Source organism: Empidonax traillii, unplaced genomic scaffold (assembly GCF_003031625.1).
Source record: "Empidonax traillii isolate 1590-97213 ecotype Southwest subspecies unplaced genomic scaffold, ASM303162v1 scaffold3:size4013460, whole genome shotgun sequence".
In the NCBI taxonomy this organism is placed as follows: Eukaryota; Metazoa; Chordata; class Aves; order Passeriformes; family Tyrannidae; genus Empidonax; species Empidonax traillii.
Window position 1 is genome coordinate 418885 of NW_020955196.1, and position 101017 is coordinate 519901.

At 39.9% G+C, this 101017-nt stretch overlaps 2 protein-coding genes and 1 long non-coding RNA gene across 6 annotated transcripts; 2 read left to right on the forward strand and 1 right to left on the reverse strand.

The window, feature by feature from the left end:
* The first annotated feature begins 2226 nt into the window (after positions 1–2226).
* Positions 2227–45077, forward strand: GRAMD2B (GRAM domain containing 2B). Of its 4 annotated transcripts, none has more exons than XM_027905247.1 (14): positions 2227–2441; positions 26753–26875; positions 30225–30312; positions 30635–30701; positions 31661–31764; positions 34933–35028; positions 35800–35871; positions 35992–36072; positions 36760–36871; positions 37557–37679; positions 37909–37996; positions 38454–38555; positions 40338–40431; positions 43805–45077. In XM_027905247.1, the coding sequence occupies exons 1-14, from the start codon at positions 2317–2319 to the stop codon at positions 43844–43846; spliced, it is 1317 nt and encodes a 438-aa protein (XP_027761048.1). In that variant the 5' UTR covers positions 2227–2316; the 3' UTR covers positions 43847–45077. The 4 variants fall into 4 exon arrangements, with proteins under 4 accessions (XP_027761048.1, XP_027761126.1, XP_027761214.1 ...); XM_027905325.1 differs by having other exon boundaries at positions 43811–45077; XM_027905413.1 differs by lacking the exon at positions 2227–2441 and adding an exon at positions 13260–13383.
* A 3737-nt stretch (positions 45078–48814) lies between these two features.
* Positions 48815–54277, forward strand: LOC114068069. Its single transcript, XR_003573514.1, has 3 exons — positions 48815–49152; positions 51628–51631; positions 54266–54277. It is a non-coding gene; the product is annotated as an uncharacterized LOC114068069 (long non-coding RNA).
* A 6219-nt stretch (positions 54278–60496) lies between these two features.
* ALDH7A1 (aldehyde dehydrogenase 7 family member A1) lies at positions 60497–77135 on the reverse strand. The gene is made up of 18 exons (XM_027905611.1): positions 76960–77135; positions 76786–76839; positions 75698–75763; positions 73995–74075; positions 71253–71376; positions 70530–70662; positions 69876–69920; positions 69033–69110; positions 68075–68172; positions 67003–67044; positions 65774–65868; positions 64840–64924; positions 64446–64552; positions 63578–63694; positions 63026–63123; positions 62793–62866; positions 61739–61814; positions 60497–60986 (listed from the first exon to the last, which is right to left on the reverse strand). The coding sequence occupies exons 1-18, from the start codon at positions 77065–77067 to the stop codon at positions 60932–60934; spliced, it is 1536 nt and encodes a 511-aa protein (XP_027761412.1). The 5' UTR covers positions 77068–77135; the 3' UTR covers positions 60497–60931.
* Between the last annotated feature and the right edge of the window lie 23882 nt (positions 77136–101017).

Consider the following 101017-nt stretch of genomic DNA (forward strand, 5'->3'; position numbering starts at 1 on the left):
CAATCCATCTACGTCCTGAGGACCTCGCTGCCACCGTCCAAGCGTGCTTGGCCCCGGCAGATGAACCTCAGGATTAAAGGGTGGGCTCAGTTCCACGCACACTGTGTCTCACCTAAAAAATCCAATGCGCAGGCTGGAAGGTGGAAAGACCTTCCCCGGTTCTTCGTTCGCGAAGAGACTGGCCATTATTATAGGTCAATAATTCCAGCTGTGTAGACACAAAAGCATTTAACTCCCTAGCCCAGTATCTGACCTGGTTAGTACTGCTCTAGAGTAGGTAAACCTAGAAGCTGTTCGGTACAGACATGTGCAAGTAGTCACATGATTGCAGGCTGGAAAATATAGAATTACCCTGTTGGTAGCATAGGATAGAAAACTGTTGCTAAGAGGCAAACATAATACTCTGTGAGAGAACATAACTGTTTTGTAGACAACGGCAAAGACGCATAACATTGAAGAAAAAACCATGCCATAATTGTTCCTTCCTAAAAAATGATCGTGAAATTACCTACTTGGAGAAAAATCATTGCCTTCTCTCTGTCTTTGTTCTTTAACATACGGAGTGAACACAGTTGACTTTTAATGAAGGGTTTCCATTACATTTTTCTGTATAAATAGATTGTTTTTAAAGATAAATACTTCATATTAATGATTTACAAGCTCAGTATGTTCACTTTAGTTTTCTAATCAGTTTTAAGAATGTTTCCTTCTTTGAGAAGAATAAAGACTTCCTATCCTAAGTGAGTAGATGTGAACTACACAACAGTGTCAGGGCAAATTCTCCTTTTGACCACAGAAGGTAAAAGCTTTTTTTTACAATATTTGTTGAAGGTTATATCACTTGTTTTATGGAGGACGAATAAAGTACAGAGACTTTGCCTAGCTGGCCAGCCTTGTGTCTGGCCTATGATCACGTAGTATGAAAAAGACCTAGGTAGCAGGAAACCAAAGATGTACAGAGTAGCAAGGAGGCATTAAGTCATATTGCAAGTAGCTTAAATACAGCTTCCTAAGTACAAGTTTCCCAAGAAATACCTAAGATGATGAAGGGCATATATTTGATTTCTTTTCTGCCTTTTATTTCTCCAGACTTCCCACATTTATTTTGAATTTTCACTTCCAAGGAAATAGCTGTTTCATGTTTAGTTTTGCTTCTTATCTATTATGCTAATCCTGTATTTCAGTAGTTATTGTTTCCCACATTTACAGATTTCATTACAGTTTAATACTGACCACAAAACAAATTTTAAACTTAAAAAGACCAAGTGTTTAGTTATGTAAAGAAACCAGACACATCTACCCACCCACCCACCAAAAAAAAAAAAAAAAAAAAAAAGTCATCATAGTATAACTAGATGTCTTTGAGTTTACAAATGAAACCTGTGAACAGTCCCAGTACAGTCCAAATGCATTTGTATTGTTTCACAATCTGTTTATAGATGCTAAGAGTAGAAAGAGAGTACTACATTCAACATCTTTATTCAGTCTCATAGAGAAACCCTTATTACCTTGCAGGTCCTAAATGAAGTCTAACAGAACTTCTGGATACCTTGAGTGCTAAATTGATACTATAAGAGGATTTACAATTTAAAGAAACATCGCTGATCATTTCCTTGACTAACCTAATCATTATAGTAATCTTCAACAAACAGAAAACTATGTCAGTTTGTAGTTAATGTTTGCCAATTCCTATGGAAAAACTGGTTAGGCAAACTGGTTTTGTCCCACTGGTTTTTGGTGCATTGAGAATTAATACTACCTATTTTTAAACTGAACTGCAGTGATTTGACTTTATAGCAGCTACATGCACACATGTGCACAAACTTGTCACTGGAGAAGTACCATATAATAATCTGACATGTAAGGATGGGTTAACATAGTCACATCTGAAACATACGTTATTCAAACTTGGGCACTTAGAGACAGGTAGATAATTCACAAAGTAGAATTTATAACAGATCACGTTATAGCTGTCAGTAAAATGTCAGCAAAACATCACTTGAAATAAGAGTTTTTGTTTTACATTCCTTCTTAATTCACCAAAACAAGATATTGCTATTAATAATGACATTTCAAAGACACAGTGCACTTAGATTTAGATGATTTCTGTTTTCAAGTGAACTTACAAAGTGCTGCGGATAAAAAAGTAAACTCCCTTATGATGTCACATCAATATGTTACTCATTAACTGGCTTTTAAATCTGGCTAGAGCTGGACTCACAGCAAGACAGCACTTCCTACAGCAGCGAAAGGCTGTACATTTCAAGAATCACTCTAGAACTGAACTTATCTAAATCTGCAATTAACTCCATTAAAATGCTGAGAAAAGGAAACTTCTCAGAGGACTCCGTTTTTCTTTCCGAAAGTCGGAACAGCTTCCGAAACTCAAGTAATGACACCCCAGTCAGTCCTACAGAGAGTGTTGGATCAGTATTTATAAGGTAAATCCCCATATGTTCGGGTTTCTGTATGTACTTGATGTCAGGGGGAACAAGGCAGCAACATGGGAGGGCACTGGGACAAATACAGCAATGACAATACCCAGATGACAAAGCTTAATATGAGAAGGCAATGAATGCAGAGATGATAATTCTTATGTTACTGATTGCACTGGTAAGGGGAGTGTTACTGTAAAGGAGAAATTTGTAATGGTGGACGAAAGGGTGTTTTTCTTTCCTTCATTACCTACAACACTGAAATAGGGCTTTGAATTTGTATAACACTATATATGAATAAACTCAAGCCTTTAAGTTACTTCTGTGAGGTCATCCAAATCTCTATGATATCTGAGTGGATCTCTGTACATAACAAATGTAAGATTTGTTATATCAGGGAGCTTAACAAAATACTTTCATGTGTGCTTTGGCCTATACAAATTTCGCAATGCTTATTAAATTACATTTCAAGAGAAAAGCTGCCTCAATCACAAGGAGTATTGTTCATGGAAGTTGAACATTTGCATGCATGAATACTGCCAAAGAGTTTGCTGGTAGAACAGTAGTAAAAAAAGTTTTAAGGGGAAATTTGTTTTCTTACTTTGGAAGAGTGGGCTTTTTGGATTGCACACCACCACCGAGGTGGAACCTCATTGTAATGAAGGGTTCTGGATAAATAATTCACACTTTAAACAGCACAGAAAAATGAGGGAAGGTAATGTCAGGAAGCTTCTGGCACTTACACTTACTCCTTCGCCATTTACTGCAGGAGCAAGACAAGTAAACATCGACAGTATTTATGTCAGCCCATCATGAGTAAAATAGCTTTAAAAGTTATTCAGAGATATCTTTAGACATTTATTGGCTCTTAGCCCACTCAAAAATTCTTTACTAAGCCCTTGTGCTTAATATCTGCTCAATGCCAACAACTTTGAAGAGTCATTTGAAAGGGTCACCTCCACCCAGTATTTGTGTGGCTGAGTTACGTTTCTTTGTGGCTGTCCACAAATACTTTATATGGAGTAATAACTCATATTTGTAATTGGGTCACTACTATAAATGAGTCTGTTGGCCTAATTTTTTCTCATTTCAACTGTTATTAGGACTTTTTAAAATCATATCTGCATACCATCCTTTCTTCCAACTCATATGTCAGAGAGATAATGCCTAACAGTTTGGACAGATACTACAGAATCAGAAATTTTCAGTTTTAATTAAAAGTTTCAAATACTCCTATCTAAAACTAATCACTCAGAGCTTGTTTTTTAAACAAAAAATTTGGATGTGTTTTTGTATACCTCTTGATCTCATTTTCCAATTGGGCACGGGACGTAAGTACATACAGTGGCATAAGGAAGGTGCAACAGAAACAGGTGACATTTAATCACTTCCTAATTTGTGAAATACAAAGTTTGCCCTTTTTTCTCTCTCCTGTCCAGAACACTGGGCAGACAGATTTACCTGCTTTTTTGTTTACCACCAGATAACAGTACACAAAAAGCTGCCATATATGCTCTGACAGCAACATGATTGGTCCTTACAAAGAACAGAGTCCTTTACCTCCGATTTCTCAATGATCAACCTGCCTGCCAAGTATTGAGTGGTAGGGGCAGGCCTTCTAGAAATCCAGTTTACTCAACTGCTGTTTTAGTAAGGATAATATGACCATAAAGACCTGATGTGAAACTATACCTCTATCAGTAGCAAAGATGGAATAGCAGTCTGCAAATACTAGTCAATCTAATAAGAAGAATTCATGATAGCACACAGTGAGCTAGTAGCTGGAATGAGCTCTCATCAAACTTGCTTCATGTGTTTGTCACAGTCATGATACATTTATTCAAAAATGAGCCACATGAAAAATCAGGTAAAATGCTTTTGGGAAAAAGAAATGCAGATTCTGCATTTAGACTCTATTTTCAATACAGTCCCATTTTTCACATATATGAAGATGCACCCACAGATAAAATTTACTATATTAATGATTGTTCTTATTCATCCTAATTATTCATGCCTGAGGGCAAAAACTGACTATATGCCTAAGTTTTTATCTACCTCTGTTTTCACCTCCCTGTAATTGGCACCATGTGGAAGAGCATGAATTTGCCAGAATCCAGGGGGTTATTAACATTTCATAAAGAGGACCTTACAGTTTATTACCGTGGCAGCATGTTATTCCTGACATAGAGCAGAGCTGATTTCAGAAGCAAATTAAGCCTCTGGAGCTCTAGCTGAGCTGTCAGCTTTATATGCATTATAGATCGGAAATTTGTATTGATAAAAGTATTGGTCACATGTGTATGCAGCATTTTATCAGCATGAATGTACAGAGTGGTTCGGACATTAGAACAAAACATTTTCTACTAGTCCAGATCAAAATATGTGCTAAAATAATAGGGATCTCAACCCCCCATTTGGAGCCCATCCTTATGTGATTCAATACCCTACATTCAAATTACCTAAACTTTAGAAAAATCTCAAGTCTTTTAGTTTTTACCAATCTCGAAAGTAGAAAAAAAACCCAAAACATAGTAAACACAATAAAATGTGTTTTTTCAGCAATTTAGGTCAGGACTACCGACCACTAGGTCTGTGTATGTCATGCTGCTCTGTATGTTTACATCAATCCTAGCAATAATCACATTACAGGTTGGATATCAAATGCTTCTGAGGAGGATGAGGGGGAAGAGAGAAGATTTTGTACTTATCAGTAACAATGATATTAGGCAAAGATTACAAACAATTTCTTTAAAAATACAGAAAATGCACAGTATGGAGAGATTTGTTTTCTAACTGTAAGCTCATGGAAATGGGGTTCAAAAAGGTCCTCAACTCTAATCCTAGCTTGGCAGCTCATTTAGTGCATTATAGTTCATAAATAAATTAAACACAATATTCACGTTTTGCATCTGTGATCTGGTATTAATATTTACCTATCTTTTGCAAACAGCAGAATAACAGAAAAATTGTGTAACAAGTACTAACATAAACTTTAAAGATGGCTTTGCTACAGATGGCTTTTTGGTTGGACATAAGAAATTATCGCTACACTAGATTTTCTCTCTGAACATTTTTTGATAGAAAAGTGACTTTTTTAAAAGTAAATTCTGCATTGAAATTATACCCCTCAGAATCTTCCATTGTACTGCTGTAAAGCTGAGGTTTAGTTCACACTAATTGAAGTAGTCATGTTAGTTGCCTTTGTTGCTCAATTATAAGTACCTGGAATACTGGCAATGGCTTCACTGTACAGTGGCTTGCATCTGGGATTTGGCATTCACACTTTGTGGCCTGACTATGAAGACATATTTACTTTTTTTTTTTTCCCTCCAGAGTAATACAGCTCTTAGTTCTAAATGAGACAGAACAGTAACTCTATCAGCTCAAACAGCTTATTATTCACAACCCCATGTGAGAAAAATGATAGAATGACCCACTCTTTCCCATTATCTTGTGTTCCTCACTTTAACCTTCCTCTTCTAAGGGTAAGAACAAACTTTTCCTAAGCTTCTGGAATGTCTGGGCACTATATTTTCTTACAGAAGATTCAATTTAGTCTCAAAGAAGTTAATTTTCATTTTCTTACATACTTAACATACCATACCATACTGCTGCTCTTCAGAGACTATCAGAAGACCAAAGGTTTCTCTCACAAAATAATCACTAAACTTAGACATATCATGAATGTTTGCCCGCATGCATGCATATCTGGTTCTAATCCATATCAGGATCCACTGTATTCCTCTATGATACACAGGTTCAATAATTATACACGTGCATGTACCTTATTCATTCAATGCACATAATCTGTATGATGTCCTAAACATACAGTTGTACTTGGATTGAAATTTTTGTCTCAGTTATCTGTATAAAGAGATGTCACAGTTGGATGTTACCCAGCATTTCCTTGGACATTTATAACCAGAGGATGACAAATCAAGCTAATCTGATCCACCAGAGTAGAACAAGTAATATTTGCATTTATTTTTTCCAGCATAGCTAGACAATATATTAAATTATAATTATTTTATTATAAATGGATATATGTATTTGTATTATAAATTGAGAAAAATGCATTTTGCTGCCATGGGATTTGACCCTATCCTTTTAAATTACAAGATTTAGGCATCACAGTATTCTAACGTGCTACATTGCCACCCATGAGGCATCCAGGGCAATATATTGCATGGAGAATACGCCATAACTGCTTTTTTTTCCTTATGAACTAAGAGAAGAAAATTATCTGTGTGCCAGCTGTCTGAGTGCCTTCTCACAGGTAACAGAACTGAATTATTTTGTGTCACAAGGTTGCTTTTGTCACAATATAAGAAATTTTTTGAGTACAATTTGGAGAGAGATTAATGTTCTTTTATTTCAACACTGTGTTCTTCCATTCACCCTCCTTCCCATACCGTTCTTTTGATCAGTATAGCCCAGTAAGACACAGCAATGAAACTCACAGTATGCAGTGTGCCCTCTGTGACCCTACATGAATCCCTCTGAAGGTTACTGGTATAAATATGGCTGATAAATATGCTAATGGCCGTAAATGTGCTGATGGAGCACAAGTACAATGTGTTACACATTCACTATGAGGTGTGTGCTGACACCACATTATTAATAAGCCAGAAGTCTTGTGTGACAGTTTGTCTCCTTTTTCTTGCTAGGTGTTACGGTCCATGATTGTAGAGTAGTCTAATTCATCCAACTGTTTCAGCATGGTGGCACAATAAACAGCCTCAGTATGCCTCCACATTTGCGATGAGAAACACTCTACCTTTCAGCCCAGCTTACTCCATTTGCTCTATGTACTTCCCTGTCCAAAGGAGAATTCAACCAATACAGTAATCCAGGCCACCTTAAACAAAAAAAAGGAATGGACAGGCAGATAAGACTTCCAGTAAACTGCTCAGAAGAAAACAGTGACCTCATATGGGTCTCTATAAAGTAACCTCACACTTGAAAAAAAATAAATTGCTAAACTCTTAACTCTTAACCCAGGCAATGAGTGAGAGTCAACTGGCCAAAACTGCTTTTCATTCCTTACAAAATTGTACCATTCTCTGTGTTCTGGCCCTAGCTATTTTCCACAGGCTGTTTTGCACACTGGCTTACTGCACCCATTTTGAGAATACTTGAAGTGTGCTGAGTGACTTGAACATTGTTTTTGAACATTCGTGCTTGAGGCAGGAGTATCATCAACACCAGATTAGATCACGTATTGTATTGTCTAGCTGGGTCTTGTAACCTCCAGAGTCCATAGTCTCTTAGGGCAACTTCTTCTAATGCTGCATCACCCTTCAAGTGTAGTTATTTTGTCTTTTCTACTGTGCATCTCCCAAGTTGTAAGCCTGGTTTCACTCTGACTTGTGTATGACTTGTATATATTCTAGAAATAAGATTTTTTTTCATTGTTTCAACATCTTTCCAATTGTCTATTAGTTTGTGTCTCATACTATCACAGCTCCTATTTCTATAGTATTTACCATAAGACTGCTTTCCTATCACCTTTCAACTGTAAGGACTCACTTAAGCAGGTCTTTCAACACTTCATGGTTTCCAAGGATTTCTGTAGCTTTCACAGAATCCTATCAATGCATAATATCATATAAAACACTGAAGACAAGACATACATAATGACTTATGTGCCGTTAAGTACCTGCATTCAGGTACTATTAAGGTTTTCTCTCTTAATACATTTTTGCACCTGCAATGAAGTACAGAAGAATTCTCTACTGAGGAGAAATGTGCTCAAAGTACACAGAATGCCTGCAACCACTGTACTCATTTTCTGCTGTGTTTCTTTCCAAGGAAGGTTCCTCACATTCAGCTATGCTGATACTTGCCATATAAACTGAGAATACTGTACGAACAGCCTTGACCATACTGAAATAAACTTTGTTGATAAAGACAATCTCTAACCCTCTTTATTTCCAGCTAGATTGCCTTTCTTACAGCAGCAATATCCTATCCAAGAATCTCTGGGCATGGGTAGCAGTTCTACTACTTTTTATACAGACCTATCCAATGTGCCTCATGAGACTCTTTTATTCTTTCTTTCTTCATATCATTCAAGATAGGATTCATAATTATTCTGATAAACTGAAGAAAGAGACTGGGAAAAAAAAAAAAACAACAGAGCAAAATGCACAAAGGATATGTAGACACCATACTTAGTCAAATCTAACAATGTGCTGGTAATATTCTAGAGGAGAACAACATCTCAGCTGTCCTTTATGAAAGCTTCATTGGGTCACAGTAGTTAAACACTAAACCTGAGCCAGCCTCACCCTGTTGTGAAAGATATAAACACTTTACAGTGACATATGACCAATGGTACCGTGTGTAGGACAGATGAAGTAATCTCTTAATCTCCTCTCTATTCAGCCTTCATAAGGTTACTGGTGTCCAGCTTGGGGCACTGCACTTCAGAAAAGATTTGAACCTATCAGATGCAGTTCACAGGGGAAAAAAAAAAAAAGTCCAGAAAACACAATCTGTATGTTTTACCTGAGACTTAAGATAAGATGAAAATGAGGAAAAACAGCAGACAGTTTTTCACTGTTCTTTATATTGAATAAATTAGAAGTAATGGTTTTAAATTTCAGCAACAAGGATTCAGGACCATGTTAGGGTTTGAGGATGTCTCCTGGATGATAGTAAATACTGGAATTGATTGCCTGGACATATTGCTGACTTTTAAGAACAACTTAGACAAGAGTCTTGTCAGGAGTGACACAGGAATAGCAGGCCTTACTTTGGGACAGGTAATGAACTCGATGACTCTGCGAGTCTCTCCCCATTCTGCTTTCCCGTGATTTAACACATATCTGGAATCTTTTATAGTGAAATTGTTTCACTTCTAAATTTTCATCCTTTGCTATACCATATATAATGTTGAAGGTCTCAGTTATTGAAAATGCCCAACCCTCTCTGAGGTTTTATGTAGTCTTCAGAGCAGGACCATGTGAGTTTTTGCCTATACGGCACCACTAGTACTGCAGGTATTAAACAGTAATCAGCAATTTTAGAGTACACTACTCTCTCTTTCTCTCCCTAATCTGCATTTTGCCAATTAGAGAAAAACCCAGCCCACATTTTCGCACAACAATGGGTCTCTGTTGGTAACAGGTTGGTCTTCAAATACTTGTTTTACCATATCTATATAAATGAACAATTATCACAGTACAGTAAAAGGTTCTTTGCATTTTGTATGTGTGTTTGTAAGACTTGATCAAAATAAGAGCATATTGGTTTCAAGAATATTCCACCAACATGAGCAGGAGCAGATTTGATTGTTTGATATAGGGCACTCCTCATTGCATATTACTGGGAATACTGGCATTCATGACTTTTATCACTCAGGAGTGTGTCCTCCTACTCTGGAGTTACTGTGCCATGGACAGAGTTTGGTCACAGTTTCTTCTTCAAATCCTCCAACAAAATCACAAGCTATAGTCATTGCTCATTGTTTTTTACTTTCACTGTCATTATCAGATGATAGCAAACTGCACTAAGGAGGCACATAATGACAATTTGCCAGAACTAACTCTCTGACAAGAGTTAAGAAATCATGATATGGAAAAAAGTATTAAGCAAGGAATAATTTTTTAGCTTTTAGGTTCCAGGCATCAATTTATTTGAGAGTAAGTTTCTTCTACACTAAATAACTTGACTGATTTATTTAAATCAGAGAGCTCTGCACACCTTGAGAATGGAGCCAAATGAAACTAAAACAGAGACTGAGCTCCAGGGAATCAAGTAACTCCTTCCCAGTTCTTGCACCATTGAGGTAGAGACAGGAACCTTTGGAGATGAGTGAACAAAAGAGCATCTCCTGTAGCTAAATCTGCCAGGCTGAAAATCCAACCATTCAAAAGACAGCAGATTTTATTTATTCAATTATCTAAAAGTTAGATTCTCACTTACAGAAACCACCACTCTTCTGCTGAAGTGCATATAGTTTCACAGGAATTATTCAGCCACAAGTCTTCCTCATAATTAGGACCAAATTAGCAGCAGATACATTTTTAGTGCAATGAAAAGCCTCCAAAAATAAGACGAAAGTAAGCAGTCAATTTTCCTGCTGATTCCAATCATCCTGTGCATGCCTTGTAGTATGCACTTATATGAGAACAATCCCCAGGGAACACAAAACCTCACACAGGTTGCTGCACCCAGAAAAGGGTTCTGAGCCTGAACAAACATGGGATTCCAATCCTGCCTTCCCTAATCCTTTCAGTTCTAATTCTACTCACAGTTCAGACAGTCAAAATGCCCCCTATTCTGTTATCTTTGGATAAATGAGATGCTGGTATATAGCCACAGGTTGTGTCTGGCATAAGAGAGTGGGAGAGGCTCTGCAAAGCAGTGCCAAGTTTGCTCAGGTGCTCCACAGGGAAGCATAATGAAGCAATCAGTGTTTCACAGGTGCAGAATCTAACAAGTCTGAATAACCTTTCTTGTAAATTACAGCTCATTTTTTTCCACATATGCCTTGACTTTTATGTCAAACAATATATAAACATCAGTAAATGGTGTTTCACAGAAATATAGCCATTTTAAATGTCTTCCTTTCTATACAGCTTGATTTACAGTATTCAGATTTTCTTGGACTGGAGCTAATGAAACCAGCATGGTCTAGATAAATGGGACAGCAATCTCACATTTTATGTGTACACAAAAAGTTATGGCAGTCCTCAACATCTTCACCTTTAACACCTCTTGTTTTTCACTGATTTCCTGAATGTATTACAACAATACTTAAAATTCATTTCTTGCACCTCCAAAAGACTAAGTATTCAAGTAATCCTAACAATGCCCCTCAGAGGTGATTAGTTTGCTTCTTGCACTTTCTAATCTGAAGTGTATGTTAGTGTCTATCTCCTACACTATCGTGTACATATTCTCCTCTTACCTTACAGGAACTGTTGGCTGTTAGGAAGAAGCCAATAAGTGCTATTATGAATTCTATTAATATGTTCTAACACATTAAAACATGAAAATAGACATTTTCTAGAGCCATTACTGTGAACTTTCATCCCCAAGATTAGTGCTCTTTAGATTGCATCCTTACAACCACAGACTCCATCGTAACTTTAAGAAGAAATTAGAACACCAAACTGAAACCTGACTTGGGTATTGACCAGGCAGCGAAAACATTTTTCATATGCATGTTGACAGTTTGTGCTTGCCATGCAAGGTGCCTTGTGCCAAATGCTTCCTTAAATTTAACCTTCCTGAGAGCACAAACTTGCCCGACAGCTCCACCAGCACAAGCCAAAGGAAGTCCAAGGTAGGCCATGCTTGATGTTTTTTGCATAATATTAGGTCATTTTTTCAGAGTTGGTAGAAATGAGACAAAGAAGGCTAAGACCCATCTGGAGTTGAATCTGTCCAAGGACGTCAAGGACAACAAGAAGGGTGTCCTCAAATACATCAATGACAGAAGGAAAACTAAGGATAATATGAGCCTGTTACTAAATGAGGGGTCCCTGGTAACAGAGGATGCAGAGAAGGTAGAGTTACTGTGCACCTTCTTTGCATTTGTCTTCGCTGGCAAGACCACCCCTCAGGGATCTCTGACTGACGGGATCTGGGTAAAAGAATGTTGGAAGGAAGACTTTCCCTTGGTCAAGGAGGATTGAGTTAGAGAACATCTAGGGAAATTTGACATCCACAAGTATGGACCCTGACAGGATACATCCACGAGTGCTGAAAGAGCTGGCAGACAATATAACTAGACTGCTCACCATTATCATCTTTGAAAGGTCGTGGAGATCAGGAAAGGTGCCTGAGGACTGGAAGAAAGCACATGTCACTGTGGCCTTCAGACAGGACAAGAAGGAGGATCTGTGACCAACCCAGTCACCTTCTACAATGAAAATACTACCTGGGTGAATAAGAGGAGAGAAGTAGATATTGCCTACCTCAACTTCAGCAAAGCTTTCAGCACTGTCTCTCACAATGTCTTCATAGGCAAGCTCAGTGGTGCCAAGCAAGAGAGGACAAGGGCCAGCAGACAGAAACTGACGCACAGGAAGTTCCATCTAACTATGAGGAACAACTTCTTTACTGTGGGGGTGACTATATATTAGAAAGGATTGCCCAGGGAGGTTGTAGACTTGCCCTCACCAGAGAAATACAAGAATTGTCTGGACATAATCCTGTGCTGTGTGCTCTAGGATGACCCTACTTGAGCAGGGAAGTTGGGTCAAATGACTCAGTGTGGTCCCTTCCAACTCGGTAATTTCTCTGATTCCATGATTTTCTAGCCAGACAAACCAGCCTGGGGTGCTGCTCATGACAAAGGAACCAAAACCACCTGAGGCAGACACAGATGGAAATATCAGCAAGTCACTTCAAAAGTTTGCGTTAGTACAAGCCGTCCAGAGGCCAGCATGGATATTTGGACTACTGCCTGCTTCCAGGAGTCACCGGGGAAATGCGCTGACAGAACCCGGGGCCCCACTCACCGCCGCCTTCCCCCTCTGGGACCGCGTCTGTGCGAAACCGCTATCTCCTGTCCCCCCGTATAAAACATTAAGGACGGCTTTTGTTGGAAAGGCGGGAGGCGGCGTCTCACGCGACACAGCATCCCGACTGAATAATTTAAGGCTCGTCAAGGATCGGCCGTGCGGGGAGCGCGGGGCGGCGGCGCTCCCTGAGCTCTCGGCCGCGACCCGGGCCGGCACCGAGGCCCCGGCCGGGCGGATCGACCGGTTCTTGGGGGCTCCGGCTGCGGCCCCAGCCGGCCGGGCCCGGGGGCGGGGCGGCGAGGGCGGAGCGGAGCAGGGAGGGGAGGCCCGTCCCGCTGGCGGCCGACTGCTGTGGGGCGGCCGGGTGCTGCCGTGCCCATGGTGCTCATGACCGAGCCGCGGTGCGATGCGGAGGAGCCGAGGGCCGTACGGGCCGCCGGCAGGCGGGAGAGCAGGGGCGCCCCGCGGCTGTGAGTACTGCCCGCGCCGGGACAGGGGGGACCCGCCGGGGCGTGGCTCTGCCCGGGGGGAGCAGCGGCGGCCCCGGGACGGGGGCGGCGGGGGGAGCCCTCGGCGCGGCCGCGCTCGGGGGGACAGGGGCCTCGAAGTGCCCCGGGACGAGTCGCCACGGGGGCCCCGCGGCCGGGCTTAAATGGAGCGCCAACGCCCCCGCTCAGCCAAGGTCCGCGCCCGGCACGGCGCTGAACTCCGAAGTTACACTTTAGGAGCAAGGCGTGTAAACACTGCTTCTAGTGATTTCACGCGGCAGCCTGGAAATCTTTCTGAAATACAGCAGCTGTGTTTTATCGCTTACGGCAGTGTGCACGGGCTCCAGTGGGAAACTGTGATCCTCTCCTCTGGGTGCCAAGAAAACCCAGAGCTTTGCCAGAAGTTTACAAAGTCTGATACAGGCACGAGGCAATAAAATGGGAGTTCAGTGTGACTTCTGTCCCACACAGAAATGGGACACGGCAAGGCAGTGGTCGCTTGCCTGCCTTGGCATGGTTCCCCACCATGCTCCTTGCCCAGTGAGGCATTACCCATCCTGAGACTTCTGCTTTTTAACCTTAAAAATTGAGCAGGTGTACATATGGAAAGTACTTAATGTTCTTCAGGAGGAAGAGGAGGCCCTGCTGGGTGGCAAAGGCTGTCTGCCTGGTGGAAGGTAGGGAAGTCAGAGGGCATCCAGTGGGTGGGAGGAGGACTCTCTGCACTCCCCTAGAGCTGCTGACCTTCCTAGGCTCTGATGGTGACTGGGGACATTGGGGGTTAAAAATTCGTCTCCTGCATTGGTCTTTGGCTTCCTGTGCAGATCTCAAGTTGTTTAGGTTCTTGTATGCCATGGCAATGACCATCATGTGAAAATGTTGCTGAAGTCAAGCAGCTGTCTTTCCATACCAGTCTCCCAATTCACATGGGTCTTGACAGTCCCAAGGATAGTGTTTGGGAAGTTAAGCATCTGCAAAACAAGAAACTAAAAACTGTGGGGCTTTCTCCTCAAAAGAAATTTAAAAAGTTAACTTTCTCCTAATCTGCGATGATTCCTCTTCCCAAAGAACTATTTTTCAGAAAAATTTTATCTTAATCTCCAGGAAAAAGGTGAACAAGTTACCAGGAGCTAGCACTTTCTCTGTAAAGAAACCCTGAGAAGGTCTGTGGGTTTTTTTTTTTTTTTTTTTTTTTTTTTTTTTTTTTTTTTTTTTTTTTTTTTTTTTTTTTTTTTTCCTCAGCTGTTCTATCCCTGATCTCTAAGCAGGTGTATTCCCAAAGTATGTATCACAGTGAAATCTGTTGCCAGAAATAACTTGCTTGTTAGAGAGCACTGGGAATCAAAGTGTCTTCTAAGTGTCCTTTATCCTGTATGGTGTAATCACATCAGTGACTTAACATTACAAATGAGACATAATTCCCAGACCTTCTCTAGAGCCTTCTGACTTCAAGACTTGGATCCTGATCCCCCACATAGAATTATGCCAATGAACCTAATGAAGTTCTTCAGGTATGCAAAAACGTATCTGAGTTTTCTTTTGAGAGCAGAATTAGGAGCCCAAGACAGGGCATAGAAAGCTTGATCTCGAAGACAGTGCATGTACCCAGCTAACTAACTGATTGTCTATTTTGACCTCAGGTGTTTAATCTTTCACTCCTGAATCAGCTACAGTTTTTGAAGCAAGGTCGGTCTTAACCAGTGTGATAAATGGAGAAGTCTCGCTTGCTATGATACTCTGATATTTTTTTAGCTGTCAGTTCTTGCTGCTTAGTAGGTGTGATGCAGGGGAAAGCTGGGAAGTCTGTTATGCTGTTAGCTACAGTCTTCAGCAGGAGGTTGAGAAGACCTGGGGTAGGCAAAAAAAATTTAAATACTTTGTCTTAGACTAGAAAATTGTTGAAGTGTTTGCTGGCTGGAACCAAAGTTGAAATTTGTTTGCCAGTCTTATTTAACTAGTAGCTGGATCCTTCTGAGAAACTGTTTTATTCATTTAACTGTGAGTTAGCCTCACAAGCCAAGTAACTTTGATTTGACTAATGAGAAGTTATAGGGGAATTGTTTACCTGAAGAAAAGGAGAATCACAGTTTTGATTCTGAAAGAAGTGAGCTTTCCAGAAGTTGAATTGTTGAAGATTTTTTTTAGAAAATGTTGTGCATAAGTGTGTGTGGATATGGTGGAGTTTCATTCCCTTCATGTACTTCCAGGGAACAATACACAACCCACAGAGCTCATGCTGACCTCTATTTGGAAAAAAAAAAAAAAGCCAGCATGGTTATAGAGGCTTATGGAATCTTTTCATGTTTTCCAAAGCTCAGGAGACAGAGATTTGTGTGTAGAGAGATTTATGTGTGTACAGTAACCATACTTCCTGGAGTTACAGTTAAAATGTTGTTCGGCTTAGAGATGGACTTTATAGCTTGATATGCTTCTGCTTCTATCATCAAGATGTCCCTGGGGGATAGGTGCTTCTGAGAGATTGAAGCTGTAGAAGTATTTTGGGTTGTTTTTCGTTTTGGTTGGTTAGTTGGTTGGTTGGTTGGTTTTGTTTGAGTTTTTTGAGTTAGTTTTCTTAATTATTTCAGGCTTAGAAACTGGGAAGTTTCTGTTTATCTGTCAGTGATTCAGGAACATTATACAAAAGAGTTAAGCACATTCACACTGATTTAGAAAATGGTCTTCTCTGCTGTGCTTAGTGATAATTATATATTTACAAAGTTTCCAGTAGATCTATGTGAGTTTTACGACCACAGAGGTAACACTGTGTGTAACGTGAGCACTGTTAATGTGCAGACGCAAAATAGTGATGTTCTCAATATGTGGAGTTCCTCCCAAGCAAATAAAACATTTCTGGCCATAAAAAACCTTCTAAGTGGTGATTCTTGACCATTACATCCTGATGTGACCTCAGACCAAAAGGAGTTAACCCTTGCATTGTATTTAGAGGATATTCAGTTTTCTGACTTCCAAGTGGAATGTGTTATATTTTTGGTGGCACCGGACCTGCCTTAGAAGCTGTCAGTCCTGCTGCAGAGACAGCGGGTGGAATAGGTGTTTTAGCATTGAAAACAAGAGTGTGGCACATTAAGGAAAAATGGCAGAGGTGTAGTGGCAAGCAATTCGTATTCCATGTCAGCATCCCTCTGCTTTCACCCATACTTGATTCTGCTGAAGTCATTATAGCACTTTCTGGCACCACAGGTAATATTTGTCCTGATACAGTTCAATCTGTCTGTATTGCTGTGATATGCTGAGTTCCTGTATGGTAAAATACAACTAATATTGTGGCACACTCTGTCCCCTTATGGTTACAGCACAAGGTAATGTCAAGGTACTGAGCGTAACTTAAAGAAATTAAAAGGCTCGGCTTTGAGAGTCTGAAAGGTATGGAAGGTTTTAGATTTTTTTTTTTCTTTTTGGAGCAAAAATACTTTGCAGATACTGGGGAAAATATGCTACTGAAAGAAGTGGAAAATGCTTGCAAGCAAACTGTGTACTTCTGAACAAAGAGGGAATGTGATTTTTATGGTTTCTTGTCTGAAATATTATTCTACTGTAACAGATGTTTCCTAATAACTGTTTATCAGTTGATAAGTTAAAAGAAAATTGGCTGACCTCTGCGTAATCACTATTCATCAGTTATTTTCTCACTTGAAGTCTCTTACTTGAGAAAAACACAACATGCAGGGGAGAAAGGGGAGATTGTTTATTGCTGATTCAAAGTTTTATTTCAACTTTGACCCATGTTAACTTCTTTCCAGCAGCCAAACTTCTACTGTTTTTTTTTTGCGAAGGGAAGAAGGTGTAGGTGTGTACTTTCAGTGGATAAAGATATTAATGTCTACTAAGTATCACATTTTTTAATTTTGCTCTGGTAGTTCTTCCTTATTTTTATAGCAAAAATTGTAACATATGACCTGAAAAGAAGGATAGGCTTGCAAATGAAACATTTAAACTTGAGGTATCACAGGAAAGGTTTTCAATCTAAGTGACTTTCATTTGTTCGTGATGATGTTTTTAAATTCCTTCTATTTTTTCTTTTCTTCCCCCCACCCTCCCTATTCTTACTTAGTTCTCTTTATGTGCATGCGTAAGTTAAAAAATAAGAAAATAATTGTTCCATGTGTAAATGCATGATATGGATCTGAACAACCTTTTCTTTCTACCCAGTTGTCTCATGCAGCTAACCTGAAATATTCCCAAATGTGCTGCATTTACTGGTTATATGCAGTCTGTGAGAAGTGCTTGTTAGGCAACCTAATACTACAGATACGCTTTGGACAGCAGGATTTGTTGCTGGTATTTGACAGGTGATGCATAAACATAGTATCAGAGTATTGTCTTCATACCTCTATCTCCATAAATGTTGCAGTCGTGTGGTTAGAAAATATGTGCTTATCTAATGATACCACTGCTGGGGTTAATGGTCTTCTTGCTCTGTGCATGGCTGTTGCCAAGTCCATATATATCCTTTTAAATTAATCCTTTTAGACCTGTGTTACTCTTATACCACAGAGATATTGTGTTTGGTCTAATGATCTTTAAAGACCTCTTTTGCAGTACTTATTATAACTGAAATTCATAGGTGCCATTCTGAATCCAGCTAGCAAAAGTATCTTCAAATGTTTTCATCATGGAATTAGTTTCCCTGCAGATAACAGGAATATGGTAGGACAAGTGTTACCCTGATTCACCATTTTTCCTTGAGAAGAAACTTCTTGGTTTATCTAGTGGATCTCTGAACTACCCCAAAATTAGAGACAGATTGTATTTTCTTGCCAGAAGGCTGTAATTATTTACAAATATTTAAAATACCTGCTTTCCCTTCTGGGCAGTGCAAGGGGGAATAGAAGATCCCAGGAGGATCTGGGCAACTACTCCCAGACCACCCGCTGTGTAGGGTCCTTGTTTCATCTTCATAAAATGGCATAACATCTCATGCTGGGCTGATCATTACAGCAACAGAATCAAGTAGTGGGAGGTGGGACAGTTAAATAAAAGGGGTTGTAGAGGTACGTACAAGGAGAACACAGTTGCCTTTTCTTAATTTCCTGGTAACTGAGCTTCAGTGCTGTACTGAAGTATTCATTTCCTTTAACTAAACTTCTACCTGGCACTGACTGTATTCTGCCTCTGTCCTTGAAAAATAGCACATCAAGGTTACGGAGGTTAATAATGTTCCAGAAAGAGTGGCAGGAAATAATACGTAGACTGCAGATAGGCAGCAGGGAATTTCGGAAGAGTAGGGCATGTGGAGGCAGACTGAAGCCTTCATCCTTTGTGGATAAAATGGAGAAGCCTTCTTGTTACCTGGCTATAAAACAGCAGATCTGTACATCCCCCATAAAACCAGCCATACCTAGGCATGTCTTCTAGAAAGACCCATTTCTGCAGCTGCCTCAGTTTAGCCTTCTGGGATAGACCACCTAGGCAAAAGACTCTTGATGGTACTTTTGTAGCTGCATCTATGGCTCAAAAAGAGCCATTTAGGTTTGTTCAGCCTTTTCCTGGACAAGAAGGAAGGTTAGAGTACAAAAGTTCAGTAAATAACAGAGTTTTACATATACGTATTTGTTTTTATGAAATTTTAAAATGCTTGTAAGCATAGGTGCATATGGCCAGCATAGGAGAGAGTGTGTTTTGCCATGAAGGACAGTGTGTGGCCAGTGGAAAAGTTCATATTGAGGAAGGAGGCTTTCAGAGCATTCAGGCTCATTGTCCTAGTGACACAGAAAATAAAGTCCAGCTGGCCTTAGTAGCAATCTGGCCACCATGTGTCACATCTGATTCTAATAAGGCTGTCTTTTTCCAAGACTTTGGAAGGAAAATGGTTCCTTATATTCAGTGTCACTGTTAAAGGCACTGTTGTGATTAGTGTTGGTTAGACCTATTGTTGGGAGCTAGTGTTTCCTACTGTGAAATAGTAGCTTTTATATCAGATTATCTACATTGTTCTGGGCTTTCCCATGAACATCTAGGCAGGTATGTAAGAAAAATCATAGGCTGCAAATATAATAATGGGAAATTCAGCACTGCCAAATCCTTGGTGAACAGTGAACCTCCAACACTGATTTTACTTTGGTTCACATCTGTCCTTGATAAAACATCAAAAAAGTACTCGGGTATTCCTTGAAACTTGAAATTTTGTCTCCTCATTTACTGTTCCATTTTAAACAAGGAAAGTATGATGAAATAGGGTAGATAGAAACAGATGTTCATTTTTATCTCAGGTAATGTTTTTCATTTGGCCTTGTTATGCTAGCTGGGAAACCTTGCAAAAAAGGTACATAGATATGTAGGAATAAAGGAATCTGTCTTTAATACACTACATTTTAAACAGGGAAATCTTAATAATGATTATGGGTTATTTGTTATCAATGCCAGTTCTCAACAAAACTGCTGCCTGCTCAGACCCAACAATCCTTTTCTATAACTTATCAGAAGAATCAAAATTATTTTCTCGTGTATACATTGATTAAAACACTTTGTGTAACACGTAGTAAGTCATTATTTCCAGAAGTACCATAACACAAATATTACTGGTCAAGGGATTCATGGCAGCTTCACTTTTATAAGCACAGAATGGAATTAAAGTGTTGGTAAGATTGTTCTCAGACCTCTGCTTTCATTTCTGACTGTTCTGTGTTCTTAATAACAATTGTTAATCTAACTGCTGGTGTTGGTTTTTTTTTTTTTTTTTTTTTTTAATCCTATTTCAGTCTGATGTAACTGCTTAATTTTTTTTGAAAGCACAATTAGTGCTGGAAAACTGGCAGGAAAACATGCCTCATGTGGAGGCATGTTGCTCTGGAGTTTTTCCTCCAAATACCAGAGATGTAGCTTCAGGTAATGAGACCAAGCCTTTATGCTTATGCTGTGGTAATCGTGCCTCATTTGCAAAGGTGCTTATGCTTTTTCAGCAGATTTGTGTTGTTTCTGCTTGACTTAAGGAGCAGCTCTACTAGAAAGGTGAATTGAACATAAGAATTGTATAACAGTGCAGTATTCGTCTTTTTTATTGGATATGGTATAGAGCAATTGGTAGACCAGGCACTTAAGTGTCTTTGCCCTCTTTTCTACACCCCGAAGATTTGTGTCGTGCTAGCTTTGTCTATGCTTTTGTTCAGATAAACAGTTGTTGGTCACCCTATTGAAACTCCCATGAAAACTGCATCGTGGGAATGTGTGGAGTTGAGTGAAGATACATATGAGAGGGCTCTTGCTTTTTGAAGTGGATATATGAAACAGAACCTCATGAAAAGACAAGAGAGCCAAATGGCTTGTGTTCCTGTTCTAGTGTTAACTTAATAAAATATCTTGTTATACTGTCTCTTGTTTCAGAGCACAGGGAATTCTTCTGGTTTGGTTGTTGTTTTTTTTCTATGGAACTTGATACCAGTCTGGTTTTGATTAGACAGGGAATACAGACAGTTAATAATAGATGGTATTTAGAGCAGAGAATTTACATACTTGCTAATGACGTCTGCAGTGTCACAGTGATCTTGCTGATGTCCAAGTGGTAAGGCAGTGTGAAACTTGATCTAGTTATTATGTGAAATGTCTATTCAGCTGAGGAGAAAAACCTGACTTCCTCTATCTTTAATAACGTTAGAGAGATTTCTGTTCAGTATTAACTCAAAAATTTCATTCATGTTTTTAATAAAGATATAGCAACGCAGACATACAAAACTACTCCCAAGTGAGTAATTGTTTTCCAAGAGATAGGTGTGGAATAAAGCATAGGAATTATTTCTGAAATTAATTACCTTAATATATAAAATTAGATTCAGATTTTAACGTAGTCCTTAACAATTGGGTTCATTCCTCTTTTGGTGACATCTGACATCAAGATTCCAGCTGTGCCTGCTGACATGTTTCATCCTAGAAATGCATAGGGAAATACATGATGTGTATGCACATTTGTCCATCTGTATGCATGTTTTATACAGTCAGTGTGCAACTGTGTAACTCTACCTCCATTATGCCGTGTTTGACTGTGGTCTCATGACAAGAGAATTAATCTGCTCCCTGAACAACCTGAGGTAATTAAATCTCAGTCTGGTCCATACCTGTTCATATTAACAAACCCCTCATGCAGGATTTCACATCTCCACACACGTTAGTGCTTTGCTGCTCTCTGTATTTAGTATAAATACATCTGTTGGCTGTATATCTGGTATACAAAACACAAACAAAATACTGTACTTCAGAATCAGCTGCTTTACTTCCTTCAGATTTTAACCTTAAGTACAAACCATGTATTAAGTATGTGGAATTATACAAATACGAAATGGATAGGTTGTGGCCAACTTTAACATCTATTGCAGCAGCTATTAGGCAGCTTTCTGCTCCTATGTGATTAGGGTAGCTGTAGGTCATTATCTGCCTTTTTTGATAGTTTGGTGGTGGCAGTGATGGTCAGTTTTTGGTTTTCCATTTACATGGTAAAAGTGGTACTTGTTCTTAGAAATAGAATAAATCATGACAACATTTTGAGGCGTTGTTTTTAGGAGAAGTGTTTTCTCACATAAACAATGCTGTGTGCCACCTAACACTGGAGCCTGGCGTCAGAGCTACTGGAGGCATTTTGCTTCGAGTGACCAGATGTACAAACGGACAACACCTAAGTCCTCAGGTTGAGCACTTCTGTTAGTTTTTCCATTAGGGAAACCACTCTGCTCTAAGAGGACAGGAGGAGAGATTACTGTGAAAAGGTATTTTCTTCAGTCCAGGTGTGAAGTAACAGAACTGTGTACAGTATAAGAGCAAGCTCATCAGATAAAGCACTCCAGAATCTAATTACACATGCACAAAAAGTTTGGTCAGACTAGTGTGGCATAGAAAAGATGTTTAGTGGAATGATGTCTTCTGAAAGAAGACCTAAGACTTTAGTCCGAGCACAAGGTAATTTGAGATGATTGTTCCTCTTCAATGTGGTAGGAAAGTCAGTGTCTAGGAGGAGACCTCTGACCTGCAGCGTGCTTAGCAGAGTGTCCTTTCAAGCATTGGTACATTCCATCATACCCGCTTACAGTCTTCTCTGCTTGAAGTATGTTTTTGATATGTCTCCTGGATTACTGCTTAGATAGATCTCTTCATCCTGCTCAATCTCCTTTGCTTCTAAAGCCTGCCTTAGTCCAACTTCTTGATTGCAGTCTACAACTTCTATGTTGAGGGGAAGAGGAGGAGTAGACACTGATCTCTTCTCTGTGGTGACCAGTGACAGGACCTGAGGGAATAGCCTGAAGTTGTGTCAGGGAGAGTTAGGTTGGATATTAGAAAAATGTTCCTCACACAGAGAGTGGCTGAGCACTGGAACAGGCTCCCCAGGGCAGTGGTCACAGCACCAAGCCTGACAGAGTTCAAGAAGTGTTTGAATTATACTCTCAGGTATGTGGTGTGATTCTTGGTGATGGTTCTATGCAGGGCTAAGGGTTCTACTTGATGATCCTTGTGGGTTCCTTCCTTTAGAAGATTCTGTGTTTTGGGATCCTGAAGTATTTGAAGTCTCTTTGTTTGGCTTTTAGTTTCTGAATAGAGATCCATGTCAGGGAGTAAGAATAGCTTAAATAACACTGTCTCTTAGCATTTGGACCTTTCAGACTACTTTGATTGATTCCTTTGTCAAATCCTTTTGGTCTGCCAAGTAAATGCAGTAAATCCAACACAACTAAGGGATACAGAATTCCTTTGTATTTGTGATGGATATTTTCACCCATGTTGTACAAGCATGGTTGTGGACAGTGGGGAGAAATCATTCCACACTACTGGTTGATCATTTGCAGTAATATAGCAGTCTAACTGCTGTTGCAAAATTAATACTTTTTGTATAAAAGAAACAAAGCAGAACAACAGGGCTTCTAAGGTAACATGATGATTTGATGCAAATGCTACATCCATAGAAGGAATGTTGCACAAACTCTGAGTCAGCTTTAAACCCTAGGGAAATACTGGTTTGGCTCCAGTTTTACAAAACAGTTGAAGTTGTAGCTAACTTCTCTGGTTATTCAACAGACATTTCCCCTCCTACGAAACTGATCTGTAATTTGTGGACCAGAGGGCTGGTTAATCGCAACTTATTGTGGCTTCTGAACTTTTAGACCTTTTATCAGGTAGTCTAAGTGGTGTCCTGACAAAGCTTTGTAGAAGCTTGAGAAATCTGTGTGGTTACACAGAATTAAAGACAGTAACCACTGTACAGTTCTGGAATTTTTGGTGTCTTATGTATGCCTGAGAAGTGTTTGTGTCTGGTTCTGTACTGGGATTGTCAAAGACAACTGTTGTTTATTAAGGCTCATTTTCCAAACTGTGGCTTATTTTTTTTTTTCAGTGTTTCTTACTCAAACTGGTTTAGAAGGGAAGAGGGAAAAGTTTGTATTTTAAATTAATGTGTTTAATTTTTTTTCCTCTTGAAAAATTCCCAGTAATGTGGTACATGATAACTTTCACAAGGAGTTTTAATTTTTCTGGTCCTGGAGAAGATTAATGCCAAGAAAGAAAACTTTTTGAAGTTCAGAAAATTTTATTCAGTACAAAGAACTTTATGCACATCTGCCAGCAAGTTTTTGTCTCACAGAAACCATTCAGATCAGAAGACATGAAATTCCTCTGTCTTTTAAAATATATTGATGAATAATGTATTTTTGAACTTCACTGGAATGAAACTTAGTCCACTGCCTTGGTTTATGGATTCTGTAGCACTTTTCCTTAAACACAACTAATGTTTATTTTAACTTGCTTGGATACAGTGTATGATCCTATAATAAGTATAGGCCTTGGCTTGGCTTTGAAAATGTTACTTATGACAGCTTCTTTATTTAGAAACTATAGACAATTTTTCTCTTTGTTTTCTTTTATATGTTATTTTAAGTAGGTTTGGTAGTAGTATCAAATATACAGTATATGTCCTATTTGAGAAACTTTTATTTTCATGTCAACAATCCTGATGTCTCAAGGTCTTTTTGCTTTGCCCTGATATTTGCAAATACAGTTCTTTTATATGCAACTACTACAAACAGTTGTAGTTAGCTTCCCTTGTTTCTTAAATGCTCTTTCTCTAATTTTTTTTTTCTGGATTCCTGACTTTTTTTGCTCTTTTTACAAAGCATTTATGAATACTGAGTCACACACAAAAGTATAAGAACCGCTTTAAATTACTTGTTACAAGATAAACAATATTTTAGTGGTTTTAGAAAAGGAAAGGAAGATTTAGGAAGAACAGACCTTCTCCAGAAGGCCAGCTAAAATTCTTCTGATACTTAAAAACCACCTACTAAGTGCTGTGTCCTTACAGAAATGTAAGGACAAATCCTTATGTAGATTTTCACTATGTGAAGAAGGCGTATCGGAGGTAGGGTGAAGGATAGATGTAGTGAAAGCATGTCAGCTAATAGGAATGCACCCCACTGCTACTGCCAGTGGCACATGTTACATGGGTGAGTCTCCTCACACCTGTGTTTGGGTACATTGTCGCTGTTCTCAGGTGCAGAAGACCATCTTACAGAGGTGACCAGACTGGCAGTAGTTGGCTCAGCATTTCCACACACAGCTGTGAGCAGGATTAGCGTGTTGAGATACCCAAACTCTTTGCCTTCTGAAAGCAGCTAGATGGAATGAGTTCAGACAGTAGAGATTCAGGAATAGTAGAAGTGAGTGGGGAAGACACCGAAGATAGGATAGAACAGGCTCACAGGTTTAACTGTGAAATAGGAATTCATTTATGGATGAGGAAAAGGGAATAAGAATAGTAAGTAAAAAAGAAGCATTTAAGAGCAGCAAAGCATCTAACCATTCTGACAGGTGTAAGAAAACACTAAAACCTGTGTTATAGGGTTTTTTGAAAGTTATTTTTAATGCAGAGGTATGAGATAGGCCACCTGGATCCTTTGAATTGCTAGGTAAGAATAGCAGGCTGCCAAAGGCAATGGTGGGCACCAGTCAGGCTTCAGGCTCAAGCAACCACATCCTAAAAACACTACTTTGTTATGTCTTCCTATTCACTTGGGAGTTTCCATGCTGAGCTTCTTTCGAAATGCTTCTCTTTTGAAATTCAGTGCCTCTGTGGCTGGGAGTGCTAAGGGTTGAGAAAGGAATAGATAGAGAAATAGCTGCTGTATGTAAACATAAAATGCCTTGAGAATCTTGGCATTTGTCCTGTGGCATCAGTTTAGTTGTGAGGTAGGATAACACCTTATTAGATCTCAATTAAGATGTTCTGATCTTATTCACTAGAGTGTAATAAAAGCAAAGAATCTTTTTGTTTCCTTCCTTAAAGAAGAGACATTAAATCAATCTGAAAATTCTATTAGCAAAACTTTTGTCTTAGTAGGAAATGAAACTGTTGGTAGTGAAGACATTGTCACATGAGGGTTGTGGTGTTGCTGTAAAATGGCAGAAATTAAACCTTTTAATGGAATGCTTCTGTAAATGGGGCCATTTGGGCTAGGCATTTAATTAGTGGGCAGCATAGTTTGGCTTTGTTCTTTAATGCTAAGAGCATATTTGAGTCTTTCTGAGTTGTCAGGTTTCCACAGGCAAATGTGTGTATGTAATTGTCATGTCATTTTAAAGTATTGTCATTCTTCTGACCCTGTTATTAATGACAGTTTTTTTAATTTAAATTTTCTCAGTTAACAGTTTATTAGAAAATCACGAAAAGGAAAGCCAGGGCTCTTGATGGCACCTCTCTCAGCCTTCAGGCTGTAGTTCCTTAACATATATTTCTGAGGCAGTGGTATGTGATGTGAAAAGACAATGCATTGTGGTAGCAGTGCTGCTTTTGTAAAATAAAACCAGTGGTTTTTGTACTTGGAGAGGAACCTTTATTGTAAAAACTCTGCATGTGAACTCTCACAGAAGAGGTAAGTCAGAGGCAAAACAGGACCCATCTTCCTCTTGCAACATAGAACCACAAATAATCTACTAAGCACTAGATACTGTCATGCAGGATGTTTTTCTCCCAGCTTGCCAATCAAGTTAATTTCCATTAGTCATCTGAGTCTAAGTACTGAACACGGAATGCATTTTTCCTAAACGAGACATACTCTTTGGAATGGAAACTAGAGCTACAAATTTTATGAGCGCTGAAATATCCATGGCAGTATTTCAGTTTTCCTCTATTCATTGCTGAAATTCCAGTAATGAAGCTCAGAGTACTGTTCAGATGTGTAATACAGTCAAGTCAGTAGATGAAGACTTTTCAGAGCCTTAATATAAAAGATATGTCACAATTTTGTTCTTTATTATGTGCTGTATTGTCAACATGTTGCAGTGGCGTTTGACATCACTATGAATCCTGCAATACACATTTCTATCTGGGTTTCTAATTATTTGTTTATTTTTCTCTCTGCAGTTCAGATGGAGAAAATGGAACAGATGAAAAGAGAAAGGCAGGAAAATCGCCCACTGTGCTGCTGCAGACCCCCACCAGTGAAATGGAGTATCTTGATGACCGGAAAAAATTTGATTTTGCTAGGTAATGTCAGAGATACTGACAATTTTCCTCTGGTCAGATTATTAGAATGGTTGCAACCCACTGAAAAAGCTAGACTGAGTAGCAATATTTATCAGACATCCTAGCTGTGGGTTAGGGTGCACACTATGCAAATAAACAGGAATCAGCCCCACTTTCCAGAGTTGCTCTGTTACCCAACACAAGCAGTCAGAATAGTGGGAGTTTAAACTTTGAGCTGGCTTAGTTTCCCTTTCTAGAAAAAAATACATTGCACTGTTCGTTGCCACTGCTAGTTACACGCCTTTCACAATCACTTTGACAGGCAGTCAAACTGAGCTGCAGTTTGAGTCCTGGCCTGTTTCCAAAACACTTTCATGCTGGAATATTGATTGTCCATAGTAAAACTATGACATAAGTTTTAATTTTGGATTCTCAGCTCTATATTGCAATAGATTATTGTAAAATGTCTCCACAAAAACAGTCATTATTCCTTTGTTGGAGAACTGGAATGCATTTTAAACTCTTCTAAAAGAAAAATAAGTAATGCTAAAATCCCACTTGAATGGCTTGCACACAGCTTTTGCATCCTTTTCACTTTGTCAACTGAGCAGTGAATTCAAAAGTCAGTGGTCAACCTGAGATTCTTGGTTTAATCACAAGACAAATATTTAAAAGACATCATTTAATTTCATGAAACATCTTTGAGGAAAAGATATTTGAAGGAATATGTAATTACTATTCCCCCCCCCCCCCCAATTCTTTCTGGTGTTACGTCTCAGAATGTAATTGATTATGTTTGGTGAGAGGTAGGCATGAGTTTTTTGTAACCTATACTTTAAGTAAGCACAAAAATACATGTCCACATGTATTTCAGAGTTTTCTTCTCTGAGGAACCACCTGAGATAATGCAGGTACTTCCCCTCCTATCTAAATCAGTCCTACCATACAATCTCTTTCCAGCTGTGTTTCCCTTACTCCTTGGGTTTCTGTTCCTCTCACCCTTAGAGGATTTAATGTTGGTTCTGAACCTCTCAAGTGTAGACAAGTAAAGATGATTTGTCATGCAGGATATGGTGCAGCAATGGAAACTTCTCCCAGAATATGCCAATTGGGAAGGGGCCCACTAGGATCATTGGAGCCAACTTCTGGCCCTTAACAGAACCATTCCCAAGAATCACACCATGTACCTGAGAGCACTGTCCAAACACTTCTTGAACTCTGTCAGGCTTGGTGCTGTGACCACTTCCATGGGAGCATATTGCACTGCCCACCTACCCACTGGGTGAAGAATCTTTTTCTAATACCCAACCTAAATCTCCCATTAGACAACTTCAGGCCATTCTCTCAAGTCCTATCACTGCTCTTGATATAGAAGAGATCAGTGCCTGCCCATCCTCTTCCCCTCACAAGACTGAGGTGAGGTGTCCCCTCAGTCCTCTCTTGTCCAGGCTGAACAAACCAGGTGACCTCAGTCACTCCTCATACAGCTTCTCCTCAAGGCCCTTCACCATCTTCGTTGTCCTCCTTTGGACTCTCTTTATATCTCTCAGCTTAATATCTTTCTTATACTGTGGTTCCCAAAACTGCCCCAATAATCAAGGTGAGGCTTCTCCAGGGCAGAGCAGAGAGAGACAATCCCCTCCCTCGACTGGCTGGCGATGCTCTTCTTGATGCCCCCCAGGACACAGTTGGCCCTCCTGGCTTCCAGGGCTCTGCTGACTCAGATTCAACTTGCCTTTGACCAGGACCCTCAAGTCCCTTTCTGCAGAGCTGCTTTCCATCATCTCATTCCCCAGTCTGTCTGTACACCCAGCGTTGTCCCATCCTAGGTGGGGTGCAGAATCGTATACTTTCCATTGTTGAACTTCACATGATTGGTGATTGCCCAGTCCTCTAATTTGTCTCTCTGCAGGGCATCCCTGCTTTCAGAGGGAGTCAACAGCTCCTCCCAGTTTTGTCTCAGCTGTAGACCCTTCCAGTCCCGTGTCCAGGTAATTTATGAAGATGTTGAAAAACACAGGGCCCAAAATGGAGCCCTGTGGAACCCCTCTACTCTGATGTTACCCCATTCACTATTAAGCTCTATGCTCAACCCATGAACAAGATGCTCACCCAGCCCAGGATCTGTTTATCCAACCATGGGCTGGGCATTTTGTCCAGAAGGATCCTGTGAGAGACAGTACTGAAAGCTTTACCGAAATCCAAAAAGATTACATCAGCTGGTTTCCCTTGATCATCGAGGTGAGTTACCTTGTCATAAAAGGAAATCAGGTTTGATAAGTAGAAATTTCCTCTCATGAAGCTGTGCTGGCTTTGACAAAAAACTGCATTGTCTTTCAGGCATTTTTTAATGCCTCCCAGAATAATCTTCTACATAAGTTTATGAGCACCTTTCTTTTCCCATTTTGTCTTCAGCACAATATGTTCTTCAGGTCATTCAGCATAAGAGTCCTGTGATGTGTTTTTATTTCTGCTCTTCAATCTGCAACTGAAGGCATCTGAAAAAGAGCTGCCTGATTTTTGTAGGGTGTCGATGTGCATTTGTTCTGTGCTAAATAGCTCTCAGAGATAATATTCTCTTCCTGATTTATGAAACAATTATCAAACCTCTCTTTTTCTGAACAGTCCATGCCATTAATTCCTCATGTATAAAGCAGACAAAACTTATTTTTCCAGCCATCCACAGAGACTTTCCTCTGTACTTTTTCTTCTCTAGAGTTGTATGATGGGTTCTTTTGTTTTTCAGTATAAATGCCTGGAGCTGTACAGGTACAGCTTCCTATACAACTGGCACTCAGAATTTTGCTTCATCTCCTCTAGGGTTGCTGGCTGTCTTAATGATTTCATTACACTACACAACGCAGTTCATGGCCATCCTCTGACTTGTGCATCTGTGTTTATTCTCTGTTGCACTTTTCAAATGAGCTCACTTCCAGTAATACACATTCATAGCTTTCAGCACACTACCTTTCACTCTCAGCTACTAAGTTTTATCTTACTTCATCTTGCATTAGTAAGCAGTGTGCTTAGTATTAGTATTTCACATATTGCCAAGAAACGAATGTGAAGCTAAACACTGTGATAGCTAATTCACTAAATTGTAAATTGTCTTGAAATTTTATTACTTCCTTACAACTAGTAAGTAATTTAGAATAAATATCCCTTCTAAATTAAAAGTCAACCTTCAGGGAGAACTGACATAATTTAAGAATAAGATTACACCTCTTTATTTCTGCATAATTCTTAATGAATTGGATAATAGTTACTTAAAGGATTAGTATGTTTCATGGAAAAGCACATCCTGTTGGTAACATACCAAGACTAATGAATTGAGACCAGGCTTATATCAGATGCTTCTTTTAATCTTCAGGACAAAGAGCAGCACAGATAGTCCTGTCCTGTCAAGGGATATCAAGAGTGACTCCAAGATTGAAAGGAAAAAACGTGCCTCAAATCAGGTAGGACAGAGAATTTACTTGTTTTTTTACATATGGTAAGAGTAAACACATAACTACCATGAAAGGCCCTTCGTTTAGCAATATTATAGTTCATGTTTGTATAACGGTATATGTTCCTTTTGCATCAGTGTGTTAGAGTCTGGGTGAAGCAGATTATAGAGTTAATAGCCGCACAGAAAAGAAAAAAAATTAGTATTTATTGTAAAACAAGTGGGCAAAATGAGAAGATATGGGGAGACCAGGGAGTGGAGCAGATCACTTATTTGTCAGACTGTCTAATAAAGTATGTGTCTTTTTGGGTGTGGGGCTTTTTGTTTTTTAGCTGAAGGCAAATGCACACTTTCATAAGCTGTTTCTAGATGTTCCCATTGATGAGCCACTGAAACAAAGTAAGTATTAATCCCTGTGTCATTGTTGACTGTGGATCCTAGATAATGTAGTTACCCAACAACTGTGGTGCTGTACAAGAGGAACTACTTACATTTCAAAAACCTTTAACTCCAGCTGCCTAGAGCTCCAGGGCCTTCATTTACATACAATGGGCATTTTGATGTAATCTTGCAAATGTTAAATCTTTGCATTTTGGGCTTGTTTGGGAATAGTAATACACTTTGCAATCCTTAGCAGAGTAGCCTTGTGCAGTATTTTTTGGTACTGAATCTTCCTTACTAAAGGCACTACTGAGGCAGTACTGATCAAGTGACTAGCTTGAGTTTTTGCTGTTGATGATGCTTTGATATTTAAAAACACTAATATGAGAAGAACATCAAATGTTTAAACATTCTACTGTTGCCTGTGATACTTGCAACAAGGTAATTCTACATAGACATTTATAATAAATGTTTCTTAAAAGTAATACAAGGAAGGCAGTTCATGATTGAGAAATGGTTTGCTCAATGTCTATGCAGTAAAAGTAGTGTTAATTTGTGTGTTCTACCTCTGATCATCTAGTTTACACAACTGCTATAGAGCTAGAAGTTTAAAGCTAAAACTTTCATTAAACTCTTTACATTTAAGTAATATAGTTTCCTAAAAGCTAGGCAAAAAGTTTTTAGAAAGCTTAGTGGTAGTCTCTCAGAAAGGATTTTTGACTGGTAGAGACCAATTGCATGTTACTATTCATTTCAGTCATCATTCTTCAAATATTTTGAGACTAAATTTAGGCCTGTGACATCTTCAGAGCTTGTCAGTGTCAGTTAAATATTGAAAATTTCAAGGTTTGACAGTGTTTATCAAAGTTATAAATCTAAATAGATTATGGCTTTGAAAAAAGAACCAAACAAAAGCTGAATTGGCTTGGCTTGGGTTGTGATTACCTTGAAGATTATAGAGTATCTGTTTGTTTCAGGCTTTACCTGTGCTCTGCAGAAAGAAATTCTGTACCAAGGAAAGTTATTCCTTTCTGAAAACTGGATTTGCTTCCATTCCAAAGTTTTTGGTAAAGACACTAAGGTTAGTAAAATCTTTATATATAGAACAGTAATGCTATTCTTAACAACTTGTTCATTGCCAGAAGTTCAAATTATTATGCAAGACTAGAATATTAATATTTCTATGTTTTTTAAATGCAATCACTATTTAGGAGTGATGCCCAAAATTCACTCTAGAACTGGAGCAGTATTATCATTATAAGGGGTTTAGTCTCTCTTGCTTTAGGACTTTCTGTCTGAAAAAAAAAAAAAAAAAAAAAAAAAGATGAAAAGAGAGGATCTGACAAGCAGCAGTGATGGCACTGCAAAACCTGTGTAGGACAAACTGCAAAAATGTCTGTCTTGGGAGAAGTATGTAAAAGAGGAGGAGGGGGAATAATGAAGGCTGAAAAGTATTGAAAGGACTCCAATTTGGGAAACGAGGGAGAAGGATCAAGCATATTTTAAGGCAGTTAAAGAGAAAGAACTAAAACTGGCTTCTGACTTGAGAAGCAAAGTTCTTTGAAGTATTCTTCTGTCACTCCCATTCTGCATAAATAGAGAACAGGGAAAGAAAAACAAGTTTGCAAAGTTCTTACCTATGAGCCTAGTATGCAGAGCAGAAATGAGATGTGAACAGTTGGGAAGATTATAATTTAGTCTTTCTTTGTGACCCACCTAAGGCTTGGTTCCCCTGTGGCGAATGATATGCACATAGATAAAAATAAAGACTTTGCAAAAAGATTTGTGTTCTGGCTCAGTTGATTTGGAGCTTTTGGAGCGATTTTGTTTACAGAAACTGCGTTTTTTTGGCTTTTATTGTAAAACAGCTCAGTTCACTGCAAGGATTTCTTTGGCTTGTTTCTTTCAGGTACATTCCTGAACAAAGTTCCTGGATAGATCCAGTGAATTGGACGCTGAAACCAGTTTAGGGGTTGAGATTATCTTATTTCTCTTCTGTCAACCATATTGATAGAATAAATCTATCTTTGAAAGGGCTTTTAAAAAAATCGAATAATTTTAAAGAATACTTAAAATTATTAAGGGCACATTGCCCATTAAAATTGAAGCTGCTGTACTAGCAATTTTCTATTCACCATGAGCAAATGTGACTAATTCCGACTGCAGAATAGCTTTCTAAATTAAAGCTAAGCTAAATGTTTACAAAATATGGTAGAACTCTACTGAGTAGAAAAACATGGAAAAAAAGATGCAGAATGATATTGATATAGTACTAGGAAATTATCTTTGTCAACAGGGTTTCAAATGCAGGAATATATACATATCTATGTATATGATGAAAAGTGAAAACATTTTACAAGATAGGCTAGAATAGCTAGTATTTGTAAATATGACAGTAGTAAGATTCCAAATTATTCAATTCTGGTCTTGTTTTCAGAAAACAGTGTGGGAAAAATTAAGAGTGAATTTACTTACAGCTTTGTCCAGTTTTTAGGAACACCATAGACAAAAAAGCAGGAAAATAATGAATAGAATGAAAAATAATGTAGTGAGAGAGAGAGGAGGAAGTCAAGCTTGACAGAAAAAAGAAAATTCTTAGCAGTTAGATACACCGGCAAAGTCTCCAAGATGCAAGGCCTCTATTGCTTAGAACTTGTAAAACAATTTAAGTGTGATCATAAAGTGTTTTATTGCGAGAAACAGCAGATCCACACATTCTAATGATTTTTTTACATGAATGCTACCTGCAGAATTTTTTTATTGAAAGCTTTAGCCTAGGGAACAACTATGCAAATCAGGAATTTTGAATACACAGTGAAGACAATTGTGCATGTTCAAAAATAAGAGATTGCTTTGGCAGGATTGAATAGGTTTTGACAGACATTCTTTCTAAGTAGCACTTATTTGGCTGTATGTTGGCCTTGAGTCTTTCTTGAATTTAAACATTATCTTACATTTTTAAATTGCTTTCCAAGTTGCCTGCAGGTTAACCTTGTATTCTGAAATAATTATTATTCGAGATATAAATAAAGTAGTGATAAAGCAGTGTTTTTACCATTTCAGTCTAATACATTAAGCAATAAGCAAATGCTTAATCCCACTGAAGTACACTTTAGTCCTGATTACAGTAATATTATCCATCAAAATAGCGTGCAGTATCATCTCTGATTCAAAGCTCTTTGAGGTGAACTGTGAACTGCAATAGAAGACTTGTAAGCTGCTTTTTTTGCAGCTTGTAGCAGGATTTCTGTTCAAACAGTATATGGCAGTCTTGTAACCAGCCTGTTATACAATAATGTATTTTTTATTACCTGGAATGATTTTTCATGTCATGATTTTGTGTTACTGTTCTGAAAAAAGTTAAAAAGAAACTGTGCACAGAGTAACTTCATTCCATTCTAGTGACGTATTTTTAATTCGGTGCTGTGATTGCTCTGAACAATCTGTGGAGACTTTTAACCTTGTTTCCAAATTTCTCAGGTAGTTGTGACAGTCTGTGCCAAAGAAATTTTTAACAGGATCTGTATCTTAATCATGTATATCCAGGATTATTATATTTACCTACCTCTCTAAGCCTCTAAGCTTTTCAACTGAGCATCAAATCAGATATTTGGTCCTTGAAGTGAAATCCTCTGAAACATAGCAGATGTTAATTAAGCTAATGGGGTTGGATGTAAACACAAAGCAGGAGGGAAGATTGAGAACTTTGCAATGTAAATGTAGTCAAGCCTGATTGGCACACACAGGAATCAGTTTAAGTCAGAGGGTGTGTGGGTATTGGATCTTTCGGTATTGCTGAAGGACAAGCTGTTTACTCACCTGCTTGTTGCAGATCTGCAACAGGTGAAAAGACTTCTGTGTTCATTCTTCAACAAGCTTCTTTTGTCTGATGCGTTCTGCAATGTTTGGTTTCAAAACAAAGAAACCTGGCTCTAAGACTGGTTTGTTCTGCAGATCTACAGTGAACTAAGCCTATAGTCTTGCGAGAGCCAGAAGGGATCAGGAAAGGAAGACACAAAGAGAGATTAGCATTTTATAATAGGAGAATTAGTTAAGAAATAGTAATAATCTGAAACCATACCTATTCCATATGAAACAATAGTAATCAGGGATGTAGTGGAGAAATCTCTAAGTGACGAGTGTAGAGGCTCTGCTTATCACAGTTGGTAGTCTGGCCCCTTGCAAAAGATTGTGCTGCAGATTTGTGTACACATATTGGGATTTGAACACTGCTGAGATCTTGTTTCAGATTAGCATACCTGTGCTGTCAGTGACACTGCTGAAGAAAACCAAAACTGCCCTTCTTGTGCCAAATGCCCTGATCATAGCAACAGTCACAGACAGGGTAAGTACTGGTAGAGGGCAATGGTATCGCACCCTACCTGCTTTCTGTTTCTTTTTTTTTTTACTTTTTCTTACAAGCAGTAGTATGAAAGCATCTGGAAAGCACCAAGTGGCCACTTAAACAGCTATAGGAGTTGGTCACAGGTGGGTGTTTAGAGTCAGAACCTTGAGAGATCTGGTTTGTTGGGGAATGATTCTTAACTACTTCTTCCTCCTCTCTTTTGACAGGCAAGGAATGGCAGTTCTGACAATCTTCTTTCATTTACTTGTATCTCTTACCTGACCAGCCATACCTTAGACACACAAGAACTGGTTGCTTACAGTGATATTCAGAAATAGTAATTGCATCAATCAGTAGGAAGTGTGATTAGCCTAAGAGCAGCTTTAGAACCAACCCACTTTCGTTGCACAAATACTTTGTGGGTGCAGGAGACTGTACGTTAAAAGCAAGTTGTGGATTTGGGATTTTGTTTGTTTGGGGTTTTTTAAGGTATAGGTAAAACATAGCATGGAAAGTGTTTTTAAAAGAAAGAACAGATCTGGATTATGCTCTGGTTCCTGCAGCAGAACATAGTAACTTTTGTGTGCCTGTCATGTATTTGTGATTAACCTCAAGTCGTAGGTTTAGAAGAAGTGCAGGTTTTTCCCACTATACTAAAGTTCTTAAAAGTAGGTACTTGATCTGCAAAACCACTTGTCAGTTTTATTTAGATAAATGGAAACTTGTAGTGTATACCTTTCCTCAAAAAATTGTTGAACTTTTGTTTTTCAGTACATGTTTGTCTCCTTACTCTCCAGAGATACCACCTACAAGCTGTTAAAATCCATCTGTAGACATCTTGAGGTAAGTACTAGTGGAAGTGAAGATAGTATATAGCTTTGTGTTCTTTATTACTCTCTTTCTATTGTTAAATACTAGGTAGTTTCCAAGTGTGTTCCTGTTAACATTGCTACTTTTTTTCAGGATACAAGCATGGGCAACAGTCCAAATCCCTCTTCTGCAGAAAACAGCTTCAGGGTTGATCGTCCTACAACCCTGCCCCTGGTAAATGGTTTAGAAGTTTGTTCTTTTGTTGCATGCCATCTTTCAATGCAAGTACTATTTGTAAACTCTTATGATAGGAAACTGAAGGAAATCATGACATCTACTTTTAAAATTCCATGATTTTTTTAACATTAGAAAACACTTGGAGCAATTAGCATAGGTGTCATTTGATCTGATCACGTGCAGTTTATATACATGCATGTGCTTTGGATTTATCCCAAGGTTTGTATGTTCTTCACATCTCTGTTTTGCAAACAGGTTTCACTGTACTCAAAATTGCTTCATCCTCTGCCATGAATAGTTTAAGTGTTTCTAGAACCAGTCCTTCCTCTGTAAGCTTGTTCAGACAAATGAAAGAGCTGTGTAGCCACATATGATGGCCAGAGTCTAAGTCTAGTAATGCACATCCTGGACTCCCCAGTTTGTCTAACTTAGCAGTCTGACTTTTACACACAGACTCCATTTCTTTTCTTAAACAAAGGCAGGGGATGAGGCTTGAATTCTGGTGATCTTACAGATCTTATTTTTCGAACTTGATCTCAACATCTTGATGTCAGAGCATATTCCTCGTTAAATAATTTTAAAGCTTTAGTTTTTGTTTCTAATTGTAGAAGGAGATTGAAGGAAATTAGATTGCTTAGATTTAGAACATGACTGAGCCTTTTTGTGATTCTTTCTCCCAATCAGGATTTCAATGAAGATTATTCTGATCTGGATGGAATAGTACGGCAGCGAAGACAAGAGATGGAAGAGTCCAGCAGTACAGGCTCACAGACACCAGAGCTGGAATGCTTCCAAGGTGAGTGGGATCAGGGAGCCATAAGAAAATTAGTATGGCTTAGCTCTCAGTTATGCTTCTGTAATCCCCTTCTGATGTGGAATCTACATTATGTGATTTTTGAGGTCTTCCTCAAGTCCCCAGTTCTTGCATTTTTATTATTATATCCCTTTGCAATCCAGATTCAGGCAGTGACTTGGTCATCAGCAGATCTGAATTGTCACTACTGCCTCCAGTTGCTTACCCATGCCAGCAGAGATGTAACGTAGTAGCTGTTCCTAGTTTAAAAAACAAAAGAAAAATACTTAACACTGCTGTTTGCAAGCTCCTGTTGTCTCAAGTTCTTCACCTAATTAGCAGTAATGCTGTGTTGAAATTCACTACATCTAAGTTAAATGAGTACAACAATACTTGTTTTATGTAGCCTGTGCTGAATGTTACTTCATGAGTTGCCATCTTTCAAAGGATCTGGAAATATACATGCAACATGCATTATCCCTTTTCAATCCAGGTACTTGTTTTTATTTTGTGTTGATGCGGAATTCACATGTGAACTGTTTCAAGAATACAAAAACTGCTTTATATCCAAGTACAGAAATGCATCTTTTAAAATCCTCCTCTTCCCCTACTCCTTGACTAACTTAAACTTCCAGCAATTTTCTTTGACTTCATATTTCAATTTTATTAAAAATCTTACTTTTCACAGATTATCATGTTGTAGAAACACAAACTCACATGAAAGTTTCCAAGACTGAGGCCAAGTCTGTTCGTTCAGATGCACATAATAAACGTGGACCTGATGGAAAAGCCAGGAACAGTCCTCGAAATGGTAAGGACAAGACCATTACCAGTTACCAGACCAGTAACTCCAGACCTTCAGCTGGAGTTACTTGAGATAAGTTTGCGTAGTTATGTCAGTTCACATAATTTGGAAGATCTCGGTCTTGGTTTTCCCTCTATTTGTATTACCTGTTGCATGCTTCAAATCACTATTTGTGATCTGATTTTTGCAGTGGTCTGCTTCAATCAAAGTAGCATTCTGGTTCTTTTCCTTGCAGGCCGTTCTGAAACCTTCAGGTTCTTCCACAAAGTGAAGTCCCAGAAGCTCTTATCTCTGAACCACGTACTTGTATTTTACGCAGTTGTGTAAGTTAGTAAATAATACCAAGATTGTCCAAATATTAGGATTTTCTTATGTTTACATAACTGATATAATCTAAGCTTCATGGGAATTGTGGCCTTTATACTTTTCAGAAGTGTATATATATATATATATATATATATATATATATATATATATATATATATATATATATAAGGCTGCTGGGACTGGCCTTTTGAATGCAAGGGGTCTTTGATTCAGTAAATGTTAACAGTATTTAAGTGCTTGCAAATTCATTTTATATGTCACTTAGAAAGCCATACTCAAGGCTGAGACTCTCATAACTGTCTGAATGCCAGTGATAGTATTCCTGAAGTGTTTTTAAGAATACCTTTACTATTGAACATGTACAAGTAACCATTTAAGTGGCTTTTAATATTAAATTTGTTGGGTACCACTAAAGTTTCCTCAACTGATGTACTTTATTTTTCTCTTTTGCAGTGTTTGTGTATTAATATTTTCTACCTTCTACATGAGATATAAAATCAGTGTCCTGGAGGAACGTCTTATGTCCATCACATCCTTTGATTCACATATTAAGGAGTAAGATACAGTCTGTAAAACACTCAGCCTGGGAGTTTAAAATATTTTTCAAGTCTCTCTCATGTTCATCTATTTTTTTTCAGAAACCACTATAACACCGTAGTGCCCATGTGATATTTTAGTGTTCTGTAGTTCTCTCATCTAGCCTAATCTCATCTTTTTGTTTCAGACTATTAGTAAAATTGTGATATATCATGGTGTTCTACTGTCCAGAGAATGTTTCAGATAGCTGTAACTTCACTGTAAACTGCTGAAGTGAGCAGTTCCTTTCCAGAGCAGTAATTCTTGAATATAGTGTAACTTCTGTCTTCAGTCTTGATGTAATTTGATTAGTGTGAAATAATATACTGCAGAACATACTGCATAATCTCTGGGCCAATACGTCTGTCTTGCTTGTGTATCATTTTCTAAAGCTTTGGGCTGCCTATATTCTCCTTGGAAACTGATATCCTGTCTTGCTAAAGTAAAAAAAAACCCACAACAGAAAACCAAACCAAACCAAACTCCAAACACATCAAGGGACAACAGTCTTTGTGTATTTTAAGAGGAAATAGGGAAAGGAACCACTGTTCCATAAATAGTTCCTTCCTGTAGCTAATCCTGTCTATCATCTTCCCATGTGGTTAGTTTGTTTGTTTGTTTGTTCTGTTGTTGTTTTGTCTCCATGTTTCATAGATAGAAAATATGCAAACATTAAACAGAGAAGCAGAACAGAGGTACGTGTTTTCCACAGCAGTTTGCTACCAGAAGTTGTGTCAGCTTCCTCCCCCTGTGGTAGGACAGAAGGCAGTTAACTGGATAATGCTGAGAATATTAATCAGTTTATTGAGCCTTATATTTTGCATTAGCTCTTCTCCCCTTGTTATAATGGATTTTTTCCTGAGCTACTCTGAAGAACATGGCTTCAAATGTCATTTGTAAATTCAGTGCAAAACCTGCAGCTGCAGACAGCATGACTGGGAATGCTGACAGCTGGAGATGCACCTTATGGAAAAAAAGAGAGGGAAAAAAATATTCAAGACAGACCTGACTCAGGCATGGTGGAACTGTCTGCAGGGTGTTTCAAACCTATGCCAAGCTCCTAAATAAGTGTGCTTTTTAATTCAGCTTTCTTTGATGAGCCATGCATGACAAAACATGTCGCTTTGACATTTGCACTTGTGGTCATATCGAACAATGACTGCTTGTGGTCCAACTGCTCTCAGATGTCATCTGTGGAAAGCAGTAGGACTTGGGTTCATGCGTGAGAAGACACGCAAAAAAGGAATGGGAAGGGAGCAGTTCTCTGTCTTAAAGGGCCCTGTATTTGTATGTTACCAGCAATGCAAGGAGTGGGGTAAACCTTCCTCCCATAGTAGGTGATGTCAAAAGCTTTTTTCCCACTTCTGGTGTATTTTTATTAGCAGAATGCTGTGTGCCTCTTCAGAAACTGAAGATAGTCCTGTTTCTGTTGTTCTGATCCTAAAGAGTAAAAGATACAGAAAGGAAGATCTAATGTGTACTTCTGCATTCTCAAGGGGGTGGGCTTTTTGATTTCCTCAAAGTCACAGGATGTGGAACTTACACACCTTTTCCGTGGAAATAGCATTAAAGTTTTACATCCAAACTTCTAGAGAATGAGATCACATAAAGAATGTAGTCAAGAAGTGACTCAGTGCTTTCTTTCTGTTAATAAGTACAGTTCACAATGTTGCCACTGTATTGCCTTCTGTAGGTGTATTGCAGTTCTTTTTTCCTCTGTTTTTTAGTCTGTCACACTTATTTTTTCATTCTGTTTGATAGAAATCCAGTTCACCCTGGTTTGGAATCTCACCTGCAAATTAATGCTGATGCCCTTTGTGATGAGTTAACTGCCAATCTTGTGAAATTGGAAAAGGTAACATCCTATGATATAATGCGAATGCTGATAGACTAATCAGATTCTTGCTATGTTTCTATCATCTGTTATTTTTAAAAGTCTCAAGTTACCTCCAGATTCGATACCAAACACTGACATATTTTCCTAGACAAAGGGCTGTTTTTTCGACTACAAATTAACCCAAATATAATATTGGTGCAGAAGTTTTGCCTTGACCTGATGCTTATAACTAGGAATACTGTCCCTGAAGGGAACACTTCAGGAGTGATTATTGCATATAATGATCTCAGTTCTTCTTTTAATACATCAGGGCTAAGGATTTTGAAGTTAACCTTTGTGGCTGTTTGATGAACTTTCCAGTTTGGGGCTTTTATTTGAGTTTTGTTTTTTCGATTAAGAAAAATGATGCTGACTTTCATATAACTGCAAAATAAATGTATTTGGTGACTTAAATTGGAAACTACACATAATGAGTTAGCACACCACTTCAGGTGTGCTAACTTTGGCCAGCAGTCAGACACCCATGCAGCTACTCTCTCACTCCCCTTTCTTAGTGGGGCAGGGGGAGAAAATAGGAGGAGAAAGTTTGTGGGTCACGATAAAGGCACTGCTTACCACTTACCACTGCAGTCAGAACATACTCGACTTGGGGGACATCAATTTGCTGTAGTACTAAGTTATCATAGATTTGAGTATTGATAAATAAGGACAACCAATAGAACACCTATCCTTTCTCTTGTGCCAGGCTTAACTTCACTCCTCTGCTCCTGACTTCTAACCCACATGGGGCTGATGGGAGATAACATTCAGTGCATAACTATTTTCCCTCTTCTTCCCCTTTCTTTACCCATTTTCCCCTTGCTGCAGAGTGAGCTCCAGGAAATGCATGCTTTGACATGGATTCTCCATGGGCTACAGTGTGGACATCTCTGCCATGAAGTACCTTCTCCCCCACCTTCTTCTCAGAGCTTAGGGTTTCTTTTGCTGTTTTCTATCCTCTTACTCTCTTCCTGTCTCTTTTTTCACCTTTCTAAAATACTTTATCAGATGCTTCACCACCATCATAGCTGGGTTGATGTGGTGGGTCCATTGGAGGCTGCTGAAATGGCTGTGTCCAGCACAGGGCAGCCCGTCATTCTTTCCCATAGCTGCTGCCCCTGCAGAGCTCATCCCACCCTACCCCCAAGCCCTGATAAATGGACCCAGTACAGGTGTATGAAATATTGTGTGTTGGGAACACATACAAAGGCCAAGAATGACAAAAGTACCAATGGAACAAAACCAAAAGTTATTTGAATTCCTGTGTGCTTAAGTCACATGGGATATTTTTGCCTCTATTTCTAAAACTGAGTCTGTGCCAAGGTCTTTCAGCACCTTTTTTTCCAAAACCAATTTTTCAAATAGCATAAAGCTAAAATTATATAATATCACCTATGTAGCACAGATTTCAGAAATACTGCCAAAAAGGAGTTTCTTCCCCACATCTTCACCCCCTTATCTGTGGAAATCTAGAGTAATGCTATCATTACCCCTCTCTATGCTCTGAATAATAACAGTGTGAGTACAAGGGGAAAATGCTTTCCAGATGGTTACCAAATAGAATCTTTAGCCAAATTAGGTAATTTAAGAGGTTACTGCTTTCTAGCTGTCTGGGACAGGCTGGCAAGATGGTTCATGGGAGGCCTTATTTCAGTGGGAAGCCAGCCAGCCCTTTGCAGCAGGGCTAGGCACTTTCCCACTCCCTTATATAGTCTCTGCTTGGAGACACAGTAATAGACAGCTGGATGGTTGGATCATTCAGCTGTTCCCAGAGAAGTGACCCCCCTTAAGTTGTGTGCTTTTTTCATTTGGTGTCTGCAGGATTGGACCCTTAAAAACTTACTTGACAGCTGTTCAAGACAGTGAAGTGTTCTGTATAAGGCTAAATCAGTATTGCCCATGGCTGCATAATGCCACATTCTGGCAATCCTCTAATCTAGATGAGCAGTGGTTAAAACAGAATGACCCTACTCTTGTACTGCAAAACTGGTAGAAATCTGATAGCTTTTTGTTCTCTGAGCAAAGTTACTTCTGTTGCTTAACAGTTTCATAGGCCTTAGTGAATAAGGGTGCAGCAGCAGAGGTGGTGCAAAAAGTTCCAGTGTAATTTGTCATCTCTCCCCTTGCTTCTTCTGTGAGCATAGCACTGTAAATTGGAGCACAGAGATTATCTAGGCTGAAAACTAAAAATAACTTTGCAGTTTAAAGATGTTCAGTGCAAGAGTATGTTGCAATGACTTTTTCAGTGTGACCTTGTGATTTTTACAAGCTCTCCTTTATGCTTGGAGCCGAGGAGCTACTGTAGCTCACCAAGATTCTGGTTATTTGGCTTTTAATTGTATTTATAAGGTTGTTGAAATGCACCATGTGTATCAGAGGATAAAGCGTTAAGTGGGGGAGGGAAAATGTGTCCTAATATTACTCATTCCCTTACACTAACTTAGCTTGTTAAATGGAAATTCATGTTTGTGTTGTAAGTCTTAAAAAATTAGGTATTTCTTACTGTTTCCCTTTCTGCAGAATGCCACTCTTGATACCGGTGTGCATCTGGGATAGAAATTATGAATTAGGATTAAGAAGTGATATCCTCTGAACAGGAAATAAAATGGCTCCTCAAATAAAAGCCTGAAAGTAGCTGTGACTAAACTAAAGCAGTGACAGTGAGTTACTAAGATACTGAGATATCAAGAACATGTGTGCCAGGGGATGTGACCCACTATATTCCCCCCTCTCTGCTTTTAAGGACAAGGAGATGAAAAGTGGAAAAATAGGCTGTGTAAAAATAGGTCTGTACAAATTATCATCGGGGATGCCACTGGCTGGCATTGCCTTCAGTGTAACTGAGGGAGGATGACCCACAATCAGTGGACTAAACCTGGCAAGTGAGACATCTGCTAATGGTTAGAAGACCTTATTTTTGCTGTGCACACATCACAGAAGAAGTTATTACAAAGCTATTTGAATTATCCACTTAAACCATAGAGCTGTGACTTGGAAGTTTGAGGCCTTTATCAGATTTTGATCAAGCTCAAATTAATTGGGTTTCTTGTCCCATTGCTTCATGCTGTAATTTTATTTCTATCTTATTTTCTCATACCTAATGAAGGAGATAATCTGTAGGAGAAAATTGCAGGAGATACTCATAATATGAAAGCTAGGTATCGTGCTGGTTGATTGTATCTTTGTGTTTCCTTTGATGATAGTGCAGGAAGCATTAACAGGAATACCATTGGTATGAATAGGTGTGACAGACAACATTCACACATTGAAAAGCATGTCTTGATTTTAATTTTTATTTAAAATGCAGTAGAGTATTTCTTGTGTCCCACCTGTTTCCTTCTCTTTTTCTAAGATACAGAACAACTTACAGAAACTGCTTGAAGATGGTGAATGAAACATCAGTGTTCTCGGACTGCTTCAAACCTCGTTCTTCTGTCTTGACAAACAGTTCCAAAGGAGCTCTGCTGGCCGGAGTTCAAGCTTCTTTATTTTCAGTCCCAGCCAAGCTTAAACTACTGTAAAGCTCATGTCATAATGCAAAAAGTCAGTTTATTCTTGAACATATATCCATATGTTTTGAAAACATACATGGTTTGATCTACATGTATCTATGTGTTTTAAAAAATGGGGATTTTTTCTTTCTCTTTTGTGTGTGAATTAATGGACTTTATAGCGTGCTTGATTCTAGACTTGCTTACACCAGTGCAAACCTGGTCCATATCCTTTTACCTCAACATTTGCTTTATGCCTATTGTCATACAAATGTAAATGTGAAGAATTTCATTCATGACTCGTGCTGAAGTGCTGTGTGAATGAGCAGGTGTCTGTTTCAGCTTTGGTTATAGATCGGTGCTGTGCTCTTCATTTTTACTTACTTCTTTGCGCCCTGACATCCCAAAGATCAGAAAACAGATGCCTCTGCAATTTGGGTGTGCAAAGTGATGAATGTTTGAGGTGTTGTCAGTTCTCAGGTGCTGTAAAAAGGCTCAATTCCACCTTCTGTGACATTGTATCACCACTGAGGGTAAGGACTGTTTCTACCGAGCATTCAGTTTCTACTAGAGTAAAGCTTGAAATCTGTATGGACTTGCCAACTTAAAATCTGGTTGTTTATGAATAGCAGTATGGGTGTGACACACCTGCACAATTTAGAAAAGCTGCTTGGTTTTTTTTGTCCACTCATATGCTCTCTGTCCTTTACGTTAATCAGTGTGAAGACCCTCAGTCAGCTTTCCTTGGAGTTGAATGGGGTTTTGGTTGGCTGAGCGAGTGCAATTTGTACTCCAGTTAGGGGAAATCTAACCTTGGTATATGACTCCAGGGACTAGATATTTCCACATAATAGGGACTGGCAAATTAATGGTGCAGCAATATAAACAATCAGTACAGTGAATGAAAAAGTGGACGCCTGCTTTGTTTTATCACATACTATTTTTATCAGAGTGCCTATGATGGGGATTTTTAGCTTTCTGATTCACCAAGCAGGCTCATTAGTTTTTAAAAAGCAATATTTAGGATAATAAAAACTACTATCTGTAAAGTAACAGTATTGTTTGTAATATGCTATGCATTTTATAACCATTTCTGTGAAATGTACCTACTATGTTTAAATAAACTTTTTTAAAGCAAGCGACTCGTCTGTAATTTGAAAGAACCCAATTCCATCCATCAGTTTTAGTCAAAGGTGATAATTATGAAGCTTATACTTCAGAGTACAAAGTTTGTGCAAAACCCAGCATGCAACAGAAAGCCTTAGGAACTGCATCCTCCTGCTGTCCTTGCTCTTACTCAGTTGTGCATGAGTTCTTCCCAGACCGCAATAAGAACAATACAAGCAAATTTGGCCCCTGGAGTTTTGAGGAAATTTTAATAACTTTCTCAGTGTCCTCAAGCTTCCTACTTGAAGGATATTGGAAGAGTATTGGAATGCTTAGGCAGCTTAGGGAGCCCTGTGTGCTCTAACGTGGCTGCCTGGCTCAAGATTCCACCAGAGCACAGCATGAAAGCAATCTATGAGATTTGACTGTTCTCCCTGCTGAAGCCTCTGCCTTTGCTTCCTCAGCTCTCTTGACTTTATTAGAAAACTCTGTTTCACAAGAAAACTGTGGAAATAGGTTGAGGGTTTTTTCCCTTCTTTTTTCTATCCTTTTCCCTACTCTCTTCTACAGTTACATGGCTTATGTAATGTTTTGGACTCTGACCTCACTCTCTACCTTCTCTATTTCCCTCCCTTGAATTCTGTACCAGTAATAGTAGTATGTAGCTCTGTGGTTGAAAAACTGATGCCACAAGTCACCTTTATTGAAGGAACTATAAGAAAACTGGATTACATCCAGCAGCTGAACTAAGTTAGCCAGTTACTCCATTACATTGGGAACTCTGTGCCTTGCTATAGCAGAACAAGGAGAGATATGATATTTGGCATGTGCCTATGTAAATCAGGCAGGCTAACCCCTTATCATTAGCCATAAGTGAACAAAATAATTACTGGAGTGAATGAGTAATCAGAGGTGGAGGTGTGCCCTTTAGCCTGTTGCAGCAGAGTGCCAAGGGAGGTGAGTCTGGACAAAGGTGTAAGGGTGTCATTCAAAGGGAGGAAAACAAACTAAGCTCCAGAGAAAGAATTGTCTTGTGACTCGTTGGTCACGTGAGCTCACTGATGCAATTCAGTTTGGCCACTTCTTGCCCTTCTGTTGCTACCCTCACCTCTCCTTTTGCTGGAGGGTGGAGAGGGGTGTCCTTGAGAATGTCACACTTTTCAGGTGTCGGTGTGCAGCTGGGCAGTGAGTAGTACTGTGGTACTTCAAACGGAGACCCCATATAGACAAAGTTTACAAGCAAGTGGAGTGATTTAAATCCTGTGATTCAATTTTACGACTAGAGAGGAGGGGGGGTTGCTCCAGGCATATTGGAGAGGAAAGTACCAACAGCAGCGATAAGTAAGGAAAAGCTGCTTCCTGTGAGGCTGGGAGTCTGTTAAAGAGTAGGGGGACTTCTCACAGCATCTGCAGTAGGTGGTGCTCACAAAGGCTAGGAGGAGAGCTTCTGCATTTTGGTATAAGTGCAAGGTTGCAGAAATAGGAAAGATGTGTGACTTCAGGGAAGTCAAAAATCCACACAAAATACTTAACACCCACTCCTAATAATGGCCATTCATAATTTGCTGCCTAGACTACAAAATAATTCTTCCACGTTTGTTTTTCCAATTTTATCTGTCTGTTGTGCTTCACAACATAGAGGCTAGAAAAACAGCTGAGTTCCACCAGCCATGAAGGACCCAACAGCAGATACTTTGAATTGTAGATGAAAGGCAAGAGGGGCACATCACTAATGTTTTCTCTGTTTGTAGCTGGTGACTCAATATTTTTTTATAAACAGTCGTAGACCAACCTTCTTCAGTTCATGAGAACGCATCTTGTCAGGGAGAAGAGGCAAAGCAAAAACTGCTTGATTTTCTTTCTTAGAGAGCAATTTTGAGGAAAATCCAAAGACACTTTAGTACTTGTCATCAGGAGCCATAGAGAAGTGCCAGACAAGTCACATAGAGTGTGACTTGTCTTGGCAAGTGGACTTTGAAAGAAATTCCTGGCCTGCTGAGACTAATTTAAAATGTTTTTCTCCACTTTACTGGTATGAACATACCAAATAGCTGATAGCTGCTGCCTAGAGGGGAAGGGAGAAAAGAACATGAAAGTTTATTATAGGCATGACTTTTTGATCTTTTGGAATTCCCCTTATCTTCAGGGTGCTCTCAACAGAAGAAGAGTCCTCCTTTCCATTTCTCCGCTCTTCCAGATTCATGGTTGCTACTTGCCTGTGCGTTTTTCACCAGATAGCAGAAACGAGACAAAAAAAGTAATGTGCATTTGGAGAGGCTCGCTGGGTTGAGGGGTTGTTGAATTAGTTTTCTGCCACATCATGTGCCAGACATGTTCATCAGGTTCAGGATACTGTTGGTGTGAAGGGTGCAGGTAGCACTCTAAGGGAGAAGTATTATGAAGCCTCCCCCTCAGCAGAACACTAGAGGTAATAAGTCCCATTAGCATTTGCAGGAAAGACAGTTTTTTGTGTGTTTTTTGTGTGGGCATATTTAAAACTATTAACTGCTTTCATGGGAACCTTCAAACAGGTGTGTAGTAATGCTTTCTGCTTCCTGCTACAACAGCACTTTTGTTTCCATGTTTCCACCTAAAAGTCAGCTGACAAATGCTAAATAAATCTACAGGTTGGTGCCACCCAGGCCTTGGCAGGCTATTGCTCAGCTGGTTCAGCTGCAAGTGCTCATGAGGTGTTACTCCCAAGTACAGAGGAGATTTTGCATTTACAGAGCAGGTGTGATACGCAGTAATGACCATGAAAAAGCTGGCTATTTAGACAGAAAACTGAGCAAACATTAAATGAGCAAACAGTTCCTTTTGTGCTCAGTGCCTCTGAGTGCTTCTATAAACAGCAGAGGAATAATGTCGTTTGAAAGCATTTTACCAGCACCTGCTTTCAGTTTGCCTGGTGAGACTATCTGAGCCTGGCAGGCAAATTTGCTCAGGAGAGAAAATTGACTAATCTCATTTGACACTTCTAGGTTTGTGGTTTGAACTCAGTGAAGCTTTCTACTAAACATGGTTGCTTGTAATGAGACTTTACAAAAGGGATGGGGGGTTTTTTGGCTTTCTTGGTTTTTAAAACCATTGTAATACCACTTCATAGTTGTAGAGCCTCTTGATATCCTATTGTTCACTGAAAAGCCAAAATAAAATATATGCCAGTAAATTTCACTTAATCGACCCTTAAGTTGCTACTCCCTGTTTATCAGTAGCCATCTGTATCATAACAAAAAAATTAGTCAAATGCATACAATAAAACAATGTATAATATGTGCTAAGTCCACAGCACTTAGGAGAGTTTATTCCTTGAGCTTCATGCAGTGTTATGATGCCTGTCACTACTCCTGTCCAAAATACAGGCATTTCTCTGATACTTACATAGTGGTTTTTTTCTGACCTTCTATTTTCTTCCTGGTGGCAGCTACTGAACCTCAAGTTTCCATTTAGTCAAAATACTCAGCAAGGCTGTACCTTCTCAGATTAAGTTTAAGATTATTTGGTGATGAGGCCTGTATCCTATGCTTAGGAAACCTTGACTACAGCTGCTATTGGTAGGACCCTCAAAGGGGATGATCCCCAGAAATAACTGATGAGAAATATGCTCTGAGATGATACCAGCAGGGTTCTGCACCTGGTTTCATATAGTGATTTATGAACAAGGGGTTAGACTGCAGCATTTTACCAAGCATACTTTGAGCTGGAATTCAAGATATGTCAGAAAAGCCTTTGCCAAGATTGTGTTTCAAATACAGAAGTATAAGAATATTCCAGATACCCCCCATTAAGTTACAAATGCTTTGCATGAATCACTTTACCTGTTTTCCCCACAATGGGCAGTATTTGTGCCAAAAAAATCTTCCCTCTCCTCCAAGGTCCAAGAGTGTAACTGGAGGTGTAAGGGGTAACTTCCCTGAGTTGGATGTCTGTTCACTAAATAAACTGTACCAAAAAACATGGAAATTAGCTCTTGAAGAGAATTGTCTGAGAAATTATTGCCCATGTACATTTCATACTGAGTAGACTCTCTAGCTGCCAGCCTCTGTGAATTCAGTCTAGATAGCTCTTCCCCCCATTGTTTTTTTTTCCTTTCGTTCACTGTGTGTAGAGCCCATGCCAATGCATTGCATTGTCTATGTGGCCCTTCTTACCTTACCAGTTTCTGTACTGAGTTCATTGGGAAACTGCTTAGAAGTTCATTATGTTCTTAGAGTTGAAAAGGTATCTTTTCCAGTCTTTACATAAACAACAGCAACCTCATGTTATGATGATGTAGTAGCTGCATCCTGTTATGGAGGCGTGACATTCTACATTAAGCTTCATAACAAGGATTTATTAATCTTTGGCAATGCAGGTAGTTTGGACTGTACAATAAAGGCCTCTTCAACTGCTGTTCTCACATAATGGTATTGATAAGGTAATTTTCCACTGACTAGGCATTTTAGCTGTGCTTAGCAGGAAATTAAAGGAAAATCATTCCAATGTGCTGTCAAGTACAAAATTAAAAACCAGCTCTTCACACTGTATTCACATAGATGGATAAGAGCTCCCTTCAAGAAGAAAAGGTAATGAGTAACTTAATTATGACCTTATATGCTGAACCTGGCACGAAGGGCAAAATACAGCTCTGAATCCTTCCCACACTTAGAGCTTGTTGTCGTGGCAATGTGCACACATGGGCACCTTCTGGAGCAGGGGCAATGTGGGAAGAAAGTCAGCTTGTACTAACAGCTGTTTCCATGATGTATGTCATGAACTATGAACCTTCTCTCACAAATGAATCATGAAAAATAAATGCCTTGACCCTGACTTGTGATAGTAGCATGAAGAGATGTCCTTCTGTGTTTTTCCCAGAAACTGTTCTAAGTGATGTCACTAACAGCACACATGAAAAAACAATATAATTAATCTACATTAGCTGATTTGGAAATGTTTACACTTGTAAAGACCCTGATCAACAGTAACAGCTACAAGGAAGAATGTTGCTGAGTGAAAGACAAACTTCTTGATTGTAGGAACACATCAACCACCCTTCTCTTCCAAGTCCCTTCATACATTTCTGGTTCTGAAATCAGTCTTTGACCATCACAGTAACTCCTACCACAAAAACTTGAACTAACGAAAGCACAAGATTTGGATTAGGTTTAGGATTAAAGAAATAAGAGTGCTTAGAGTTGGATATTGAGACCTCCAGTACTTAGTTACTCCCTCCTTCTGCTTATAGACCATCCTCTGCTTCCATTTCCCATCTTGTTCTACCAGATGTATGCTGGATCCAAAAGCTGATCTGCTTTTGGATAACTGATCCAAAAATAGTTTTCCACCAGAGATATTGATAAGAATCTGTAAGACAGCCCAGTATCAAATGCAGGCCTGTTGAGCAATGCCTGAAATAATGTTTTAGGACTTTTGCTGACATTACTACTTTTTTTTCCCTCTGTTGCTTTCTATGTAATTGTATTCCATGTAAAGTGAAGCAAAAATGGAAACTGTAAGAATATTCTGAGGCAATTTCTCTGTACAACTGCCCTGTATTCCTACCTCTGTGCTTCCCCATGGAGCCACGGGCACAGATAAGTGAGATGGAGCAAATGCGTCAGCAGCAGTAAGTTCGACTTCTGCACAACTCTGGTTGTATTTGAACTGTGAGCACCAGAGAAAACTACTCTTTTTTTTTGTTTGTTTGTATTCCCTACCGAAGCAGTTAGAGTTACCTAATTCAATCAAACCTGTACTACTACTTCCAACCAGAGGAAATCAGACCTTCTTTTAAAGCTGTGACAACTTTTAATGGTAAAGTTGGAAGCACATCTGTCACAGCAAGTATGCCTCAGGATAAGACGGACTCCATGCTATGTGCAATATTCTTTACTCTCCTGCAAATCAAGGTTGTATGCTGGCACACTTTGTTGGAATTTATCTTCTTTTTAAGTAGTGAAATTAGTCTCCAGACACCAACACTAAACAGAAATAATCATCTCCTCCATCTCTTACTTTCTCTGCTTACCAGTATTTCTATTCACCTCTCTTTCATTAATTGGTTCTGATCTGCTGTAAGAATCAGAGCCATTATATCCCATGTCTACTTTAATGCTTAGAATAAGCCCTTTAATACTAGAAATTCTATTTATGGTTCTGCAATTTTTTAAAAAATGTCATTCCTTTTGTTTTGGAGATGCGCAGTAACAACTATACATTGTGCTATTTAGAGTTCTTCTCAAGGTTTGGGATTTTCTTTTCTGCCTTTCTGAAACCTAACTTTTTTTGTTGCTTTCCATTTTTTGGGGTTTTTTCCAGCTCTCAGAGTGAGAGGTGCTTAAGCTATGTTGATTTCCAGAGTTTGGATATTTATTCTAGTCTGAGTTGATCCGTTCTTTCTTTTGCAATGTGCAAGAGTGTATGCAAAAACAGATATACTCAAATCCCATTGAAAAAACAGAGAAATTAATGTCTGAATCATAAAAGATTTTTTTTCTCCGACAGTTTTTCCATCAACTCAAAAGTTATTACAATGACCCCAAGCGTAGCTGAGTGAGTATGTAACAGTTATGCTATTTTAGCCACTAAATTATTGTAGTGTGGTGTCCCAGGCCATCCTAAAGGGTACTTGGGAGCCTGGACTTGGAAAGCTCGAAGCAGTACAGGATTTCCCCAATCATCTATTCCTTGCTCTGCCTGAGGAAGTGTCCTGTGCAGAGTTCTGTTTCTGTCACTGGCAGGCAAAGACCTTCCATAATGTACCTTCACTGCCAAAATTTTGAATCTTCAGCCACTTTGCCACTTTGGTATCTGTTAGTTCTCCTGGTGACACCCACCACTTAAAGCTACATGCCACTGCTGCTGGACAAGAGAATCCCTTCTAGTGGATTCTCATCAAAAACTGGTCCTAAGGAGTGTGGAAGACCCTGGAGGAGAGAACTATTCCTTCCTGTATTGGTCTAGACACAAAAAACTTTATAAGCAAGTAAGCTTGCACACAAACAACTGCAACCTCATGACAGGAAACTGCAGCATTGTTACCAATCTTGGAGGGAAGAAAAATGTAGCTTTGAGTGCTGCAAAAGTTTGTCATCTTTGCAGAGTAATGGGGATGAACCATTCAAGCAAATTAAACACAGATAGATGTTCTATGCACTGAAAGGAAGTCTTGATGTTTTCTCCAACGTATTTGTCCTCATATCTCTCATCAGTCTAGAATAATTTTTGCCAATCTTATTAAGAAAGTCGGTTGAAAATCTGCCCCATCAAAAAGAGAGTATTAACAGCCTAAATTATGTTATGAATAAGAAGTTGTTCAAAGGACAAAAGTCTCTGTATTGTTGGTTTTTATTTGGAAGTCCAGGACATTTTCCCACTGCTTTGCATCACATACAATTGCATAACACATACGATAATGCAATTGTGTTATACGAAGCATTGTTATACAGTGTGAATTGCTGCAGTGGGTTAGTCAGAGGTCTGAGCAAACAATGACTTCTTGTTGAGGGCACTGATGGGCTTTTGGCAGCAATGCAAATGATTGACAACGGAGAATCTGCACTGTGTAAATGTCTGCCAAGCTGCTACTTTCAATATAGGTTTATTAAGGAAGAAGAAGTCAGTAATTGTCCTACCAATATGTAGTTGGCCTAGTGAGGGCACAGTTCAGGAAGTGTGAGTGAGTCAAACACACAAAAATATCCTCTCATAACTCTGCTGAGGATCAGTGATTCTTCTTACTGCTCTTAAGTCATGAGCAACTGATCAGTTTCTCTCCTGGGGCTGGTTGACGAGTGAGTTCTTCACCTGGCATATTACTGACAATAGCAGGTATCTTGGGCCATGGGAGAGCAGTTTTTTGGTAACCTACACTACCTGTGTTTCCATCGCCTCTGTAGTACTTGCAGTGAGCAATCTCTCACAAAACACTTGTGACCAACTACATCATCATCTTCATCATCATTATTATTACTAACAATAATGATATATTTTTTTTATTTCACCACTCATAAGGTTGAGTGGCTATTGTCTTTCCTGAGATTAAAAATTATTGTAAAGAAACCCGCATTGCCTGATCCTTGAGGATTTAGTCGTTCATCTTCCCAGCTCACTTCAGATCCTTGGACATTTCCATCTCCTCTGCCATTAAGCATTTAAATGAAGTCAGCTGTGGTTGTTGTCTAAACTGCCATCAGTTGCCCTCCTTAAAGACCAGCATTACTGCCACCCTACCTTCACCACCTTCCTGATCATGTGCTGCTGCTTCCCCTCCCCACCAGTGGGCCTGTGGTGCAGTATACCTAACATGCTTCCAGGAAAACCAGCTGGGGTTATTTTGTGCAAAAGTCCAGAGTGCAAAGGTATGTTGCATCACCTCTGCTGCATCAGCTTTGCTAAATAGATTAGAGCATCTGGGTAATCAGTTTGGCAGAGGAATGAGGAACTGGAAATGATGAGTGTCTGGGGTAATAGCACATTCATCTGCTACGGGTAGATGTGGAAGATGCTGCTTTGGGTTTCTAATTCCCTTTTGGCAGCCCTTGCCTGTATTTAAAACTGAGGTTGGATATATACTGCTGGACATAAAAGAAAACAGTTATAACTAGGTTTTGTGAGGTTCTGTATCCTGATTCAGAGAAAACTTACTGAATCAGGCAGCCAAATGTTTTTGGACAGCTAATGATAGAGACTTTGCAGTGGGCCACAGGTGGAATAGCATTGTCTCAGAGAGCAGCACATGTCCTGTGTGGGAAAGAACTGGATGAGGCAACAGTTTAACCAAGAACCTGTTCAGCCTCTAATTCAATGCCCAAGGTAAAATCCTGCTTTACAGTGCTCTGGCCACAGCTGTATGAAGGAAGATGTCTTTGTATTGAAATCTCTATGTTTTTACCTTGCAGTCACTGCAATAATTCCTCTGGAAATCTTGTAGACAGGAGCAGACCTCTCTCAGTCCAAGATGCTCAGGCATTGCTCTCGCAGTCAGTCTGACATGTTTGTGACTGACACAGTGTGAGGCCTTTATTTGGTACCTCTGACCCCAGGCAACTGGCCCTGATGACGAGAAATTGGGAGGGCACCTGGTGGGTGCAGGCTTCCACTGTGGGCCAGGAAAGGGCAGACAGCTTTTCTCATCTCTTGGACAAGTAGAACTACAGAACAACATATTGCAAAAAAATAGAGCTTCTTGCATGCTCTCTCCTGGGGAAGAGCTGTGAAGGAAATGGTCAGAGAAGAGATCAGGAAGAACTTGATTTCTGTGCATTAGCTGCACTTACTGTATTCATCTTGCCCTCATGGAAGAAAGCAAAAATTAATACCTTGAGTCTTAATTATGCAGCCTGGTAGATCCAGATTCTCTACCCCCAGCAAATATCAATCTAGAGTAATTACATAGAATTATACAGACAGAAACAATGTTAAATCAGAATAATGAGGAAAGAGCAGAAATATTTTCTGATCTGCTCTGATCATTTACTGAACTATAACAAAAGTTGACTAATCCTACAGCGATGAAGAATGAAAAGCTACAGAATGATGAAACAGATAATTAAAACGAATGCAAAGTCATGGACATGCTAGAGAGAATATTATGTTAGTCTGTAGGTGTTTAAGGGAGAAAACATTGTTTTGACTTGAGTTATATCTGCTGTAATTCGTGATGACAGAACTTGGTTTGATCTCTGATAGGGAAATAATGAAAGGCCGTGATTTCCACGTTTTAATCCACATTGCAGAATAAGTTTTCTCAGCAACTTAAATACAAAATTAAAAATACATTTTTTGAGTAGCTGAAGGCCATTGTAAGCCAAGCAAATAACTTATTTTTTGTAAACCAGTGGACACCAAAATATTAATGTCTTATCCCAGCTTCAAAAAAGCCCCAAAGAAACAAACTAACACTCCAAGGAATGACAAACTTCTCACTTACAGTAATCAGGAAATTTGTGATTTGAAGAACTCATAAAAATTGTGAACTATTCTTCACATTTACTATTTTCTGTAGGAACAGCACAACAGGCTCAGTACCAGGAAGGGTTAGCCTTTCTGTGAACTTTCCGTGAATTTGTTGTTCAGAAAGAAGAAGGCTGTGAACACCCGGAAGAGTAAATGATATGATCAGCATGCAAACTGGAGTACTTAGACAAACAATAGCTGACATAAATCTCACAGAGATTTGAAATGCATGGTTTGCAAGATCAGAGATGATTTTTAAAAATACAGACCAAAGGGACTGGTGTGGTGGTTTGTTTTTTTTTCACAAAGCACATTTAATGACATTGGAATAATTTTTTACAGCAAAGAAAAGATTAAGAGAAGCACAACCATCAAAACAAGAATGTTTCTTCTGTTCTGAGGTGCCTGTGTTGATAGTGGGTTTTTTCCTTAATCACGATAGTTTTGACAGCCTATTAGATTCATGATGTAATCAATGAATTCTGAACAGATTTGGGAGGTTTGGGATGATGTTATCCCACAGTGAGTCTGTTTATGCTTAAATCTACCATAAATGTAAACTTACATTTTAGCTTAAACTACATCTGTCTCCTTTCCCTGCTGTCCTCATGCAGTAATTCTCTTATCCTTTTATATATTTCAAAACATGCTCTTTCAGTTTATCCTATTTTGTGCACTCTGCCCCGCCTCCCATTTGCAATAGCCAGACCTCCCCCAGCATTTCCCATGTAATATCCAGCATCCAAAAATCCGGTACTTGGTCCTGTCTCTCTACAATGCTGCCTGTGTCTTTCTTCAGACTTTTCAGGGAGTCATTTCTCCATTAAATTGGTAGGGGAAAAATAAATAAATAAATCAGTAACACAGCTAAACAAAAAATATGGGAATGCAATGAACAGGCAAAACAGGGGGCCAGCAGCCCATGTTGGTCAAGCTGGTTGTGAAACAGCAATGCTTGACCTACCATTTTCAGATTTCCTACCTTGTGCTTCATTCCTTTTTTTTAAACCCTAAATTTCTGTCTGTTTTGCCTTCAGTCTATGATCCTAAATACCCTTTCTTTCAACCGAAGTCCTCACACTGGTTTTTTAACCTGCAAGGACTTAATATAGTAGCAAATCTTTGGAGGATAGTTTGACTTGTACTGTATCATGAAACATCACCAGAACTTTATTCTGCCATTTGTTCTGCTTTAAACCAAGACCATAAATCAAGTGCTGAGTCAAATAGAGAGGAGGATGAATGTCTTTACTCTTTATATGGCAAATAGATATCCCCCATTTCTCAAACATATAACCAGAAGCACATACAGTTGTAAGTGAATACAGTTGCAAATGAACTAGAAGGAGGTCTCTATTCCAGGGTTCAATGAGAATTCTGAATACTTCTTCTGATGAATGTCTTCATACCATCAATTGTGGTACAAATTGTAGTTAGAAGAAATACAACTCAAAGAAAAGTTACATGCTACACTTTTTAGATACTTTTCAAGTGCAGCTGTCACACTGGACTGAGAGGTTTTTATCATTATAAGTCAGCCTAAATCACAGGCCAGTGAGTGAGGAGCCTCTTAAAATCCATAAAAGACAGGAAACAATTAGCATTTAGTAACAGTTTGGGAGCTAAATAAAATCCTTAGGAGTAAGATATATTTATCCTCTGTTCCTCCACAATTTCCCATTTTTAAATTCTCATGCTGTAATTCCATTATTTCTATAACACTCCCCAGTATGCGAGCAGGTGATGTTGACTATCACAACTGAGGAGGTTTGGGACACCTGTAAGGATAGTGCCAGGGAAGTGTGAAACACAATTGCCACCTATTGCCAGCTAATGCAAAGATGTGCCTTTCCTTGAAGTTCGAAGATCTAGCTTGCACTGTTTGTTCCCTATTAGCCCACCTTGAACTCGGGCTTCAGGAAAAGAGCTGTGATGCTGGAGAACAGCAACATACTGGGTAAAGTATGTATTAAACCATTTGTTCTTCCTTGGAAAGGAGTACCCAGCTGAAACACTATTATTTATATCCTTTGGGTTTTGAAGTTAATGTTTTATATAGCAATTGCACTAATCAACGGAGGCTTTTGCAGAATAAAATGTATTTAATTACTAGCTCAGGAGCAGCATTCCCAGATGTACCGGAACATAAAAGACATTCAGACAAAGAGGTCTGTGTTCTACACAGCTGGCTGACAAATGCAAAGGCTTTAGCCAGACCAACAGCGACACCAGCAGGAACACGGCGATTTTAAAAAAGGCTTCACTCTTTTTAAGTTCCTGTCCCAAAATGCAAGTGTATTTCCCTGTTATGTAATGAAGTATATGGAAAATCAGTACTAATAACTTAGCAGAAACTAAAGACTGATAACGAATTATCTACCTTTGTGCCAGTTATCCATAGGTAAGCATGCTGAAAATGCAAGGTAAGGTGCAAGACACTCCTCTCTGCAAGCAGCACATCAGTGGTAGCAGAAGTTTGCAGACTGAATGCAATTAATCCATTAGTTTTCCAACACCTGGCATATGCTAATAACAGCAGGTTTTGCTGATCAAGGAATACTAAACAGAAAACACTAAAAAAAGTCTTTGCTAAGCCACTGTTTTTATTCAATAATTTGATTCCATGTGATTAAGTCAGGAAAATAAGAGTATACACTTGTGTAATACATGCCCAGCACCTTAATGCAGCACCAACATGGCCAGTGATTCAGAAGAAAATCCAGGCAAAAATGTATCCTGTAATTTACACTTTTTCACGTAGTTCCTGCTGAGATCAATGCTGAGACATAAATGGACTAGTACTAGCTAATGAGCCTTGAAGGCAGCAGCTATATACACAGTTTCTCATATGGAAACATAGACAGCTGCCACAAAGTAAGAGATCTGGCAGCCATGTGGTTTTCAATTTATCCAGCAACAACACATAAACCGAATGACAGAAATATCACAAGACAATAACATGATACAACATGAATGGGCTGGTATGTTAGTAGTGAAAGATAACTGAGCGTTTTCCTGGTTCTTTTAAATTCAGCACTGCAGGACCACTTATTGCAAAATCCCAAGCGCCGAGACCTATTACTGGCAAGTAGTATTCTTGGTTCCTAAAAACAGTTCCCATACCAATTCTGCAATTAGAAACTGTGATAGGATACAATAGAAGAGAAGGAGCCTGCAGCTCACATTTTCATCATTCATTAAAAAAGCAACTGCTTTGTCTATCAGCAAAAATTATATCAATAGAATTTTCATTTTTCTTCAGGTAATAATACCACAAAAAGAAAGGAAGCTACTTGCAAGACTGTTCCATCAAGGTCATTTCACAGTAAGCAATACTCTGCTAACAAATGAATTATTGATCACGTGTCATTTAACACTTGTTATTCACTGGTGTTACACACTCAGTTGTAATTAAGTTTATGCAACTGTGGAAGATGCTGATAGAATTTGTATTAAAACTGCAAGTTCCATTATGTTGCACATACCAGTACCTCCAAGACACACTTTATGAATTCTAAAAATTGCTTTGCTTGGGTGAGATAATCCACTGACAGCTCATGTAGTTTACAATCTCCTGGTGGACTTTTCAAATTAAAGCAGAAACTGAGAAACTGGGAGCTTATCACATCTTTAAACCTCCTTAGATTAATACTTCATCATAATCATAACTGCTTACAGGCACCTAAATTCTTGCCAAAACATACTGCAATGTACAGCTGTCTTTAAAAGACATTCTCCCCAGAGCTACTGCACTGGAAGTCATTCAGCTAGTCAATTCAGGTAGGATTGTTCAACACCACAGACCTATATATAGAGAAGGGTGGGGAGAAGCAAACTGCAAAAATAATGTAAGGAATTCAAAGCTGTCTGGAAGGCAGAAGAAGCACTATGATTACATGCTCCGATGTAGTGTGTACATGACTACATACTAGTAGTCCAGTGTCAGTGTAGATAACAGGATCTTTGTAGAAAACAGGATGAATTTGTAATCTGCTTACAGTAGATCTAACACTCTTACTCATAACATACAAAGGTAGTTACACATGTATTTCAAGCCAAACCCTTTGTAAGACTACTCAAATTTTGTATTAAAGAAGGGACTGTTATGTACTGAAGTGTCAAGCTAACTTTCAAAAGCAGTTTAGCATGGTTTGCTACAATCACACTCTTGACCCCATTCCCACACTTTTTCCATTCATATTCATCTTCAGATGATTTGAAGACCAGTCAAACATCAGACTTGCCACCCCATTTTTTTTTCATTCATGGTCTAAGTTCATATATCTAAAGCCAGATGGCAGAATCAACTTTATTACTGTAATTTAAACCACTGGACTTGTGAAAATATTTTACCCAAAAAGAGTAAAAAAGAGCCTTTATTTTCAAGAACAACAGAAGTGAAATGAGGCTTTTAATAAGCAGCAGAACATTACTTTTTTTCATTGTTGAGAGTTTCATAGTAACATTCGGTGCCATAGAACAGCATTAAAGAATACAGTTTCTATAAATTTGTGCTATTTTCAGAACTACTAAATTTGGGAATTGAATTGTTTATCTGCTAGTGATTTACCTCCCTGCTTACGGTATGCATACAGTTCCTTCTCTGACACACAACATTCTTTAATGAAATCCATTTCCTATTTAAATGGCCAAGCACAAAGGAATGGAAAAGAGTTCACTTGGATGTAAGAGTCAGTAGGATAAAACTTTGGCTGCCTAATGTTTGATCTACAGAAGGCAAAACCCCAAATACCTTATATAATAGAGATGTAAAATTCTAAACACTATTCATTTTAAAACTAGATACTAAGGTAAAAGAAGACCATCTAGCATTGTGTTATGGTGGACCTTCAGTACAGTTTGCATCGCATTGCTATTATAACATCAAAAGTCAAATCAGGCTCCTAGAATCTGAGCCCAAAATGAATAGTTCGGCCATGTCTAGAGATTGTGGAAATTTGGTATGTAAGGAAAAGAAATCTCCAAAAACAATATTTTAAAAACCTCAGAAGTTACTCTGTGGAAAGCTAAAATCAGTCTAGTAGCACTGTGCCTATTCTAATCCTGAGTCTTGAGCAAGGCTCCTAAATGAGCTGCTGTTGGCTGTAATCTCCAGTGGCCACAAGAAATTCCCACCTGAGCTGAAACACATAAAAACAATTTGCCTTTTAGTGGCAAATTCCCTCAGGAAGAGTATTCCCTCCTCACTGCATCTCCAGTTCTTCAGTTGGTTTGGTTGCAGGGTGTCACAAGAACTGTGACAACATGAATTGGCTGTAACCCCTTCTAGCATTAAGAGAAGGTTCCAAAAGACTACAGTGGTTCTTGGTCTTACCCTGTGTCTCCCAACATATTCAGTGAAAGTCTCCTTTCTGAAGGAGAAGCAGGAAAACAAAAGCAGCCCTTTTAGTCTAGTGACTATTTCCTCAGCTTGCAGTCCAGTGTGTGAAAACAGTCAGCTGAATTTTCCTGCTCCAAAACAATGAACAAAACAAATGAGAAGACCAAGCTATCTCACAAAATGTACCTTTATTTATGCATTGAAAAATAGCCCTCTATTGCCCACCCCCCACAGCACCAGTTATCTGCAGGAAACTTGGCACACAGCTTGAAGCACAGACTACTAGCTGGAAATATCAGCAAATTGTAGGGAGGGAAGGGATACAGTGTTGGTAGTGAAATACAGCAGTAAGGCAACAGGTTATCCAGGCCACTTGAATACAAGATTGTTAGTATCAGTCCCTCTCCCTTCTTCCCAAAGACCATATACTTCTCATTTGAAGACTGAAGTAGTAAATTCATACATAGAAAGTGAAGCAATTCTAGAGTAGATGATTTTCTGACAGAATTGGTTTCAGATAATAAATTTTTATCCCCATAATGCTTAGAAGGTGCTTGATTCTGAAATGGAAGGAGAGTTCATAGCACGGCCACTCATAAGGCTGTTACTGAAACTTGATTCCTTGAGCCAGAGGCAAATCCTTGCTGTAGTTGATTGTACTGGAAGAGAAACAAGTATTTAGAGACCAGAGTTAATCACTGAAATGGATTACGCAGTCCACTTCTTACATACAAGGCTTCTGATTTCTGTTACATGTAAAAAAAAGACTTCTGTAAGCAGTTTGCTTGTTTAAAGTGAGGAACTGGCTTTACTCCAGCTTTCAACCTGGTAACTACATACAGGGAAAGACCACATTCCCCATTATCTCTTCCTTGATAGAGAATCTATTTCTCTCTTTATCTATTTAAACTTTTACTACAACATCCAGATAGAAAAAGCAAGGTGGGATTTCTCACGTTCATAAACCCAAAGTTAGCAGAGGTAAAGGCTGTGGAGGCCAACAGAGAATGTGAACAGTCAACCACTACAGGCTGTCAGAAGATCCAGGGTTAGATAACCAAAACATAGCTAAATCACCCACCAGCTGCAATAGTGGTTCCCTCACTGTGGTTGCCACTTTCTGCATTTCCTGACAAGTTTCAGTAATTTAATTTTTAGATGAGTTAAAATCAAGCAAGAGGGGGAAAAAACCCCAGGGATTTTCTTTCCTTGTGAAAGAAAAAAAAGTCTTTACAAAAACCCTTCAAACTATCTTCTACTAGGAATGTGAAGAAAAGGCAATTACACCTATATATAGTTATCTCATGTTCAGCAAAAATAGTCTCCTTGTAGTCAAAGATTTATATGTTTTGAACTTTTGAAAGTTTAGCTGGAGTTTACATTTATTTGGAATGAAAAAGGTCTGTCTTACCAAGTAGACCGTCTCATGTAAAGTTTCCATGAATCACTTCCAGATTCCCTTCCCCCACCAGTGTGCTTTTCACCACCTGTAGAAAAAAGGTTATAAATTAAATTTGATTTTCTTTTCTTGTTTTTTTTTTTTTTTTTTGGAGCATGGGAATCTGGACTAACTCCAACAAGTGAGATACTTTATAAAAATATATTGGGAAAAACTATTCCTTTGCCCTTGTCCTGTCTCTGAACTGAATTACTGGAACACCACCCCACACAATACACACAGCTAGCTCTCGCTCTCTCATGCTCGATGCAAAAAAATATCTGCCTGGAGCTGAAATCTCATCATGGTGGCACCACACAACCTTGTTTTAAAGATATTTTGTCTTAATATGAGACAAGAGTATAAGAATGTGCTGGTTGTTGTACGGTTTAAATGGTAAGGTGAAAATTTCTTCTTCTACTGCCTCACTTCCTTATGTACAAAAAAGTGAAATAAAGGAAAAAATGCTTATTTAAAGACTTTTTCATGAAAACACTATATGTTGTAGATCTTATATAAACATGCAAATATTCACAACAAAAATGCTCAAGACTGTTTTAATTAAAACTGTTCTAAACAGTTTTCCACCTGGCCATATCTTTAAACACCTTCATACCTCTGACTCACATTCCCTTGATGGGAAGGAGGAAATAACCATGGAATTTTTAAAACCAAATACATATATTTTTAAAATATCTGTATTTGGTGATGGAAATCCAACTACCTCTGATCAGTATCTCTTTACTGCTAAAGCAGTATAACTCAAAATTACCTAAACTGACTTCTTCACGTTTAGTCATTTAAACAGACTGATTAAAAGCTTGAAAAATAAAAAAGGGAGACCAAAATTACAACTGTTTTACAGTGGTAACATTCCATTCTCTTCCAGAGTTGTTACAAAAATTATAAAAAACCAAATTCCTCAGTTTAAAAAAAAAAGTGAAGTCTGAGGAATAATACCAAGCCTTTAGATTAAATGCTAGAGGACTTTACCGTTTAAAGGAAAGGGAAAAAAAGTGTAACATACCAAAAGCACCTCCAATCTCAGCTCCGCTGGTTGGGATGTTAACATTCACAATGCCACAGTCAGAACCCTTTGGCCTACAAAAATAAGACAATTCCTCCTTAGGATCAGGAAAGGCTCCTTCCCTAAAATGAGGGCTATAAAATGCTCAACTAGGATTGTGCATAGGTTTACAAAATACACAAAAGACTGTGAACTTATGCCTCAGGAAAGTAGAAAAATAATTTAAGTTATACCCAAGCCAGCGGAAAATCCTTCCCAAATCCTTGGTAAAGATACTGCTGGAAAGACCTTGTTTTACTTCATTATTCCAGGCAAAAACATCCTCTTCCTCCTAGATGCAACACGTATGAATGGTTAAGCCATGATTATTCAAGGCAAAGCAGTTACAAAAAAGCACTGTGAGGGAAAACCTCAACGTACCACAGCCCTAACACAAATACACTGAATGCCACTGGGCAAACACACACATACCATGACAGCAATACCTCACCACTGCACAAAACACACTCTCTGCATTTCAATAGACAGGAACAATATCAACAGTAAAACATAACATAAAAAATAGAAACCTATTCCTGTAAAGACTCTCATTTTAACTCCAGTGCTCTTCACACAAATGTAGCTACACAGTGAGGTGAGCTATTATAGTGGATATTTCACTGTGCAGAAGAGCACCTCTTGAAGTGCTGGGACAATTGCATTGACATGACATACATCTGACATCTCTCTCCTGACTTTTCTGTTAGCATCCTTGACACCTGACTAGTTCCCCACTGTTATTTTACCTTAAACTTCAGCACATACAGTATAGGGGCAAACGTCTCAGTGTGGACAATGGGTGCATTATGAGGAAGGCCAGTCACAATAGTCGGTTCGACGTAGTTTCCAGGGCGATTTATAATCTTTAAAACACACAAAAAGCAACTGAGTAAGTTTAAATTAGAATGTAGCTTAGCACTAGCATAGGAAAGGAATTCTTCAAGGTCTGACTACAGTTGTGTCTAGCAATCAGAAACAGACAGTCAGGTAATCTGAGTAGATAAATTATACTTGTTTAAGTATTTAAAATATAGAAGCTTAGTTTATGTCAACTAAGGAGGTAACCAAATAGCAAAGTCTAGCAGCTGAGCCTAAAAACACTTCTTTTCTCCAACTTGTAAGCTAATTGGAATTTTAAAAGTATCAAGAATAAAGAAGGTGCCGGTGAAAGACAAGAATTCTCAGAATGTTACTTCAATGAGAAATAAATATCCCATATGATGAAAATATGCAAGTGGCTGTCTTGAGTCTTCAGTATTTCCTGAAGTTTAATACTGTGAATTCAGGGACAGAACCACTATTTTCCTTCTTATATGTTTGATATTCACTATTTACAATGTTGGTTTTATTTTCACCATCACCTGCAATCGGAGAGTGGTATAAGAAAGAGCCAAAAGCTCTTAATCTTGAAGGAGAAGGTAGTTTCCAAATACAATCACCTTTACCCTGAAGATAGGATTCCAATTCAAACATTCTCAGACTGACTAAACTAATATCCTTTAATGGTTGACAGGATAAATGGAGAAACAATCTTGGTTTAAGCCACCACGTTATTGTGTTTTTTCCTAGAGCACAAAATGTAGCAGGAAAAGTAAAAGTTAAAGTCAAAGTCACCTTTCCCCCATAGACCACAGAGCCACCCTGTTGTTTCGCTTGTTCTACTGCATCAAGGAACATTTTCACTGCTGCTTTGGTATGAAGAGGCCCATACAGAGTGTTAGCTAAAAAGAGAAGATTCAGAGGCATACTTTCAGCAAAACTGTATACATTTGCAAGTACTCTTATCGTGACATTTTGGGACTAACTTTTTAATCTGTCCAAGATGAGCAGTATTAGCCAGACTCTTCATCTTCCTTTCAGAGTTCGTATTCTAAATGAATTTAGAATTTCCACTCCCAGGTAAACTGCTAAAATTAGATATGCTTAATCTATAATCCCTTTGGAATTTAAAGAGAAAGAAACAAACAGACTTGTCTCCTAAATCTGTGAGCTGGAAATGGTTACTTACGATCCCATGGGTCACCGATGCGGACCTGGGCATAGGCCTTAGCAAGCTTTGTCACCACCTCATCATGGATGCTTTCATGGAGAAACTAAAATGTGGAAAGAAAATTGTAAGATAGCACAGCCTATGTAACTATTCCTGGATACTACCACACTTTGAAGAGGGATGAATGAAGTGTGGAGATAGTGTTGCTCATATTCAGCAAATCCCAAAGTTAAAAATAAACACAGAGTAAGGCTTCCAAACAGCACCAACACTATAAAAATGAAGATGTGAAATCTTCACCATGAAGATTTAAACCAAGTAAAGAAACAAAACTCTGCTTTACCCCATCTCATATCAGTGGCATCGATGTGTTCTGTAACTTCAGATAAGTGTTCTAGGACAAATACTCAAGTAATTTTATTGCTAGAATTTGAGGAATCTCTGCCCATCCAATACACCCAAATCGATTTTGACTAATATTTACCCAATCAACCCAATTCTGAAAAGACTATACAAACACTGACTGACACTGTAACACCTTTAAATTTTTTGAAAATTATTGGTTAAACATTAATAACAAAGTAAGCAAGACACACCCCCTTGCTTTGCTGAAATCTAAACCCCGCACCAAAATGTGTAGCAGTCACAAGCAAAGACGTTCTGGCAATGGAAACAGAGAGAAATACAGATGTATTCCAAGTTTTATTTTCCCAGCTTTTAGCACCACATACCTTTTGAAACACATACAAAGAAACTGTTCAGATTTAGAATTATGGTGGAATGAAACTGCATTCTTATTTTTCCATCATACTTATTATACTAAGTAAAAATGTGTTTCAAATATCATTTGTGGCTCTTCATAATACTAGGAATTGTCAGACATTTTCTGAGCTAATTTGGAACTAAGTTAAAATACAGAGCTACCCAAACCAGACAATACACATTTCCTCACCAGCCTTCTAGCAGTTGTGCACCTCTGACCTGCTGTTCCCACCGCGGCAAATAGAGCAGATGGGATGACTAGGTTCAGATCTGCATCTTCAAACACTTTAAAACAATTAAAACATGAGCATGTTACTGAAGTAAACAGGCAATTCACAAGACTTAAGATGCCTACACAATATTATAACCTGGCAGGTTGGTCAAGAAGCATTAGCAGTTTCACTACCACAGTACAGTTAATATACACAGAAATACCTTGAAACTCTTATTATCTCTTTACAACTGAAACTAGATACACGCACTTGCAATAAATGAAGGCCTGAACTACTGAAGAGAGCCTTTTGCAATAAAGCTTGCAAAGAACTTCAGCTTCATTTTAATTCAAGAAACTACAAGCAATTTCTTGCTGTTTCTCCACCTTGTCCTTTTCTCACTAAGAAGTGTATCAGCATAAAGAAACTATGGTAAAGTATATCCAGATGGCCTTTCAACAAATGTAGCTTAAACACACAGGTGTACAACAATAAAAAATACACAATGCGCTGAACCAATTCCTCCGGCTAGAAGACACTGAGACCTTTTATAAGCCTCAAGTGATTCCCAAAATATCACTTAGCTTAACCAGTTTCACCAAATTCTTTTGAACATCCAAAACTATTATTAAATTTGGGATAAAGTCCAACTGAACAATGATTATGCAATCATTCAAAGCCAATTCCAGAAAAAGTAGGACTTTGATATGAAAAATGAAACAATTTTCAAAGTATAAAACAAGTTTATGCTACTGGCTACAAAGCAGCACAGGGGAAAAAAAAGACATACTCAAATGTGATTTTCAAAAGAGTAGATGAGATATGTGTGGATAAGCACATTTGTTCAGAATATGAGCAAGGTGAAACAAAAGACTAACACAACAGGATTGCAATTTAGATATTTAGCTTACAGTTTCTTTCTTCCACATTGCTCAGCTTTATCGTATTTATGTTATCTGGGAACTGGACCCCCTCCACAATACTGAAGACAGAAAAAAAACCCCAAGATTGTATTATGCACTTTTAAAAGCCCAGTGGGGGGCCGGGGGGGGAGGGGGGGAACCTAACAAAAACCAAAAAATGAACAAACCAACTAACCAACAAAAAAAACCCCCATAAAACAGAAAAAAGGGACAATTTCTACAAACATTTGCACACTAACTTCCAAATATCAGCTATATGATTAAATTTCTAAAGTGCATATTACCAATAATGGCATTGTTTCCTCCCAGTTCCAGCAGGCTTCGACCTAATAAAAGCACACAAAATAAGTTATATCATGCAAGCACATATTCACTGCACCTCAGTTTAGTTAGAGGTCACCTTGAACTACAGCTAACAGTCATTAAATATATTTTTCTGGATGAACAAAAGGTTTTAGGCATCACAATCAACTAACCACTCTAGCCAAAGCAAAAAAATTACATCTAATACTACATCTATCACATGTTGTGAAGAAAGATACATGGACAGTAGTTATGGCACAAAGAAGCTTAAAAAATAGGCAAAAATAGCACTGGAAAGAAAAAGATGAAAGCAGGAAAAAGTTGCAGCATGAATAGTGTGATGCAGACAAAGAAAGAGAACTCAAAGAATAAGAGATCAAAATGCACAAGTAAAATTTAACTACACTTATCTATTTCTCTGGTAACTGTTTTATCTAAAATCTGAACTAAAGTATCCCAGTTCTACCTCCAAGTAAATATTCACAATCTGTTCTGGGTTTTTTGTTTTGGTTTGTTTTTTTACACTTCTATGAACTTCAAATGTATAAAATGAGAAAACCATGTTCACAAGGTTTTCTGTTCTAAACTAAAAAGTTAGAATCCAGCAGGTGAGCTGCTGTACACTTCATTTCTGTACACTTTTAAATATTTGCAACAAAAACAGCACCTCAAAAATCATTTCTTTTCTCATATATTAAGGAATAAAAGGTGAGTGGGTATGTATTTACGAACACATTGCCAAAAGACCATAGGGCCTGGATGTCCACCCTGACAATTTACACACAATTACATTCATGGACACCATCACACCCTTCTCTTAATTAGCTGTAAGACCATGGATTTGTGGATCTCCTGGAAAAAAATGCTGAGTAACAGAACAAACCAAAAAATGAAGTATCTATCTCTGAGCAATTTCAAACTCCTATTTCCCCAAGTCAAAAAAAATGAGAAAACAGCTAACACAGCTGAAACAACCTGTTATTTTAAAATCCTATGGGGCTCCACTGGCTTCACCAACCCTAGAAAGAAATGCAGGAGAATGTACACACTCACCAAATCTCTCCTGAACCATAAGTGCTACTTCCTTGCCCACTTTTGTGCTGCCAGTGAAGGACAACAAGTCCATCCTCTCATCTCTCGCCATTGCTGTCCTGCATAACGGGAGACATTCCACCGTGTCCAATGGAAGATCACATAAATGGTAAAGCAGCTTGCACATTCCACATACACCAATTTCAATCAGGGAGATCTTTAAAGTCAAAACCACTTTTTTGAAACATTTGGTAAGTGACTGAGCTAATGGCAGAAAACTTGCCTAGTGAGAAACACAGAACAAGGCCATTTCCCTCTACCTTTTCAGGCCATAAAAGCACCATTTGCAGCAACACTGAAATTCAGTCCAAGTTACATAGTGAGATTAGCTCTAGTTGTTATGATCTCTAAGTAAATACGCATATCTATGACTTTTTTTTAATGCTTGCTAGCCATTTTGTCTTCTCTTAAAATGCTCAAAAGATACATCTGAGTATACATTTGTACTGGGAATTTCCACATTGTAAAAATAAAACAAAACAATTTGGTTTGAACAGCTTCCAAGCACAGGTATACATCTATAAACAAGTGCTGAGTCCCATGTGAGCATGGAAAATGGGCACATATTCTCCTTCACAAGTAATCCAAAAGGCCAGTGGGCTAGACACTGAAAACTCCTAAGAGCATGATGAGTGGAATTTAATATCAGCTGTATTCTTTGAGTGCAAGCATATGCAGAAATAGAATATAAATTTAGTCTCCTCATCCGAGAAGTTATTTGTTAGCAGCTGATCTCACAACAGCAAATAGACATATTTATTATATTTAGATCAGGGCCAGAGTTTCAGACCAGTTGATGAAAATCATGGCAACACGTGTATCTACTGGAAACTCCTGGACACCAAAATAACTTTCTGAGAAGTAGTTCAAAGAACATTCCTTTTACAGAGGTTCACAAAACACAAGAAATTTTACTTACCCAATGTCCGCTCCACCACAAACCAAAGAACAGATTGCTCCAGGCAACTTGTTATCCTCCAAGACTTTGGCAATTATTCTAGATTCAAAGATGTAAAAATTTCAGAGATTTCTGACACATACAAATAGGGAGTAAACCGTTTCAACTGTTTTTAGGTTTTTGGGGTAGTAGTGGTTTAGGGTCACTGTTCTTAGGAGTAAAGATTAGAGCTACTAGACTTAGTAATTAACTATTTTAGGGAGCCTACTTATATTTAGCATTTCAAAATAAATGTTATTTGTAATACACAATAAATAAGTGTTTAAAATGCTAATATATTAAGTTACATAACAATAAACCTGAAATAAATATCACTATGGCATTTATTCTTTGGAGAAGTTATTTTCATTGAGACTGAGTTCTCCTTTTCATCAAGAATGATCTTTGAACCCTGGAAATGCATGCTAAGGTGTTAATGGGTTTGGGGTAATAAAGACTGTGTGACAGTATCTTCACGATATGGATCTACAGAGCCAGCCAGAAGAATTTGCCAAGAAACTGGGTGCTGATGTTGCGTTGAGATTACAGAAAACAGGGGATGATTCTGAAACACGAGTGTCTGATTGAGGGAAGCCGAATTTCAAGAGCAGTTCGTCCTTCTCAAGGAAGCAAACCACACAGCTAACCCACCTTCAGCAGAAACACAGCCCTGGTTCCAGAAAAAAATGGCCAACAGTATAGATAACATTCTATATACACAATTACTATTAGGAGAAAATATTTCTTCTGACCACTATTCACTACCTCAAACAGAAAAGCAGTTGTTTAAAAAGCAAAACAGAGAGCAAAGAAACCAGAACTCACTTTGTAACAGCAACACTAACAAGGGATGTAGAAGGAGCACCCTTCCTAAAAAGGAAAAAAAAAAAAAATTACATGAATTTGATTTCTATTTTTAAGGAATAAGAAATTATTCAAATAAGAAATTTTTATGGTATCTGATATACACCACACTTTGGTTAGGCTGATTTTCAGATACATGCTAAGACAGGGACTCAAGTGTTTCTTTCCACAGCTGAGCATTCAGAAGTTCTACTAAAATCCATGTGAACAAGGGCTTGGCCAAGCATTAGAGTGAAGCAGGCAGACAAAAACAAAGCAGAATCCACATGAGGAAATAAAGGTACCTTTTTAGACTTTTAACCTTAGCTGTACCAACTCTGAACATATTAACTCTTCACTACCACTGTTTCAAGACCTCAGCCTGGGTTCTTTGTTCACAAGCCATTTGGCTAAGACCTGGATACATCCCCATCTTAATATCTCAAAAAAGAGGTTACCACAAAACAAAACAAAGCTCTTTGACTACAAACAGATCTAACAATAAAAAGAAATCAAGCCTGCATAAGATAGAATCAACTATACAGAAACATCAGACATTCGGCAGCAGTTTCATGCTAGAGATAATAGCTCTCTAATTTAAAAATACCGTTAGCAGGTTGGAGAGCTAGATCTTACCAGAGGCAAGCATTTCCACAAATCATTGCAATTGCACTGTTCCACCCATAAACTGCCACAGGAAAGTTAAAGGCTGTGATGATTCCTACTAATCCAACAGGATTCCACTGCTCTATAAGGGCATGGCCAGGTCCTGAAAGCAAAGACAGTGCAATTTTCACCCATTTAAAGTTTTTTGTTTTTTTTTTTAAAGGAAAATATGCAAGCAAGGAATCTAGCATCCTTCTTAGTCCATCACAGCATTAGCTTGTGAAGAGCTGTATTATATGTGCTCTGCAGCTTACTGGATCAAGGTTAGCTAGATTGGGCACAAAGCTAATGGTATGACAATATAATTAGCTATTCAATTAACATCATGATGACTGTGTGCTAATCAATAACTGACAAAGAGGTCTCTCCTTTCTAAATGCACCACCGAATTTTTTGCATACTTTCCTCTGCCACTCTCCATTAACAAAGAAATCAAAGAGAACTTAATGCTTCAAATAGCAGAGAAAAATCGATGGGCTCACTTGCTTACCTGCCACTTAATTAGGCACTTCATTAAGTGGCGATACTGCCCACCACCACATCCATTCCTAAATCTCCCTAAATAACTCACAGAACAGAGATCTTGCTGCGTTACAGCATCACATATTTAAGACACTTCTCCATCTCTTCATTTGTTAAAAAAAACAGCAAACCAACTAACCACAAACAAAACCAAACAACATACATACTTACTTTCTGAAGGCAAAATAGGTCCACCAATCATTCGGGACAAACCAACAGCGTAGTCACAGACATCAACATACTCCTGCACTTCCCCAACACCCTCGACAAAAATCTTTCCCATTTCCAAAGACACCTGACAAAATTAAGACAAATTTTTTAAAATTCCCTTGCTTCCCATATACATTTTGTTTCCCACCATCAGGTATATCTGTACACCAGGTAAGATTTTAATACGGGTGTTTTCATTAGAAGATAATCACCTCCTCCTGAGTTATTCACAGTTTAAAAAAACAGCACAATAGACAAGAAGACAGGAGTTGCATCTCCATAAAATAGGAGAAAATTAGAAGAAGAAATAAATGGAGAAATTTTAATAAAACAAATCTAATGAAAGGAGTATCCAACACTAAGGAGGTTCATATGTTTAGATTAACAAAACACTGGATTTTCATCAGGACATTGCATACATTGTTGATCAGGCAAGGAATATACTGGGAAAGTGCAACTACGCTGCTCCAGCAAAAGAAAGTGGTCATTTACATTTTCCATAAGCAAACTACTCATTTTACAACATATCAGAGTGATTTGAGAGATTTCATTTGCAGACACTGCTGAAAACATGTACATATCTTCAGTATTTTAGTAACCTGGGATGTTTATGATAATTTTTTTTTCTTCCAGCTAAGTCAGTCCTAAGCTATATCCCTCTGTTAAAAGCATATTAGATTTACTCAGCTAATGTACACATTATCTATGAGAATAAGCTGGTACATGAAAACATTTTCCTCCAAAAATGAGAAAATTTGCAAACTTAGGAACTGAGAGGTCATCCATTTAACCCCTCTTTATTTTACTGTCATGCTCTGATAAGATAAGGGTGTTACTTTCATGCAGATATGACCTACCACTTTAGACTGATGACTGCATTTTGAAAAGGCTGTTAAATGAGGAATCAGGTTCAAAGGACTGCCACAGGATTTTTCTCCCCATGCAAATCTTAAAATAAATGTGACTAAATGTGACTATGACAACTGTGGTCATCTCAAGACAGAAGGAATGGCCCTGATTTGAGACCAAAAATGGAGAGGCATCAGATATATTTACTAAAAAATGCAGCAGGGAGTCCATAAGTGTAGTAGAAATACCAGGATACTTCACAAGAAAATTGTGACACAAGGCTGAAAATTTCCAATGGCATTTAAAAAATATGAGTTTCTATACCATTTCTTTTATATATTCCAAATCCAGGGAAAATCCTAAAATCTGAATATCTACTGCACTTCTTTCACCCTGAACTTCATCCTCAGTCATAGAAGAGCTGAATAGATGTACTATCTCTTTGGGGAAACTAGGAAAACACAACAAAAAGCCACAAAAGTTTTGTTCAAGGAATTCAGAGTGAACTTCTGTCTGTCCACACTCACCAGGGAAGCTGTACTGTTTTTGAATACAAACGCACATTAGCACTCTAATTCCACCACAGAAACTCTGCTGAGGGGACAGCATCAAGGGAAAGAGCAGAACAAAGTTTTGAAGGTTAACAATATGGGCTTGACTACACATGGAGTTATTCACTGACAGCTGTTTCTGAACAGCAGCACATACAGGTAAGCCCTGTAAAAGGAAAGTGGCAAGTTCCCCACTTGTCTTTTCTTCCCTAGCAACTAGCAAGTGTTTTAAAGGAAAGGTCCTTCAACCTTTATGTCCTGCACAGCACTGCAAGTGGATCTCATTAAGACCATTTCAGCTACTGAAGCCTTATACTTCCATATGTCAGCTGGCAAAATCCTGCAGATCACCAGAAAGAGTTCAAGGTTAAAAGCTCTGTATTACAGGAAGATCTCTTTCAGGATACTTTCAGTATTAGACAGTGCCCTACCTGACAGGCAAGTGAGAAAACAGCTGGGCAACAGTTGTAACACTCCTCCCAGCACAGGCTCAGAATGAATTAAATTTTCTTTCTCTACTATATATTATCATTTTATAGAATCACAGAATCATAGAACATCCTGATTTGGAAGGGACTCAAAAGGACCACTGGGTCAACTTCTGGCCCTGCACAGGTCCACACTGAGAGTCACCACCATCAGAGTCACAACATGCATTGTCCAAACACTCCTTGAACTCTGACAGGCACAGTGATATGACCACTTCCCTGGGGAGCCTGTTCAAGTGTCCAACCATCCTCTGGGTGAACAGCCTGCTCTTAATATCCAACCTAACTCTCCCCTGACACAGCTTCATACTGTTCCCATGCCAGAATACCTGTTTTAAAATTTTTCCTTCTTCTTCAAATTAAAACTTCTTTAGACAAGCTAACAGAACTAATAGCAATTGTTTAATAATCATTAAGGTTAGTGGTACATAAAGGGTCTCTGCTGTCACTGCAGAGACCCGGGTTCGATTCCCGGTCAGGGCCCCTCCCCGGGCAGATGGAGCTCATTAGCCCTGTAAGGCAATCCATCTACGTCCTGAGGACCTCGCTGCCACCGTCCAAGCGTGCCTGGCCCCGGCAGATGAACCTCAGGATTAAAGGGTGGGCTCAGTTCCACGCACACTGTGTCTCACCTAAAAAATCCAATGCGCAGGCTGGAAGGTGGAAAGACCTTCCCCGGTTCTTCGTTCGCGAAGACTGGCCATTACTTACTTACATTAAAAACTGAGAAAACCAGTTTTGACACATCCCTTGCCCTCATGCTCCACTCCCCCTTATGCCCCTCCAAAGTTAAGCTACTTCTGAAAACACCTTACCAAACTTCCTAGAACTTTGATTTTTTGTCTCAGGGCATCACCAATCTGTCGCACTATTTCTCCACGTTTAGGTGCAGGGATCTATTAAAAAAAAACAGAAGAATCTATGAGAGATTGAACATCTGTGATTTTTGCTGCATATATACTGCTTGGTCGCCTACCCTTGTAGTAAGCCATCACTGGTTGCTGTGCTCTTTCCCAAGTTTCTGTTACTTGTTAATTTTTATCACCTGCACTTCTTTATAAGCAACTGTTTCCTGCCTCACAGAGATTGGTAACACTGTGCACATTTATTTCCACTCAAAACTTCAGTTCCACTGGATATTGCCAGAAGCATTCAGATTATTAGTTCTGCTACTTCTGCTCAGCTGCATCACCCACAACTCCCCCACACAAGCAACTGCATCTCAAGAAACAAGCATCTTTCATAAAAAGCACACTTACTGGTTTCTGAGCCTTGGAAGTGTACTTAACACCACATTTCAAACCTTCTTTCAGCATGCCATTTATTTTGTTAGCAGATGCTGAGACATACGGAAATCTCAATTATGGAAATATTAAGCCCATATACCAATTATTAATAGATCTTTTTCATGTGGCATCAGTCTTTTAAATAATAATCAATAGCCAGGATCAATTGCAAATCATACACATGCAAGAGGATTTACAGGACTAGCAGTTCTCTGTAAAAACAGGACTGATGAATATATAAACTATGCAATCTTATCTCTTTATAGGCCAAATCTTTCAGATAAACTCGTGACAAACAACAAAATTCACAAAAAAAATAGCAAAGAGCTTTGAGAAAAGTCTTTAAAGAAATATTTGATATGTTGATTCTTTATCTGTTGGATTGTTTCCAGATTATTTCCAAATATGTTACAAGGCACCAACATTATACTCACAGATTGTAACAAAAGAACATATACTAATATATCCTGAGGAAGCTGCTGTATTTTTCCTAAACTTCGTTATCTTCAGACAAGGCAAAACTTTGCTGGCTAAAATACAGAATGCCCAAAACCTTATGAAATCCAGTTTTCAGCTTCTATCAAAGAAACAGCAGGTAGCTGTAAGAACCAAGCCTGGCACAGCCATCAACAGAATGAGTGCTGGCTGGACACAGCTGGTACAGGTGCACAGGAAACTACAGCTTGCTAAGGATAAACAGCTTAGGTATTGTACACAGCTACGTAACACCAAAGCTTTGGAATAACACAGCAGTCTTGTGAAACACCAGGACAGCAGGTGAACCAAAAAAAACATGTTTACAAACAGCAGTCTTCCTCATCCCATGGGAACAAGATGATCAACACAAGTTGATCCAAATATCCCGCAGAGTTCCTGCAGGAGAAAGGACGAGGTGACAGGAACTGAAATACATGCACAGAGATAGTTTGCTTGCTACAAGGTCTCTGAACTTCACCAGAACTGCTGGCAATAATTCACAGGCACAAGCCTGGGTAAATCTGCCTGGCTTTTCAAAACAAACATTTTCCACAAGTCAATGTCCTCATCTTTGTACCCCAATGATATCAGACACAAACTGTGCGGGCTTGTTTCTCAAGATTTCCATTGTAGACTTTTGTTTTAATGCAACATACAAAATATGAATACATTTTTACACCTCCACCTGGTGGGGCAATTTAATACACTGTATCTGCCAGAGATATGTTATAAAAGAAAAGTCTTTGCTAACTTACATCAGCCCAGACCTTCCATGCCTCTTTAGCCTTCTTTACCGTTTCTTCATAATCCTCCAAACTAGCCTATATGAAGAAGCATGTCAAAGATAAAGTTAAGCAAATCAAAACCCCAAAACAAATACCGCAGAAAAGCTTCTGCACTCAACTCATTTCTTGCACTACAGGCTATTACTTTCACAGAATGTTTCTATCCTAACACAGTCTGGTCCCAATATGACACATTTTTTGAAATCACTGTTGAGGAACAGTGTATGTGCTGCCTAAATAAACAAACAAAAACATTAGCAGAAAATTTCCTTCAGATGTTAAAGGATGCTCCATAAAGAATAATGGTAAGGGAGATATATATATATATATATATATACATATATATATATATACACACACACATATACATAGGTATTTTCATGTGTCTTGTTTTATTGTAGATATTACTGTTATTAACAGTATTGTAAAAAAGGCTGGGAGGACTATCATACTCCATCAGTCATACGGGGTATCAAAGGCTAATTGAGTGCTAATATACAAAAGGAGCAGTTGCCACCATAGCGCTATTCTCACACTAAAAACTTTCCCAAATTTACCACGTGAATGCCACGTCGCTTTCCCTCCTACTTCCCCCTGGCCATCAGCCCCACCGAACAGCCGCAATCTGCCCCTGTCCTGTAACTCCCTTTAGGGACAAACGAAGGGAGGGGCCCTCGCTCTTCCCAACAATACTCGCAAGAGTGAGGGGGGAGGCGGGGAACGGGGCCGGGGACGAAAAAGAAGGCGGTCAACAGCCTATTTTCTTTTCAGGAAAGCCCTTGGCGTATTTCCAGCAGTATTTCCAGTCTGCGACAAGCTCCAGCAGCCGCCGCTGGAATCAACATCCCGTGGACACAACACCCCCTGGGACCCCCAGACTCAACATCCCCACGACCGCTGCCGGGAAATGCGCGCTCTTTGCCAACGGGGACGCGGGCAGGGGCCGCTCCCCAAACAACGCCCCCACACGCCCTGCTCGGGCCCCTTCGCCGGGGGCTCCTCCCCTGCCCTCCCCTCCCGTCCCCGCCGCGCTGGCGATGCCCCCCGGCCGCGCTCACCTGCCGGACGCTGGCGATGGGCTCGTTGTTGGCGGGGCAGTACGTGGTCACCACCTAGAGCAGGAGGGGAGCGGTGAGCGCCGAGGCCGAGCTCGCCCCTCCACCCGCCGGAGGAGGGGGCGCGACCTCCGCTGCCCCGCCGTCCCCGCTCCCCCCCCACGCCGCTGCCCTCACCTGCCCGCGGCCGCCCCAGCGCCCGTTGTAGACGCCCGGGTTCTCCTCCTGCAGCCCCAGCTCCCGCAACCACGCGTAGCGCTCCTGGCTGACGAGCAGCGTGGCCATGGCGGCGGCAGGCGGCCCGGTCCGGGGCAGCGGCAGCAGCGCGGCGGCGGCGCGGCGGAGCCCCAGCATGGCCGGCAATGGCGCCCGGCCCGCCCCGCCCGCCCGTCGCCATTGGCGGCCCCGGCCCGCGCCCCCCGGCCCGCCCCCTAGCGCTGTGAGGGCCCGCCGAGCCCTGGCCGGGATACAGCTCGGCTTTAAACCTCCCTGAGGGAAGGGACAGCCGAGAGAGGACCTCAGAGATGCTTGCGAGTGTCTGCAGCGAGAGTGCCAAGAGGGTGGAGCCAGGCTCTTCGCGGTGGCGCCAAGGAATAGGACGAGAGGCAATGGGCAGAAACTGATGCACAGGAAGTTCCTCCCGAAGATGCGAAACAACTCCTTTACTGTGGGGTGACCACACAGTGCAACAGGTTACCCAGAGAGGTTGTGTGTGGACTCTCCCTCACTGATTCAAGAATCACCTGGGCAGAGTCCTGAGCACATCCCGTGCGCTCTGGGATGGCCATGATCGAGCAGGCGTTTTGAACCAGATGACCCTCTGTGGTGCCTTCCAACCTGACCCATTCTGTGATTCCGTGTGCCCCTCAAAAGCTGAAGAGGCAGTGGAGTCCCCAGGTTGGGTATTTTACTTGCTGCAGAAAATAAGAGAACACTGCGCTGAAAACGGGGAAAAAACTAGAACTATCCTTATCCATCAAATAGTAATAGTAATTTATAGGAGCGCATGTAACGCTTTCTATCCTTTAATACCACACTTGAATCTCAGTGAAAATAAGTGTCTTCAGCTTCTAAACTGGCCACTTTATCCATTCTCCAGAGTTTGTGACTTTACAAACTTTTTCTTTCCCATATACAGGACTAACACCCTTACCTCACTTGATAGCCATTCACCTTGCAAATTTGAAAATTACTTCTATCCCATGTTTTTACTGTAATAGCCCTTAAAAGGCTTTAGAAATTTAGATGATTCACTGCGATAATGAAATATTGTTTGTTTTCAGAAATGGAGTATTTTCTGAATGACCAAACCAATTCGGAATAAATCCTGATACTAAGATTTAAGTTTAAAAGAGAGAAGAAAAATACCCCTTTTCTTAAGAATGTCATAATTTATTTTTCGGTTTCCACAGCTACACATTTTTGCTTAATGTGAATTACATTAAATAATTTCCTCCTTAAGAAGCAGTAGTTCAAGTAACTCTGTAGAATGAAAAATATTTTTGGATTATGTAAACAGATTAGCAGTACAAAGTAGTCTTGGCAAGGTTCAAGAGCTAGCTTTGCCTTTGGCTTCTCTGCATGTAATGTCAAATTATCTCTTGCATGTGGAAAGTGGGTTTGGATACTATAAAATTTGTATCAAAAAGACAGCAATATGTTCATCATTGTGGGAAATATAAAGAATCTCAGGCAGAAACAACTCAAAGGGAAATCAATAGTCTGAAAGGTAAAATATTTTTCTTCAGTCAGGGGAATGAAACCTTACATATACCTATAGCGCAAACACCATCAAGAGAAAAGCAGCACGGGTTTTCTTCCCCCTGATTTGATGCTGTACATTAATAGCCTTGATCTCAAGAAACTGTTCTACAGATGGTTCAGTATATCAGTCCCCATAGCTGATAGTTCCTCATCTGGCCACCAGAGACTAAACACCTGACCTGGAGTGAGCTTGTTTTGATTTAGTGACCCAGTATGTGCAGCATTCCTTGAGTTATTCTATCTCCTGGTGACTGTTACTCATAGAATAAACTTTTTCCTTGGAAGGTTGATTTAGTACATAGATCATATATATAGATGGATAGGCTCCAGCTAGCTGCACAGCCCTGAGCATCCGGTGATCTTACAGCAGTTCCGCACATGCCTTGCAGAAGATAAACTCATCAAGTACCCCATCCACTTAACTGAGAGGTCTGTGAGGTCATAACTGTCCTTGGATAGCGTTCACTGGCATAATGAAATTTTGGAACAGAAGGACGTAGGTTTGTGTTTTAAATGGATTAGAAGCCCATCAGAAGTTCATTGACCCCAAGGAAACTTTGCAGAGCTCTTCCTTGTAATGTTTAGCCCTGACACCTCACAAAGGGACAGCAGGGATATACTCTAGTGCAAGTACCCAGGCTTTCTCTTGGAATTAAATACCAAAGTTGTCAACCCACTGCCTCAAGAGCATCAAGGACCAAAAGGCATTAGTGCCTTAATGGAGCTGACCAGTCTTACCCAGAACTTGAAACTCAGCCTTTGGTTCTTCCTGCCGTTGCTCAGCCATAGCCATGCCTCTGCTTGGATAAGGATATGGCAAACCAGACCCTGACCTGGGGACTCATGGACTCTGCCCTTCACAATTGGATCTGGTGATGCTGCTGGCTTGGTCCTGACTCTGCCCAGGAGGATGGCTTCCTGGATTCTCCTCAGAGTGTCATAGTGCCTCACAGGCTGGGCTGTGACTTCAGCTGATGAGGCCCCTGTCCTGACCTCCAGCTCTGCATCCACAGGGAGCAGTGGTAATTACTTTGCCCTGACAGAGAAGGATACGGGTGGCACAGGCTGGTGGTTATAGAGAGGTGATGTTTTCTAATGCATTGCACAGTCTTCTTCAGACTTTTACCTTTTTTGGCTTTACATGCCTGTATAGTTAAAGGGGTATTTCACAACCACACAGCTGCAAGATGTTTTCAACCCATGTGTTGGATTCTAGCAAAAAACTCAAATGTTTGAGACAAATGGGACTCTCAAATGTTTAGGACAGTAGCTGAGGAATGAGCTGCTGTTTCAATTTCAGAGCTTAGTTTCAGTTCCAGAGTCTTTTTCTGTCACCATAAGCAAGCAGTTTCTCCAGCCGCAACTGCACACAGCTATTGGTACAGTAGCTACTGATCAAGCACTAGACAAAACCTGAAACCCTGGAACTGTGCCTGACTTGGCTCTGTGCATAGTTTTTGCTCCAGAGTGCCCAAGAAGATGAAATCATTGCTGTCAAAAGTGGTGCCAAAGTCCTTTCAGGAGGGACCTGGGGTCAACTTGTCTGCAATTGGTCAGTGACCAGATATGCAGGACTGGCTGTGTGAGTTGCATTGCTGTTCAACCGTCCACTGCAGTAAAGCGGTAAAGATGTGGTTAGACCTGCGTTAAACCCTAATGTGGGACCCAAGCTCTTTTCTTTCTGCCATGTCCAAGTCCACATCTAAACCTAGATATACCTCCAGAACTTCCAAGCACAACAGGAATGTGAATTCAGGCCCATATTTGAAATGCAGTACAGACACAACCTGTGCTTCTGCTCCACAATTGCAGGGCAAGGCTAATTGCAGGAGAGTTTGCAAGATAGAAAAACTTTGTGCAACAGGTGGATATATGGGGAGGGAGAGGGGTAAGTCCCATATCACACTACAGTATGTATTTGGTTTTCCTGTTTGTTCTACATGGGCATCCTGAGCTGGATATCTTAAATCTTTGTTTGTTAAACAGGCTTTTGGTTAGAAATTATCTGTTGATGTTAAGTAGTGATCATGGTCACATAGCAACTTGCATTCTCCTTTATTTAGATGTGTCGTGTCCAGTAGTAAGAGCACATCTTGGAATTTGTGATATTTAAAACTGGTCATGGAACATTATTCTGCCATTAGGTTGCTAAAATATTCACTTCTAACAAAGCTTTCAAACAGATGGGAAAAAATAAATTTCAGTGATGTTTGTGAAAGTCAGTAAAAACATGTCCTCATCTTCTCCATCAAAGTTTACTTATTTCCATATCTGAATCAGCTGAGCATTTTCACAGAGATCTTGGCTCCAGCTTAGCGAAAGCAACATGGTATTGCAAGGAGGGGGCTTGGAAAGGGAGGCAGTTCAACAATATCCCAGTCCTAAGCCAGACTTTGGATCCTGTGAAACAAGGCTCTTGGGTTCTGGAGTCACTGCAGGGTTCTTTGGATGTAGCACTTCCTTGCTTTGTGCTTCATTTCCTTGTCTGTAGGAAAAGGTACAAGTCCCTTCCATCTTTAAAAGAATATCCAGGGAACATTACCTGGACACAATGAGGACAGGGGTCAAATGTCCATGTTTAGGAGATCCTGGAGTTGTTACTCTTGTGTGAAGTTCGAGCTGCCTAAACACAGTACAAGCAATTTAGACAACTGGGAGTGGGTAGAAAAAGCAGAGAAGCCTCCAAAAACATGCCTAAAATTTTCCTCTCTTTTACACATTTTTACAGCATGACAGAGCCTTGCCCCAGAGCAGCAGGCTCTTCTGTCAAGTTTACATAATAGTTATCTCAGTTCATTTCCAGAAAGAACTGGGTATTTTTCTCAGTGGTAGAATACAAAGAATGCAAAGAATTACAGTGATTCATGCTCTCAAAACAGTCAAATCTACAGGAGGGGGAAGCAAACAGAGATATTTCAAATCAGTTCACTTCTGTAGTCTGACAGTTACTCATGTTTTAAAGTTCCCTGTTTACACTGCACTGAAACCAGTAGTTGTTAGGAATCACTGAAATCCTAAGAAATAGGTGTGTATGGTTGCATAGCCCATAAAGAGAGAAAATAGTTCAAGATATTAGAAAAACAACAACAACAAACCCAACCAAACCTAGTATCTTGTCATGTGGCCAAAACAACAGGGAACAGGCACACAAACAGATTTGCTGACATTCAGTCAATTTCAGGGCAGAGAGACAAACTACAAAATAGTGTTTCCCCACATTTTCCTGCAAAAGGGCAAAAAAAGAAATGTCTTCAGTCTTCACTTTGAAATACTGTCGTCTCACAACTTACATATCTTTAAGGACAGAAGGAAGATGCTGAGTGAGTTAAATACCAGATCGTTATAAGAGGTCTGTCTCATGCTAAATCAGTCCAAAATTATTTTCCTGTATCCTTTTCCTTTGTAATCAGCAGGGAAAAAAAAAGTCCTTCTTTGCTGTTGTTTTCTTTTGACACTTTCTGGTTTAGAAAATATTTCTGGTTTATATCTTTTTTTCTAATTCTCCGTTCACACAGTTCCTAATACAAGATATGGCCTACCACTGAAGTTGGAAGAAAGAACAAGCTTGTCCAAAAAAAAATAACCAAACCACATTTACTCTCATTAACTTTGTTTTTATTTTGGTTCTTATGATGCAGAAACAGAGGTCAGAGGTTTATCTGATGAGGGGAATAGGACAGCTCAGTACAAGTGATTATAAGAGAAATTAAGCACAAGGAATTTCTCAGACTCTGTTGGAAACTTTAGGGTTTGCAAATCTAGATTTTGTTTCAAGGAACACCAGAAGTTTCATAACTTTCTCCATAAAATGCAATACCTTATTTATAAAATAACTAGAAGTTCATTGGAGTACTAACAATACTAAGTGCATTGCCATCCTGGTAGAGGTATTATATTACAGGTGCATTGTCAGTTTGCCAGTAGTTCCTGGCACGAACCAGCCGTATAAATGTTATGTCTCCTGTTTTACTGAGTCCAATGAAAATCAACCCTTGCATTGTACACCTTCCTCACAAACCCTTTGCTTCCTTTTTTCTTTAGAAAATGTCAGAGTTTGCTTTCTTGAGATCTGTGGCCTATCCTTGGCTACTTTGTAACCCATACTCTCCCCTAGGTCTTTACCATCTCATGGTACAGCCAAGGTTGCCCTCCAGTACCATCTCCCCCAACAGGTCCTCCTAATTACTGACCAGCAGATGAAGCTCTGCCTTGCTTGGCCCCTCCAGGACCTATCTCACAAAGTTATTTCTGATACCCTTCAGAAATCTCCCTGGCACCTCATGTCCCACCACAATAACCTTGCAGCCAGTGCCAGGGACGTTGAAGCCCCCCAGGAGAACCAAGGTGGGTGACTAGAGACTTTCTCATGTTCTTTGTCTCCTTCACCCTGACCAGGAGGTCAGAAGCACCCTTCCCCAACTCCACTGTGTCACCACCATCCATATCCTCTCTCCCAGACCTTTCTTCCTCATTCTCACTTGCCATAGAATATTGATTAACTCAGCCAATAATTCTTCTGTTTCTAACAAAAAAATATAGGATTTAAAAGTGCTTTTGTTACATGTTTATAAGAAACCATTTGGGTCTCAAAATAGGCATCACAAAGAACACTGGAAGAAGAAGAAAGAAGAAAGAAAAAAGAAGAAAAGACAGAAGAAAGAAGAAAGAAGAAAGAAGAAAGAAGAAAGAAGAAAGAAGAAAGAAGAAAGAAGAAAGAAGAAAGAAGAAAGAAGAAAGAAGAAAGAAGAAAGAAGAAAGAAGAAAAAAGAAAGGAGAAAGAAGAAAGAAGAAGAAAGAAGAAGGAGGAGGAGGAGGAGGAGCAGGCCACGTCATAGATTATTTGGAAATGTATGATTTAGAAACAACAGGAAAAAACTCTATGTTTTAAAAAAGTTTTGTCCAAATGTTAGCTCAGCAGAATCTGGATTTCATTATAACATTGCATATTAGATTAACAGGGAGTGAGACGGTAAGAGAAGAGAATATACAAGAATGAAAAGATCAGATATTTGACAATAACTGTCTGTTGTAGAGGCATCATATCTTTGAGACATGTATTTAAGTTCAAGCCCAGGATTATGTCCAGACAAGAAAAAAACCCCAAACAAAACTGTTCATTTCTTTATGCTTCAATACCCAGCTGAATCAAAGCCTACAACCACTGGGTACTTGGCAACAGATCAAAAGAGAAAGGAATTCAATAGTTCAAATTCCATGTGAAGCCCCACAGGTTTTGAAGGGCAAAGATCACTTCCCAGGAAACATGGCTCAGCAGCTATCAACTATCCCTCCTTCTGTATAATATTCTCATGAATATTGCATATTTTGTGCAGAATGCAGAATGTCTGGAAGGGCTTTGAGCTTGTTGGTTGCCTTGTTCAGTGTTAATTTCTAAATCCAGTCTGGATAAAACCCAAGTCCTTCCCCTGCTTATCTTGTTAAAGAGGAGAAGAGTTGTATTTTCCCAGTCAGCATTCTTAGAGCAAATGAACCTGCAAAGCCTAGCCTCGTGCATAAGGTCAGTGGTTGCCAATCTTTCTAGGCTGAGAAGGGCATTGCCAGAAGGACTAAACTCTTTTTCCAAAATGGATAGAAGTTATTTAACCCTCCTTTTTGAAGCTGTTCAGTTGTGCAATACTTTCTTCTCTTGATATACATACCCCCAAAATAAAAATATCCACTTCTGTACAGTTATATCAGTCAAAGTCATCATTTGTTCTGGTGCTCAGTGAGACATCTAGGATTAATTAACATTTCATGGCAACCCTGAAATCCTTTAAGATTGCTGCCAGCATAGTCCTGAGAGCACCCAGGGGCTATTACAACACATTGTAAATATAACATTACATTGATGAGTGCTTTCCACATTATTGGTTACTATATAACAAAGTCAATTTAGTGGGAACTTTGTGCAGTTCAGCTTTATACACAGTCAGTTTGCTCAGTCCAACCTACTGCAGCAGAAATACGCCTCACAATGGACATTCTGAGGTGATCAGGAGGCAGTCCTGATGGATCAGTGCTTAAATTATATGAGAACTGAGAAACCTGAACTTCCTGGGGAGATTTATGTGAAGCAGAATACCAAAACTTCAGATTGGTGAGGAGCCAGGCTCGAAGGCGAGGTGTACTTCCTTTTGTGTTCAACATCCTTTACAATAGCTGTGTCTGCTTCCTGGATTCCCTTCTGGGCATCATGATCATGTCATCCTTGTCTGTGTTCCCTGAGCCTTGTTGCACTGTACAGGTGTGCAGCCCAGACACAGCTAAAACCAGCACAGTAATCAGGGCGGGTTACTTTCATGCCTCCTTGTCATTGTCTGCGTGTAGTCCCAGTGAGTGGCAGGGACATTTTGGGGTGTTTCATATCTGATGGGAGCAGTTGAGTGCTCTGTCTTGGACTGCCCCATTCTCCTCTCTTTCAGCCACATCTCCAGCCTGTGGTGCTGGCGAGCAGGCATGTGAGCGATGCTGGAGGGTATTTTGCCATCTGGTGGCAGTTCACAGGGAAAACAGCAGTAGATTGTCACCAACAGTTGCTATCCAGGAGGAACAAAACCAGAACAGACGAGTTTGGTTGTGGCAGCTGCAGAATGGTATTCAGAAGGTTTGTAGCAGCACAGAACTACCCAAGCTCTGCAGAGACCATTTTCTGCCCACCTGCAGCTCTGGCACGTTCTCTGCATGTCCACTGGTGGCACCTCAAATGAAGACAGAGAAGGTGTCTGTGGCATGGAGCAATGGGGAGGAGGGATGTCACTTCTTGTGTGAGAGTGAGCCAGGGAGAGGGGATGGGGTGGTTTCCCCCCAGAGACTGCAGGTCCCACTAACAACAGCTTGGGCAGTGCCAGAGCTGTGGGTGCTGCTCAGGAGGCTACAAGAGCAAAAATCCCGTGTGCTTTCCCTGCAGAAAGCTGCCAGTGGGCAAAAAATGTTTTGACTGAAAAATTCCAAAGGATGTGATGGTTCAGGGCTAAGTAGATACAAGCTTCCAGAGGGGAAAGTTTTTTTCCCCAGGTCAAAGAGGTTTGTGGGTGGAATGAGGGGGGATCTGGTCTATGTGATCTATAAGAGAGGAGCCCCAAGGCTTCTCCTTTCAAGCTGTGTGGAGGAACAACCCTCCAAAAGACTCTGTAGCTTTCAGACTTGCTTCTTTTCAAACCAGAAGTGAAAATCCTCATAAGTAGGAGTTTTGTAGTCTGCTTATGATAGCTCAGGTCACTTGTGATGAGCATTGGTGAGCACACACTTGCGAGCCCTCACACAAGTTCAGGTGGTCTGTATGAATTACTTCTCAGGTGCTATCAGCAGGATGATGTCACAGAACCAAGTCTGTAGTGCCAGGAGTCTCTGAAAACCCCAGGCTTCCTTTGTGCTGAGTCCTCCCTCAAGGTCTACTTGTGTGCCTAGCAAAGGACTGCAGTAAACTGAATACTTTTTTTGCAGCACTGATATCTACTTGTGAGAGCATAAGATGAGTGACTGGAGGGAAAGAGCTCTTTGCACAGCGGTCCCAGCACTGGGACAAAACCAAGGCTTCTGTGGAAGTCAGACCCATAGAGGACTCATAAAGAGCTGGACAGGTTTCTCTTCTCTCCTCTGCAGACACTGGCTGTATATGATTCTCCTCCTGGTTCATGCTCAAAACATCTGTACTCTCCACCTGAATTGCAAAAACATGAACATGGGATATGAGTCCCAAACCATGAAAGCACTAGTGAGTGAAAGCCAAGAGCAAATTAACATGAAAACCCATCCCTAGATAAACTAGAGGAAAGTGAGGCCAGGGTCACACCTGTACAGCTGGAAGCAGGTGCAAGGAGAGGCAGTGCATCTCACAGAATGGGTTGGGTTGGAAGGGACCACAGTGGGTCATCTGGTCCAACCTCCCTGCTCAAGCAGAGTCATCCCAGAGCACATGGCACAGGATTGCATCCTGAGAGTTCTTGAATATCTCTTGAGGGAAGAGTCAGTTCTGGCTCCCTGAGCAAAGTTATCCCAATTAAAAGTGGGCAAAAGAAAAGAAACATAATTCAAAGACAGAAAATTATACCTTTCTTTGGGGTTTATTCTTATTTTCATTTTAAACACAACTTTGAAATATTCTGTCTATGTATTGCTCCTACTATGAGACTACAGGATGGCTTCATGTAATGGCCATAAATAATAAAAATATAGGTTTTGGACACTGGCAGCTTTCTGCAGGGAAAGCACACGGGATTTTTGCTCTTGTAGCCTCCTGAGCAGCACCCACATAAATAACCTTAAAACTTATGTAACATTAATAATCCATCTTTCACTTTTCAGAAATGTTCAGTGTAAAATATCCTACCTGTTTCTTTTCCTGGAAAATCGAATCAATAGGATCTGTGGGAAGCCTCTTTGGCAGTGTTATTGCCAGTGGTGGTCTCTCTGGATGCTCTAGGAAGGATGACCTGGGGGAAGGCAGCTGACTGGAGGATGCTGCTTGTGTTCCTTGTTCAAGGATGCATGTGTCAACACCTTCTCATTGACAGAAAGTTGTTCTTAAGGCTGAAACCTCTATTATACAACAAGATGAAGAATGGGAGGATCTCCACTATCTGAAACAGCAATATGTGCTTTCAGATGCATAGGTGAGATATTGAACATGACAGACACTGAAGGTTTGCACGTGAAAAAATATTTATCTCTGAGTAGTCAGATCATCATTTGTTTGCAGCCTCCTGGGGTATGAATGCCCTGTGTGCACAGACGTGAACACAGCAGCTGACCCCAGGCTACCTGAGCATGCACAGAGTCAAAAGTAAACTGCTCCATGTGATCCATTTTCTTTCAGCCTTTCTGACACTGACAACAAAAGATACATAGATGCGTACTACAGATGGAAATCTTGATACGAGGCAATTGAGGTGATGCCTTGGAAGACTGCTCGAATATTTTACTAAGGGTTGAAGAAGCAAAAATCACTCTTCTTTAGAAAATTACTTTTATGGAAAAAGAATGGCAAATTACTCAATAGCTACTCAAAATATTGTATAGGAAAGTGTGATGTTTGTCTGTCTGTCTGGCTCATCACCCCAGTCAGTTCTCCCTCTCCCACACACACTCAGTCAATGAACCTTGTCTTAGAGAAGAGAGGAGAAATTACTTCTTAGAAGAAATTAAATATTTTTCCAATGTGTAAAAAGATGCAAAAGTTGTATTTTGCTTTGGTACATGACTCTTTATTCTTTTTCTCTGAATGCGTGTACTTTGATGTTTTTCTCTTCTAGACAACCTCCTGTTTTCTCTCATAGTAGCTGGTTATGTTGCCGAGAGAGGGCAGCAAACAAACGTAGAAACTCCACGCCTGGCTCTATACTAGGTCACATGGGAATTATATTTAAGGGATCATTAGGACAGGAGATCTGTGCCTTACTATAATTACTGCTCACTGCACTTAACCTACTCCTGATTTGTTCTAACTGCAAAAGCAAATCTCTGAGTTGCTCTTTTTTTCTTTCTGTTTTCTTTCAAACAAAAGAAATTAGCCCAAACTTCTGCTGACGCATTTGGAAATAAGTCCTGTGCCATGGGGAGCATGGCTGGACATACACCAGGCACTGCTCTGGGAATACTGTGTAGAAGGCAAGAATCCCACACCTGCATTTTCACAGTTTAAGGGGGAATAAATGTACATAACAAAGTGTACAGCTATACTGTATCTTTGTTTCCATATGTAATACATATTCATTGTTCATGCTGTCAGCTTCCTCCTGCAGGCTTCATTATGCATAACACATACAAATATACCATTCTTGTAAGATCCAGAGCCACCTGCTTCATGGGCAGTGCCATAGATCACATCACCACATAGCCTTAAAGACATGCTTATTAAAATATTTATTGGCTTGATCCATGCTGAATCTGCTTTAGAAAAAAAACCCCACGAAATAGCCAGGTTTGTTTTAATGCCATTAATAAGTTTTTATCCCAAAAGGAGATACATTGGTTTGACCCTTTCCTCTGGAGGCAGTTGGTTCTATTGCCTGTATTTTCGAGATTATAACATTAAAACACAACATTCACAGTAGACTCTCACTTAATGAGAAAAATGTCATGGCATAATGAAAAATGGAGACAGAGAGAGGGAGAGTCCATGTGGGCTTTGTGTTACTGAAAGACAAACTGATGTTGCACTCTGAGGCTCTGTTTTTCCCATGTTAAACACAGATACTGGCTATTTACACAGTTATGGGAAAACACCGGAAGATCTACTGATAAAATGAAACTAATATTTAGGTACTGGAGCACACTGTGCAGAGATAGTGTGAGAATTGTGGGAAAACAAAAAGCAGTGGATGAATCCTGCCACCTGTGCTATACTTAGACTTGAACACATTAATGCTGGCTTAACCTTGTGTATAAAAAAAGAAAAGCTTTGGGTCAGATCAAGACCTAGCTGTGGGAGATCTTGACAGGCTTCTCGGAGCAGGAGGTGCTGAGGGAGCACCAAGCCCACAGGGAAGGTGTTCAGACAGTGCCAGACCCAGAAGTTCTCATGTCAGAAACCTCTCTGGCTAGCAAAGGGGAAACACTGTGATACCACCAGTGACCCAGCTCATTTCTCCTCAGCCAGGATACTTCACAGCAACCTGCATTTTAGGAGGAAAGAGATTAAAAGAGAGGAGGGGAAGGACAGGGAATGGGACTGGTAGATTTACAGTAGGCAAACAAATCTCTTTGTGTAGCTAACACCACCCTTACCATCCAAGCCCTGGTTCTCCCTTGGGTGTCCTCTGTAATCTGGGAAAGAGTATTGGGGCTCAGTTTAATTTAAAGGCCAATTCAGTTATCTGAATTTCCTGGAGCGTGTAAGCCTTGGCTGCACTTTCATGCTACAGATAAATTGGTTTGGCAACTGCTGAAACTGACAGGACCCCTCCTTGCCCTGTTCTCTCCTGGGGGCTTTGCTCAGATCTGTGAGCAGCATTACCAGATTAAAAAACCCCAACTCCTCCAAACATCTTTGCTCAAAGGGAGGATAGTCCTGTGAGTTCAGCTTGAGCTGTGCAAACAATTACAGAAATAAACAGGAATGAGACAGCAAAAAGTCTGAGGATGCATTTTCTGCAGATGCTGCACCTTGTGTTACTACCACCCTGAGTTGACACATGGACTTTGTAGTGCTGCCAGCAGCAGGACTGACCCTGTGTCTGAGAGTAACTGATTTCATTTGAGTGAGAACACAAATCACACAGCAGACAGATGAGCTTCCACCCTGCCATGTCTATGCCAATATAGTCAGCAGAAAACCTTCCTTTGCACGTGGGAACTACAAGAGCTCTAGCCTCCTGGATGGACTTTCATGTTGGTGGTGGCTGATGGGCCTCCATGGGAAGTGTCTGTCCCCATTGCAGGCAGGAGAGTGCTCAGCATTGAGCTCACAGTCTGGAACTATGAATGTCAGCTTTTCTTTCAGCATTTCTTTCGTTAGAAAGACTAATAGCTTTACCCAATGAAACAAGTTTGTTGCTCAAAGATAGGCAAAGAATTCTTGATTTCACATTGTCCTGGTAGAAGTTCTTTTGCTTTTTTCTTTCTCTGATTTTTTTTTAACAATGGAAAAAGCAGATATTAGTCATCATAAAAACATTTTTGTGTGTATGTCTTTTTTGTAATGGGCAGTAGTAACTCCAGATAAGCCACTCTCAGCAGCAGAAGGCTAACAGCTTGAGTACAGGTCTGGGAGACTCCAAGCCAATTAACAAACTATGGGGTGTCTTTGCTGAAATTAGAGAGCTATAAGCAGCATTTCAGGAGTTTACAGCAGTAATGAGACTACTGAGGCTGTTTTCTCTAAGCCTGTGATTCTGCATGCTGACATTGATGCAGATCATCTAGATTCATCCTGCTGCAGAGTAAATTTTGTGTTAAATCTGGAATAATCTTTGCAGTGATGCCAGGTAGTGAACCTGTCTTGGAAAAATAAAAGCAATATTGTGTGAATGGCTCAGAATAGACTATTTTGCTATTGACAAAATTTTCTGAATTAGTCTTGTTATGCGTTTCAGTTTTTCACCTCTCTTGTCCATGCTTTTAGCAGCATAAATTACAACTACTCTGAGGCCATTGAACAACCTGCTTACCCAGAGGACTTTTTTGTTTTGCAGGCTGCTAATGCATTGTAAGTGGATAGCCCTGACTTTGCAAAACAGATGCAGAAAATTTTCCATGACTCTACATACAGGCAACAGCGAGTGATGCAGAGGGAGGAAAGGATGAAAAAGAAACTACACCATTTGTGGTGGCGAAAAACTGTGAAAGCAGACCCTGTATAGAATAAAGCAGAAGTGATATTCCTTGCTGTTGTTTTATGAAGGAAGGGAAACTCTTTACTGGGCAAAACCAATGGTAAAGTTCTCTTTAAAGGCATGTTAATTAAGTACTGCTGAATGCATGTACGAAGGCATGCCTGTCACTGGGACTGCTTAGAGGTACAAGATGCTGCCAGAGTGAAACCCTAGCTACCTTTGGCTTTATCTTGTGAGCTCTGGCATACATGTACTGTTTTTCATCAGCAATATACAGCTTTCTACATCTTGTAGCTGAAACTGAAAAATATTAACAAAAGAGGAACACTTGTCATCACAATTAAATCAATGCATTATAAAAGGCATGCTATGAAATGTGCTTCTGCTTTGAGAAATAGGCCTTTCAAGGATATTTTGCTTTTGTTACATTTTAGATTTTTTTTTCTATAAAGAAAACATTTGCTGATGAGTTTTCTTATATTAAGAAACATTTTCCAGGCTCATTCTGACTAAACTTTGTTTGGCATGTTCTTTAAGGGAAAATATTAGGCAATTATACTGTAGAGAATAGTATGAGAGAATGTGTTTGTCTTCAAGTGAAGTGTTTTGAGCTGAGGCTGGAAAAGGAGAGCCACAGAAATAGCATCAGTTTGAATTATTTGTATTTTGTGCATTTCATGTATTCTGGTTCTCAAGCATCTTTGAACAGATTTAAGACAGATCTTCAGTGTTCTTTTCTCCTCCTGTACTTGGTAGTAAGTCAGTAAGCCAGCTTGCCATAGGTATCACTGTGATTTTGTATGGGTGGAATATAGTTACTAAAATAGCATTGGAAACCTTTGCTTTCTCTGGTAGAAATTAGATTAAATGTGATAGTTTATTGCATTCTGAATACTGAAATCTGGCTATTCCAAATATGAGGAGAGTGAGCTCTGAGCAAAATAAATTGTTCCTTGCTGAAGAGAAGAGTCTATAAGAGGGGCTTTCATGTCTGGGTTGGCATCTAATATGTTGTTCACGTTGTTCAGCATCATGTTTGTGGGAGGTGGCTCTTGTGATAGCTATGACATTGCATGTTGTGTGATTTTGGACACAAGGTTTTGTGCTCTGACTTTTCCCTTTTTTTTTTTTTTTTTTTTTTTCCAAATGAGAATTACATCTGTGTATCTCTGTCTCAAGTTTTAGAGCAAGAATCAGTTATGGACACAACACTTGCTTCACCTGCATGCAGGTTACATGTACCTGGATGCTGCAGGAAAGTAAATTCGTAGAGCCAAGGGGCTATCAAGTGTCCATAGCCCTTGAAAAGTGCCCTAGGTGAAACCAGTCTTGGTGCCTGGGTTGGCAGAAAGTCCTGAGCAGGGTAAGGATGTTTGTTGGTTAATCATCTGTAGTGTCCCCAGCGCTGTGAGTGGTGCCTGTGGACAACAGGGAGCTGCTGCCTGAAGGTAGAGGGGGGGCACTGTAAGCAGGGTAGGGCAGGGCCTCTGCTCCCCTTGCTACAGTGGGCTGGCCAGAGCTGCACAAAAAACTGTGAGCATGGGTGGAGAGTTTCAACTGTATGAGGCTTTTGTAGTTCCACTGCCATTGCTGATTCATTGAAGTGCTGTCTATGATATTTATAACCTTTATATTATTTTTCCCCCAGTGTAAATGTACTTTTTCTGTGATGTTTAAAATGGTAAATGTAAGGCAACGTGTCTGTAGCATATAGCCTATAAATTACACCAATGGGAGGATTATGCAAAGAAAACAGAAAGAAAATGGGAGGATGTCTGAGAGGAAGAGGAGGAGATGCGGTTTGTCCTGGGCTCTTACACAGAAGAGTATTGCCAAAAAGAAAAACAAGCCTGGCCCAAGCCTCAGCAACCCAGAGACTCCTGTTCTTGAGCTCCTGAGCTGCTGCACAGTTTATGCTAGTTTTTCCTTCCACCTCTTTAAAAACATTCCTTACATGTGATCCCAGGACATACCAGTTGCTTTGCTGGTGAGAAGCCCATACTTGCAGATAATATCCTACTGTGTATCTCTCAGGCAATGTTTGACAGTTGAAGTCCTCAGGTCATTTACACTTTAACATTATTCTCTTTCAAGAGCTAGTTCAGAAAAAAATGTTCCCACGAGTGTTACTGTCTGCTTATACTGCTGCATGGTGCCTTCAAGAGCTACACAGACAGCTATCTTGTATGCTGGGTGCCTACAAATAAACATTGCCATATCATTTCTATGCAAAAATGAGTTTCCTTGTCACTGCTGACCACTGCCCATCCTCCTGCCAGGCTTACTATGATGCTTAAAGCGCTGACCTGCCGGCTGACACTGCAGCTCCAGCCAAATGAAGCTCCTGTACTCATCTGAGGCTGCGTTCTCTGATGACTGCAGCTCTGCTGTACCTCTCCCAGGCAGCTGCCTCCATGGTACGTGCAGAGTTTCCTGAGCACTGCAGCAGAATGCAGCACTCTCAAGGGTACTCAGGGATACTCTGGCAAAGAGCAGAAATTTGTATCCTTCTTTGAGAAAAGCTTAAGAAATGTTATCCGGTTGTGACCTGTCATGGACATGAGTGCTGGAAAATCAAGCTGGGTGACCCTCTCCAGCCTTCAAGGAGAGAGGAGTTCAGGAGTTTTGAGTATAAACTGAATATATGGAATTGTGTCTCAAGCTGAATTATTGCTCTACCGCAGAAGCTGCAATGCTGTTGCCATGACTATTGCATTTGCAAGGGACACTCTCAACTGTATCTCAGAGCACTCCGCAAACAGCAGCCTCTGCATTGTCTCCTCCCTCTGGAGGTCACAAGTGTCCTTGATAACACCCTGTGTCCCTTGGTACACTCTGTCCTGGCAGGAGTGAACAAAGGGTCAGAGATGGGGAGAGTACTTGAGCATCACACTGGACTTGAGTGCAAGGATCTCGGCCTGGGTGGTGTGGGCGAGGCATGGTTGTACCCTGGTTCAACAGCGGTGTTTGAGGCAGGTGCTTTATTAATGGTTGGAAATCTGAAGAGCTCAAACAGATGAGGGTGGGTAGTGGTGGGGCCACGGGCTGGGACAGCAAGACAACACACTGGAAGAAAACTCTCTGGATTCAGTCTCAGCACCCTCTCCCCGCAGCAGGTTAGGTGTCTGGAGATCTCTCCATGATTTGCTATGTTCATTTGTCAAGCAAGGATCCTTATGTCACAGAAGGCTACACATATTTTATTTACAAAGTCTTGTGATAAAAGCATTGCATAATGGAAAGCAGAGCTAACACACTTCATACACCTAATGGTGTATTTGGCTTTCTCTGCATTTGGTTATTTGAGATTTTAAATTTACCTTTGTTTTGCCTGAAGGCCTATAAAAACTTCTGCAAAAAATGCTGAGACATATTAACTGAAATAAGCCATTTTCTGGGATTTTTTTTCTCTTAAAAGTATAATTCTGTTGCAAAATTTTTGGCATTCATCTTAAATGTTTCTCAGTCAACTTGGTCTGTGGAAAATGTGGCTGCCACTGTGCCCTGCACTGCAGGGAATTCCTTAGGGAATGCAAAAGGTAAAATCAGCAGCTCTTTCATCCCAGAAAACTGTCAGTCTTATTTGGTGCAACCATAAAACGGGAAAGAAAAAAAAACAACAAACAACACAAACCCCGAAACTGAGATAAGGCAGCTTTTCCTCAGAGTTTGGTGCTGGGGATGGGCTGCCTGCACTCTCTGGCTGACAACCAGAGTTCCGGTGCACCCAAGGTACCAACCAAGGACAGTACTTGAGTACTGAAGGTACTAATGGCATAAGTGCAAGAAATTTAAAATTCTCAAATAAGCTAAGGCAATCTGTGGAGAACAGTTTTAATAAGTTAGCATTAAAAGCCAAGCAAACATCTCCAATCTGCTCTAACGGCTTGCAAGAAGCCCCGGTATATTTCAGAAATTCAGCTTGCAGAGGAAAATGGAGGAGATGCTTATATGCTGCAGCAGTGGAACAGGAAGCTTAGATAAGGAAGGAATTGGTTACATGGGTGTCTATTGCAGACTAGCAAAGAAATGTGAAACCCTGATGTTAAAGGCAAATGCTAAGAGCTTGTGGGATTTCCTTAGTTGTTGGTTAGTTGTTGGATGGGAGGATGCCACGGTTTGTGGGGTTCAGGGAAGGCTCAGACCAGCGGGTCCTTGCAGCTGAGCTGTAGTTTTTCCCTGCCCAGCCTGGCAGGGGGGCGACCTGTATTGCCCTGGGGGCTAATTCCAGCTGCACCCAAGCACCAGACAAGAGATAAACAGCTGGTTACAGCAAGAACTTATCAGAGCTGATCTTAGCTGAAGCTGATCTGCTTTATTTTACAAAGTGGAAGGTTTTTATAGGGCAGATAAGGAAGGTTAGAGAATAGGGGAAAGGTATGCAAAACTTGGATAAGGTATTGGACAATTAGCAGGGATTGACAGAGAAAAATCATATCTTCTCAGGTTACTTCTAAGTATATAATTGGTATGGGCTGCTGCCCTCACGAAACCCTGACCAATCAGAAACTGTCTGCTTTCTCCTATGAGAGAAAACTTAAAACCTAACAGAATAAGAACATGAACATAAAATGGAGGTCTCAGTCTATCTGTGTGATGTAGGGACATTCATGCTGTTAGACGCTAATTCCTTCCACTGGTTAAATTCCTCTTCCTCCTCCAGCTCATCTCCAACAGGAGGATGTGGGGCAATGCCTGGGGAATGAGTATGATCAGCAGTAGGTCCACAAAGAGAAGAACTGCTACTAAAATGACACCAGTCTTTCCTACTAGAAAACACCCAGACAGGGAGAGACACCATTGTACAAGGGAACTGAGAATCTCAGTTGTTGAGAATAATGTCATTAAAAATCCAACCAAACAAAACCCACTCTGCCTCCTAAGGTAGAATTAAGCCAGTCTTGGAAATAGTTTCCCTGTTAGTCCATGTCCTGTGTTTCTTCAGGGTCAAGCTAGAGTCAGCAATCAGAGATAGAGTAACAGAAGAGTCCCTAGTCACAATTTAATAGGCAGTTACTGCCAGAGAACTCTTCGCTGAAAAGGCCACACACTTGACTCTGACCAGCTGCTTGTGGAAATGGTTAGAAGGCAGAAAATGAGAGCAGAACTCTCCAAAGCACGTAAGCATGTGACAGTGTGCATGCATACTCACACACGCACCCACGTGGCCAGAAACCACTGGGAACCAGGATTCTTTCTGACAGATGGAACGGTTTCAGGATATATATGGCAATGTAAAAGGTCATGGCTAGTCTGAACAGCTCGGTGCCTCTGCAGACTTCCAGTGACAGTTACAGCTGCAGATGACTAAAACACAGTGATGCTCACGGCACTTGCATCTGAAGCCAAGGACTGAAATAGTAGCGGCGTGCTCCCAGCCGCTCAGCAGCCTCTGCGGGAGCGGCAGCGCGTGGCGTGCCGCAATCCAGACCGTTGCCTAGCACTCGTACTGTTTTGTTTGCTCTCTGTGCCTGTGCTGGCTACAGCTTACGGTAAATGGAGTATTTATCCTATTAGTCCCGGGGAACCCCCTTTCTATTAGCACGTATTTGAGGAAAAGTAGCTTTACCACATAGATGTTTGGTTCCAACAGATTTGGACCTCCTGGAGCCTTTAGGGCATTCTGTCAGCCCAGAGTACTCCCTGGCTGATCAGCTCCACAGGTTTTCTCTGCAGTGAATTAGCAATTAGGAGTCTACACAAATGCTTGGGAGGTAAATATGTACATTCCCAAGTGTCATGACTAGCCTAGTAGCTTTCATTGTAGGTGAAATGTCTGTTCTATACTTGGAAAGCAGAGGATGCCATGTATTTTTTTATTCCACCCACTGTGGAAATCTTGTGAATTCAATAGCTAAAATTTTATTTATCTTTATCAACACTATTGGGCCCATCTCTTCCCTGCCCTGGAAGCTAAGAAAGGAAAATAAGAGGGGGATAACTTATATAGGGTATAAAAAGGGCAGCAAAGAGACTGTGAGCAGCTTATTCTCAAAGTTTCATATCTGTAATATACCACAATGGCTACAGTCTTGCTGGACAGGAGAGGCTTCTGCTGTCAGAAGGGCACAACTCACAGTTTAACAGAGCTTAAGGATTAAGCAAACCAGTTGATTGTAAGCAAAACCACAGTGCATGCCCAACATGTCTCTGGCAGAGGTTCAAACCATCGCAGAGCACTGTTCAACCCCAGCATGGCCTCTGCTGGCTCTACCTAATAATGGAATGGTTAAAGTACAGTGAGCTAAGTGAGCTAATTTTTAATGTTAAGGTATTTTTATGCATTTTTTAATCTGTATCTTTGCAGATTTGTTTGACTTTAAACAAGTGTTCTGATGAATCTGAGACAGTTTCGTATTTTGCAAATGTTGCTTTGGCAGTGAATTTTACTCTAGTAGTTGACTTTTTTACATTTAAATTTTGCACATTAAATTCACAAGTTTTACTGCTCAAGATCCACTATGCAGCCTAGGCCAGCCTCTCACAGAATATCAGGTTGTGGTTACTGAAGAGGATACTCATGCACTGGCAAGCAGGAACGTCTATGGATTTATGAATTCAGACATACAAGTCTTTTACAATGCATGCTAGGGATTGCCAGGAGAGGAAGAAAATTATGTTTGTTTTCTTGGAGAGAAATTCACCTTTCAACAGCTTGGCAAATACTGCCTTAAAAGCTGGATGCACAACCTCCACTGGTTTTAAAAATATAAATGTTTGAATTTCTGAAAATTGCAATCTCTGTCAGTGTACTTTCAACCTCCTGAAATAGCACCAAGGCAGTGGAGAGAGGAAAGGAAATTTTCCAGATTGCACATAAAATACCAGAATTGTGAGGAAATATGTAGGTTAATTAGACTGTTTAAAAACTCTGAGTGTCATTTATGATGATAATGGTGAAATTGCCTTATTTATTTCTGTTAGAAATGCCCACATCATGAGGCATAGAACCTGTGTCCTGCAGTGTCTCTCCATTACTAAACTACTGTGTGGAAGTTAATCTATAAAAAAATTCAATTGTATGCAAATATATACATACATAAGCATATACAACTGTATACTTTATTAGCTTATAAAATTAATATTACTTGTAAAGTTTTTTACAAATTGTAAACAAATTGATTATCATTGTTTTCTTATTTTCTGTTTTCATAGTACAGCTAGAGAAAATGAGTGAGCCAAGTATTGTTATGGGTAGAGGGATAAAAAACTCTGGCTCATCTGACTTCACTGGAAACAAAACGTCTCTCTTACAATTCCAGGGTGAACAGGTAGAGATGCCTATTTCCTCTTAAGAAATTAGGTACTTCCCAAGACCAGACTTCTCTGTCTCAGTCTGTGTCCACAGGCAGACTGCAGTTTCTGCTGTTGACTGTGGTTTAAATGCCACAGGATAAGGAAAGCCCACAGCTCAGGGGGGTTCAGCAAACCTGCCAGAACTTTTCAGATCCTTCCAACTCGCACATCTAGCCACCTCTCTTACAATTTTAGCACCACTCTGTACAATACTTTTTTTTACACAACAACTAATGAATTTTGCTCCCAGAATTTTATTGACAGGACAATAGAAATGAGAGGTTCCACCTAAAGAAGCAAAAATTTGTCATCTAGTTTGTCCATAGTGCACTTGCGAATGAAGGGGTCGGGTTTTAAACTGAAGGGTGAATGTCTGGATCACTATTGTCACCTAATGTGAGCAATCATATTTTAGGAGACTTAGCCTAAATATGCAACTACCTCATGCATGCAATTTCCCCAATCTGAGCATGTGTCTAAGGCATATGGTGCTTTCTGCCCTGATAAGAGAGGTATACTTTGTGGAGCAGGCCTGCAGATATTGCCGGAACCTTCACCCCAGTGCAGGGAAGCAGTCTGTCAGACCCTGGTCAGTTCTCCCCACTGCAGGAGTCTCCCACTGCCTCAGGGTTGTCTCACCCCATCAGGGCTGCCAGAGATATGGCAGCCAGGAAGGGGCTTTACGAAAGTAAGTTTTGCAGCAGTAAGTTTTTTGACAGGAGTTTGCCATCCCCACCTCATTGCCCAGTGGTCAGAGTACCTCAAGGAAGACCTCGGATTCAGGCTATGCTTGAGCAGATGTTTCAGTTTATAGAATAATTTGGTCTCAGCTCACGTTCAGGCATTTGGTCACAAATGCTTTAGGCATCTCTCTGCTGAGCTCATCATTTGCTCCAGCTCCCCTTTCTGGAAGCCTGCTTGGTCTAATAGTCTGTACTGGTAATACCCTAGGCCCTCCTGACCTAGCTCTCAACCAGATCTGTGTAGGTGACTGGGTACCAGTTTAGGTAAGACACACACTACAGACACCACACAGAGCAGCTGGACTGCCTGTCCACTTTCAAAATGCAACACGGAGTTTTCTGAGTTAGCTCAAGGCCTAACAGAAGTATAGTCATGCTGGGGACACCACTTATTGCCCGATCAAAACTGAGATCAAAATTTTGAGGAAATCACTGTATTAATGCGTATATATTGCTTCTAGTACCAAAACTAACAACTGAGATGTAGTTGAGGTTTCTCTCTGATGTATTGTTGAGCATAGACTGCCTCAAGAAGAAAGAAATCTCTGTACCTAGGGACATAGGGAAAAAGAAGTGAAGGGTTGGAACTAAATTATACAGCACTTTACAACCATTATCTCTTGCTGAAATCAGAATTTGACTTCCAAAATATTGTCAGTGGCAATCCTGAAAACCGACCAGCTGGCTGAGACCAAGCACTCTGTCAAGAATGGTTTAGTGACCATTTTTTCCGTATGGTGCTACCATTTGTACACAAAATGAACATCTCTTCTTCAGTCTGGAATGAAGGATGTGAATGCAACAGTAAAGCACTGGTCTGTGAGACACTGCCACAGAGCTATGACCCAGGAACGGAAGGGACAATCATTCCACACCAAAACATAGGTGTCTTCAAGGTGGGTAGCACATTAGTCCCTTGTGTATGTGACAAATCCCTTCTGCTGTCTACTGTGAACAGTTGTGAGGACAAGAATACCCTGAAGTGAGAAGTAAGTCATTGCAATATGTTATTGTTTCACTTAACGCCATTCTCCATTCACAGCTTTCAAAACCAGAGGGTTTTGGAGAAGGAAACTGCAAAAGTGAAAAATCATCAAGGCTAACTTGGTCTTTTCTATGGCATGGGCTATGTTTGGGGCACCACCAAAAATCTCAGCCTGACAACTCCACCTCTCTTTCCCATGGACATGCAGTCTTTCTTCCTACATCCAGCATGAGGCCAAAGAGAGGGGGAGGTAAGACAGATTAAAATGTCCCTGGCCATGTGTTCCTATGACACAAAAGATTAAAGCTGAAACCTTAAAGAAGGGATTGGTATTTCTTATTTTTCATTGTGCTTCAGGTACACTGGGTCAAAATATTTACTTTTTACCTTGGGAGGTAGGGCTTAGGTTCCTCCTGGGAGTCAGAAAAAAACTGCGGTGGGGAAGTGCTGGCAGGGGCCACACCATGCTGGCTCCCAGTGCCCCCAGGAGCCAAGTACTGACAAGCAGGTGTTCCCTCCATGGGGCAGTGTGAAAGTGTGAGACTCCTAGAATAGCAGCCAGGATGCGGCCACATTGTCAGACTTTCCTAAATCCACTCATGCCATGAGAATGTCCTTTTAAAAATATAAATTTGATTAAATTGTTCTTGAAGACATATGTGTACTGAGGTATGAAAGATGTATATAGTAAGAAGTATAACTTCTGTAAAATTATCTTTAATAATTCATTTCTCTGCTTAATTCTTAGATGCCTATACCTCATGATTCTAAGGCAGATTTCTGAAATACCAAGACAGATTTATTATTTGCCACAGGAGACTGAGATTTTTATTTAAACAAGAATCCCAGTGGTCTGACAGGCAGGGGCTAAACTCCCCTTGAGTGTGCCTTGTGCTCGCATTCAAGGGTTGATCTGCCATGGTTCAGGTGGAGCCCCTGGTGGTCTAGGGGTAAAGGTGCTGCACTGTCACTGCAGAGACCCAGGTTCAATTCCCGGTCAGGGCCCCTCCCCGGGCAGATGGAGCTCGTTAGCCCTGTAAGGCAATCCATCTACGTCCTGAGGACCTCGCTGCCACCGTCCAAGCTCGCTTGGCCCCGGCAGATGAACCTCAGGATTAAAGGGTGGGCTCAGTTCCGCGCACACTGTGTCTCACCTAAAAAATCCAATGCGC

Excerpts from the sequence above, each read along its gene's own strand:
- ALDH7A1 (XM_027905611.1), bottom strand. The coding sequence starts at position 77,067 with ATGGCCACGCTGCTCGTCAGCCAGGAGCGCTACGCGTGGTTGCGGGAG. Across the intron at positions 65,869-67,002 it reads AGGAAACAATGCCATTATTG|TGTTTGAAGATGCAGATCTG; the intron begins GTAATATGCACT and ends ATTGTTTTAAAG. Across the intron at positions 61,815-62,792 it reads TGAGATTGGAGGTGCTTTTG|GTGGTGAAAAGCACACTGGT; the intron begins GTATGTTACACT and ends TTTTTTCTACAG.
- GRAMD2B (XM_027905247.1), top strand. The coding sequence starts at position 2,317 with ATGCTGAGAAAAGGAAACTTCTCAGAGGACTCCGTTTTTCTTTCCGAA. Across the intron at positions 2,442-26,752 it reads GTTGGATCAGTATTTATAAG|TTCAGATGGAGAAAATGGAA; the intron begins GTAAATCCCCAT and ends TTCTCTCTGCAG. Across the intron at positions 26,876-30,224 it reads AAAAAATTTGATTTTGCTAG|GACAAAGAGCAGCACAGATA; the intron begins GTAATGTCAGAG and ends TTTAATCTTCAG.